The following is a 144,179-nucleotide window of genomic DNA, read 5'->3' as shown; positions in this document are numbered from 1 at the left end:
GTTTCTTCCTAGCTGAGAGACCTTTCAGGTTATGTTGATATAGGACTTGTTTTACTGTGGATATAGATACTTTTGTACCTGTTTCCTCCAGCATCTTCACAAGGTCTTTTGCTGTTGTTCTGGAATTGATTTGCACTGTCGCACCAAAGTACGTTCATCTCTCGGAGACAGAACGCGTCTCCTTCCTGAGCGGTATGAATGCTGCGTGGTCACATGGTGTTTATACCCGCGTACTATGGTTTGTACAGATGAACATGGTACCTTCAGGCATTTGGAAATTGCTCCCAAGGATGAACCAGACTTGTGGAGGTCTACCATTTGTTTTCTGAGGTCTTGGCTGATTTCTTTTGATTTTCCCATGATGTCAAGCAAAGAGGCACTGAGTTTGGAGTTAGGCCTTGAAATACATCCACAGGTACACCTCCAATTGACTCAAATTATGTCAATTAGCCTATCAGAAGCTAAAGCCATGACATCATTTTCTGGAATTTTGCAAGCTGTTTAAAGACACAGTCAACTTAGTGTATGTAAACTTCTGACCCACTGGAATTGTGATACAGTGAATTATAAGTAAAATAATCTGTCTGTAAAATTTTGGGGGAAAATGACGTGTCATGCACAAAGTAGATGTCCCAACTGACTTGCCAAAACTATAGTTTGTAAATTTGTGGAGTGATTGAAAAACAAGTGTATGTAAACTTCCGACCTCAACTGTAATACTTTTTTGAATATTTGTTGTTGTTGTTGAAATATTGTATTACATTTAGGCGACCTCTCATTAAATATGCACATATTTGCATTTCCCACATCTTTTTTTCTGGACACTGGATGAAGCCAGCCTAAATATTTTGTGTTGGTGTGTGAAAAGAGTCTGACTTTCGGGTAATGGCAGTTAAAGACAAGGACACTGAATTTAGAATACCAAATGCCAAACATATTTTTGACCCAATCACCATCTCTTCAAGTAAGTTACTACATATAGTCCACAGTTTGAGACATTCTCTATGAAATGGGCTTTTAAATTGTGTTTCAGTGTAGTGAGCTTTGAAATGATGGATGTATGTCCAGTTATAAGTGGTTACAATGAATTACATTTTGATGATGGTAGTATGATTAATAACTAATGAAAATATACATTTTCATCAACATATATTAATAGACCAAAATACCAAACAATCTCAGAATTAATAAGTACGTGCAAAAATGACATTTTAGACTGTGATGCCTGGTCTTAATAATTCAATTTATTGATTAATAATCATAACAGATATGAGTTATCAACCCTCTGATTTGACTGTCTTATAACATACATTACACATTGGCCTACATGGTACATCTCCTCATGGTACATCTCCTCATGGTACATCTCCTCATGGTACATCTCCTCATGGTACATCTCCTCGGCATACACATCACAGACAAACTGGTCCACCCACACAGACAGCATCGTGAAGAAGGCGCAGCAGTGCCTCTTCAACCTCAGGAGGCTGAAGAAATTCGGCTTGTCACCAAAAGCACTCACAAACTTCTACAGATGCACAATCGAGAGCATCCTGGGCGGGCTGTATCACCGCCTGGTAAGGCAACTGCTCCGCCCACAACCGTAAGGCTCTCCAGAGGGTAGTGAGGTCTGCACAACGCATCACCGGGGGCAAACTACCTGCCCTCCAGGACACCTACACCACCCGATGTTACAGGAAGGCCATAAAGATCATCAAGGACAACAACCACCCGAGCCACTGCCTGTTCACCCCGCTATCATCCAGAAGGCGAGGTCAGTACAGGTGCATAAAAGCTGGGACCGAGAGACTGAAAAACAGCTTCTATCTCAAGGCCATCAGACTGTTAAACAGCCACCACTAACATTGAGTGGCTGCTGCCAACACACTGACTCAACTTCAGCCACTTTAATAATGGGAATTGATGGGAAATGATGTAAAATATATCACTAGCCACTTTAAACAATGCTACCTAATATAATGTTTACATACCCTACATTATTCATCTCATATGTATACGTATATACTGTACTCTATATCACCTACTGCATCTTTATGTAATACATGTATCACTAGCCACTTTAACTATGCCACTTTGTTTACATACTCATCTCATATGTATCTTGCCTATGCTGCTCTGTACCATCACTCATTCATATATCTTTATGTACATATTCTTTATCCCCTTACACTTGTGTGTATAAGACAGTAGTTTAGGAATTGTTAGTTAGATTACTTGTTGGTTATTACTGCATTGTCGGAACTAGAAGCACAAGCATTTCGCTACACTCGCATTAACATCTGCTAACCATGTGTATGTGACAAATAAAATTTGATTTGATCTCAACAATACAGCCTGTTTGAGCTCCCATACATTACCTTTAACTACAGTTTGATTTTGAACCAGCGACACCCCGACCAACATACCAAAATGTGGGATCTGCCCTACTTATAACTGGGTAGTCCTTGTGGGGTTATTACTAATGCCTTTTTTTCCTGGTCACGGTGTTTGGCCAGGAACAACTCAATGGCCTAAATGATGCCTGCGAACCCGTGGCTTGTAGAGGCATTAGGAGTCTGGAGTCTAGCTCTCCTCTCAGTGAAGCTTTCACAGTCCCGCTGGCTCTCAGAACTCAGAGCCCATTGCCCAATCTTAGCTTACTGTTCCTCCATGTCCATTCCTCATTTGTCCGTGGTTTCCTTTAAGGCTGGAATTCAGGGGTCAACCTGCCGACAGCGCCGCAGGAGTCACCGGTCTGATGGTGCTCCACGCCGTGCTGGCCACGCTCCAAACAACCTATTCATTAGAGAGAGAGAGGAGGGAGGGAGGTAGAATCCGCTCAATCAGTCCGGAGAGAGAGAATGAGTAGGGGTGGGAGAGAAAAGGAGAGGGGGAGGGGTAGAGTGCCCTTAGTCAGAACACAGCGTCTGTGGCCGTCGATACGACCATCCACAGGGCAAACGCTCCTGACAGATGTTCCAATAACACATAACGGTGTTGGAGCATGAAGGAGGCCATCAATAACATAGCCCTGTCTCCCACTCTCTCGCTCTGCAGTTTGCACCCTGCCTCCCCCAAAGCAGGACCAGCCAAAAGGGCAAATATCAAACCCCACCATCCCTCCTTCCTCCACCCACCCCTCCCTGGCCTACTCTCCACTGGCTCACTCTGCTACCCATGAGGGGATAGATGCCACACACAAATCTGTGCAGGGGTCCTGGAGGTTGATGGGGAAAAGATGTGAGGTTTTATGAGTACCCACCCTATTTCTCTGCATAGCCCTCATCCCCCTGTCCCCTCTCCCTCCGCCCTCCTCTATCCAGTGGGACTAGTGTGCAGTAGGTGAGGCTCAGGGATGGATATGATGAACAAACAACTCACTGCAGGGGTGGGTGGAGAGGTGGAGATGGAAGCTGTTCTCTCACAGACACACTCTGTACAGACCATCTGATGTAGAGGACAGGGGATCCCTGGAGATGGCACTGATAGAGATGGCAGCTTCACTTCAAGTCCTTAGGAAACTGTGCAGTATTTTGTTTTTTAGGTATTATTTCTTACATTGTTAGCCCAGAAAACCTTAAGTGTTATTACATACAGTTGGGAAGAACTATTGGATATCAGAGAGACGTCAACTTACCAGCACAACCAGCACTACGACCAGGAATACGACTTTACCAAAGCAGTTCCTTTGTCTGCACCTCTCAGTATCAGGAATCAAGGGAAGACCCAGATCAAACGTGTCTAATTAACAATGGTTTAATATCACAACAGGGAATGGCAATAGACAGGTCAAGGCAGGCAGGGGTCAGTAAACCAGAAGTAGGGCAACGGTACCGGACGGCAGTCAGGACAGGCAAGGGTCAAACCAGGAGACAAAGGGCTGTGAGACATAGGTTTGACTCTGGACACATGAAAGGCGGTATGTATACGAAGGGTACGGGGCAATAGAAGATGAACAGCAGAGGGGCTAATAATCTTGGAGATAGGAAATGGGCCGATAAACCGGGGGGAGAGTTTGCAGGGATTCCACCCGGAGGGGCAGATCCCGGGTGGATAGCCATACCTTCTGCCTGAGATGTTACCGGGGAGCAGGGGTCCGATGGCGATCTGCTTGTTGTCTTAAGGAGGGCCGACCGGGCTCCACTCCAGGTACGATGACAGCGGTGAACAAACATCTGGACAGAATTTACACCGACCTCTTTCTCCTGCTCGGGGAAGAGCGGGGGCTGATACCCCAGGGAACACTCAAATGAAGATAGACCCATGGCAGAGCAGGGAAGTGTGTTGCGAGTGTGCTCGACCCACACCAGCTGCTGGCTCCAGGAGGTGGGGTTGGCGGAGACCAGGCTGCGCAGAGTAGTCTCAAGATCCTGATTGCCTCGCTCCAACTGGCCATTGGACTGGGGGTGGAACCCAGGCTGTCCGACAACCCAATGAGGGAGCAGAACGCCTTCCAGAACCGGGAGGAGAACTGAGGCCCCCGGTCGGAGACCATGTCCATCGGAATTCCATGGATCCGGAAGACGTGCTGCACCATGAGCTGGGCCGTCTCCTTGGCCCGAGGGTAGTTTGGGGAGAGGAATGAAGTGAGCAGCCTAGGAACACCTTTCAACCACAGTTAGAATGGCAGTGTTGCCCTCAGACGGGGGGAGACCCATGACGAAATCCAGGGATATGTGGGACCAGGGACAGTGAGGGCCAGGCAGTGGTTGCAGAAGACCAGCCGGAGCTTGCAGAGGAGTCTTATTCTGAGCACAGACCGTGCAGGCGTAGACAAACACGGCGACATCCGAAACCATCGTAGGTCACCCAAAGCATTGTCGCACAAAGAGTCCGACTGGAGCTTGGAGGAATGGGCCCACTTTAGGACCGCAGAGCGGACAGCTTTAGGCACAAACAGCCGATTATCAGCGCCCCCCTGTCATCAAGAAGTGCTTTGAGAGATAGTCATATCAACTCCCCCCTACCTGTCACCCTAGATCCACTTCAATTTCCCTTCTGCCCCAATAGGTACTCAGACGATGCAATGGCCATCGCACTGCAGTGCCCTATCCCATCTGGACAAGAGGAATAGCTACAGTATGTAAGAATTCTATTCATTGACTATAGCTCAGCTTTCAACACCATAGTACCCTCCAAACTCATTATTAACTCATCATCATTAACTCATCATTAAGCTTGAGACCCATCCTGTGCACCTGGGTCCTGGACTTCCTGACAGGCCGATCCCCCACTCCGCTGATCCTTAACACTGGGGCCCCACAAGAGTGCGTTCTCAGCCCTCTCTTTGTACTCCCTGTTCACCCATGCACGCCTCCAACTCATCATCGAGTTTGCAGATGACACTACAGTGGTAGGCTTGATTACCAACAATGATGAGACAGCCTACAGAGAGGAGGTGAGAGCCCTTGGAGTTTGGTGTCAGGAAAATAACCTCTCACTCAATGTCATCTAAACACAAGAGATGATCGTGGACTTCAGGAAATAGCAATGGGAGCACCCCTCTATCCACATTGACGGGACAGCAGTGGAGAAGGTGGAAAGTTTTAAATTCCTCTGTGTACATATCACCGTCAAACTGAAATGGTCCACTCACACAGGCAGTGTGGTGAAGAAGACGCAACAGCGCCTCTTCTACCTCAGGAGTCTGAAAAAATGTGTCTTGTCACCGAAAACCCTCATTAACTTTTACAGATGCATAATTGAGAGCATCCTGTCAGACTGTATCACCGCCTGGTACGGCAACTGCACCGCCCACAACTGCAGGGTTCTCCAGAGGGTAGTGCGGTCTGCACAACGCATCACCGGGGGCAAATTACCTGCCCTATAGGACACCTACAACACCCGATGTCACAGGAAGGAAAAACAGATCATCAAGGACAATAACCACCCGAGCCACTACCTGTTCACCCCGCTTCCATCCAGAAGGCGTGGTCAGTACAGGTGCATCAAAGTTGGCACAGAGAGGCGGATGCCTACCTACGGACCTGATATCATTGGCAACTTTAATAAATGAAACACTAGTCCCTTTAATAATGCCACTTTAAGAATGTTTTCATATCTTGCATTACTCATCTCATAGGTATATACTGTATACTGTATCCTTCACTATCTATTCTTTACTATCTATTGCATCTTAGCTGCTCTGTCTGTAAGGGTTCTTGTCCTCCTCTTCTGAGTAGCGAGAAGGATCGGAGGACCAATGCGCAGCGTGGTAAGTGTCCATAATATCTTTTAATAAAGACAATAGAACACTCGAACAAAACAACAAACGATGACGTGAATATGCATAACCGAAAACAGTACTGTGTGGACCAAACACTCACATGGAAAACAAACACCCACAACCCAAAAGTGAAACCCAGGCTACCTAAGTATGATTATCCATCAGGGACAACAATTGACAGCTGCCTCTGATTGAGAACCATACTAGGCCGAACTCAAAAACCAACATAGAAAAACAAACACAGACTGCCCACCCAACTCACGCCCTGACCGTACTAAAACAAAGATATAATAACAGAACTAAGGTCAGAACGTGACACTGTCACTGCTCATCCATATATTTTATACTTATATATTCTTATATATACAGGATATATTCTTTAGTAGATTGTGTGTATTAGGTTTTGTTGTGGAAATTGTTAGATATTACCTGGTAGATACTGCTGCACTGTTGGATCTAGAAGCATAAACATTATGCTACACTCGCAGTCCCCGTAGAGTTGTGGTGTAGTTCCTGATGTGGACTGAACCCCCAAAGCAATCTGGAGCCTGGGTGACTCATGTGTCTCATGTGTTTCACAGATCTAACACCACATAACACACACACACACACACACACATCCTTGCATTGTTGAGTATCTGTTAAGCTGACAAGTTCTGTACAGCAGAGTTCAAAAAGTTATACTACAGAAGAACTGATCTCTGTAATAGAAACTCAGAAAAAAACGAAATGTCCCTTTTTCAGGACCCTGTCTTTCAAAGATAATTAGTAAAAATCCAAATAACTTCACAGATCTTCATTGTAAAAGGTTTAAACACTGTTTCCCATGCTTGTTCAATGAACCATGGAACAATTAATGAACAAGACACTAACAGCTTAGACAGTAGGCAAATAAGGTCACAGTTACGAAAACTTAGGACACTAAAGAGGCCTTTCCTATTACTCTGAAAACCACCCCTGCCCCATGTCCCTGCTTATCTGTGTGAACATGCCTTAGGCATGCTGCAAGGAGGCATGAGGACTGCAGATGTGGCCAGGGAAATAAATTGCAGTGTCCGTACTGTGAGATGCCTAAAACAGCACTACAGGGACACAGTACGGACAGCTGATCTTCCTCGCAGTGGATCGGTACATCTGAACATCACACCTGCGGGACAGGTACAGGATGGCAACAACAACTTTCCGAGGTACACCAGGAATGCACAATCCCCCCATCAGTGCTCAGGCTAACCACAATAGGCTGAGAGAGGCTGGTCTGAGGGCTTGTAGGCCTGTTGTAAGGCAGGTCCTCGCCAGACATCACCGGCAACAACGTCGCCTATGGGCACAAACCCACCGTCGCTGGACCAGACAGAACTGACAAAAGGTGCTCTTCACTGACGAGTTGCGGTTTTGTCTCACCCTAGGTGATGGTCGGATTCACATTTATCGTAGAGGGAATGAGCGTTACACCGAGGCCTGTACTCTGGAGCGGGATCGATTTGGAGGTGGAGGGTCCGTCATGGTCTGGGGCGGTGTGTCACCGCATCATCGGACTGAGCTTGTTGTCATTGCAGGCAATCTCAACACTTTGCGTTACAGGGAAGACATCCTCCTCCCTCGCGTGGTGCCCTTCCTGCAGACTCCAGCATGACCCTCCAGCATGACAATGCCACCAGCCATACTGCTCGTTCTGTGTGTGATTTCCTGCAAGGCAGGAATGTCAGTGTTCTGCCATGGCCAGCAAAGAGCCCAGATGTCAATCCCATTGAGCACATCTGGGACCTGTTGGATTGGAGGGTGAGGGCTAGGGCCATTCCCCCCAAGACATGTCCGGGAACTTGCAGGTGCCTTGGTGGAAGAGTGGGGTAACATCTCCCAGCAAGAACTCGCAAATATGGTGCAGTCCATGAGGAGAAGATATACTGCAGTACTTAATGCAGCTGGTGGCCACACCAGATACTGACTGTTACTTTTGATTTTGAACCCCCCTCCCTTTGTTCAGGGACACATTATTCCATTTCTGTTAGTCACATGTCTGTGGAACTTGTTCAGTTTACGTCTCAGTTGTTGAATCTTGTTATGTTCATACAATATTTACACATGTTAAGTTTGCTAAAAGTAAACGCAGTTGACAGTGAGAGTACGTTTGTTTTTTTGCTGAGTTTATAAACAACTTTTGTAAAGCTCATATTCTGAGCTAGCCATTAAAAAGTATAGTCTACAGATCTAATTGAATCTGAACAAACTTTCAATTGGAACAGAATAAATAAAAAATGTACATTGGCATCCCGTCATCTGAAACCATCAATTTATACATGTTAAGATTGTTCACAGACTGCATTTAACACTAAGGAAACATTTTATGATGAAATTGTCCCCAACTACCAACTGTTGACTGTGTCCCCTAAATCAGGTATGCACATTCTTTCATATGATGTGGTAGTGCCCTGCAGGTAAATTCTTCTGGAGCAAAGTTACACCGTTTAAGTGCGTGAATGTAAATACGCAATGCCTTGCATCTAATATGTTACTTAAAGATGATATCTTCTTGGATCTCCCAATCAATCAGAGAAGATAAAAATGATGTTGGCTCTTAGATGGCAATAACCTCGCTCTCTCCCAATTCACCAGTGGATACAGTTACTATAAGAAGTTATAACATTATAATTATCAGAGGGAATGAACGGTGCTAGTCAAGGAACAATTACAGCCAGGACAAATATACGTGACTTTGTAAAGAATCATCTCAGCTAAAGCCCAACACATACAAAGAAATTATCCACAAAGCCCAACACATACAGTACATTCATTAAGTAGTCCATGCCCCTTGACTTTTTCCACATTTTGTTACATTACAGCCTTATTCTAAAATTGATTAAAATGTTTTTTTCCCTTTATCAATCTACACACAATACCCCATATTGACAAATCCTTAGGGATTCACCGTAGGGATCTTGTCAGGTTTCCTCCAGACCGAACACTTGGTTTCATCAGACCAGAGCATATTGTTTGTCACTGTCTGAGAGTACTTTAAGTGTTTTTTAGCAACCTCCAAGCGGGCTGTCATGTGCCTTTTACTGAGGAGTGGCATCCATCTGGCTACTCTACCATAATGGACTGATTGTTGGAGATGGTTGCCCGTCTGGAAGATTCTCCCATCTCCACAGAGGAACTCTGGAGCTCTGTCAGAGTGACCATTGGGTTCTTGGTCACCTCCCTGACCAAGGCCCTTCTTCCCCAATTGCTCAGATTTGCTGGGCGGCCAGCTCTAGGAAGAGTCTTAGTGGTTCCAAACTTCTTCCATTTAAAACTGATGGAGGCCACTGTGTTCTTGGGGACCTTCAATGCTGCAGAAATGTTTTGGTACCCTTCCCCAGATCTGTGCCGCGACAAAATACTGTCGAGTTCTACAGTTGATTCCTTCGACCTTATGGCTTGGTTTTTGCTCTGGCATGCACTTTCAACTGTGGGACCTTATTTTGAAAGGTGTGTGCCAATCAATTAAATTTACCACAGGTGGACTCGAATGAAGTTGTAGTAACAGCTCAATGATGATCCATGGAAACAGAATGCACCTGAGCTCAAATCCGAGTCTCATAGCAAAGGGTCTGAATACTTATGTAAAAAAAAATGTTTGTTTTTTATTTTTTATCAATTGCTTTGTCACTATGGGCTATTGTTTGTAGATTGATGAGAAAAAAAATCTATCAGTTTTAGAATAATGCTAGAATAGAATAAAAAAGCCAAGGGGTATGAATACTTTCTTACGTGCCTTCAAAAAGTATTCACACCCCTTCACACCATTCACACCCCTTCACACCACATTAACACCCCTTCACACCCCATTCACACCACATTCACACCCCTTCACACCACATTCACACCCCTTCACACCCCATTCACACCCCTTAACACCCCATTCACACCCCCATTCACACCCCCATTCACACCCCCATTCACACCCATTCACACCCCTTCACATTCACATTCCATTTTTTGTGGCACAGTCTAAATTAAAAAATGTATCAAATATTTTTTTTTCACACCCAACTACATGCAATACCCAATAATGACAAAGTGAAAAACTTATTTTCGGCAAATTTATTGAAAAAAACAACAACTAAGATATCAAATGTTGTAGAATCACATTTGGCTTCCTGTGTAAGTCTCTAAGAGCTTTCCACACACAGATTGTGCAACATTTGCCCATTATTCTTAAAATGTTTCTAAAAGATCTGTCAAATTGGTTGTTGATCATTGCTAGACAACCATCTTCAGGTCTTGCCATAGATTTTCAAGTAGATTTAAGTCAAAACTGTAATTCTGCCAATCAGGAACATTCACTGTCTTCTTGGTAATCAACTCCAGTGTATATTTGGCCCTTGTGTTTTAGGTTATTGTTCTCCTGAAAGTTGAATTTATCTCCCAGTGTCTGGTGAAAAGAAGAATAAACCAGGTTTTCCTCTAGGATTTTGCCTGTGCTTAGCTCTATTCCGTTACTTTTTTATACTGAAATACTCCCCAGTCTTTAATGATTACCAGTATACCCATAGCATTGCTTTGCCACATTTTTGCAGTATTATTTAAGTAATAGTAAAATTTTACAACCCTCCTTATTTTCATTATTTCAGTTAGGTTAGTATTGTGGAGTAAATACAATGTTGTTGATCTATCCTCAGTTCTCCTATCACAGCCATTAAACTCTTCAACTGTTTTAAAATCACCATTGGCATCACGGTGAAATCCCTGAGCGGTTTCCTTTCTCTAAAATAACAACTCAACGTTTATATCACATGACAAATTAGCTAGCAACAGCAAGCTTGCTAAATAGGACAAATTAGCTAGCAACCGCAAGATAGCTTCCTAAATTGCCTTAAATATATATTGCTTTTCGACCTGTCCCCAAATTACTATAATTGGTTCAGAGTTTGTTTTGATATTTCACCCTGCGTGTTGTGATCGCATTTGGTGTGGGGGGACAAAATCAATTTGCGCACGATGACGCACGATGGTGCATGAGTGCGGTCTGTTTGGGTACGGTGTTAGGAAGGACGTGTGTATCTTTGTAGTGACTGGGTGTATTGATACACCATCCAAAGTGTAATTAATAACTTCATCATGCTCAAAGGGGTATAAGACGGCGCCGACAGGCATGGCAGCTCTGCTTCTAGCTCCTAAGCAACTTTGCAGTATTTAGTTTTTTATGTGTTATTTCTTACATTAATACACAATCATATTTTGGGGTGTTATTGCATACAGCCAGAAATAACTTTTGGGTATCAGAGTGACGATAACTCACCAGCATTACAACTTCAAATACATCTTTCCCGAATTGGATTCTTTGTTCGTATCCCCCAGAGCAACTTAACTTATCCCAGAGGCTGCTCCAAGACGCAACCAGCGGAGAAGAGGTATTCGGAGTGAACTTGTAGTCCCACTCTCTGGTAAGAAGAAAAGCAGTGGTGTACAGTACGTTACATGATTATCTGCTCATGGTGTGATTGTTATAACGTACAGGAACTCAAGTCCTTTTGTTCACCAGACCTAGAATACCTCACAATCAAATGCCGACTGTATTACCTCCCAAAATAATCATCTTTGGTTATAGTCACAGTATATAGCCGTGTATATTCCCCCTCAACCCGATACCACGATGGCCCTCAATAAACTACACTTTACTTTTATTGTAGCTGGGGAGTTTAACGAAGCAAATTTTTGGAAAATGCTACCAAAGTTCTTTCAACAAATTGCCTGTAGTAACCACCATCAAAACTCTCAACCATTGTTACTCCCACTTCTGGGATGTTACGGCAAATGAGTGAGGAGGTGTGGAGTCAGGCGCAGAGAGCAAAAGATGTGGGAAAAAACACGCTTTAATGTCCCGGAAAAATAACATGAACAAAAGTAGGAAAACAAATGATCAGAAATATAAATCAGAAATATAAACGGACAGCGCGAAACCCAAAATACAAACAAAATACACTCAAACATAGAACAGACGAACAAGCCCGCACGAAACAGAAGCGGGCTGAACAAACTATATATAACCCTACCCTAACAACCAAACAAGAAACAGGTGATACCAATCAGACAAAACCAAAGGAACACAGAACAACGGATCGGTGATAGCTAGTAGACCGGCGACGATGACCGCCGAGCGCCACCCGAACAAGAAGGGGAGTCACCTTCGGTAATATTCGTGACATGGGATGGCTACAAGGCCTGACAGTCTCCTAGCTAATCGGATATACTCCAGGTTACGGTGGTCAGTCCAGATAAGGAAAGGGTGCTTAGCCCCCTCAAGCCAGTGTCTCCACACCTTCAGGGCCTTAACCATAGCCAACAACTCCCTATCCCCCACATCATAATTCCGCTCCGCTGGCCCGAGTTTCTTCGAAAAAAAGGCACAGGGGCGGAGCTTCGGTGGCGCACCCGAACGCTGTGAGAGCACCGCTCCAACCCCAGCCTCGGATGCGTCCACCTCTACTTTAAACGCCAAAGAAGGGTCCGGATGCGCCAACACCGGCACCTCAGTGAACATCGCCTTCAACTTATGAAAAGCTCCGTCCGCCTCTGCTGACCACTGTAAACGCACCAGCCCCCCCTTCAGCAGTTAGGTAATAGGGGCAGCTACCTGACCAAAACCCCGGATAAACCTCCGGTAGTAATTGGCAAACCCCAAGAACCGCTGCACCTCCTTTACCGTGGTCGGAGTCGGCCAATTACGCACGGCCTTTACGCGGTCACCCTCCATTACCAACCCAGAGCTGGAAATGCGATAACCCAGGAAGGAAACTGATCATTTGGAAAACTCACATTTCTCCGCCTTCACATACAGGTCATGCTCCAGCAGTCGTCTAAGAACCTTGCACACCAGAGATACATGCGCAGTGCGTGTAGCGGAGTAGATCAAAATATCGTCAATATACACCACTACACCCTGTCCGTGCAGGTCTCTGAGAATCTCATCCACGAAGGATTGAAATATAGCTGGAGGATTCTTTAAACCGTATGGCATGACGAGGTACTCATAATGGCCAGAAGTAGTGCTAAATGCAGTTTTCCACTCATCTCCATCCCAAATACGCACCAGATTATAAGCACTCCTGAGATCCAGTTTAGTGAAGAACTGCGCTCCGTGAAATGATTCCACTGCCGTAGCAATGAGAGGTAGTGGGTAACTAAAACCCACCGTGATGGAATTTAGACCTCTATAATCAATACACGGACGCAAACCACCATCTTTTTTCTTTACAAAAAAGAAACTCGAAGAGACAGGTGACATGGAGGGCCGAATGTACCCCTGTCCCAGAGCCTCGGTGATATAAGTTTCCATAGCCACCGTCTCCTCCTGGGACAAAGGATACACATGACTCCTGGTGAGTGCAGCGTTACCCTGGAGGTTTATCACGCAATCCCCCTGCCTATGGGGTGGTAATTGGGTCGCCTTCTTTTTACTGAAAGCGATAGCCAAATCGTCATACTCAGCTGGAATGCGCACGGTGGAAACCTGGTCTGAACTCTACACCGTTGTTGCACCGATGGAAACCCCTACACACCTGCCTGAACACTCATCAGACCACCCCTGGAGAGTTCCCTGTTTCCACGAAATCGTAGGATTATGAATAGCTAGCCAGGGAATCCCCAGCACCACTGGAAACGCAGGTGAATCGATAAGGAACAAACTAATTCGCTCCTTGTGATTCCCCTGCGTAATCATCTCCAACGAAATTGTGGCTTTCCTCACCAGCCCTGACCCTAATGGTCGACTATCTAAAGAGTGCACGGGAAAAGGGGGGTCTACTTTTACTAACGGAATCCTCAACCTCTGAGCGAGTCCGCAATCTATAAAGTTTCCAGCTGCGCCTGAATCTACCAGTGCCTTATGCTGGAGAGAAGGAGAATAATTAAGGAAACAAATTAATAAGAACATGTAACCAACAGGAAACTCTGGGAGAGTGTGGTGCTTACTCACCTGGGGTGACCGAGGAGTGTTCTGCCTGCCTTCTCGATTCCCAGATGAATTCCTCCAGCACCGACCAGACGTGTGCCCTCTCCGGCCACAACTGGTACAGGAGGAGCTTCCTCCTCCGATCTCCCTAGACGCGGTCCCTCCTAGCTCCATCGGGATAGGAGCAGGAGGGTCAGGAGGTAGAACTGACAGGACCCTTTCAGAACGTCCGCGAGCAGCTAGCAGATTGTCCAACCGGATCGACAGGTCTATCAGTCCATCTAGGCTAAGTGTAGTGTCCCAACAGGCCAGCTCCCTGCGAACGTCCTCTCTCAGGCTACATCTGTAATGGTCTATCAGGGCCCTGTCGTTCCACCCTGCTCCAGCGGTCAAGGTCCGGAACTCCAGCGCAAAGTCCTGCACGCTCCTCGTCCCCTGTCTGAGATGGAACAATCTCTCACCCGCCGCTCAACCTTCTGGAGGGTGATCGAACATGGCCCTGAAACGGCGGGTGAACTCCGGGTAATTGTCCTTCGCTGAGTCGGGCCCATTCCAGACCGCATTAGCCCACTCCAGGGCTCTACCCGTAAGGCATGTGATGAGGACCCACACTCACTCCTCGTCCGAGGGAGCCAGCCGAATGGTGGCCAGGTAGAGGTCTAGTTGAAGCAGGAATCCCTGGCACCCCGTCGCTGCTCCATCGTACTCCCTCGGAGGCGTAATGCACAGAGCGCTGGAACCGGATCCAGATGGGGGAGATGGTAGAGTTGCTGGTGGGAGGGCCGGTGGGGTAGTAGGGAGACCATTCCTCTCCCAACGATCCATCCTCTCCATCATTTGATCCATCGCTGATCCTAGGCGATGGAGGATGGACGTGTGATGAAGGACTCTCTCCTCCATAGTGGGAAGAGGAGTGGTCGCTGCTCCTGCTGACTCCATATCGTGGTGCGGGCTTCTGTTACGGCAAATGGGTGAGGAGGTGTGGAGTCAGGCGCAGAGAGCAAAAGATGTGGGAAAAAACACACTTTAATGTCCCGGAAAAATAACATGAACAAAAGTAGGAAAACAAATGATCAAAAATATAAACGGACAGCGCGAAACCCAAAATACAAACAAAATACACTCAAACAGAACAGACGAACAAGCCCGCACGAAACAGAAGCGGGCTGAACAAACTATATATAACCCTACCCTAACAACCAAACAAGAAACAGGTGATTCCAATCAGACAAAACCAAAGGAACACAGAACAACAGATCGGTGATAGCTAGTAGACCGGCGACGACGACCGCCGAGTGCCACCCGAACAAGAAGGGGAGTCACCTTCGGTAATATTCGTGACATGGGATGGCTACAAGGCCATCCCCGCCCTTCCTTCGACAAATCAGATCATGACTATATCCTGCTTCTCCGTTCATATAGGCCGAAACTCAAACAGGAAGTACCCGTACTAAGATCTATTCAACGCCAGGCTGACCAATCAGAATCCATGCTTCAAAGTTGTTTTGATCATGCGGACTGGGATATGTTCCGGGTTGCCTCTGAGAATAACATTGACATATACATGGACATGGTGACAGAGTTCATCAGGAAGTTTATAAGGGATGTTGTTCCCACGGTGACTATTAAAACCTACTCTAACCAGAAATCCTGGATAGATGGCAGCATTCATGCAAAACTAAAAGCACGGTCCATTGCATTTAACCATGGCAAAGTCACTGGGAATATGGTTGAACACAAACAGTGTAGTTATTCCCTCTGTAAGGCAATCAAACAGGCAAAATCTCAGTAGGGAGACAAAGTGGAGTAACAATTCAACGGCTTAGCATGAGATGTATGTGGCAAGGTCTACAGACAATCATGGATTACAAAGGGAAAACCAGCCACAGCGTGAACACTGACGTCTTTCTCCCGGATAATCTTCTTCCACTTTGAGGATAACACCGTGCCACCAACGCGGCCCGCTTCCAAGGACTGTGGGCTCTCCTTCTCCGTGGCCTACGTGAGTAAGACATTTAAGTGTGTTATCCCATGCAAGGCTTCCGGTCCAGATGTAATCCCTAGCCATGTCCTCAGAACATGTGTAGACCAGCTGGCTGGAGTGTTTACGGACGTATTCAATCTTTCCCTATCCCAGTCTGCTGTCCCCACTTGCTTCAAGATGTCCACCATTGTTCCTGAACCCCGCCCTGTGCAACTGGGTCCTAGACTTCTTGATGGGTCACCCCCATGGGTGAAGGTAAGAAACAACACCTCAACTCCGCTGATCGTCAACACAGGGGCCCCACCTGTGTACGTGCTCAGCCCCCTCCTGTACTCCCTGTTCACCCATGACTGCATGGCCACACATGCCTCCAACTCAGTCATCAAGTTTGCAGACGACACAACAGTAGTAGGCCTGATTATCAACAATGACAAGACAGCCTACAGGGAGGAGGTGAGGGCACTGGCAGATTGGTGCCAGGAAAATAACCTCTCCCTCAACTTTAGCAAAACAAAAGAGCTGATCATGGACTTCAAGGGACAGCAGAGGGAGCACTCCCCTGTCCACATCGACGGGACCGCAGTGGAGAAGGTGAAAAGCTTCAAGTTCCTTGAAGTACACATCACTGACAATCTGAAATCAAATCAAATTTCAAATCAAATGTCTTTATATAGCCCTTCTTACATCAGCTGATATATCAAACCCAGCTTAAAACCCCAAACAGCAAGCAATGCAGGTGTACAAGCATGGTGGCTAGGAAAAGCTCCCTAGAAAGGCCAGAACCTAGAAAGAAACCTAGAGATGCACCTGGCTATGAGGGGTGGCCAGTCCTCGTCTGGCTGTGCCGGGTGGAGATTATAACAGAACACGGCCAAGATGTTCAAATGTTCATAAATGACCATCATGGCTAAATAATAGTAATCACAGTGAACAGGTCAGGGTTCCATAGCCGCAGGCAGAACAGTTGAAACTGGAGCAGCAGCACAGCCAGGTGGACTGGGGACAATGAGTCATCATGCCAGGTAGTCCTGAGGCATGGTCCTAGGGCTCAGGTCCTCCGAGAGAGAGAAAGAAAGAGAGAAAGAAAGAGAGAGAGAATTAGAGGGAGCATACTTAAATTCACACAGGACACCGGGTAAGACAGGAGAAATAATCCAGATAACAGACTGAACAGACTGACCCTAGCCCCCCGACACATAAACTACTGCAGCATAAATACTGGAGGCTGAGACAGGGGGGGTCAGGAGACACTGTGGCCCCGTCCAATGATACCCCCGGACAGGGCCAAACAGGCAGGATATAACCCCACCCACTTTGCCAAAGCACAGCCCCCACACCACTAGAGGGATATCTTCCATCACCAACTTACCATCCTGAGACAAGGCCGAGTATAGCCCACAAAGATCTCTGCCACGGCACAACCCAAGGGGGCGCGCCAACACAGACGGAGACCACGTCAGTGACTCAACCCACTCAAGTGACGCACCCCTCCTAGGGGCGTCATGGAAGAGCACCAGTAAGCCAGTGACTCAGCCCCTGTAATAGGGTTAGAGGCAGAGAATCCCAGTGGAAAGAGGGGAACCGGCCAGGCAGAGACAGCAAGGGTGGTTCCTTGCTCCAGTGCCTTTCCGTTCACCTTCACACTCCTGGGCCAGACTACACTCAATCATAGGACCTACTAAAGAGATGAGTCTTCAGTAAAGACTTAAAGGTTGAGACCGAGTCTGCGTCTCTCACATGGGTAGGCAGATCATTCCATAAAAATCGAGCTCTATTGGAGAAAGCCCTGCCTCCAGCTGTTTGCTTAGAAATTCTAGGGACAATTAGGAGGCCTGCGTCTTGTGACCGTAGCATACGTGTAGGTATGTACGGCAGGACCAAATCGGAACGATAGGTAGGAACATGCCCATGTAATGCTTTGTAGGATAGCAGTAAAACCTTGAAATCAACCCTTGCCTTAACAGGAAGCCAGTGTATGGAGGCTAGCACTGGAGTAATATGATCAAATTGGTTGGTTCTAGTCAGGATTCTAGAAGCCGTATTTAGCACTAACTGAAGTTTATTTATTGCTTTATCTGGGTAGCCGGAAAGTAGAGCATTGCAGTCGTCTAACCTAGAAGTGACAAAAGCATGGATTAATTTTTCTGCATCATTTTTGGATGTAGATGGAAAAAAGCTGTCCTTGAAACAGTCTTGATATGTTCGTCAAAAGAGAGATCATGGTCCAGAGTAATGCCGAGGTCCTTCACAGTTTTATTTGAGACGACTGTACAACCATCAAGATTAATTGTCAGATTCAACAGAAGATCTCTTTGTTTTTTGGTACCTAGAACAAGCATCTCTGTTTTGTCCGAGTTTAAAAGTAGAACGTTTGCAACCATCCACTTCCTTATGTCTGAAACACAGGCTTCCAGCGAGGGCAATTTTGGGGCTTCACCATGCTTCATTGAAATGTACAGCTGTGTGTCATCCGCATAGCAGTGAAAGTTAACATTATGTTTTTGAATGACATCTCCAAGAGGAAAAATATATAGTGAAAACAATAGTGGTCCTAAAACGGAACCTTGAGGAACACTGAAAATTACAGAGGACAAACCATTCACAGAGACAAACTGATATCTTTCCGACAGATAGGATCTGAACCAGGCCAGAACTTGCCCGTGTAGACCAATTTGGGTTTCCATTCCCACCAAAAGAATGTGGTGATCGATGGTATCAAAAGCAGCACTAAGGTCTATGAGCACAAGGACAGATGCAGAGCCTCGGTCTGATGCCATTAAAAGGTCATTTACCACCTTCACAAGTGCAGTCTCAGTGCTATGAAATGGTCCACCCACACAGACAGTGTGGTGAAGAAGGCGCAACAGCGCCTCATCAACCTCAGGAGGCTGAAGAAATTTGGCTTGGCCCTTAAAACCCTCACTAACTTTTACAGGTGCACAATTTAAAGCATCCTGTCGGCTGTATCAACGCCTGGTACGGTAACTGCACCGCAGGGCTCCCAGGAGGATGGTGCGGTCTGCCCAAAGCGTCACCGGGGGCACACCTGCCACACCGCCTGCCCTCCAAGACACCTACAGCACCCGATGTCACAGGAAGGCCAAAAAGATCATCAAGGACATCAACCACCCGAGCCACGGCCTGTTCACCCCACTATCATCCAGAAGGCAAGGTCAGTATAGGTGCATCAAAGCTGGGACCGAGAGACTGAAAAACATCTTCTATCTCAAGGCCATCAGACTGTTAAATAGCCATCACTACCTGGCTACCACCCGGTTACTCAACCCTGCACCTTAGCGGCTACTGCTCTATGTACTGTACATAGACATGGAATCACTGGTCACTTTAATAATGTACCACTAGTTTAATAATGTTTACATACTGTTTAACTCACTTCGTAGGTACTGTATATATTGTATTCTACTGTAAGTCAATGCCATTATGACATTACTCATCATAATATTCATATATTTCTTAATTCCATTATTTTACTCATAGATGTGTGTATTGTTGGGAATTGTTAGATACTACTGCACTGATGGAGCTAAGAACACAAGCATTTCACTACACTCGTAATGACATCTGTTAAATATGTGTATGTGACCAATCAAATTAGATTTAATTTGATATTCAATATCTGCTTTTTTTAACAATAGGTGCCCTTTGTGGTCTGTGTTTGAAAAACCTCCCTGGTCTTTGTGGTCTGTGATTGAAATGCACTGCTCAACTGAGGGACCTTACAGATAATTGTATGTGTGGGGTACTGAGATGAGGTAGTTATTGAAAAACCATGTTAAACAGCTACATGTTTTAGAAACTTAAAAATGTGACTGGATAATGTACCTGTAACACCCACAACAAAAAAATTACAAAACAAACCAAACAAAATAAGTGCTAGTACATAAAAGCCCACTCATTCCTTGTGTCAGATCACACTGACATCATTCTCATTGAAAGCCAACAGGCGTTGTTATGTCATTCTGCATCAGTCTTACCACCCTCAATGTCCTCTACCTTTGTGTGATGATGCGGTCTGCCAATGGTATTCCTGTGGTATGTGTTTTCCTGTGTAGCGTGAATGAGCCAACACGCTGTGAATTGCTTGCTGACGTGCGACGGCTTTCAGAACCCACAAGGCTAAAGCAAGATGACAACAGACATTCATTCTGAATAGGATACTTTGTCGAGCTCGGACTGAGCAACACCTCAGAGTGTCACACAAAACCATTGGCTGGCTGATGTCCTCTAAAGACAGACCAAATCGTTTTTTATAGTTATTTGTTTAACACCTGTTCTTGGCTCTACAGATATAAACAAACATATATATAGTTATTTGTATTTTATTTTCTGTCTAACTTAGACCAGAGGTTAATTCAGCCACTACAAATGCAGTAGCGGTGAAGGACTTTCGTCTGTGAAAGTACTATTCAGTGACAGTAGACTGAATTGGCTTTGATGTAGGCCTAACACTTGCATCCAGAAAAGAGTGTAAACACACCATCATGCCCATTACATACTATACAATTACGACTGTACAATAAGCACTCTAGTATCAGTCACTAACAGTCCCTAGCTGCCACAACCCAATTAGAGGTTACTGTACCTCAACATGCAATATGATTGTATAATGACCACATCAGTATTAGTATTCATTCACTCCTGTGATTCAGAGTGGCTGACACTGTGTGGTTTCCAGTTCCATAGGGACAGCAGGGGGCTGTTTCTGTAGTGCAGTGCAATTAGCCTAAGAAGAGCTAGGCCTTATTGAAGCTGATGATTCCTCACCCTGCTACTTCAGAAACCGCCAGCTCAGCTCCACAGGGAGGCGTCAAAAGGCCTTGAAGGATGATGGTAGTCAGGTGAAGGTAAACTGAAATCAATGGCTGGCCACAAAACAAGGAACACTGGCATTCCTCTAGCTGTCTGTGTGTGAAGTGTGAGGGTGTGTCAGTGATGTCTGTCTGTGTGGGTGGTTATGGGTTGTGTGTGCGTGTGTGTGTGTGTGTGTGTGTGTGTGTGTGTGTACTCTGCTTTGTTGACTGCCTACCATTTACACGATACCGGACAGCCTAGATGTTTCAGGGCTCTACCTTTCAGCACTGTCCAAACAGAGCTCATAGAGCGTATCTGCGGAGTGGAGGAAAACAGTATCTCTGGCAGACTCTCAAAACACAGAGAAAAGTTTACATTCCCCAAACATCACTTCTGTCGTCACCCCATACACTTTCTTCATAATCTAATTTCACTCATAGAGCTGTATGCCTATGTGATGTTGTCACAGGTGCCGAAGATTCCTGTGGAAAGACAAGCGTAGAAAACTAATTAGCACCTGAACCTCGACATCTCACTCCGTACATTTCTGGGGGTGGAGATTAGATGCCTCAGCTGACATGGGAGGTGTGAGCAGTGCTGCTGATATGCAAATGAGGCAGTTAATTACGGTGGAATAATATTATCAGATCTACCAGGACTGTTTGCCTCCGTGTATGGAGATGGATGGAAATGATGTATTATTAATAGGGATGTCAAAGGTCAGTTTTGTAATGTTTTTCTTGAGATACACTCCAAGTCTTTTGATGTCGTTGAAGTGAGTCCACTCACTGCAGTGTGAGTGTTTGTGTTTTATGACCAATAATGATGGCTGTATCCTGCCAATTTACATTGAATGACCATACATAGCGAGAGAGATGGTCTTATTGCAAACGGCAACAACTCTTGACTATAAAGGAGATTTCGTACATAATAATGTGCTTTCTGTGTGTACATTACAGCATATTCCATAGCAGTGTTCTGTATCCATAAATGTAACTCTTGTCAATTATAGATTTGATTTGATTTTAATACACATTTCACATAGCCTAGGGTGTTCCAGTACTGTGCATCCAGGAAAACATTCATGCTCAAAGCCCTGTCACTAAATCTCAAATTACTGTCAACTTTATGGTGAATGCAAAGATACTCTGTGCTTTGTCCTCATCAGCACTCGTCTCTCTCTCTCTCTCTCTCTCTCTCTCTCTCTCTCTCTCTCTCTCTCTCTCTCTCTCTCTCTCTCTCTCTCTCTCTCTCTCTCTCTCTCTCTCTCTCTCTCTCTCTCTCTCTCTGCCGATATGAGTTGATTGTGAATCCCATTGGTTGCTTGGCAACCGCTTGCAGCACACTTGAAACTTCCATTTGGGCTTAGTGTTCTCAGATCATAATGGAAATAAATCATAGCTTTTGTTTTCCTTACTTCAAAGTAGTTCTGGATTATTACAGAATATTGATGCCTGTGTTATAACACTACCCGTAATCCCTATATGAATGTACAGCTAAAGGCCCAAATAACGTAAACACCAACATAGTGTCTTAGTAGGGCATTGGGGCCACCATGAGCCAGAACAACTTCAATACACCTTCGCATAGATTCTACAAGTGTCTGGAACTCTATTGGAAGGATGCGACACCAATCTTCCATGGGAAATTCCTCAATTTGGTGGAAATCGGTCTCTGAAAACAGTTCACTATCTCCAATAAGTGTGACATTAGGTTGAAATCTGGTGATTGAGATTGCCATGGCATATGGTTTACATTGTTTTCATGCTCATCAAACCATTCAGTGATCCCTCGTGTCAGGTGGATGGTTACATTGTCATCCTATAGGGGAATAGCCATGGTACAGTGCCTTGCGAAAGTATTCGGCCCCCTTGAACTTTGCGACCTTTTGCCACATTTCAGGCTTCAAAGATAAAGATATAAAACTGTATTTTTTGTGAAGAATCAACAACAAGTGGGACACAATCATGAAGTGGAATGACATTTATTGGATATTTCAAACTTTTTTAACAAATCAAAAACTGAAAAATTGGGCGTGCAAAATTATTCAGCCCCTTTACTTTCAGTGCAGCAAACTCTCTCCAGAAGTTCAGTGAGGATCTCTGAATGATCCAATGTTGACCTAAATGACTAATGATGATAAATACAATCCACCTGTGTGTAATCAAGTCTCTGTATAAATGCACCTGCACTGTGATAGTCTCAGAGGTCCGTTAAAAGCGCAGAGAGCATCATGAAGAACAAGGAACACACCAGGCAGGTCCGAGATACTGTTGTGATGAAGTTTAAAGCCGGATTTGGATACAAAAAGATTTCCCAAGCTTTAAACATCCCAAGGAGCACTGTGCAAGCAATAATATTGAAATGGAAGGAGTATCAGACCACTGCAAATCTACCTGGCCGTCCCTCTAAACTTTCAGCTCATACAAGGAGAAGACTGATCAGAGATGCAGCCAAGAGGCCCATGATCACTCTGGATGAACTGCAGAGATCTACAGCTGAGGTGGGAGACTCTGTCCATAGGACAACAATCAGTCGTATATTGCACAAATCTGGCCTTTATGGAAGAGTGACAAGAAGAAAGCCATTACTTAAAGATATCCATAAAATGTGTTGTTTAACGTTTGCCACAAGCCACCTGGGAGACACACCAAACATGTGGAAGAAGGTGCTCTGGTCAGATGAAACCAAAATTGAACTTTTTGGCAACAATGCAAAACGTTATGTTTGGCGTAAAAGCAACACAGCTCATCACTCTGAACACACCATCCCCACTGTCAAACATGGTGGTGGCAGCATCATGGTTTGGGCCTGCTTTTCTTCAGCAGGGACAGGGAAGATGGTTAAAATTGATGGGAAGATGGATGGAGCCAAATATACGCCCATTCTGGAAGAAAACCTGATGGAGTCTGCAAAAGACCTGAGACTGGGACGGAGATTTGTCTTCCATCAAGACAATGATCCAAAACATAAAGCAATATCTACAATGGAATGGTTCAAAAATAAACATATCCAGGTGTTAGAATGGCCAAGTCAAAGTCCAGACCTGAATCCAATCGAGAATCTGTGGAAAGAACTGAAAACTGCTGTTCACAAATGCTCTCCATCCAACCTCACTGAGCTCGAGCTGTTTTGCAAGGAGGAATGGGAAAAATTTCAGTCTCTCGATGTGCAAAACTGATAGAGACATACCCCAAGCGACTTACAGCTGTAATCGCAGCAAAAGGTGGCGCTACAAAGTATTAACTTAAGGGGGCTGAATAATTTTGCACGCCCAATTTTTCAGTTTTTGATTTGTTAAAAAAGTTTGAAATATCCAATAAATGTCGTACCACTTCATGATTCTGTCCCACTTGTTGTTGATTCTTCACAAAAAAATACAGTTTTATATCTTTATGTTTGAAGCCTGAAATGTGGCAAAAGGTCGCAAAGTTCAAGGGGGCCGAATACTTTCGCAAGGCACTGTATGTACAGTACTAGTCAAAAGTTTGGACACACCTACTCATTCCATGGTTTTTCTTTATTTTTACTATTTTCTACATTGTATAATAATAATGTGCTTTCAGGTAATACAAAACGATGAAACAACATTATTGAATCATGTAGTAACCAAAAAAGTGGTCAAAATATATTTTAAACTTGAGATTCTTCAAAGTTGCCACCCTTTGCCTTAATGACAGCTTTGCACAAGCTTGGCATTCTCTCAACCGGCTTCATGAGGTACTCACCTGGAATGCAATTAATAGGTGTGCCTTGTTAAAAGTTCATTTGTCAATTTTCTTCAAGTACAGTCGCAAAAACCATCAAGCGCTATGATGAAACTGGCTCTCATGAGGACCGCCACAGGAAAAGAAGACCCAGAATTACCTCTGATGCAGAGGATACGTTCATTAGAGTTACCAGCCTCAGAAATGGCTGCCCAAATAAATGCTTCACAGAGTCCAAGTAACAGACACATCTCAACATCAACTGTTCAGAGGAGACTGTGTGAATCAGACCTTCATGGTTGAATTTCTGCAAAAAAACACTGCTAAAGGACACCAATTGTGAGGACGGATGATGAAGACAAGAAGCAGGTACAGGGAGGGAACATTTAATAACCAACGGACAGGAACAGAATACGGACAGTGTCTGGACAGGGGAAACGTAAACAACAATAATGATGACACGGGGAACCAATAGATTACAGGTGAGTCCAATGAGCGCTGATGCACGTAATGATGGTGACTGGTGTGTGTAATGAAGGGCAGCCTGGTGCCCTTGAGTGTCAGAGAAAGATAACGGGAGCAGGCGTTATAGTACCCCCCCCACCCCCAGGGGCACTATCCAGCGTCCCACCTGGGCGAGCCTATTGAGCCGGCCGAGGCATGGGCGCTGGACAAGCCGGCTGAGGCATAGAAGCCAGCTGAGATGTGGGAACCCAATGAGCCGGCTGAGGCATGACGTGGGATGGGCACCTGCCTAGCCAACCGGGGCAAGATAACCTCTCGAAACAGCTAAGGTGTGGAAACCCGACAAGCCAGCTGAGAAACCCCAAGTTCCATCGGGGAGGGAGTGCGGGAGCAGGCGTGACACCAATAAGAAGAGACTTGCTGGGGCAAAGAACCCCCAGCAATGGTCATTAGACCAGTGGAAATCTGTCCTTTGGTCTGATGACTCCAAATTTGAGATTTTTGGTTCCAACCGCCGTGTCTTTAGAGTAGGTGAACGGATGATCTCTGCATGTGTAGTTCCCACCGTGAATCATGAAGGAGGAGGTGTGATGGTGTGGGGGTGCTTTGCTGGTGACACTGTCTGTGATTTATTTAAAATTCAAGGCATACTTAATTAACATGGCATGCACAATATTTTGCAGCCATATGCCATGGTTTGCACTTTATTGGGCTATCATTTGTTTTCAATAGGACAATGACCCAACACACCTCTAGGCTGGGTATTGGCTATTTGACCAAGAAGGAGAGTGATGGAGTGCTGCATCAGATGACCCGGTATCCACAATCACCCCACTTCAATCCAATTGAGATGGTTTGGGATGAATTGGACCACAGAGTGAAGGAGAAGCAACCAACAAGTGCTCAGCATATGTGTGAATTCCTTCAAAACAGTTGGAAAAGCATTCCAGGTGAAGCTGGTTGAGAGAATGCCAAGCGTATGCAAAGCTGTCATCAAGGCAAAGGGTGGCTACTTTGAAGAATCTCATATATAAAATATATTTTGATTTGTTTGACACTTTTTTGGTTACGACATGATTCCATAAGTGTTATTTCATATTTTTGATGTCTTCATTACTATTCTACAATGTATAAAATAGAAAAAATAAAGAAAAACCCTTGAATGATTAGATGTCCAAACTTTTGACTGGTATTGTATAATACGCTGTCCATCAGGGATCATCAACTAGATTCAGCCGCAATCCATTTTCTTTCTTGAGCGGATGGTCAGTGGGCCAGAACATAATTACGAATCATTTGTAGACTGCAAATTGACCGTAAGAAGCCCAAACATACATAATATTTGAGTAAAGCATATTCATTTCAAACCTTTCTTACATATGTATACGAGCACATTGTCGTGACGTTGTATTAGTTAATGTGACGACTGCTGCTCATAGAATGATTAACGGTTTATAATTGCGTGATTAAATGAATCAGGCAATTATTAACTCATTAACCTGGGGCACCATGGGAAACAGCGTAGGAATGAAACAGTGTAGATACGATTCGATGGGGGGAGTGGAGACCGGGACAATGACCGCTTAGACGCAGCTACTCCTCCATAGCATGGATTTGTCTTCAACCTCATGTTGCGTTTTGGGTTAGTTGACTACTCAGACCTTGGCTGCAGCTCGGGTCACTTAGTCTGATATGTTAATTCTTAACTCACATGTCTTATACCCTCAGGTCAGAAGTGGGCGTAACCGCCTTTAGGGCAATTCTCTGGGCGTACAAAGTTAATGAGGCAAGGTCTAGATTTTACTCAGATCCAATTTAGACAACTAACTTCACATTTCATCTTTACAAAAACATTCTCTTTGATTTGGACATTTTCCACGCAACGTACAATGTATAAACATCTAGCATATACTTGGAAAACTCTTAAAGTTCCAATGTTTTCGTAATAACGTCGTCCTTTAACCGTTAATAACAAAACAAAAATGACAATCATTTTCATATTCCATCTATCGTCATTGCCACCATTGTGGCTGACGGAAACCATTGTTCCAAAGTCCATTTATTACATGTTTAATGTTCTGAGGCCGGTTCTCCATAGTGAGAGGACAAGGGAATTTTGTCTGTTGCCTAAGATTTACAATGGGCGTGAGGGGTCATAAAAACCCCACATCTTCATACCCCTAGATCTCTCCTCCTCTGTTGGGGAAGAGAGATAATCTGTACGGTTGTGGTCACCTGTAACCTGACCTGATCAGGACAGTCGTGACAATATATATCTCTCTATAATGCCTGTGTAAGGACTGACACTGGAGATGAGAAGCAGGTACGGGGAGTATTTATTCAGGACAGACAGGTAACAAAACAGAAACATCGTCAGCACACGGGTAAACAATGACAAATGACAATTAATGCTGAAGCAGGGAACGGAGCGGGGAGCCAGACAGATATAGGGGAGGTAGTGACAGAAGTGATTGAATCCAGGTGAGTCCAATGATCGCTGACGTGCGTGACGGGGGAGAAGCAGGTGTGCGTAGTAATGTTGGTGGTAGGAGTGCGTAATGCTGGGGAGCCTGGCACCTTTGAGCGCCAGGGAGGGGGAGCGGGAACAGGCATTACAGTACCCCCCCCTCTATTTTTTTATCATTTTTATTTTACCTTTATTTAACTAAGTCAGTTAAGAACAAATTCTTATCTTCAATGATGGTCTAGGAACAGTGGGTTAACTGCCTTGTTCACTGGCAGAACGACATATTTTTACCTTGGTAGCTCGGGATTCAATATTGCAACCTTTGGGTTACTAGTCCAATGCTCTAAACACTAGGCCACCTGCCACCTCTAGGGACGCTGCCTTCGTCCCACCTGGGCGAGCCTAGTGGGCCTGGCCGAGGCACGGGCGCTGGACAAGCCGGCTGGGCGTAAACTCCCGTCGAACCGAGCAGAGGCATGGGAGCCTGACAAGCTGGCTGAGGCATGGGAGCCCGACAATCCAGGTGGGGTTGATCCCGCTGAGGCGTGGGAGCCCGATGGTCCGGCGGAGTAGCAGCTTAAGAGCCAGCTAGGCGTAAAAACTTGACGATCCGGCTGAGGCCCAACGTGGGATGGGCGCCTTCTGAGCCACCCGGGGCAAGAACCTCACGAGCCAGCTCGGGTGTGACAGCCCAACGAGCTGGCTTAGGCACCCCCGGTTCCATTGGTGGCGGCCCCCAGACCCGACGTCACGCAGGCACTCCCTGATGCTTCGTATGATGGCTTCAGCATTCTGTAATACCGACGCTGGAGATAAGAAGCAGGTACAGGGAGTCAACATTTATTCAGGAACATACAGGTAACAAAACAGAAACAGCGTCAGCACACGGGTAAACAACGACAAACAACAATTAATGCTGAAGCAGGAGAACAAGACAGATATAGGGGAGGGATTGACAGAGGTGATTGAGTCCAGGAGAGTCCAGTGATCACTGATGCTCGTAACGGGGGTTGGCAGGTGTGCGTAATGATGTGGCAGGAGTGTGTAATGTTGGGGAGTATTGTGGTGGCTAATTTCTGTATTACCAAATGAGGAGAAACAAACTTCACACACCAGTCAGAGTTATACTTAAACTACAATTTTAATAATAAGAGCTTTGCGATAGCACTTGACTTTCAATGATGCACCATTTCTAATGAACCATTGAAAGTGACAACACAAAAGTACAAAGATCTTTTATAGCCAGTATACACCCCTCTCAACCTACATGATGAACAACAGAAACATAGAATGGTCACGAGGTTAAGATTTGTATGAAAGGTATCTACTTCATTGTAAAGACCAGTGTCTGGTCCTCCTACTCCTCCTACTCCAAACTGGAACCGTCTCTCCCTGGTACGGTATAGAACAGAACCATTACCCAAAGACATCGTAAATCTCCTAGGTCAGTGCTATCTCAAAGAGGCCCTCCTCAGTAAAACACACACACAATAGTTAACTGAATACTCTATTCTATCGAATTAAACAACTAATATAATGCAATACAAGAATTATGACATAATCTTGCAATTTCCACGACAGTATGGAAGGCCAAGAGTTTCAAATCGTCTTACCCAGAACATTTCGCTTTTTTCAATTGTCAAATGTAATTTTTTGTACACGTGATTTTTTTCTCCTGTCCAGTGTGTGTTTACAGGTGATTTGAACACTTATGGTTATATTTACAAGCGTATTTTGTATTTGGTGTTCATTGCACCATTACAGGTCATGTGTGTTTACAGGTGATTAGAATGCTTGTTATGGTCATATTTACAAGCATATTTTGTATTTGGTAGCTAACGTCACATTGTGATTTTTTAAAAGTATTTATGTATTGAAAAAAAGCACATAAAGGCTTCATAATTCAGGTATCTTTTCATTTTAATTAGCAATCCATAATTTTTCCTTGTCTGAAGTATCAAGCTAAGTATCAAGTGACCTCAAAGGCTGAATTCAAGTGTTTTCTAAAAAGGAATTTATAAACTCTTACGGAGGCAGTGGAGGAAGGTCCAGGGTGCACAACTAGATAAATAAGCTCCTTGTGCGTATGGAAAATGTCTGGGATCTTTTATTTCAACTCATGAAACACAAGACCAACAGTTTACATGTTGTATTTATATTTTTGTTCAGTATACAGTGGGGCAAAAAAGTATTTTGTCAGCCACCAATTGTGCAAGTTCTCCCACTTAAAAAGATGAGAGAGGCCTGTAATTTTCATCATAGGTACAATTCAACTATGACAGACAATGAGGGGAAAAAAATCCAGAAAATCACAGTAGGATTTTTAATGAATTTATTTGCAAATTATGGTGGAAAATAAGTATTTGGTCACCTACAAACAAGCAAGATTTCTGGCTCTCAAAGACCTGTAACTTCTTCTTTGAGAGGCTCCTCTGTCCTCCACTCGTTACCTGTATTAATGGCACCTGTTTGAACTTGTTATCAGTATAAAAGACACCTGTCCACAACCTCAAACAGTCACACTCCAAACTCCACTATGGCCAAGACAAAAGAGCTGTCAAAGGACACCAGAAACAAAATTGTAGACCTGCACCAGGCTGGGAAGACTGAATCTGCAATAGGTAAGCAGCTTGGTTTGAAGAAATCAACTGAAATCAATCAATTTATTAGGAAATGGAAGACATACAAGACCACTGATAATCTCCCTCGATTTGGGGCTCCACGCAAGATCTCACCCCGTGGGGTCAAAATGATCACAAGAACGGTGAGCAAAAATCCCAGAACCACACGGGGGGACCTAGTGAATGACCTGCAGAGAGCTGGGACCAAAGTAACAAAGCCTACCATCAGTAACGCACTACGCCGCCAGGGACTCAAATCCTGCAGTGCCAGACGTGTCCCCCTGCTTAAGTCAGTACATGTCCAGGCCCGTCTGAAATTTGCTAGATAGCATTTGGATGATCCAGAAGAAGATTGGGAGAATGTCATATGGTCAGATGAAACCAAAATATAACTTTTTGGTAAAAACTCAACTCGTCGTGTTTGGAGGACAAAGAATGCTGAGTTGCATCCAAAGAACACCACACCTACTGTGAAGCATGGGGGTGGAAACATCATGCTTTGGGGCTGTTTTTCTGCAAAGGGACCAGGACGACTGATCTGTGTAAAGGAAAGAATGAATGGGGCCATGTATCGTGAGATTTTGAGTAAAAACCTCCTTCCATCAGCAAGGGAATTGAAGATGAAACGTGGCTGGGTCTTTCAGCATGACAATGATCCCAAACACACCGCCCAGGCAACGAAGGAGTGGCTTCGTAAGAAGCATTTCAAGGTCCTGGAGTGGCCTAGCCAGTCTCCAGATCTCAACCCCATAGAAAATCTTTGGAGGGAGTTGAAAGTCTGTGTTGCCCAGCCACAGCCCCAAAACATCACTGCTCTAGAGGAGATCTGCATGGAGGAATGGGCCAAAATACCAGCAACAGTGTGTGAAAACCTTGTGAAGACTTACAGAAAACGTTTGACCTCTGTCATTGCCAACAAAGGGTATATAACAAAGTATTGAGATAAACTTTTGTTTTTGACCAAATACTTATTTTCCACCATAATTTGCAAATAAATTCATAAAAAATCCTACAATGTGATTTTCTGGATTTTTTTCTCCTTTTGTCTGTCATAGTTGAAGTGTACCGATGATGAAAATTACAGGCCTCTTTTTAAGTGGGAGAACTTGCACAATTGCACAATACTTTTTTGCTCCACTGTATGTATTTATGGATTGAAATAATAATGTTACTACTAGCTTGCTCTCTCCCTGCTTGTCATTGCTCATTGTTCTTCCTTGCTCATCCAAAGCAGGCTTTTCTCCTCCTCGCCAGTCTTCAGATGCTTGACTACATGGTCGTCATGTTGTGGCTGTAACGTGGACATTGCATTAGAACAACAACTAGATACACTCTTAGATAAAAGGGTTCCAAAATGGTCCTTCAGTTGTCCCCATAGTATAACCCTCTTTGGTTCCAGGTAGAACCCTTTTGGGTTCCATGTAGAAACCTCTGTGGAAAGGGTTCTACATGGAACCCAAAATGGTTCTACTTGGAACCAAAAGGGTTCTACCTGGAACCAACAAGGGTTCTTCAAAATGTTATCCTATGGGGACAGCTGAATAACTTTTGTAGCTTAGGAGTTCTTAAACGTTTTCAGAATGGGACCCAAATTAGAAATTCTGTGTTTCCTGGGACCAAAGCTTAGCTATAACTATACATATATATTGGTACATTTCATTGCCCTTATGCCTAAAACAAATGCAATATAGACCAAAACAAATAACAATGAAATATCCAAATAAAAATACATTAATGTTTATTTTCCCACATTAAAAACACTTACATATCTGTCTAGATTGGAACTGTTGCTGTTAAAATACAATAATCTGAACTGGAATAAACTGATTTACCACATCACACAGATGAATAACAGAACACACACAGGTTTTCTGATAGTGCAACCCTAAGTATCAGTACGGATGAAAAATGATCAGGCCTACTGTACATCTTACTGTATAAATTATTGTTGAAAGAAAGTCTAGGTCGGAACTGTTGCTGTTAAAATACAATACATATTTTTTTATTCTGAACTGGAATAAACTTATAGATCACATCACACAGTTGTAGACCAGAAAACCTACACACAGTCCTAATGAGAGGTGTGTGGCTGGTTGAAGTTTGTAACATTTCTATTCTGGGATCAGTTTCTGACAGAGCAACACTGAGGTCATGCTCAGCATTCAGTCTGTTTCTGTACTTGTTTTTTAATTATGCCAGTGTTCAGAACCCTGACTCGTAATTGACTAATTGTCACAATTTGATCCATATTTAGAAATATCTCCATCCCTGAGTAAGCGATTCCTAGTAACAGGCCAGAAGTCAAACTCATGGAAATGAAGGTGGGAGGGGCTACAATGTGGTACTTTCAGACACATGAAATGAGCCCGTTACTAGTGATGGGCATTCTGGCTCGTTCGGCTCAGCTCACCAAAAAGAGCCGGCTCGTTTGGCTCCCAAACGGCTCTTTAAAAAAAAATGTTTTGTATTTTTTCACGTCAAACAGTTTGCGATAGTTTGACTATGATTGGTATTAAAACAATTCTAATTAAATTATTAAATGAAATCATACTTAACCTTAACCACAATGTATTTAAAAATGCATTGGTTTGTTATGAAAAAGAATGCTATTAAACAATTGCATTTAAAGTCTAACTTTTTTAATGTATATAAAACAAAATGCATATACATCTAACCATTCAAAATGGCTGGAAATCTGTGGCAATCCTTTTAGGCAATGCAATATCAATTTGGCCTTGTTTTGCTACAGACATAGATTTTGGCATAAACTGGTCAATAGAAGACTGCGTTGCTGTGGATCGCGGAGTTGGCCTACTTGACTGAGTGGATACATCTCCACTGTGTGGAGGTGCTGGCTCCACCACTATCACTAACAGGCCCACTAGTTCCGCTACAGCTAGCTTCACAGTTGGGTGCACAGTTTGCATATGCCGGTGTAGGTTGTGCGTAGAACCGGCTTTATATGAGATTTTGTGTTGGCAAATTCTACACTGTGCTCTAACGTTGTCTACATTATTAAAATGCATCCAAATGCTACTGTGCTTCCGACTCATTTTCCAGCTGTTGTTTTCACAGCTGTCCTTCCTCTTTCTCCTCGGCTGCTAAGTGTGTGACTGTGAGTGAGTTGGCTCGGCCCTCCCTCACGCATCTTTGGTTCCTTGGTTGACACTGCGTGACTGATTGACAGGAGCAACAGGTGAGGCTGTTAGTCTGAGCAGACAGTCAGAATGAATGTGTGTGCGCTTGAGCATTTGGGCCTATATTATTTGATTTATTTTTCGTTCTTTGAATTAGTTAATTCTATTCATTTAAATCTTTTGATTATTCATATCTTAATTTTAATAACATTTTTATAAATAGATTCGGCTCTTCTGATATGTGAGCCGGCTCATAACGTTCACCTACGGCTCTTAGAGCCGACGCGTTCGAGAACGACCCATCACTGCCTGTTTACTACACAGGAGTTCAGAACGTGGGCAGTGGCACAATTTCATGCACCTGAAAGTACAATATTCAAACGTTCTAATCACCTGTAAATGCACACTGAACAGGTGTAATGAACGCGAGTAAAAATGCCCATAACAAGCATTCAAATCAAGACAATTTAAAACTCTTGGCCTTCCATAGTGGAGCCTGGTGCCATCCAGCACCAGGGAGGGGGAGTGGGGCAGGCGTGACAGCCTGGAAATACTTTGGAAGAGATTTCCAAAATTAAAATCACTTGGAACTGATTTGCTGGTGTTTTTATAGTTTTTTTATGTCCAACTGTGTGTGTGTGTGTGTGTATATATATATATATATATATATGTATATATATATATATATATATATATATATATGGGGCGGCAGGGTAGCCTAGTGGTTAGAGCGTTGGACTAGTAACCTGGAAGGTTCAAAGTTCAAATCCCCGAGCTGACAAGGTACAAATCTGTCATTCTAACCCTGAACAGGCAGTTAACCCACTGTTCCTAGGCCGTCATTGAAAATAAGAATTTGTTCTTAACTGACTTGTTTAGTTAAGTAAAGGTAAAAAAATATATATTAATTCATATAACTGAGCACCTCATTGTCTGATTGAGGGAAATACTGTAAGATAAGAGGACTCTATGTATTTTGAAAAATGTGCTGTTGAGGATTATAATAAATACCGCTTTGATGTCATACAAGCAAGCCATGTGCACTTCACATTTCCATATCATAAGACTAATGTCATATACAGTGTCAGCGTTTATGACCACTATGTTTGATGTACAGTTAATAGATGACATGGCGTCATACGCTGAGTTGTTTTGAACCGAATGAGCCTGTTTGTCTATTGTGAAGAAAATTCACCGTGGCACACACACCTGAATGCATTCATGACTCCTTTCTATGCGCACCAAAATTATGATCTGTTTCTCTGAATTGCCTTGCGAAAGTCTAGCACTGTAATTTCGCCTTTTATAACTTAGCTCGTCATGTTGGCAGTAGAACAGGCTTTCAAATGATGCCACCTGACCCAGATTGCAGTTTATAATGGAGCGTTTTGGATTGCGTAAACAACAACAGTAATTGTGTGATGACAGGGATGCAGGGTTGTGTTCCAAACAGAACAACGACAAGTGTGCTTGCTCTAGTTCCTCAACGGCACAGCTAGGAGAGCTCAAAAAAGCACCTTATAGTTGAAGACTCTTCTTTGAGTCATAAAAGTGCATTGAAATGACTTAGGAACTGTGCACACTTTGGAGAGGTGTGTGACCACTTGGAGACGCCAGTTAGTCCTCTCACGCCAGCCCTTTTTGTCTTATGTTGCACCTACCCCACATTTTCCAGGAATATTCTCATGTTCCTGAATGTATCCAGAGTATTTTCAGATTTTATTATCAGCGAATGCGGCGAAAAGTACAATAAATATAAAATGCACATAACATCAACAGTGTAATGTTTGGATTCAGTCTTGCGTCAGGTGAACTGTTGTAAACTCATCTTTGGTCTAATAATGTTCCCATTATCTCCAAACTGTTCCCTTTCAACTGCTACCATGGTTATGCATGTGCATTTCATATGTGTTCTGCAAGAAACATTTCAATTTAGCCCCATATCCATATAACCCAATTCCCATGAGTGTAAAGGGTTCATTCCTTAATTAACTCAGGAACCACCCCTGTGTGGAAGCACCTGCTTTCAATATACTTTGTATCCCTCATTTACTTAAGTGTTTCCATTATGTTGGCAGTTGCTGTAAGTGCGGGCAGCGATTCAGAAATATGATCATGAGGTTGAATATTCATTTGAATTTCAACTTTCTCAATTGAGGAAACACGTTGTGTCACCACTGTATCAGCTGTGAAAAGCTTGAATTATAAGTAATGTAGAGAGGAAGCACGCTGGGCTTGACATGTTTTAAACAGGTCTTTCCGGTCAGGCAGATACACAAAGTCCCCAGACCCAGTCTAGTGACACGGAAAACAGTGCCACAGGGGATTGTCTACTCCCTAGAATGAGATTAAGATTATTGCAGTTTCTTCTTGTGAAGAGAGTGATTGGTGTACAGAAACATTGCTCCTGTCCTGAGACCGCAGGGTGGGACTAGGGGGGGACTCCAACATCCATATAAGAGCTTAGTAAGGTCCACAAAAGGAAATGTAGGAGCTGATGTCCTGCTTTATATACAAGCAGACAGGAGACCTAATGAAATCAATTCCCTTGAGTCTTTGCATAGGAAATGTCTATAGGGAATGAGTCTGTGCATACAGTATATAGGCATGACACTGAAGTCCTCCTATTGTTCAAGGAATTACCACTTAACCAGGGAGCAAAAGTCACAAATAACAGTACAGTGCAGTTCTCACATTGTCTATAGCGTTCCCACTTAATCAATAACAGCCATTACTCTGGTGCTGTGTCCAACTGGACAGCAGGCACTACATAGGAGAGGCTCTTGTCTGTGGGCCATGTGATGAGAGTATAGCAGAGCAGTGACACTGCCTTGAACCTTAAAAAGTGCTCCTTCACTCCAGTGCTGTGCTCCTGCCAAGCACGGTAAACTACCATTACCCCAGGCAGAGCAAGGTCAGCAGAGGATAGACGGAGAGTGGAGGAGTGCAGTTCAGGTTGCTGGTGAAGTGTGTGTGTGTGTGTGTGTGTGTGTGTGTGTGTGTGTGTGTGTGTGTGTGTGTGTGTGTGCGTGCGTGTATACCTTCCCAGCTGTTGCAGGGACAAGCTGTAGTAATGCTGCTGGTTTGTAGCTACATCTCTCATGTTCAGCTTGGGGGGGACAAGGTTGTTGTTTATCTAATCTAGCAGCTAATTGATCCGATTAGAGGGAGGAGGCCCTTGGTGTAGCGACAGAGAGGCTCCTCTGGCGCCTTCAGTAAACTGGTGAAGGAGAGCCGCTTTAAGGGCACGACATGCACAGCTGGTGTATAGGCCTCAGTGAAAGCATGGAGTAGAACAAGTCTAGCAGACGTATTAGTCTGGGGGGAAATCATTCTCATCATCATCAATTCTGACTGAGTTCATTATGGGAGTGTGTGTCTGACTCCAGGAACAAATATCTTGTTAATCTTGTTTTTGAAAGCATATTGGAAACACGTAGACATACAGACAGACATAGAGTATGTTGAACGCACACACATGCACACACATTTCCTTTCCTTCCCTGCCTAAGCAAGTTTGTGTCAGACTCTGGCATGATTACTGAGAAACATTTGAGAAGTGATGCTTTTAGCATTTTATCTCGGCAGGCTTTTTATTTCAAATAAATGGTGGTTTAATAGACCCTGGTCAGTCAGTCGACTGCTCCACCCTCCCCCAGCCTCCAGTTGGCTCGATGGAAGATCAGTCACCTTCTAGCGTGTCTTTGTTTTCACTTCAACAACTCTCTGCTTGTGATGTGCCAGATGCCTCGCTTAAAAAAATGGGGCTGATATGTTTGATCTTATCTTGCTGCAGCTTTCTTCTCCCCTGATTGTGGGGTCATTGACACATATTTTGAATCTGATTATCATCTTGGGTGCTATCCCCAGGGTTTGGAAGGCGGCCCATGTGCTCTCTCTCCACAAAAGTGGGGACCCCTCTGACCAAAATAATTATCATCCCAACGTTGAAATTGTCTTGCCTAGCAATTTAAAAAAAATCCTTAATCAACTGTCAGCTTAAATCCATCCTAGCTACTAGATATATTGGAAGTGTTCACAAGTCTGGTTTCTGGCCGGCACCACCTCTGCTGTAACCTTGGTTTTAAATTATGCGGTTAAGGGTATGGACAGGAGGAAGCACTGTGCTGCCCTCTTTGTTGACTTATCCAAGGCTTTCAATATTGTTGATCACAATTTATTGATTAAAAGATTGTCTGCAATCGGTATGGAACAGGCGTCATGTAATTGGTTAGAAAATGACTCGACCGACAAGACACAAGGTGTTTTTTTTTATGGTGTTAAGTCAGGTTTCCTTAATATTACAAAAGCTGTCCCACAGGGATACATTTTAGGTCCTGTACTTTTTTACTGTCTATATAAACAATGTTGGTTGACCTGCAAATGTTCTTTTTGCGTGCACCTGTATGCAGATGAGACTGTTGTGTATGCTATTGCCCCCAAGGTTAACCAGGCTCTTTTGGAGGTTCAATCTGCCTTCATTACTTTGCAGAAAGCCTTTATTGAATTGAAATTGGTACTTATTGCAGGTCAAACCAAGTATATGTTATTCTCCAAATCACATACAAATGTATCTGATGATTTATGCACAGAGTGCATTCGAAAGTGTTCAGACCCCTTTGACTTTTTCCACATTTTGTTACGTTACAGCCTTATTCTAAAATAGATTAAATAACTTGTTTCCCTCCTCAATCTACACGCAATATCCCATGATGACAAAGTGAAAACTGTTTTTTTTTTATTGAAAATAAATACATAAGTATTCAGATCCTTTGATATTAGACTATAAATTGAGCTCAGGTGCATCCTGTTTCCATTGATCATTCTTGAGATGTTTCTATAGATTGGAGTCCACCTGTGGTAAATTCAATTGATTGGACACGATTTGGAAAGGCACACACCTGTTCATATAAGGACCCACAGTTGATAGTGTATGTTGGAGCAAAAACCAAGCCATGAGGTCAAAGGAATTGTCCATAGAACTCCAAGACAGGATTGTGTCAAGATACAGATCTGGGGAAGAACACCAAAAACATGTCTGTAGCATTGAAGGACCCCAAAACACAGTGGCCTCCAACACTCTTCAATTGAAGAAGTTTGGAACCACCAAGTCTCTTCCTCGAACTGGCCGTCCAGCCAAACTGAGCAATGGGAGAGAAGGGCCTTGGTCAGGGAGGTGATCAAGAACCTGATGGTCACAATGAAGGAGCTCCAGAGTTCCTCTGTAGAGATGGGAGAATCTTCCAGAAGGACAACCATCTCTGCAGCACTCCACCAATCAGTCTTTTCAGGAAGAGTGTCCAGACGGAAGTCACTCCTCAGTAAAAGGCACATGACAACCCGCTTGGAGTTTGCCAAATGCACCTAAAAACTCTCAGACCACGAGAAACAATATTCTCTGGTCTGATGAAACCAAGATGGAACTCTTTGGCCTGAATGCCAAGCGTCCCGCCTGGAGAACCTGGCACCATCCCTACGGTGAATCATGGTGGTGGCAGCATCATGCTGTGGGGGTGTATTTCAGCGTCAGGGACTGAGAGACTAGTCAGGATCAAGGGAAAGATGAACGGAGTAAAGTACAGAGAAATCCTTAATGAAAACCTGCTCCAGAGTGCTCAGGACCTCAAACAGGACAACGACCCTAAGCACACAGGGAAGACAATGCAGGAGTTGCTTCGGGACAAGTCTCTGATTGTCCTTGAGTGGCCCAGCCAGAGCCTGGTCTTGAACCTGATTGAACATCTCTAGAGAGACCTCCCTAACCAACCTGACTGAGCTTGAGAGGATCTGCAGAGAAGAAAGGGAGAAACTCCCAAATACAGGTGTGCCAAGCTTGTAGTGTCATACCAAAGAAGACTCGACTCTGTAACCGCTGCTAAAGGTTCTTCAACAAAGTACTGAGTAAAGGGTCTGAATACTTATGTAAATTTGATATTTCAGCTTTTTTTTAGTTTTGATAACTTTGCAAAAATGTCTAAACCTGTTTTTGCTTTGTCATTATGCGGTATTGTGCGTAGATTGATGAGTAAAAAAAACAATTTAATACATTTTAGAAGAAGGCTGTAAGGTAGCAAAATGTGGAAAAAGTCAAGGGGTCTGAAAACTTTCCAAATGCACTGTATGTACATTGGTTGGTGCGCTCATCAAATCAAATTGATTTATATAGCCCTTCGTACATCAGCTGATATCTCAAAGTGCTGTACAGAAACCCAGCCTAAAACCCCAAACAGCAAGCAATGCAGGTGTAGAAGCACGGTGGCTAGAAAGAGCAAAACCTCGGAAGAAACCTAGAAAGGAGCCAGGCTATGAGGGATGGCCAGTCCTCTTCTGGCTGTGCCGGGTGGAGATTATAACAGAACATGGTCAAGATGTTCAAATGTTCATAAATGACCAGCATGGTCAAATAATAATAATCACAGTAGTTGTCAAGGGTGTAGCAAGTCAGCACCTCAGGAGTAAATGTCAGTTGGCTTTTCATAGCCGATCATTAAGAGTATCTCTACCACTCCTGCTGTCTCTAGAGAGTTGAAAACAGCAAGTCTGGGACAGGTAGCACGTCCGGTGAACAGGTCAGGATTCCATAGCCGCAGGCAGAACAGTTGAGACTGGAGCAGCAGCATGGCCCGGTGGACTGGGGACAGCAAGGAGTCATCATGCCAGGTGGTCCTGAGGCATGGTACTAGGGCTCAGGTCCTCTGAGAGAGAGAGAGAGAAAGAGAGAATTAGAGAGAGCATACTTAAATTCACACAGGACACCGGATAAGACAGGAGAAGTACTCCAGATATAACAAACTGACCCTAGCCCCCCGACCCATAAACTACCGCAGCATAAATACTGGAGGCTGAGACAGGAGGGGCCAGGAGACACTGTGGCCCCATCCGATGATACCCCCGACAGGGACAAACAGGAAGGATATAACCCCACCCACTTTGCCAAAGCACAGCCCCCACACCAGTAGAGAGATACCTTCAACCACCAACTTACCATCCTGAGACAAGGCCGAGTATAGCCCACAAAGATCTCCGCCACGGCACAACCCAAGGGGGGGCGCCAACCCAGAGAGGAAGATCACGTCAGTGACTCAACCTGCACCCCTCCTAGGGACGGCATGAAAGAGTACCAGTAAGCCAGTGACTCAGCCCCTGTAATAGGGTTAGAGGCAGAGAATCCCAGTGGAGTGAGGGGAACCGGCCAGGCAGAGACAGCAAGGGCGGTTCGTTGCTCCAGAGCCTTTCCGTTCACGTTCACACTCCTGGGCCAGACTACACTCAATCATATGACCCATTGAAGAGATGAGTCTTCAGTAAAGACTTAAAGGTTGAGACCGAGTCTGCGTCTCTCACATGGGTAGGCAGACCATTCCATAAAAATGGAGCTCTATAGGAGAAAGCCCTGCCTCCAGTTGTTTGCATAGAAATTCTAGGGACAATTAGGAGGCCTGCGTCTTGTGACCGTAGCATACGTGTAGGTATGTACGGCAAGACCAAATCAGAAAGATAGGAAGGAGCAAGCCCATGTAATGCTTTGTAGGTTAGCAGTAAAACCTTGAAATCAGCCCTTGCCTTAACAGGAAGCCAGTGTAGGGAGGCTAGCACTGGAGTAATATGATCAAATTGGTTGGTTCTAGTCAGGATTCTAGCAGCCGTATTTAGCACAAACAGAAGTTTATTTAGTGCTTTATCCAGGTAGCCGGAAAGTAGAGCATTGCAGTCGTCTAACCTAGAAGTAACAAAAGCATGGATTAATTTTTCTGCATCATTTTTGGACAGAAAGTTTCTGATTTTTGCAATGTTACGTAGGAAAAAAGGAAAAAAGCTGTCCTTGAAACAGTCTTGATATGTTTGTCAAAAGAGAGATCAGGGTCCAGAGTAACGCTGAGGTCCTTCACAATTTTATTTGAAACGACAGTACAACCATCAAGATTAATTGTCAGATTCAACAGAAGAACCTAGAACAAGCATCTCTGTTTTGTCCGAGTTTAAAAGTAGAAAGTGGTCACTCATCAATCGTGTCTCCACTTCTAAGTATCTGTATTGACAAAAAAGCGATCTTTCAAAAAGCATCTTGATGAGTTTGAAATTAAAATGGCCTTATTTTATAGGAGTAGTTCATGCCTTTCATTTAATTGCAGAAAATACATAATTCAGTCAACATTCATACCTGTTTATAGACTATGGTGATATTGTCTATATGAATACAGCTGCCACTCTGTTGAAGCCAATGGACACAGCGCACTATGCTTTATTACGAGCGATAGGTTCAGTACACATCACTGCATTCTGTATCAGAAAGTAGCCTGGCCCTCTTTAAAGTCTGTAGATCAATGCATTGCACTCTTTTTCTATATAAATCCCACCTGCATAAACCTCCTCCGTACCTTTCTTCATTGTTAACTTACAGACGTACGAAATACACGACCCAGTCTCAGGGCTGACTAACTCTGGAGATCCCTTTTAATCTCTACTAAGTTAGGTCAATTTTGCTTTTAGTTTTTTTTGCACCTTACTTGTGGAATAATCAGCAACGCTCTCAAAAATGTTATGAATTGGTGTATTTTCTATGAATGTGTTTCGGTTTTCATTTTTTCTGTTCATTTTTATTTAACTTTGATTAGGCAAGTCAGTTAAGAACAAATTCTTATTTTACAATGACGGCCCATCCCGGTCAAAACATCACCTGACCCGGGCGACGCAGGGCCAATTGTGTGCCGCCCTATGGGACTCCTGATCACGGCCGGTTGTGATACAGCCCGGGATCAAACCAGGGTCTGTAGTGATGCCTCAGGCACTGAGATGCAGCGCCTTAGATCGTTGCGCCACTCGGGAGACCTAAACACACGTTCATGCATTGATGTGTGTAATGTACACAGTGTTGATGTGTATTGATGTAAATACAGGGCTCATCTGTCAAAGACACCTTGGTCTCAGCATGACTCCCTGTCAAAATAAAACACACACACACACACAGCCATCGTAGGGTACTTATCCACTGTATGCTTTAGGAGGAGAAAGATAAACAATTGTAATTACAAATACTGCCCTATCAAACTCATTTACATGCTTTTGTAAAGCTATAAACACACTAAAACGAATGCTTGTGTTTGCATGGTAAATCATACTGTGGCATAATGGAAGGTGGCATTTTGACACTCCTCAAGAGGGTGCCTAATACAAAAGGGTATAAATGATTGATAGCACGTGGATGTAAATCAATATTCGTTATTATGTTTCTATTTTGAGATGCGCGTTGGGTTGCCTGTCTGTTGTTTTGGCATTGTATTCAATGGCAGTGGCAGTGATACATCTATATTGTGCTTTTTACTTTGATTCCTGTCTCTACAATTCTACCATCATATCATCTATTTGGGTACTCACATCTCTCCTTATCTCCATATTATGCATGGTTACTGAGTTTCTATGGTAACAAAACTGGTTGGTTTTTTTTAAACACTTGAAAATGCTGTCCTTGTATGTTGTGCTTTTGTTGTTTGCAGTAACGTTGTTTGATCAATGAGTTATGAATTGACCAGCCACTCAAATCAATGCCATCTCACTGATCTATCTCATCTTGACCACAGTATCTGATGGTAACAATGTGCTCTTGTCTCTCTTGGTTCTCTCTTGGTCTGTAGAATCACAGTGCACACTGTGTGGTGAGCCAGAAGGTGAGTGTGCCTCGCCGTTCAAAGCTTCTGTCCTAATGCAGGTTTATGCAGTGTTGGAAGGGAGGGAACAGGGGATCATGGTCTGGAGCAGTTTTAGCCCAGCACTAATACACTTGATTTAGCTACAGGTTCAGACTAATAACTGTGATTAGTTGATTACAGTATTTGAAACTGATGTGTTAGTGCTGGGCTGGAACAAATGCGCACACCCAGTAGGATGGATTAACCATTCTGTCAGAACTGCTTTTCATCACTAACTAATCATTGGGGAGATACAGTATGTGCTGGGGGGCTGATGTAATGTCTTGTTAACAGACATATTAGATGTTACCGGTTGTCTAAAAGCTTCTTAGTCGTTGAGCCCCTTCTTCTTATACACCGGTACCCCTTTCATTGGCTGACATTTAGAAATCCTCATTCTTGAAGTGGAAGCCATCTTAAAGTAACTGCCCTGTGAAAATCTCACTTTAAAGTACATATTCTGTTAACTCATATTCAAATAATGCTGTTGACTCGTCCTATACTCGTATTTGTGGCCAAATCATAAATTGGAGAAAAAATACTTTAAAAAAACAACATTTCAAACAGACTAGAGGAGGATGAGGTGGCCAATCAGGAATCTACTTGCATTAATATAGTTCATTACCAGTATAAGGCCACACCATTTTGTTGTTGGGGTACACCCAACCATTCCAACACAGAAAAGCTGCCTTTTAACATACTTTATTGAGATATTTTGGAAGCAAAACTTTTTCACTCATATTATAAGTAATTACAGGTAATTTTTCATAGAAATCTGGAAACACTGGGCAGTTACTTTACCAAGGCACAGCTGATGTCATCCCTCAATCTTAAAGGGGAAATCTGCATCAGCGACGTCCAATTTTTATTTTAAATTAGTGTTAATTAGTCTTTAATAATAAAATTACTTATAAATGCATCATGATCTTAGTTCAGTTGTCATATTCCATCACACTCCAAATGAGATTTATAAACAATGTAATTGTAAAGAAACACTGTTTTGCCACATAACATGGTTTAGGTTTCAACTTTAAATGTAATCTCATGGATGGTCAGTCCTTGCATCTATAGCTCTGTCTATGAGAGTGGTTACATTTCTCCAGCCCCATCCCTCAGCTGCTTACCAAAACAGTGGCGGGGTGGAGCTTTGTTGTTGTTTAAACTGCAGATTTCCCCTTTAATGGTCTTTATGAAAGGTCTGCATGCATTAGGCTTTTTGGAGTGCTTTTGTGTCATTATTCCCATCACTGTATGTGAGAGCTTGTGCTATTCATTATCCTGCCATTGCTTCATCCAACCAGCTCACTGAAAATGTATGTTGCTGTATCACATTTTGTCGACCTGTCTGTCTGTTTTCCTACTTGTTCAACTGCACACATACAAAGATATGTCTAAAGCAAAACCATTCAAATAGTAGATCTGACAAGGCATAAGAGCTTTTACCTCTTTTGCTCCGGTGGAATTGAGAAGTATGAAATCAAGAAATGGCAGAAACATTTTAATGTGAAAGAAAGTATTCACACCCCTTGAATTTTTTCACAATTTGTTGTGTCACAGCCTGAATTTGAAATGGATCCATACATGTAACCCACCCATACAATTATCTGTAAGGTCCATCAATTGAGCAGGGAATTTCAAACACAGATTTACCACAAAGACCAGGGAGGTAATTCCAATTCCTCGCAAAGAAGCCCACCTAATGGTAAAATAAGCAGACATTGAATTTCCATTTTAGCATGGTGAAGTTATTAATTACACTTTGCATGGTGTATCAATACACCCCGTCACTACAAAAATACAGGCGTCCTTCCTAACTGCCAGAGAGGAAGGAAACCGCTCAGGGATTTCACCAAGAGGCCAACAGTTACAGAGTTTCATGGCTGTGATAGGAGAAAAGTGAGGATGGATCAACAACATTGTAGTTACTACACAATACTAATCTAAATGACAGACAATAAATCCAAAACATGCATCCTGTTTGTAATAAGGGACTAAAGTAAAACTGCAAAAAAAATGCCAAAGAAATTAACTTTATGACCTGAATAAAAAGAGGTATGTTTGGGGCAAATCCAACACAACACATCACTGAGTACCACTAACTGAGAATCATTCATATTTTCAAGCATAGTGGTGGCTGCATCATGTTATGGGTATGCTTGTCATCAGTTGATAAAAATACATGGAATGGAGCTAAGCATAAGCAAAAACCTGCTTCAATCTGCTTTCCAACAGACACTGGGAGACAAATTCACTTTTCAGCAGTACAATAACCTAAAATGCAAGGCCAAAGGTACACTGGAGTTGCTTACCAAGATGACATTGAATGTTCCTTAGTGGCCTAGTTACAGGCCTTTGTATTAATCAACCATCTCCACTGGCTATTCATCAATCAGAGTCTGTATTGGTGGCAGGGCACTCATCTAAAAATCAATAGCCATATCCTTGGTTATCTTGACATTAAGTAATACGTTCTAAATAGGACTGGTTACACCATCCAACAAACTCCTCCACCACTGGGCCACCAGCCAACAAACTCCTCACCTCTTCATCCTGTGAAAGACTCACGATAACCGAGTTATCATGCAAACTAAATGATATGCCTAGAGTCGTGATTACTCTGACAACCATTGGTATAACAACAGAGGGGAAAGGACGCACCCTTGTGGTGAGCCAGTGGAGGAGGATAGTGTAACCTTCCTTCAGTGTCAGGGGAGAGAGCGTCCAGAAGGGACAGTTGGGGGCCGGACCGGGCAGAAGGGAACAGATCATCCGGGCCTTTATTTTGAGCTCCCAGCAGGCATGATGCTCCAGTGTCAGGCTGCTCATGTCACTGCTCATTGCCTCTGAGGGCCACTGGGCCACAAGGCCACAAAGAGACTGATGTCCCCCTAGACACCCACAGCCTGGAGGACGTGCTAGTCAGAGTGAGAGGGAGAGAGCAAGCGTGAGAGAGAAAGGGTGAGGGAGTAAGAGTGAGAGAGAGTGGAAACGTTAGAGGATGTGTGAGGGAGCTTGATTCCCTACAGGTAATCCCAGCTGAGATAAAGTATAAAGAACTGGCAACATGCACATATTATCTCCATGCTTATGCACCGAGTGCTGAGCCATGAGCAACAGCCCTAACACACACACACACAATAAACAGTGACATCATCCAAAAACGCCATCGGAGAAAGCCAAAGCCCCTGGACAGGAAGGGAAAGCTGGCAGGCTTTATCTTGTTGAAATAAATCAACATGCTATAGTTCACAGCATAGAGCAAGCAAAGAGGCGCCATATCTTCTGTCATGTGTCCCCTTGAGCCAGAGGGATTGTGGGCTTTTCTTCGTCCCTCTCCTATCATGCCCGGTGTTGATCAGATGGATTTACAGCTAAGATTGTGTCCCTCGGGAGCTCATCATCACTCTATGTTACTCTGTTACTCACAGGGTAATACCAGGGATTGACACAAGGGCCCCAGGTTGGGATCCAAAACTCTTTCAAGGTCCACGGGGAACTGTGCAGTTTAGAGGTGTTTATGCTTTTTTTAAAGTGGCAATAAAGAGATGCAAATTTGAATAAAATGTTGTTTTCATACTCAGCCGTTTCCGTTGGGGATATCGCAAGGTGCAGGAAAGCCACTGTTAACTAGGTTTTTCCATCCACAAAAACTCAAAAGACATCTTCTGTGGGGTAGTTAGTCTGGTGAAATGTGCCGGGACCTGAATTTATATTCAAATAAGCTATGAGATGACCTAAACAAGATGGACCATTTCAATGATACTGCACACTCATGTAGTTCGATGAATAAATGGAAATACATTACTGGCCCAGCTGTCTGAAAATGATTTGTTTTGTGGAGGGGGGAAAAAGAAAACATGAGCTTCAAATTGGTCTTTTTAAGACCTAGAGACCATAATGAGTTAGCAAACCTGCTTTCATTCATACAAAGGAAAGGGTCATTTTAAACAATCATCATAGCAGAGAGACCACATTGTTTTCCTGCTGTCAACAACAGGAATGTAGGGCAAGTGAGTAATTGAATTTGCTTTTAAACGGACACCTAGGACTATTAACAGAAAAGGCCTCCGGAACTAAGGGATAATATGAAATACTAGAGCACTGTGGGTATATGCTGTGTAGAGTGTAGCCTATGCTACAGCTCTGGAGGTGAGTCAGTATACAACATGCTCTCTCATAATAATAGGATGGTGCACTTAGAAATAAAATCACTTTAAAACACACACTATCTAGCATGTTCATCGAAACTCTCTGCGAAATGATGCAGGTGTCCTGTCCTTCAACCCGTTGTTTATTTCATATCCACTTGCCATTACTCCAATCGTTGCCTGGTTTCTCCTCTTGTCCATGTCGACAGGAGGTGTTTTATTAATAAGGCATTTACTCAGGACCTTCTGAGGCTATTGACTGACTGAGTGGAGGAGATTGGGTGGGTACGTGGTTTGGTATGCTGTGGGCATCACAGGGAGGCAGGAAGACAACTGTGGTTGTTAAGGCAGGCAGGTCACTGATGAGAGAGAAAGGGGGGGTTATACAGAGGGAAAACGAGGGAGAGTGAGAAAGAGAGACAAAGAGGAGAATAAAAGGGATAGAGAAACAGAGAAACAAATAGAAACAGATAGAGAGAACCCGAGAGAAAGAGAGAGACAGCGAGAGAGAGAGAGAGAGAGAAACAGAGAGAGAGAGGGGGAGCCTCATGTCAAGACCCAAATGAGCGTGTCACTGTGTGTAAATGCCAGGAGGGATAAGAGCAGAGTCTGGAGTCTTTGAAGCGTCATGACCTGCCCTCAGAGCAACACTCATCAGTCCACACAGTCAATGATGCACAGATCCCTCATATTGAAGAGATCATCGCTGTTAGTAGATCTCCACATACAGTATAGCATCATATTTACTATTTACATATTTACAATATTGGTTGAAACAACATCCACAGTAGGCTTGTGTGTACTTAAAATAAATGTGTTAACCAATGAACCAAAGAAATTGGCATAAGGGGAGCACATTTTTTGGAAGCTGTTGTTCTTAGGGGCTTGAGTTATGCATTACCTATATGTGACTTCTCGAGGTCTCTGCTGGATTAATTATATGGTGTATATATATATAAAAATGTGTTCCAAAATCAATGTAAGGGTAATTGCAGCGGATGTGAAATATATGGTGTAATAATATGGTAGCAGGATAACGTCCATTCTCCCAAGGGGTGGGGGACATGATTATGTAGCCTACTGTGGGCTCTTCAGTTTCTCATATGGCGATGCAATATACTGCAATTCAGTATCCCATATCAGAAAGTAAATTCATATTGTTGGAACATTTTCCATCCCAGAACAACAAAATATAACTCATATTTATATGCTCTATGGGTCTACCTACCAGACTGTAAAATTCATTGGTATTCAAAGTCTGATTTGCGAGGGAACTGTAGTGGGGTTGCGAAAAATATATTTATAATGTATTTTTGGGGAACAAGAAATTAAGAGTCCAGATTATTCTATGGGACAATATTCAAACTTTTTTGAGAAAGATAATTAGAACAATTCATTTACTTGAGTAAATGTATTTATTTGGTTTCTTTATATTTTGATAAGAAATGAAAATGTAATGAAAGGTTATTTGTTGATGTAAAAACCTCAATTTAATGACTAAGGTTGTGTCATTATATTTGGGTTGAGGTGGTGTCGCAAGAAATTATTGCTGAAAAAAATGGGGTCCCCAGAAATGATTGTGTAAAAAATTTGGACCCAGCTAAAAAACTTGAATACCACCGGTCTAATTTCATTCTGGGAGACCATTTTACTGTATGCTCTTGCCCCACGGGGCATTATGTGGGTGCTGGAGCTTCTGGTAATAGAATTAAGCCCTAATGCATATTCCCCCTGAGCCCAGAAAACATCGTTCCATATTGAATTGGGCAGCATGGATTTTTTTTATCTCAAAAAGCCATTTAAATTGTTTAGAGACTAGACGGGCAGGACGTGTGCCAGGCTGCAGCCGAAGGTCAATGCCCATTATAGACCAGGATAAAATGGGATGGGACTGTAGATAGCAACAACCACATAGCCAATATAACGATACTGTACACATGCCCTGTTTCAGTCGGCCCTATGAAGGCTAGGTCTGAGCCGTAGTAATAAAACCAGTCCAGTGGATAGAGTACCAGTGGATTTCTGTGAATTTCACAGCTCTGAGCAGAACACAACATTGCCAGGGCTTAGCATCTCTGAGTATGGCAATGCAGGGGCTTTGTGTCACCAACAGCCATCTTAGAAAAAAAATAACGTCTAAAGATTGCCTCCAGCAGCCCAGTGAAGTGGATTAAGCAAACATGCCATTAAAACTGCAAGCAGTTTTTTACCAGGCGCAGGAAGGCAGACCCACTCTCCAGCCTTATCGTCAACTAAGCAACGTCTCTCTCTTTCCCTCTCTCTCTGCTCTCAGCCCAGCTTGCTCCCAACACAACAATTTCTGCAGCACTTTTCCCCTCATTTCTGAGTTATTTATTGTACAATTTGTATTGAGGTCAGTTATGAAGCAAAATTGATGGCGTCTGAGCAAATACTTGGATAACAAACCTCTAGACCACCCAGAGAAGACTAGCCACATGCTACATATCATTCCTTCCCATTTCTGCTCCATAGTAACCACGGTAAGAAGAGAGAGTTCACAGGCAGCAAGTCATTGCTATGGCTCGATAGCTGACATTGCCTAAAATATCATGTCATGAAATCCAATGTGTTCAATGTGATCGCGCCATGACGAATGTGTGCGGATAAGTCCGTCTCGTGGAAGAATTGCACTTTCACAGAGGATACACAGAGAATCCCTCCTCTCAGTTCAATTCAAAGGGATTTATTGACATGGGAAACATATGTTTACATTGCCAAAGCAAATGAAAGACAATAAACTTAAGTGAGAAAAAAACCCCATCAAATATTAACAGTAAACATGACAAGAGAAAATAAACAGATAAATATTGGTTGTATTTACAATGGTGTTTGTGCTCTGCTGGTTGCCCTTTTCTTATGGCAACAAGTCACAAATCTTGCTTCTGTGATCACACACTATTGTATTTCTCCTAACAAATATATTTTTTCTCCAAATTCTTCATGGGTGTGTGTGATCTGTGGGAAGTACAGTATTTGTCTCACAGATGGTGCAAATGACACAAGGTTAGGAAGTGCAGCTCAGTTTCCACCTCATTTTGTGAGAAGTGGGCACATAGCCTAGTCTTCTCTCTTCTCTCATAGTCTTCTCTCGAGAGCCAGGTCTGCCTATGGTGGCCACTCTCGATAGCAAGTCTGGACATAGTCAAAGCTTTTCATAATTTTAGGTCAGTCAGGTTTAGAGCCAGATATCATTACATTACAGTTTGCTCTGTTTTTTGGTTGATTCTATCGAACATGTCAAATCATTTTATTTTAGATTTATGTTGTGTCTAATAGTGTTGCTGTCCTGGGGCTCTGTGGGGTTTGTTTTTGTTTGTGAACAGAGCTCCAGAACCAACTGGCTGAGGGGAGTCTTCTCCAGGTTCATCTCTCTGTAGGTTAGGGCTTTGTAAGAGAACGTTTGAGAATTGCTTCCTTTAGGTGGTTGTAGAACTGAATTGCTCTTTTTTGGATTTGGATTTTTAGCGGGTATCGTCCTAATTCTGCTCTGCATTAATTATTTTGAGTTTTACGTTGTATACTGAGAGTGTTTTCGCAGAATTCTGCATGCAGAGTCTAAATCTGATGTTTCTCCTTCTTGGTTGGCGAGTGAAGCACAGATCTCATAACCCTCGGCAATGGGTTCTATTCAAGTGTTTTTTGCCAAATTCTAATTGGGATGTCGAACTTTATGTTCCTTTTGATGGCGTAGAAGGCCCTTCTTGCCTTGTCTCTCAGATTGTTCACAGCCTTGTGGTACCTGTGGTGCTGATATTAAGGCAAAGGTAGGTATAGTTCTTTGTGTGCTCTAAGGCAATGATGTGTAGATGGAATTTGTATTTGTGGTCATGGCAACTAGACCTTTTTTGGGCCCAGGTCTGAAAGTATCTGTGCAGAAGCTCTAGGCGCTGCTGTAGACCCCCCTTGATTGGGGACAAAAGCACCAGATCTTTTGCAAACCGTAAACATTTGACTTCAGATTCTAGTAGGGTGAGGCTCAGTGCTGCAGATTGTTCTCGTGCCCTCGCCCAATTCATTGATATGCAGTGCCTTGCAAAAGTATTCAGACCAATTGGATTTCTTAACATTTGATTGTGTTACTAAGTGGGATTAACATTTATTTCATTGTAATTTTTTGTCAACTATCTAAACAAAATACTCTAATGTCAAAGTGGAAGAATGGAGAAAAAAAGTTTATTAGAAATTAAATAACTAAAATATAATCATTGCATAAGTATTCAGTCAATACATGTTAGAAACACATTTTCCATAGATTTTCAAGCAGATTTAAGTCAAAACTGTACCCTGGCCACTCAGATACATTCCGTGTCTTCTTGGTATGCAACTCCAGTGTAGATTTGGCCTTATGTTGTAGGTTATTTCCCTGCTGAAAAGTGAATTTCTCTCCCAGTCTCTGCTGTAAAGCTCACTGAAGCAGGTTTTCCTCTATGATTTTACCTTTGCTTAGCTCCATCCCATTCCTTTTTATCCTGAAAAACTCCCCAGTATTATCCAATGTCAAGCATACCCATACCATGATGCAGCCACCACCATGCCTTAATTTAAGGAGAGTTATATTCAGTGATGTGTTGTGATGTATTTGCCCCAAACATACAGTGCATTCAGAAAGTTTTCAAACCCCTTGACTTTTTCCACATTTTGTTGCATTACAGCCTTACTCTGAAGTGGATTTAAAAAAAAAATATCCTCCTCAATCTGCACACAATACCACATAATGGAAAAGCAAAATATGTTTTTAGAAATGTTTGCCAATTTATATATATAAAAAAAGGAAATATTACATTTACTTAAGTATTCAGACCCTTTACTCAGTACTTTGAAGCACCTTTGGCAGCGATTACAGCCTCGAGTCTTCATGGGTATGACACTACAAGCTTGGCACACCTGTATTTGGGCAGTTTCTCCCATTCTTCTCTGCAGATCCTCTCAAGCTCTGTCAGGTTGGATGGGGAGCGTCGCTGCACAGCTATTTTCAGGTCTCTGCCGGGATGTTGGATCGGTTTCATGTCCGGGCTCTGCCTGGGCCACTCAAGGACAATCAGAGACTTGTCCCAAAGCCACTCCTGTGTTGTCTTGGCTGTGTGCTTTGGGTCATTGTCCTGTTTGAAGGTGAACCTTCAGCCCAGTCTGAGGTTCTGAGCGCTTTGGAGCAGGTTTTCATCAACGATCTCTATGTACTTTGCTCCATTCATTTTTCTCTCGATCCTGACTAGTCTCCCAGTCCCTGCCACATTTTTTAATTTTTAATTTACTTTCATTTTTTACCTTTATTTAACCAGGCAAGTCAGTTAAGAACAAATTCTTATTTTCAATGACGGCCTAGGAACAGTGGGTTAACTGCCTGTTCAGGGGCAGAAATCCCCACAGCATGATTCTGCCACCACCATGCTTCACTGTAGGGATGGTGCCAGGTTTCCTCCAGACTTGACGCTTGGCATTCAGGCCAAAGAGTTCCATCTTGTTTGTCAGACCAGAAAATCTTGTTTCTCATGGTCTGGGAGTCCTTTAGGTGCCTTTTGGCAAACTCCAAGCAGGCTGTCATGTGCCTTTTACTGAGGAGTGGCTTCCGTCTGGCCACTCTTCCATAAAGGCCTGATTGGTGGAGTGCTGCAGAGATGGTTGTCCTTCTGGAAGTTTCTCCCATCTCCACAGAGGAACTCTGGAGCTCTGTCAGAGTGACCATCGAGTTCTTGATCACCTCTATGACCAAGGTCCTTCTCTCCGATTGCTCAGTTTGGCCGGGCGACCAGCTCTAGCAAGAGTCTTGGTAGTTCCAAACTTCTTCCGTTTATGAATAATGGAGGCCACTGTGTCCTTGGGGACCTTCAATGCTGCAGACATTTTTTGGTACCCTCCCCAGATCTGTGCCTCGGCGCAATCCTGTCTCTGAGCTTTCCTTTGACCTCACAGCTTAGTTTTTGCTCTGACATGCACTGTCAACTGTGGGACCTTATATAGACAGGTGTTTGCCTTTCCAAATCATGTCCAATCAATTGAATTTACCACAGGTGGACTCCAATCAAGTTGTAGAAACATCTCAAGGATGGTCAATGGAAACAGGATGCACCTGAGCTCAATTTCAAGTGTCATAGCAAAGGGTCTGAATGCTTATGTAAAAATATATTTCTGTTTTTGCTTTGTCATTATGGGGTATTGTGTGTAGATTGATGAGGGACATTTTTAAAAATAGATTTTAGAACAAGGCTGTAATGTAACAAAATGTGGAAAAAGTAAAGGGGTCTGAATACTTTCAGAATGCACTGTAAGGCTTTGCAAACAGTTCTTGTGCTGACGTTGCTTCCAGAGGCAGTTTGGAACTTGGTAGTGAGTGTTGCATTTTCACATGCTACGCTCTTCAGAACTTGGCAGTCCCATTCTATGAGCTTGTGTGGCCTTCCATCCTATGGCGGTGCCACATTGAATGTCATGGAGCTCTTCTGTAAGGCCATTCTACTGCCAATGTTTGTCTTTGGAGATTGCATGGCTGTGTGCTCGACTTTATACACTTGTCAGCAAAGAGTGTGGCTGAAATAACCAAATCCACTAATTTGAAGAGTTGTCCACATACTGTTGTAAATATTGGCATGTTTCTATCTTTTTTACTACAAAACATAGAAACGCACCATGGTGTTGGGGTTATGCTGGAGATGATGAATATGAAGTAGAAGTTTCCCTTTAAGTATAGCCAGTTTGAATTTGTGCTATGTGCAGTACATATTATAATTTTGTTTAGGATACCATCAACACCACAGGCCTTTCATTCAGTGTAAATGGAGAATCCAGTGAGTTGTGATAGTCTATAATTGCTTATTCTAAGATTGGTAATTGACAATCTACAGTATATGTTTTTGCTGTTGGTTCTTTGTTATAGGGCCAAAAAGATTGGAGAAGTGGTTGATCCATAGGTCTCCATTTTGGATAGGTAGCTCTTCATGTTGTTGTTTGTTTAGTGTGTTCCAATTTTCACAGAAGTGGTTCGATTCTATGGATTCTTCAATAACCTTGAACTGATTTCTGAAATGCTGTTCCTTTTTTCTCTCTCTCTTTTCTTTCTTTCTTTCTCTCTCTCTCTCTCTCTCTCTCTCTCTCTCTCTCTGATGTGATCGATCAGTCTTACTCTAACATGAAAGATTCACATTGTAAAAAAGCCAACTTAACCAATTGTTTAATCATCTTTATTCTAAGTTAAGACAAGAATTGTATCTAATGTGTTAACGTTTGTTTACTCAACAGTAAACTTACTGAGCTGTTTGCTTACTGAGCTGAACTTGAACAAGCTTGTTGAGTAAAATCACAAATTAATATTTGCTCAAAATCACACCCATAATTTGTACATTTTAGCAGATGCTCCTATCCAGAGCAATTTACAGGACCAATTAGGGTTTCGTTTCTTGCTCAAGGGCAGATCGGCAGATTTTCCACGTAGTCGGATCAGGTGACCTTTCGATTACTGGTCCAACAATCGTAACCGCTAGGCTACCTGCAACCCTATAATTATTATATTTCCCAGAATGCTCTATTGCAGGTTGATTTTAGTAATGGTTTGTTTCAATAACCTGTGTTTTTGCATGTGCATTAATTGGTTGAATAATCTTATGCTACACAAACATAAATAACATAATTATTCTAAACCAATTAACTCTGTTAGTAGTTGGACTTATTGCACCCGTTACTGAGATGGCTATTCCAGTTGATATGATTTCAGTAGTGTTAATAATCAAACTTCCCAACTCCAACAGTCATTTTCAATTCAGGTTGTGGGTGATTAAAAGTTCCAATTGATCTTTGCTAAGCCCCGCCCCCTTGGTTACTGTGGCAACGTCAGACTACATTTTCCCAGGAAGCCCAATTCTCCATGGAAAAATCCTCTCACAATGATCTCAAACTCTTTAATACACAATGAAATTTAACACATACTCCCCCTTGCTAATCAGGAAACTCTTGGGTATGTTGTGGTGGACTGTCATTACAATTACTTCATGGGAACCTGGTAAAATTATGTTTGTAGTGTGGCAAGGCTCTGAATTCACTGCCAGCATGCAGTCAATGCTACGAACCACTTTTGGAGTTAACTAGTGCTCTCAAATCATATCCTGATGTCGACAGAAGATGGGAGTTGTTTTAATAACATGGCTAACTTAGCTAGGTAACATACATTTCAAGAAAACAAGTTATATTAAGTGGCTAGCTAGCTAGCATTAGCAACGTTTCGTGGTCAATGAAACTGAGAGCTAGCTAACCAGCTGAGCTAGAAAACAGTGTCACAAAAAGAAGAATTTTGGATTCTAAACATACTCCATCAATGTGAGCATGTCCGAGGTGTCGTACTCATAAGAGCACTATGATTGGTTGCCAAAAATTCTGGGGCGGGGCTTAGCGAAAGGTCAATTGTTGGATATCCTCACTCTGACTAGATTTCAATAAGAAATTCAGATCACTTTGCAAGTCAGCATAATGTGACTTGCAGGCTTGATGTGGTCTGCAAAACAGGAGTTTCAGATCACTGTGTTAGGCTAGGCCCTCATAGAAAGGCCTTATGATATCTGTAATGTACTGTCATAAAAAGTTTAATTTGATAGATAAACACTGGAAAATATGCAAATAAGGAAGAATACATTTTCAAGTTGAATTATATGTTCACGCAACCAAAAATTCTACGTTGGTTAAGCTGTATGCTAAAATGTTGAGCAAACTATTTGCCTTATAATTGTACATTGAATCAGCATCTTATTGAATTAACTCCAATGCTATTTTGTTGAACAAACTCCCAATCATAGTGCAGCTGGTTGCCTTATAATTGTACATTGAATCAGCATCGTATTTTTTTGTGACAGTGCTGTAAATTGAGAAATCAAGTAGCTGAGTTGCAGATACCAGGTACAGCTCAAGACTAGAAAATAAAAGAGAGCCGCACACTCTAGGAGCTCAGATGCAAAAATTGAATTACCAACGTTTCAACAGCCAAACTGTCTTCATCATGGTATAATCACAAACACTGCGGGATGACTCATTTATATAGGGTCAAAAGACACAGGTGTCTGTAATCATGGCCAAGAGTGGCCTAATATCATTGGTTAATTCTCTAATATTAAAATGGCATACAAAGAACATCATACAAAGATGCCAATATAACGCAGAAAAGAAATCGAGTGGCCTGCCTCCAAAAAGTGGGCCGCAACTGGGCAAGTCAAGTTTTTGCACCTCATGGTGCTTCCATGCTCTGAGATACGTACTTTTAATTTGCACTTTGTTTTACCTACATAAGTTTTACCACAAGGGCAAGTTACGAGATAAATAACTGCCTTAAGATAAATAACAGCTCAAGACTAGGCCAGGGACCATCAAAGAGAAAGAGTTGTTTGAGGGACGATGGACACACACACACACACACACACACACACACACACACACACACACACACACACACACACACACACACACACACACACACACACACACACACACACACACACACACACAGGGATTCCCTTCCCAATCATGATGCAGGTAGAGCAGAGGAGATTAGTGTGTGTGTGTGTGTGTGTGTGTGTGTGTGTGTGTGTGTGTGTGTGTGTGTGTGTGTGTGTGTGTGTGTGTGTGTGTGTGTGTGTGTGTGTGTGTGTGTGTGTGTGTGTGTGTGTGTGTGTGTGTGTGTGTGGACTTGCTCAAGTGTGTGTCCCAGATGAGCAGCTGTCTAGGCCTGTGCTCTACTGGGTAATCGCTGTAGGGACTGCTGCACATGCTGCTCTGCCCACACACATTAAAGAGGAAAGCCCAGCAGGGCTGTGTAGACAGAAATGGGTAAGAATATGAAGTGAATAAAGTAGGAGTGCACATGGGATTTGACTTGAATGTTCTTAACTTTGCTTATCTGACTCTTGACACCAAGCTGGTCAAGGTCAGGGCTTAAAGCACAAATACCAACAAGTGTTTTGGGATGACCTGATTCAATGATGAAAAAGGTAGAGACTACAGTATTAGCATCATTTGTTTATTTTACAAATTTAGAACCACAATGAAATGTTAACCTGTAAATGAATGAGATTGAGCTCTGATTGTGCCACTGGCTGTCAGAGCTCTCGAGGCCATGCATTTGTATGTCCACCTAAAGGGTCTTTAAACATGAGCAAATAGTACCATTACCATGACTGGAACACACTCCTGTCCCAGTGCTTAGGGACAATGCAGTGTAAATCGTCCCAGGGACGTGTCATGGTAAGCCATGGCATCACTCACCTGTCTACTGCCACCAGCTAAGAGGGGTTAAAGATGCCATTCCCGCCTGACAGTTTCATTTACATTCTAAACCACGGCTGGACAGATAGATGACTGAGAAAAATGGACTACAAATGGCAAAATGCACTTGTGCTGATTTGTAAGCCAGGTCCATTAATGTGTAATTTTTCCATGTTGAATAAAACATTTTCTCACAGTGGTCTGGTTGATCCTGAAGCATGAAGTGGCCTCACTAATTGGTAATTAAATTGTAGTTATAGGTAAAAAGACTATCACTAATGACTAGTCATTAATCCACTCTATCCAGTCCTCGCTCCCTCCCTCACTCTCCCTCTCTCTCCGCTTTCTGCTTTGTTTCATGACCAGGCATGTACTCTTTAGATATTCAGAATGCGGCTTCTCTCCACTGGACCCACAGTGCTATCATCTCCAGTCATTCCTGCCCTACCATCCTATACTGAGCCACTTTATGATCAAAGACTCACGTGTGCCTAGTCTCCACACACACATTAATCATCGCGGTCTGTAGGAACGCACCCTTAGATCATGGCGAGCACACAGTTCTGCAGACCTCTCATCATCTGTGCATGGGGCACATTTTTGACAATACATTTTTGACAATAACCACAGTGTATGTATTCCGCTTTATTTATGAGCGCTCCGTATGTTTGAACTACTTGGCTGGCCAAGCATCAGACAGGTCTGACTAGGAGATATGGGATGAGTTCACTTACTATGCATCATGCCCTGTTGTGCTGCTAGACCCTCATTGGAAACCGTGTGTGGGAGATAAACCTGGTGGTCACCATTTAAATACAGTAGTAGTGTAGTAGTCAGGAGCTGTTTCACAACTTGTCGTACTGCTTGTCTAGGTGCAGTGTGTTGCAGTGTTGTATTTGGAAAGGGAGTATAGACTATCTACTATAGACTACCAAGTCAGACGTGTGTGCGATTCATTGACAATAGGGTACAACTGAGTATCTTTTTGTGTGTACAGTATATATTGATACTGTTCTGTGCTTGTATACCTGTGCTGGTTGGCTGCTGTCCCTTCACTGTCACCACCTCTGTATGGTATACTCTCCCCAGTCTGACTCAGTGGGTAAATGAACCCCTCCATGGCAGGGAGCCCAGTGTGATCTCCAGTCTTTTTTAGTACAACCACTCCTCTAGAAGGCCCATTACTGGCATCAGATGTTCAAATTTTCTCAACAAATTTTCTCATAACACAAAAACTGTCCATGTTTGTATGAAGCATTCGCCTGGTGTTGCAAGAACGTTCCGAAAACACATTTTGTCTGTTCTTTAAAGGTTCCCAGAATGTTTCTTTAGGTTGTGAGAACATTATGGGGATATGAAAATACATACACTATACAGTGCATTCGGAAAGTATTCAGACCCCTTGACTTTTTCCACGTTTATGTTACAGCCTTATTATAAAATGTATTAAATTGTTTTTAACTCCACAGCATGCAATGATATTCTAGACTATTCTGTGCTTCCATCTTTGTGGCAACAGTTTGGGGAAGGCTCTTTCCTGTTTCAGCATGACAATGCCCCCATTCACAAAGCAAGGTCTATACAGAAATGGTTTGTCGAGATCAGTGTGGAAGACCTTGACTGGCCTGCACAGAGCCCTGACCTCAACCCCATTGGGAGGAATTGGAACACTGACTGCAAGCCAGGCCTAATCATAACTCATGCTCTTGTGGCTGAATGGAAGAACATTTAGAGAATTTTACCTAACATTCATAGGACATTTGGAACAGTATTTAATCTTACAAGCACAAACATCTTTTGACACTTTATATGTCAACAATCTGCATGTAGGGTTTGAACCAGTGATATTTGGCTCTCAAGCCAAGTCTTTTAGCCTCTTCACCACCAGGGAAGCTCGCTTACATCTTTTTACAGTATATAGCCATGGCAGTTTGGTCAATTAGGAATTCCATTCTTCTTTTTTTCTTTCTTAGGAATAACAAAGCCAGGGATATACTAGTATACTTCTGGGCTCATATTTACAAGGTACCCAAGGTTATGAGTGCTGATCTAGGATTACTTTTGCTTTTCAGATCATGAAAAATAAAACATTTGGGACCATATCAAGGGTCTCAAAGTAGGAATTACATCGGTTGCGTTTTTAAAGAGTTGAACAGTCAATTTCTTTAGCTAGTCTAAATTCTGCACTTATGACTGGATTTATACATCTGGATGAGGTAAAGACATTCTCTCTTTTAGTAGAGTATATCTGAGCTTCAGCTTCAGGTTTGTTTTCAAAAGAAACATGGTTAGAGAGTATGTGGGATTGACCTTGCAACCTTTAGCCAGATCTTTCACCCTCTGCACTACCAGGGGATATCTGTGGCTTTGTGGGGGGGGGGGGTTCTTCAGTCTAATATGGCCAATCAGAACACAGAGCAAAATCTCAGTTATTCAAATGTTCCTATCCTTTTCATACGCTGTGTAACACTGTATTTTCTGATTTTTTTTCTCTTTGCTATTGCACTTTTTTGCTGACCATTTTACATAATTGTTGTCCAGATATGATTTGATATTGAGATAAAAAAAAACAGCTGCATTGGACCTTTAAGTCAATTAAAGATTATTGCATTGAACCTGATTTTTTGAATGTATTATTTTTTTTTCAGAATGGGTATTGCATACATTTGTACATTGAGTATATAAAGCATTAAAAACACTTTCTCTTTCTATGACATAGATTGACGAGATGAAAACTATGATCCCTTGTTGATCACTTGTCACTTAAATTAAATCCACTTCAATCGGTGTAGATGAAGGGGATGGGACAGGTTAAATACCTTTTTTAAGCCTTGAGACAATTAAGACATGGATTGTATTTGTGTGCAATTCAGAGTGTGAACGGGCAAGACAAAATATTTAAGCGCCTTTGAACGGGGTATGGTAGTACTGTCAGGTGCACCGGTTTGTGCCAAGAATTGCAACACTGATGGGTTTTCACGCCCAACAGTTTCCCGTGTGAATCAAGAATGGTCCACTACCCAAAGGACACCCAGTCAACTTGACCACAACTGTGGAAATGATTGGAGTCAACATGGGCCAGCATCCCTGTAGAACGCTTTCGACACCTTGTAGAGGTCTGTATTTAAGAAGCATATGAATAGACAAGAATACAAGTTATTTAAAGGAAGCTCTAACCAACTAAAATCTCATTTCATAAGACTTTCAACACGTGATGAAGAAACAAAATCATAATAGTGCACAGAATATGAAGAGGATGGGAACATTTGAATGTATTCTGTGTCTTGATTGACCTTATTATACTGAGAGATAAAAAACTGCATTACCACAGCTACAGTATCTCACTGGTGGCACAGCGGGTTCAGGATCTGATTGCAGAGCTGACTATTGCAGGTTCAATCGAACATAGTCTTTTTTTTAAAACAGTGAAATTAAGGCTCAGATATAATCTACTAAAAGAGGGGATGTATTAATTTCGTCCAGATGTATAAATCCAGTCAGAGATTCAGAATTTAGACTAACTGTAAAAAATTAAACATTGTGTAAAAACTGCCTGTTCAACGTTTAAAAACGCACACCAAATTGAATTCCTACTTTGAGACATTTGATATGGTCTCCCCTGTCTTATTTTTCATGCTCTGAAAAACGCACAACTGTTTTTGGGAATGTATCTTTGTGATGTCCCCACATTGTTCTCAACCGACTGTTCCCACAACCTAATGAAACATTCTGGGAACCTTTAAGGAACAAATGTAATGTGTTCTAGGAGCGTTCTTGCAACATCAGGCGTATTTTTTATGCAAACATTTCTATGATCATCAGGTCAGCGCTACTGGACAGTTTTTGTGTCACGAGAACATTTGCTGTGACCTAACGAATGTTCTGGGAACTTTCACAGAATCCGTTTTGAATTGTTGGATTTACTCTGGTACCAGAAGGCCATTAATATGCACTGCAAACCCATCATCTAGCCAGAGCCTCAACTCAATAGCAGAAGGGAAAATAGTAGGCCGTCATTGTAAATAACAATTTGTTCTTAACTGTCTTGCCTAGTTAAATAAAAGTTAAGTAAATCAAAAGGAAAAAATCATTAGATTCAAATAAGGCAGAGTTCCTTGGAAACAGAGTCCATAAAAAAGAAGGGTATTTTTCTCATCTGTTTTCTTTCCCTTTTTTCTGCCACCCCTACCAACCCCTCACCCCAGCAGTCCTCCCCGCTGATTTGAAAACCCATTAAAACTTAAATATTGGTTTTCATTTTAGGCAATGGGGCTATGTCACACATGGTTAATGCTGAACTGTGTCAGTTTGCACGTGTGTGTTACATGTGTGTGCGTATACCTGCAGCTCCACTGACTATTAACCCAGGTCTAACTCAGGTTAATATACATTTAGTTGAGTGAGACAGAGATTTCCCATAGGCTTCTGATTCATTGCCTCTGGTCCATAAAAGAGTTGACATAAACGTAATATATTACACAGACCAAATATTTAACATGGAAAATATAGCATACTGATAAGAAAAATATTGCACTATTGCTTTGGGCAAGTTAAAACCAGCTGCATATTACCTTGAATGACTTTACATAAAAATATATGTTTCATACATGACTTAATCTATTCTATGAATTATTCCCACGTATCCACCCATGCAGTGGGTTATGTGCTATGTTATGCTAGCTACTACGCAACAATGCTCCGTTAATTCACTCTCCATTCCCATTGTTAAATATTAGATGTTATAAATTCCACATTGTACTCCAAACCAAAGCCTTTAATGTTCCAACTCTTTCTTATTCATGAGGACAGGCTGAGAAGTGAGTATGCCTCTAAGGTAAAGCCCAAAGAACCGGAGACAGGGTTCTTCATAGCTAAAAATAGTATCCAACTCACACACAGCAATACATTTTCAGGAGGGAGACACTGACTTGCTTCTGATGTAAAATGCATAAATTTAACAAGGAAGGGATGAGGTTGCTCACAGGAAGACCTTCGGGGTATCCCCGTTATCCGGAATATGCACAATTATTTGTTTGAGTCACCCAGTCACTCCTGAATCATGGGTGAAGTGGCTTCTAATTGTATGTGTGCAGCATGTGTTAATTTCCTCACCCACACAAGCTATGGCAGAAGTATACCTTCCCACACATTGCATTTTCCTACTCCAGGTCTTTTCTACGTGTTATGTAAAGAATGAGCTCCTCTCCCTACTGTTTGTATTTCCATCTTTCTCCCTCCAAACACATTGTTATTTTCTCAGCACAGAGAGAGTGTGTGACTGTGTAGGCCTACTTATTGTTTTCTGTAAGTGTGTTTTTGCCCACAAACTACTTTATGTCCTTTGGCATTCACCTTTAGATATGACAGCCATCACATTGTAACCAGACAGGTATAACCAGGATAAGCAAAGCTCCCAGCAGTGTAGACATGGCAGTAATCCCATCCTAGACCTGAGGGGTTAATAGCATGCATTCGGCCCCGGTCTGAGGGCCACACTCCCCACAGGGGCCTCATCACCCACTGGCCCCCAGGTTCCTCCACCTTCCTCCACAGTCCTCCTTGGGGCCCCAGAAATGCTGATTCCAGGTCTGCTCACGGTAGAGGTTTCGCTGGGTTCAGTGGTGTGGCAGTAGACCGGGGCACCAGGGCTCTCTGCATGGTTCCTTTCCCCCCGCCTGGCCTGTTCTAATGTAATATGTACATTACCTGTGAATAGAGATCTTATTTATGGCTGTACAGTCGCAATAAACCAAACGCCTGGGGTATAGCAGCTCCATGTGGGTAAACGGAGTGGTTTGTTTTTTAAACAGGGATAATTTCAGTGTAGTGTTTTGTTATGGGTAATGCAATGCCACTTATAATCTAGAGGTATTGTTAGATTACAGTCACACGTGTCGTGTTGGAGATGCAAACAGTAGGTTTGCTATGGTTCTCCGTAAGAGAGGTAGTTTTAAATTGGTTTCATTGTATGCATAAAATGTTGAGGATCAACCTCATTTAGGTCTACTTTACAGCACCCACTCACTCAATTTACAGTTGATTCACCGAAACAAACAATCCATCACTGTCTTTTGAAGTGGCACTTTCACACAGGTAATTCCACCTACTTCCCAAGATAGTTGGCCCACCTGCACTGCTAAAATACCCCAGGTTGAAACTTAGCTGCCATTAGTTTTGACAGGTTTCAAAACCCTTTCTGCTGAACTGAACTCGAGGAAAACTTGCTAATGAATGAGCCTGTGGGTGCACTTGTGTTTCTGTTTCCGAGAGGGTTGTAGTTATCCAAAAAAGACAAAGGCTGTATGTCAATTTACTACATACAGAGGTACTTTCACATTTCCAAATAGAAACGCAGATCAATGAATGGTTGCAGTTAAACAGTGAATGCAGGGCGGAACATATTTCTACCAAACCTGCTCTTACAGTGTGTTTGCGTTGAGACTCCTGCCGCTGTCTAACCCAGTAAGCGCAGCCGTGGGCAGGAGTGGGAGGGCGAATCAAAAGGCAGTTCACACTGAGTCTCTGCTGCTCTGCTAGAAAAGTTAGCTTGTATTTTGATCAATGCAGCACAGGAATTAATAAAGGAAGGAAAATGTACCTCCTACAGCCTGTTTCTGTCTCATATTATGGGATTGCGTTTTCGTCATTCAGTTCCTTCATTGGTTTTAACAACGCCTTGTATGAATTAACTAGGGATTCCACCTCCATATTGCTATGGTACTGCACTCTATGAGGAACACTGGGGGACTGGATGTTTCCCATATCAGTGTTGCAGTGCTCAGATCGACTGACAATAGAGGGGGTAGGAATTGTCCCTCCCTTTCACTCTCCCTCTTCTCCTCCCCTCCCCTCAGAGGCAGCACTGCGATCGATTCAAACATTCTCTCTATTTCTCCCGAGGACTGGGGGAGGACTGGGGAGGTAAGGTTCGAGCTGCTGCTCCTACAGAGTGTGTATGCACTGTACAGTGTGTAAATGGCCCCCTGTGGAATGGGGATAGGTTTAGGTCGGTTATGTAACTTGTGTGAATTGGGGAGTCAGGAGAATAAATGAGTGAAGTGCTGGAGGAGGTCAAGTCCTTTATGACCTTTGGGATTGACCTTAGCCCCGAGGGCCACTAGTCAGGTGACTTCAGATAACATATCATCCATATCAGGGGATTGAGAGGCAATAAATACTTTAATTTGTGTGTTTTTTATTCTCACATATCCTCAGGTCTGTTCAACACCTGTAAATGTAATCGAGGCATAGTCAATGAGTGATCAATGAGTGGTTTGCCGTTAAGCTGCTGACGGTATTCTGTGACACTACTGTTGGTGGGTGGAAGGGGGGAACGTTAATGAGTTTTTATCTAGCAGCTATCTAATACATCAAACACAGGCATTAACATTCTAAGCACTAAGCAAGAGGCCAGAATCAATTAAATCCCCACCTCACATTGTTAAAATCTAAGCAGTATAAACTATGACAAGTGAAACATAATTAGGTATTCAATTGTATTAAATTGACCAGCGAGTTTAACAGACTCTCAGCGTGTTTCATATATTCCCTGTTAATTCAAGCAAAATAACATTTAATCCATCATAATCATGCCTCGCCTCGCTTCTCATCCTGAGCTATTTCTGCTGCGCTAATTCATCTACCTCTCCTCTGAGATGATGATGATGCCGATATGTGATGGTGTACCAGTGGGTTTTCAATCAGAACACATGCACACACCAGCACACACACTTCACAACGACTTTCTGCATACCCATGCAGATTTAAATGGAGATTTCTTTCGATACGCACATTCTGAATTCTCTATGGGATTTACAGATGCACACCTGCAAATTATGAATACTATATTTTCTTCTGTTTTCGTATTATGTCATCTTCATAAGGAATATGGGGAATACATGAATAAGCTCCACTCTGCATTATATAAACAGTTGTGTTTTTAATGAGGATGTGGTGAATTAAGGAATAAAGTTGGAAGCCTAATTTATTTGCAGTCTGTACACATGAAAGTGGCGTTTCAAAGGTTTTGTCTGAAGGACGCCCATTAGAAAGGAATAACAAGGCTGTGTGATTCAGTGTGATGTGACGAGGCAGCTGCTACCCTGGGGACCTATACTGGTGGATATGCTAATTAGGCTGCCAGTGATATCACAAAGACTTTTATTGACTCCAATAGAAGACCAGCAGATGTCACACTATTAGAACCATGAACTCTAACGCTGATGCTGCTCCCATATAGACAACAGAAGCATGATAGTGCACCGTCACTGTCAGTACAGACAAGTAGCGTGTCAGTCTGAGGCAGTGTTATCCACAGCGACGGATCATGGCTCTGTGACTGTGTGGTCCTTGGACAGATACATTATGTGGTAATGTCTGGGACGCCGTCAAAGTGTTGTTGGGCAACAGAGATGACACGATGCTATGCTATCCTTTGAAGCCAAATTAGGATGAATCGGTGTATTTACAAAGGGGCCACTGCTTTTTGTATGAGTCCTTGAGTGTTGTTGTAACTCTTTGACTTTGTTGATATGAGGTTGTTAGACAGTTTGTTTCTCTCGTAATATACGAGAATATCTAATACCCACCGCCCAATTTACGATGAAATGTTTTCTCGGAACATTGCAAAAGTCCTAAAGCAGATGAGTAGTGTATCGTTAGGCTGAGTCAGTCCTCGTAAATTATCATGATACTCTGAGAGATGCAAAATGTTGTTGGCAGGTATCTTTGCAAAATACAGTCTACTGCCTTATGGTTGATATAGCTTGCTCATTCAGATTATTATGGCAAGCTTGCAATAAACACAATACTCAAAACCCCAGCCAGAAAGTGGTCCGCTGTTATGTAGCCAACTCCATTGCAGAGCCATAATGTGAAGGCAACACCAACATTGACAAATGTCATTGAGACACCTCACACTCAGTCCTTATGTCTCACCTCAACTGGCCACACTGGGATTGTGACATTTCCCTGCGCTGTGGCCTCAGACACTGACTAACACTGAGATCTATGTTGTGCTTAACCTTATGTTCCTAAGAAACCCCTAACTCAGGGCTGTGAGGAGTGACATGACAGTGTGTGTGTGAGTCATGGCTGATGGGCGGCCTCGGTGGGACGGATGACGACTGGATGATGGCAGCTCCTCCACTAGGTGTTATGGCAGCACAATCACTCTCTCTGAGGGGCTCAGTTACAGTGTTGTGGATGTAGTGTTGTGTTGTGGCAGGGGCTCAGACTGTCTTTATTGCTTTCCTCATGTCTCTCCCTCTCGTTCACTATCCCTCTCTCGTTAGTCTCACTCTCACCCACCTACGCTCTCTTTGTCAATCGCTTTCTCTCTCTCCTCTCTCTCTCTCTCTCTCTCTCACACACACACACACACACACACACACACACACACACACACACAAAGTGGTCTAACATGGAGTAGTATTTGTGTTCGCCTCACCAGGGTTCAAGCTGAGCCTGTTGAGACTACCCCAGTAAAACGCTTCCTGCGGAGAGAGTGAGTAGAGGGGAGTGGATACGGACAGAAGATAAATCAATGAAAGATCTGGGGAGAGAGGAAGGACAGTAAAAATGATAAAGGCTGAAGACTTTTTTTCCATAGTGTTGCTGATAACAGGAGTAGAAATGCAGCACCAGACTCGGGTTGAATAGCGGGAACCAGGTTACTGAGATTTAACGAGATTTCCCACCCAAACCCAGTCCCTTTTCCCAGGATAAATAACTGTGAGAAACCGGTAAATTATAATAAATGATTTATATGATGTTAAACAGAAATGTTACACTATATGCAATGTCTACATCTGGCTTCTCTACTGGCGACAGCATAGACTGCTATCTGCATGATAAATCATCAATACTCAGGGCGCATCTCAGTTCGGAGCACAGTTCATAATGCATGTATCATCTCATCACGGTCACTTTTGTTCTTGTGAAAGGTAGGACTACATTTGCTGCAGCATAGCCTATGACGCAGTAATGTAAAGACTGAATGCACATCTAATTTACACATCTCCATCTGGCTTTCGGGGGTCACCATATTTTTTCATTGTAAAGATGATTTTTTTTAAATGATCGCATCTGCAAAGTTTTAAAACAGCCTATCACTGGAACATGGTTGCTTTAAGGTGTCGAAAGTTGTGAGAAAAGCTTGATGTGCATATGCAACTGCTCTTAAACGCAAATAAAACTAAATGAATGCTATTCAACCGATCATTGCACGCACCTGCCCGCCCATCCAGCATCACTACTCTGGACGGCTCTGATTTAGAATATGTGGACAACTACAAATACCTAGGTGTCTGGCTAGACTGTAAACTCTCCTTCCAGACTCACATTAAGCATCTCCAATCAAAAATTAAATCTAGAATCGGCTTCCTATTTCGCAAAAAAGCTTCCTTCGCTCATGCTGCCAAACATACCCTCGTAAAACTGACCATCCTACCGATCCTTGACTTCGGCGATGTCATCTATAAAATAGCCTCCAACACTCTACTCAGCAAACTGGATGTAGTCTATCACAGTGCCATCCGTTTTGTCACCAAAGCCCCATATACTACCCACCACTGCGACCTGTACGCTCTTGTTGGCAGGCCCTCGCTTCATACTCGTCGCCAAACCCACTGGCTACAGGTTATCTACAAGTCTCTGCTAGGTAAAGCCCCGCCTTATCTCAGCTCGCTGGTCACAATAGCAGCACCCACTCTTAGCACACGTTCCAGCAGGTATATCTCACTGGTCACCCCCAAAGCCAATTCCTCCTTTGGTCGCCTCTCCTTCCAGTTCTCTGCTGCCACTGACTGGAACGAACTGCAAAAATCCCTGAAGCTGGAGATTCCCATCTCCCTCACTGGCTTTAAGAACCAGCTGTCAGAGCAACTCACAGATCACTGCACCTGTTCATAGCCCATCTGTATACAGCCCATCTATCTACCTCATTCCCATAATGAATTTATTTATTTTGCTCCTTTTCCACCACAGTATCTCTACTTGCACATCCATATTTTTCACATCTACCATTCCAATGTTTAATTGCCATATTGTAATTACTTCGCCACCATGGCCTGTTTATTGCCTTAACTCCCTTATTTGACCTTATTTGCACTCACTGTCTATAGACTTTTTTTTCTTTTTTTTCTACTGTATTATTGACTGTATGTTTTGTTCATTCCATGTGTAACTCTGTGTTATTTTATGTGTCAAACTGCTTTGCTTTATCTTGGCCAGGTCGCAGTTGCAAATGAGAACTTGTTCTCAACTAGCCTACCTGGTTAAATAAAGGTGGGGGGGGGGAATATATATGGAACATTTATTCAGTGTAAATGTCCTATCCTACCTCTTTCAAGTAAATAATGCAATGCGGTATTGGCCTTATATTTAGCTAATGAATGATGGGTTGTGCATAAGGATCTAAGTTATAGTTATTATCTCTTGCATAATATGCACCTGCGCTCCACTGACCTCTCTCCTTTAAAAATATGCTTCATAGCTGTTGCTGGCCCAGGAAAAGATAGACTAGAATAGCTTGCTGGACAATTAGCATTTCTTTTACTAATAGACTATTCAAAGAGGAATGCAATTTCTTCTTTGCAGAATGTTAAACACAGCAGCCAATAGAACTCCCAGGGAGGTTGAAAGAAGAGAGAATGCATGATGGCGGTTGGCTATAGCAGTTCATTATTTAGTCTCTGTGAAGTGATAGCCATCTGCATCTCCTCTAGTCCTATATTGTTCAAGCATGTCATTACAATTATGAAAATGAGGACAAGGGAACTTCATTTAACTGTTGAAAGCGAGGTAAGGAATAAAGCAACTATCATGACACAAAGGCGAGACCCAGATGCAGACGCAGGAGGCAGATGGTTGGAGTCTTACAGTGTTTATTCATCCAACAGGGGAAGGCAAGAGAATGATCGTGGACAGGCAAAAAGGGTCCAAACCAGTTCAGAGTCCAAAAGGTACCGAAGGGCAGGCAGAATCAAGGTCAGGGCAGGCAGGATGATCAGGCAGGCGGGAAAGTAGTCCAGAGTCAGGCAGGAAAGGCAAGCAAAAGAGAATAGAAAATGAGTACGGGGGAAAAACACACTGGTTGACTTGAACATACAAGACAATCTGGCACAGAGAGACAGGAAACACAGGGATAAATACACCGGAGAAAATAAGCAACACCTGGAGGGGGTGGAGACAATCACAGGAACAGGTGAAACAGATCAAGGCGTGACATTGCCAACAGAAAGAGGCTAATATGGTGTGCTAAGATGCACATCAGAGAAATCATATTAGAATCAAATACGCTATAATTGTAGGCCGCATGTCCTGCACCAGCATTACATGTTCTCTCCCAGCTTCATGGCTTTGAACGAGGTCCATAATTCCAGTCCATATAATACAGCAGAATACAATGCAGTACAGTAATACTCCATGAAGAACATTATAATGCAGTATAATACAGTACAGTAATACAGTCCACACTCAAAAAGATTTGGCTACTGGAGATAGTTTCATTTATTTACCCAAGAGAGCATAGCTACATCTATGGGCTTTTATGTTTTTCTGTTGTGCGTAAATTGCGGTAGCTTACATATATATATCATAGGCTATGTAATGGATAATGGTACAATCATTTGTGCTTTTTTGGCCTTGTGACCATAAAATATCTTTAACGTAGGTCTTTAATATACAGTATATCACAAAAGTGAGTACACCCCTCACATCTTTGTAAATATTTAGGTATATATTTTCATGTGACAACACTGAAGAAATGACACTTTGCTACAATATAAAGTAGTGAGTGTACAGTTTGTATAACAGTGTAAATTTGCTGTCCCCTCAAAATAACTCAACACACAGCCATTAATGTCTAAACCGTTGGCAACAAAAGTGAGTACACCCCTAAGTGAAAATGTCCAAATTGGACCCAATTAGCCATTTTCCCTCCTCGGTGTCATGTGACTCATTAGTGTTACAAGGTCTCAGGTGTGAATGGGGAGCAGGTGTGTTAAATTTGGTGTCATCGCTCTCACACTCCCTCATACTGACTGGTCACTGGAAGTTCAACATGGCACCTCATGGCAAAGAACTCTCTGAGGATCTGAAAAAAATAATTGTTGCTCTACATAAAGATGGCCTGGGCTATAAGAAGATTGCCAAGACCCTGAAACTGAGCTGCAGCACAGTGGCCAAGATCATACAGCGGTTTAACTGGACAGGTTCCACTCAGAACAGGCCTCGCCATGGTCGACCAAAGAAGTTGAGTGCACGTGCTCAGCGTCATATCCAGAGGTTGTCTTTGGGAAATAGACGAATGGGTGCTGACAGCATTGCTGCAGAGGTTGAAGGGGTGAGGGGTCAGCCTGTCAGTGCTCAGACCATATGCCGTACACTGCATCAAATTGGTCTGCATGGCTGTCGTCCCAGAAGGAAGCCTCTTCTAAAGATGATGCACAAGAAAGCCCGCAAACAGTTTGCTGAAGATAAGCAGACTAAGGACATGGATTACTGGAACCATGTCCTGTGGTCTGATGAGACCAAGATAAACGTATTTGGTTCAGATGGTGTCAAGCGTGTGTGGCGGCAACCAGGTGAGGAGTACAAAGACAAGTGTGTCTTGCCTACAGTCAAGCATGGTGGTGGGAGTGTCATGGTCTGGGGCTGCATGAGTGCTGCCGGCACTGGGGAGCAACAGTTCATTGAGGGAACCATGAATGCCAACATGTACTGTGACATACTGAAGCAGAGCATGATCCCCTCCCTTTGGAGACTGGGCCGCAGGGCAGAATTCCAACATGATAACGACCCCAAACACACCTCCAAGACGACCATTGCCTTGCTAAAGAAGCTGAGGGTAAAAGTGATGGACTGGCCAAGCATGTCTCCAGACCTAAACCCTATTGAGCATCTGTGGGGCATCCTCAAATGGAAGGTGGAGGAGTGCAAGGTCTCTAACATCCACCAGCTCTGTGATGTCGTCATGGAGGAGTGGAAGAGGACTCCAGCGGAAACCTGTGAAGCTCTGGTGAACTCCATGCCCAAGAGGGTTATGCAGTGCTGGAAAATGATGGTGGCCACACAAAATATTCACAATTTGGGCCCAATTTGGACATTTTCACTTTTGTTGCCAGCGGTTTAGACATTAATGGCTGTGTGTTGAGTTATTTTGAGGGGACAGCAAATTTACACTGTTATACAAGCTGTACACTCACTGCTTTACATTGTAGCAAAGTGTCATTTCTTCAGTGTTGTCACATGAAAAGATATACTCAAATATTTACAAGAATGTGAGGGGTGTACTCACTTTTGTGATATACTGTATGTCTCATCAGGATCAGGTAGCATAAGGCTTGAATTTTCTTGCCAATCAAAGCTCTAATCCAGACATGTACTTCATATGCTTTGAATGACACTTCCGGTTTTGGCGGGAAATACTGGGTTACCTGGGAGAAAAATGACTTATACTCATGATGAAACATTTGTTGCTTTCACCTCTGCCTATGTGACAGGAACATTGCAGCTAGCCGTCTGTGTTCATTTTAATGGTCTCTTGTGGGAAAGGACAGAATTCTGACTCAACTGACCTGTCTTATACTGTTTTACTTCATGAAGAACATAGATCAAACACAAATGAAAAACCTGTCAGGAACACCTCCTGGCACCAAAGCAGACTTTTGTCAGATCCAGTCCGGTCCTCCAGGAGACAGAGTGATGCCAGGTTTCCCAGCTCTCCTCTCATCCTATTACCACTGCATGTCCTGGGGAGGGAAACTAAATCAGCTGAATGATTAGTTGAATCATGTGGCTTGAGTGAGTGACTAGAGATGGAGCCTAGAGGCCCACAGGCTGTGTGTGTGGTTCTATTGAAAGGGCCTTAATCAGATGCTGACTGCCTAGCCTGAGTACCTATCTGATACACTACCTCTAGAAGTGCGAACAAACAACTCTTTCTCACAGTAATATACGATATTTCAGGTGTTATTGAACATTGATACAAAACATATTTATGTGATAAAGGCATGTAACATCCTTGTAGTCAGTAGATCCTTGAAACTCCATAAAGCTTATTAAAGTTATCAATACACTCTCATCAAGTCCCATTTTTGGTTCTGAGAGTTTTGGTCATCCTGTGGTGGTGAAAAGTCCTGTGTGTGCTGCGTTGTGAGTTTTCCTTGGGCCAGGGTCAATAGCAGTCCTTTCATTTCACTGCCTCTAAAACAGCCAGTAAAACACTGGGCCACCCACTTAAACTAATTACATTTTACTGTCAGATGTGCTTGTGTCCATCTCCCCCTGGAGCCAACAGCAACCTTTTCAATCTGTATGTGTGCGTGCCTGTAGGGTTGGGGAGTAACTGATTACATGTAATAAGTTACATGTAATCTGCTTAAAAAAGAACTGTAACCAATTAAGTTACTAGCAAACATATTGTAATTAGATTACAGATACTTTTGAAAAACTTGATTACTTCTTGGATTCATTTTAAATTTTCTATTATTAAAATGGCATTTTCCATTTTAACTTTTCTATTATTTCTCTATTTTCTTTCTCTCTGCATTGTTGGGAAAGGCCCGTAAGTAAGCATTTCACTGTTAGTCTACATCTGTTTGGTTACGAAGCATGTGATGAATAAAATGTGATTAAGGGGAAAGTAATCCAACAACTGAAAGTAATCAGATTATATTCCTGTGTTTGGGTAATCCAAAAGTTATGAACCTGATATCATTTTGGACAGGTAACTAGTAACTGTAACAGATTGCATTTAGAAAGTAACCTACCCAACCCTGTGTGTGTGGCGCGTGTGCAAACATGAATTCAATTGAATTTCAAAGGGAGAAGAGCTTTCTTTATCATCTTATGCCTTAGATACAGAACATAATTGTATGAGATATCTGGCAATTGCCTCTATTCTACCAGGTATAATAAGCACAAGAGCTGATGCAGCTCAGATTAACATCACAACAAATTATTTAACACACTGATTGACTTTGTGCCTCTAATGTGTTGGTTCACATTGAAAAGGAGACAAGGATCTGAACCTGACTGCCTTTATCACGTCAGTCTCTCACGTCAGAGAGACTCTCTCTGAGAGAGAGAGAGAGAGAGAGAGAGAGAGAGAGAGAGAGAGAGAGAGAGAGAGAGAGAGAGAGAGAGAGAGAGAGAGAGAGAGAGAGAGAGAGAGAGAGAGAGAGAGAGAGAGAATCACAGAGCTGGATTTTCAATTTGGTGTGTGTGAGAGGTGTGGAGGATGAGGTGAACAGGGGTGTTGCTGTGATGGAATTGTCTGTCACATCTTGTTGTGTTCAGCTGGACCTCCTGATCCTGAAGTGGGCTCTCAGAGACAGAAACTTGCCTCATGTTATCCTATGTTTTGCTACATTAAAATATACCCGTTTCTATGGCGTTAGTCATCATATCAAAATGGAGACTATTCTCTATTCTGTACCAGGAGCAGTTGGAGAGGATGCTGATTCTGTCACTTCAGAGATTTTGTTCCCCTCCATTCTGTTCCCAGGTTTGACTGACAGACAGAGGGACAGTTCCATACCGCAGAGCGCTGAGCACAGCACAGATAAGACACTGTCTCCAATCATTACGCTGCTAATTCACTGAGCCACCGATAAGTATTAAAGCATTGTGCTGCCCTGCTTATCTGGCTAACTCTTATAGGAAAGTAAGGTAAGAGGGCCCTTGGCTCCTGACTGTGGAGTTCTACTGGATTCTGGGCCACATTGGCTATACGAAGGTTATCTTCTTTTGTCTTTGGTTACAATTGGGTTCTATAGTCATTGCTCTTGCCTCTCAGTCTCTAATTCATTTTGATCTTCTCTTTCTCCCTCCTCTCTCTCACCGTTGCTCTCTCTCTCCCACCCTCTCTCTGTCACTCTCTCTCTCTCCCTCTCCCACACACCGCTTTTTTTTCTCTCACACACCCTGTTTCCCACTCTCTCTCTCTCTCTCTCTCTCTCCTCATTGATGTTCTGTTATGCAGCTCCTCTCTTCCCACTAGACAAACCAACTGCAGCAGTAGCAGCTGTGTACATCTGGTCTAATCTAGCTCTAGCCCCAGTGCTGCTAACCCTCATGCAGAGGAAGAGATGGTGGGGTTGCTGCTCTGATTGTTCCATCTCACACTGTTCAGGCCCAGCAGGCAGGTGGTTGGCTATCTGTCTTCACTCACGTCCTCACGGAGTTGCCAGCGCTGTGGACCAACACACCACAATGAGACGAGCAACAGGATGTGCCTCAGGCGCCGTCACATCCAGCCAACACAATGCAACACCCACCCAGCAAAGCTATAGTCTCTCTCTCTCTCTCCTCTCCCCATGACTCGGCACCACCGACACTCTTGCACAATGCAGGAGGGGAGAGCTGTCTGAATTTGGAACACTTGACTTGTAGGACCTCTTTGGATTCCTCAATGAGCATTGACTCACTGTGCAGAAATAGCCTGACTAAAGTATGACTCACTGCATGACGTGGAAACAACGTTGATTCAACCAGTGTCTGCCAGTGGGAAATGTCTGAATTTGTCATGCATAGTTGCTATGTTTTAATATGCAGCACTCTATTGGGTTATCTTAAATCAGATCAGTAAATGATAACTTAATTAAATAGCAGAACCTCGGTAAGGGTTTCTTAAAAATCACGGTTATTTCTGCAGCAGTGGTCCATGTGACAGTGGTCCTATATTATCCCAGTGATCAGCGTGATAATGGCCATTTTTATATAACCCCTCTGGCTCTACTGCATTCAGAGAGTAGACATAGCGTCCGTATGATCTGTGACGCGCTGACTCAGCACGTTAAGTGAAACCCCCACATATTCTCCCAAAGCCTTTAGCTCTCTCCTCTCTCTCCTCTTGATACTTTCCAGACCTCTCTCTCTCTCTTTGCGCCTGTGAAAAGCCCCATAATGTTTGTTGGCATGGGGCGTTGGGATGGGCTGGAGAGGGTGGTCGAGCCGTGTCAGTGACAGAGATGGTCTGTCGGATCCTGGCTGTCTGAGAGAGTTGGAACTGAGCATCTGAGAGGGGAGGGGAGAGTGTAGATAATCAGGCTCTGGCCACCACTGCTCTTCTGCCCTGGCCCTGCAGCTTTCCATTGGTTCACACTCCAATCTAATAGCCTGGACCATCGCTTACCCCCTGGGGGTTAAGGACACAATTTCCCACCTTTGATTTTGTGAGGAAAGGCCAGCATTCTGGGGAGAGGGCGTTTAACCTTTGGGAGATGGATAATCAAGCTGCTCTATCGATTTGCTTAGCTAAGAAATGGTGCTTCTTTTCTTCGATTAGATGGGAGAGCATGTGGAGGATCCTCTTTTCTCAGCTAGCGGTTGCTCCTGTCAATTGCTCTCAACCTAAAGCCTCCTTTGTAATGTTTATTGTATTTATTGGTGATGATATACTACTCTGATGCTTAGCTCCCCCTGTATGGCCTTATTTGCTCCATTCTTACGTAACACTGAGGTAAATTGATACGGCCAATTCTGAAGGTCGTGGGCCTTTTGCTCTGTAGTCTTCTCCTTGCTTTATTATTCTCGTTTTAACTTCAAGTCCTGTTCCAGGCTAAACGAGTGGAGGTGTGTGCCTGTCAGAGTTACTCTGAGCAGATATAATGCTATTTAAATGCTAATGTGATAAGAGGAGTAAAACTACCTTTATTCATGCTCTCTGCGCAGCGCCTGGGCAGTAATATATGACTGACACACTCTCTCTCTCTCTCTAGCCTCCTGCATGTCAGAGTTCCAGCCCTTGGGGGGTGGGGGTTCTTGGAGTGTTGAAAATATTGGACTGATGGCTCTGTGCCAAGTGTGGAGCCAGACATGATCAGTAGATTTTATTCTGTTTTATTTATATTTTATTTAGCCAGGTGAGTTGACTGAGAATACATTCTCATTTACAGCAGTGACCTGGGGAGGTTACAAAACATAGGCCAGAAAACCAGTCAGTATCTAGTGTGACCACCATTTGCCTCATGCAGCGCGACAGATCTTATTCGCATAGAGTTGATCAGGATGTTGCTTGTGGCCTGTGGAATGTTGTCCCACTCCTCTTCAATGGCTGTGAGAAGTTGCTGGATGTTGGCAGGAACTGTAGCATACTGTCGTACACGTCGACCCAGAGCATCCCAAACATGCTCAATGAGTGACATGTCTGGTGAGTATGCAAGCCATGGAAGAACGGGGACATTTTCAGCTTCCAGGAATTGTGTACAGATCCTTGTGACATGGGGCAGTGCATTATCATGCTGAACCATGAGGTGATAGTGGTGGATGAATGGCATGACAATGGGCCTAAGGATCTCTTAATGGTACCTCTGTGCATTCAATTTGCCATCGATAAAATGCAATTGTGTTCATTGTCTGTAGCTATGCTTACCCATACCATAACCCCACCATCACCATGGGGCACTCTATTCACAACGTTGACATCAGCAAACTACCCGCCCACATGATGCCATATGTGGTCTGCGGTTGTGAGATGTAAAATGACGTCGGAGGCAGCTTATGGTAGTGGAATTAACATTACATTCTCTGGCAACATCTCTGGTGGACATTCCTGCAGTCAGCATGCCAAATACACTCTCTCTCAAAACTTGAGAGATCTGTGGCATTATGTTGTGTGACAAAAATGCACATTTTAGAGTGCCTTTTATTGTCCCCAGCACAAGGTTCACCTGTGTAATGATCATGTGAAATGTGAAATGCCCATTAACAGGGATGTAAACTAGTTTGTGCACAGCAATTGCATATGAACAATTTCTGAGATATTTTATTTCAGCTCATGAAACATGGGACCAACACTTGCATGTTGCAATTCATATTTTTTGTTCATTTTCGACCAAGTGTAAAATCAACTAAATGTATTGAACTTGGTCGAAAATGCATTCATTTGCCCAATACTATCATAAGACATTAACAAAATGCATCAGTGATTCATATTTTCCATCAACTTTCTGAAGAGGCAACGGAACAGGAATGACCCCTGTCTGTGTGCGCGCATTTGGCTACCACTTTGTGTAGCCATTAGCTATGATGCTAATGTAATGACAACTGTCTTCTGGTAGATGGAAAAGTTCCCAAAAACCTTCTTGATGAAATGTTAACTACAAAGTAGCCTATGTCTACCTGACATAATGATATCGTGATTATCTGCATCAATCTAGTGGCATTTGTTTTGCAAAGTCTGCAATCACATAAGCACTACAGAAACATTGATAACCAAACAACGGTCTATGGCTGGTGGCAGTTGAATTAAAGTGTAACTACACCCAAAAATGTGAGCATTTTTCCCAGACCTCAAAAGTGGTCTCCTGATGTAGTTTAAGCTTGTTGTGGACTTAGCACACCCAATTTAGCTGTTAAAACCGTTAAGATACTATAGGCCATTTTAATGCATAGCATTCTAGCTTCTCTAAATCATCAATCTTTGCTGCAGTATTCATCATTCAGCCTCTGAGACCGAGGCAGAAGCAGATGTCATAGATACTCGCCTGTTTGGAGAGCACTTGCTGGAAGGATGCTTGCTCATAGAGAGATGTCGTAGGAGTTGCTTTAAAAATCCTCTATTCCTTTTCTTTCCCATTATGTGAAACAGGAAATCTCTATACTGGCAGAGGAGAGAGAGAGAGACAGAGGATGAGTCTGTCACTGTATGGAGTATAATCCTGGGGAATGGCAGAACTCTGCCGGAGGATAATTTATTCAACTTGTCTCTCAGAGATTCTGTGTGGAAGAGTCAACTTCAGACATCACTGCATCCTTTCACACAGCAGTAGCGGTGTTGTCATCCTCTGGACGGCAGGTAGCCTAGCGGTTAAGAACGATGAGCCAGTAAACAAAAGATTGCTGATTTGAATCCCTGCGCTGGCAAGGAGGATTTAAAAAAATTCGGCTCTTGAGCAAGGCAGCACCAACAACTGCTCCCTGTGATTCAGAGGCGTTGGTTTATATGCTGCGGAAGACTTCGGTTGAATGCATTCAGTTGTGCAACTGACTAGGTATACCCTTTCCCTTCTGTCTGTAGAAGGAAATGCACAGAGTTTAACCAAACTGCCATAACACAGAGAGAAGATTAGACCTGAGTTGCCATTGCTGTAGCAGTACGTTTTCTTTCTTTTTGGCGGCATTCAACATTTTCCTCTCTCAGTTTTGTTTGACGGCATGATTCTGAATTACACAACTACGGAGTTTCACTTATCTACTTTCTGTTTCCTTTTAGCTCTCCTCATACTAGATATATTTAGCATGGTTGTGTTAAGTAGACAAGGCCCACCGAGTGGAACATGTCCCACATAAGGAATGCATTACATTCATACTGATGGATATTTATAGCAGCACGGCTGCTGGTCTCACAGCTCCTTGTCTTGCGCCAATAGCAGAGACTAAGATTAAAAACCGTAAATTCCTGTTAAAGTATGATAGAATGATATAATCTAAATTACAGAGTATGGACTACACTCTTAGGAGGAAAAAAAAAAGGTTCCATCTAGAACCTAAAAAGGTTATTCGGCTTTCCCCATAGGAGAACCCTTTAAAGAAACATTTTTGGTTCCAGGTAGAACCTTTTTTGGTTCCATGTAGAACCCTTTCCACAGATGGTTCTACATGGAACCTAAAAGGGTTCTACTTGGAACCAAAAAGGGTTCTCCTATTGGGACAGCCAAAGAACCCTTTTTGAGTGTTCTGTATTGGTTAACTCCGGCCCTAGTTGGCCATAGATCACGAACTGCTTTCCGCTTGGTCCCTTCTCTCATATAATCCTCCAATAAAAAAATCAGCATCCATCCCCGCCTCTGATTTTTGTTTGTTTGACTTTCAATTTCTATGGTTTCTCGTGAAATATAGTATCTCCTTTACTTTATGGGGTTACAGTTTGAGTGGAAGTGCAGGAGTTTATGGGCTGTGTAGTTTACTGGAGGATTGCTGCCTGGAAGAGGCTTGCTTTTGTTCTTAATATATTTTCATGTGTTTACTGTCAAATAAATGAAATATGGCCGGTCTAACTCTTTATGACCAAACACACAATACTTTATGGCTAGGAACCCTGTGTTCCATTGTTATATTTGGCCTGATTCTCATTTCTGTGTGTGATGAGTTTAGCAAAGTATTGTTCATTTCTAATAACACTCAGTAACATTTCATTGTTGTTGATTCAATGCACTGAACTTGCGTTCTTGGACAGAAATTCAATAAACAGTTAATCTGAAGAGTCCTTTTTACAGAAAGATGAAAATAAGACTTTGTCAATCTGCGTCCGCTGATGCTATTCCATTCGTATTCGACTGTCTTTGTCTTGTGACCCTTTTGTCTATGTTTTATTCAAGTGGAGGGCAAGTGCAATTAGAGTGAAATAATGGTGTTGGGTTGTCTAAATAGAGAAAAGCTGTCCTCTGATTAAGTTAAATGCGGTGGCGAGGTGGGCTGGGATGTCCGCCTTTGGTGACAGATCAAAGAGAATGTGGTTTTAATCTAGTGATGCGGCCGCGGTGGGGGCCGTGCACTGATGCACCTCAAAGTGCTCTCGTCAGGGCTTTGACGGATGACATCGCCGCTCCAGAATGATAGGCTATTATTTCACTTTGCCTTGGATAAATGGCAATGCTAGCTGCTACCTGTCCCCCTCACCTTCCCTCGCCTCGCAGCCTGGCACCAACAGACAGACAGGGGAGGGAGGGAGTTGGGAATAAGAGGCCTGAGCTCTGTGGGACTGTGCCATTTTGTGATCATACTTTCTCTTTTTCCACCTTGTTGTTCTGGGTGACTGAGGACAATGTGCTGCTGTAGTGACAATGACATTTGATAAGCGGCTTATTTGATAATGTGTCTTTCTCTCTCTCTCTCTCTCTCTCTCTCTCTCTCTCTCGCTCTCTCTCTCACACAAACACACACACACACACAAACACACACACACACACAAACACAGACCAGCAGTATTCATGGTCTCCCTCTCAGCACTTCGATGAAGAAAGCAACTCCCCTCCTCCACCCAGGAACATGAAGGCTCTATCGGGCGGGCGGCCCAGCCAGCTCCAGATCACCTCGGCTCACACCTGCGGCCTGGCCGACTGCGAACACTCCCTGGACCACCATGACTCCCGCACCCCCTCTTACCTCCTTAGCCCCACAGAGAGCTGTCCCATGGAGCACCGCCGCTGCTCTCCCCATAGCTCCATCCACTCTGAGTGCATGGCAATGCCCGTCTCCGTCTCCATGGCCAACACAGACCACTCCATCTCCAGCAGCACCTTTCCCAGGATGCATTACAGTTCCCACCACGACGGCAGCGGGTCACGGGACAGTGGTGGTGGTGGAGGAGGTGGTGGTGGTGGATCACGGGATCGAGATCGAGACGAGTGTGGCTCGTCGCACGGCGGCAGCGGTAAAATGAACAGAATCCCGGCCAACCTGCTGGACCAGTTTGAGAAGCAACTTCCGTTACATCGCGACGGCTTCCACACACTGCAGTACCAGAAGACGCACACCACCACCACGGAGCAGCGCAACGAGAGCCCCGGGAGGATCCGACACCTGGTCCACTCTGTCCAGAAGCTCTTCACCAAGTCCCACTCCCTGGAGGGCTCGTCCAAGATGAACGGCACCAAGGGGGACTCGCACCGGGAAGGCTCCCACCACCACCATCCCAACCACCATGGACACCACAAACACAGCAAGCGCAGCAAGAGCAAAGAGCGTAAGTCATCAGACAGCAGCGGGAAGCAGCGCTCCGGGGTGGCGGGCTGGTGGAGCTCGGACGATAACCTGGACAGTGACAGTACGTACCGGACGCCCAGCGTCATGTCCCGCCAACAGGTGGACCACATCAGCCACTGCTACCCCGACTCTGTCCACAGCCACTACGGGGACCTGTCGCTCAAGACCTCCAAGAGCAACAACGATGTGAAGTGTTCCGCGTGTGAGAGCGTGGCCATGGCTCCTGAAGGGAAGTTCATGAAGAGGAGCTCCTGGTCAACGCTGACCGTCAGCCAGGCCAAGGAGGCCTACAGGAAGTCTTCCCTAAACCTGGAGAAACCCATGATGCCCACAGACCTCAAGCCCAACCTCAGGCCCTGCCACTATCTACAGGTGAGTCACTCATATAATCCTAATATGTCCGTTGCTGGAGCCATGTTGCTGGAACCACAGTAATGTTATAGATAGGCAGAGAGATGGATGGGATTGGCAGAGAAGCAGACAGATATGTACAGTACGGACAGACATAGGTCCGCTGGTAGGCTGATTTAGAGAAGCTATTGAAGAGAGGTTGTATTGTCATTAGCAGTCAGTGTAGAACCGAAGACTAGCTAGGCTACATGCTAACACTCAGAAACACTGCAAACAATGAGGCTCGTTGATTAGCACTCATCTCAGTAAGCCTGCCGTTAACATGGCCTTCCATTCTATCAGCGGCTTATATTCAATAGAGAGTAGAGTCCAGATAGTTACTATGATGTTGTTTGTCTCAGCTGGACTTCTGATAGTTCTGAGATTTAATCACTTGTATTTCCCTGTCCAGGATATGAATCACCTGTCAGGGGATCAGCAGGGTGGTAGCAGTGAAAGGGACGGCACAGTGGGAGCAAATCAATTACTGTATCAATGAATGACACCAGTGACAAGTCGGGAGTGCAAAGAAAAGACTCGGGATCAATGCCGATTTGAGCTTGTTGTCGTGCTGTTTCTCCAAGCTGTCAGTTGGTCTGTATCGGTGTGTGAGAGCACTTAGTTCATGGCCAGGATCCGCTTGGTGGGAAACCCTGGTGGATTGTGGTGAACGGCATTAAGATCAATTCAAAGGGAATCAGCATTTTTGTAGTTGATGGTCCAGGGGTTTTATGTTGGGGTTGTTGTAGTAAAGGGTAGGCCATTTGTTTGGTAATGGCAAGTCCCTTACCAACTGCACTCTGAAATAACTATGTATATCAAACAATGGTATTTGTGTATGATGAATCAATATCAAAGCTCTTAAGACAATGAAAAGTACATGTTTTACAGTAAACATGCAACCCATGAGGTATGATCTGCTGATAATCTCAGGGAACATTGAGTGGGCTACTGCCTGGAGCTAAAACCACGTGAACTCCTCAACACTCAGAGAAACACTCCTCAGGGACACTCCATGAAGTGGAAGGTGGTGGAAATGTTAGATGCTGTCTTAAATGGACAAGAGGTACATTACTCAACCCACCCACCATTCTAATGGGGAGTCCGGCATTGTGTCTGACTATTAGCTGACGTAAACAGAAAAACAGGAGCTTGTGGTCTGTGACTAATTCCAAGCAACTGTACATAAAGCACTTTTAAAGGTGATGAACTCCAAGCAACGTTGGGGCCTCTACTCTCTTATCTCTCTAAGTGTACTAAGCTCTCTCTGAGACAATGATGATAGGAGACGGTAATGTATTCTTCATCTGTTCATTAAATGGGGTGTCTGAACGCCCATAAACACGTTGATTGTTCTATAAATAGCCTGGCCCATTCTATTGGTTCTCTGCCGCAGGGCTATTTTGAGTCTCGGTTGTCAATCGGCCACGGGTGACGCATTTCCCCTGGGGATTGGTGCCCTCTCTCAGAGGTGAGCTAGCTACCAGGGAGACAGGGGGAAATAAACAGACTATTCTGGTCTCTGGCTGGCTGGCTGGCTGGCTGACTGGCTGTCTGTCTCACTGTCTGTCTCTATCTCTCTCTCTTTCCTTATCAACAGGAGCGGTGAGTCAGGCAGATTGAGTTGTTATACAAGAACATTACTATAACTTTAGGCAACATCCTGTTGCTGTTCTGCTTTGTTTTCCTATTTCGGTTTTAGGGTGCAATCCTATAGATTAAATGAGGAAGACAAATTTCAGTTGGAAGGCATTCAGTTGTGCAACTGACTATGCATCTGGTTTTCCTTTCCCTATAAAGATAGTTGTTGTTGTTTGTTGTTGTGGGAGGTGAGGTGTTTGTGGCACTCCTTATGGTTTGATGTGCCGGCAAGGGTATTATATTTTTGTGTTTTTAATTATTTTTTTAAAATAATTTTTCAAAAACTTTTATTAGAAATTCGGTTTAGTTTCAGTTAGTTTGCAGACTCGAGTTACTAGTTTTTATTCCGTTTTGGTTTGAAAGAAACATTTATATTTTGTTTTTATTTTATTTCAGTGTTAGGAACAGGATGTGGCCTATGCGTGGGAGGCTATACCAAAATGCTGTGTATACCAAAATGCGGTGTATACCAAAATGCGGTGTATACCAAAATGCTGTGTATACCAAAATGCTGTGTATACCAAAATGCGGTGTATACCAAAATGCTGTGTATACCAAAATGCTGTGTATACCAAAATGCGGTGTATACCAAAATGCTGTGTATACCAAAATGCTGTGTATACCAAAATGCGGTGTATACCAAAATGAGGTGTATACCAAAATGCTGCGGTGTGGTTCGAGGGGAACACAAACATTTTGAGAAAGTAGAGATCACTAGTCGGGACCAAGACGTGCACGGACACCAGTGGATACAGCAATCAATTCAGGCTACAAGTTTGCCTAATGACAATCAACGAATGTCATTACACTTCTTGGTATTTTAATAGATGCCCATTTTCATTCATCAAATGACAGGTGCAAAGTGCACTGTTTTAGATGCTGGAATTATTTTAGAGTGGATGAACATGTACAGGTAGCAGACCAAAATGCAGCGTGGTGGTTATTCATGTTCTTTAATAAAAGGAACTAGACATGAAATAACTAACAAAACAATAAATGTGTGAAAACCTATACAGCCTATCTAGTGACAACAAACACAGAGACAGGAACAATCACCCACAAACACACAGTGAAACCCAGGCTACCTAAATATGGTCCCCAATCAGAGACAATGACTAACACCTGCCTCTGATTGAGAACCATATCAGGCCAGACATAGAAATAGACAAACAAGACATCCAACATAGAATGCCCACTCAGATCACACCCTGACCAACCAAAACATAGAAACATACAAAGCAAACTATGGTCAGGGTGTGACAGTTGTGTCCGTGCCACATTTAAAGGTAATACATTTTTACAGTTAAATGACATGGCTTTACTGCTAGGCCCACACATTTTTTCACACATTTTCACATATAGGAACATCAATTCAAATGTTATTTGTCACATGCAACGAATACAACAGGTGTAGACTTTACTGTGAAATGCTTACTTACGAACCCTTTCCCAACAATGTAAGAAAGGAAATTTTAAAAATGAAATAGTAACACACTAAAATGCCATACCGGGGGAAAAAATGGTATCTACTTTCACCCAGGTCTAAAGCACACTGTTAAAGTCTGTTGTCCTCGGGAAGAGGTTGCCGTTTGCATTGTCTACGTGCAGCTAGCTGGTGGCTGTCTCACTTTGTCTTTTTCCTTTAATTGTTTGAATGCTTCTTTGTGGTGTTCAGGTGAACTTCAAGTTGGTAGGGGTTTTCCCTTTGATCTCCATACCACACCTGTACCATCTTCTAACACAACAATACATTTACTTTTGACTGTCACAGCAATGTCATCAAAATAATAATAAGGCGACCAAAGGAAGTGTTGGCTTTGGGGATGACCAGTGAAATATACCTGCTGGAGCCCGTGCTATGGGTGGGTGTTGCTATGGTGACCAGTGAGCTGAGATAAGGTGGGCCTTTACCTAGCAAAGACTTATAGATGACCTGGAGCCGGTGGGTTTGGCGACGAATATATAGTGAGGGCCAGCCAACAACAGGTCGCAGTGGTGGGTAGTACAGTATATGGACAAAACGGATGACACTGTGATAGACTACATCCAGTTTGCTGAGTAGAGTTTGAGGCTATTTTGTAAATGACATCGCCGAAGTCAAGGATCGGTAGGATAATCAGTTTTACGGGGATATGTTTGGCAGCATAAGTGAAGGAGGCTTTGTTGCAAAATAGGAAGCCAATTCTAGATTTCATTTTGGATTGGAGATGCTTAATGTGAGTCTGGAAGGAGAGTTTACAGGCTAACCAGACACCTAGGTATTTGTAGTTGTCCACATATTCTAAGTCAGAACCGTCCAGAGTAGTGATGCTAGTCGGGCGGGCGGGTGCAGGCAGCAATCAGTTGAAGAGCATGCATTTAGTTTTACTAGCATTTAAAAGCAGTTGGAAGCTAAGGAAGGAGTGTTGTATGGCATTGAAGCTCATCTGGAGGTTTGTTAGCATAGTGTCCAAAGAAGGGCAAGATGTCTGCAGAATGGTGTCATCTGCGTAGAGGTGGATCAGAGAATCACCAACAGCAAGAGCAACATGATTGATATATACAGATAAAAGGGTCTGCCTGAGAATTGAACCCTGTGGTACCCCCATAGAGACTGCCAGAGGTCCGGACAATAGACCCTCCGATTTGACACACTGAACTCTATCTGAGAAGTAGTTGGTGAACCAGGCGAGGCAGTCAAATCAAAATCACATTTATTTGTTACATACACATGGTTAGCAGATGTTAATGCGAGTGTAGCCAAATGCTTGTGCTTCTAGTTCCGACAATGCAGTAATAACCAACGAGTAATCTAACCTAACAATTCCAAAACTACTACCTTATACACACAAGTGTAAAGGGATAAAGAATATGTACATAAAGATATATGAATGAGTGATGGTATAGAACGGCATAGGCAAGATGCAGTAGATGGTATCGAGTACAGTATATAGATATGAGATGAGAAATGTAGGGTATGTAAACAAAGTGGCATAGTTTAAAGTGGCCAGTGATACATGTATTACATAAAGATGCAGTGGATGATATAGAGTACAGTATATACATATACATATGAGATGAGTAATGTAGGGTATGTAAACATTATATTAAGTAGCATTGTTTAAAGTGGCTAGTGATATATTTTCCATCAATTCCCATTATTAAAGTGGCTGGAGTTGAGTCAGTGTGTTGGCAGCAGCCACTCAATGTTAGTGGTGGCTGTTTAACAGTCTGATGGCCTTGAGATAAAAGCTGTTTTTCAGTCTCTCAGTCCCTGCTTTGATGCACCTGTACTGACCTCGCCTTCTGGATGATAGCGGGGTGAACAGGCAGTGGCTCGGGTGGTTGTTGTCCTTGATGATCTTTATGGCCTTCCTGTGACATCGGGTGGTGTAGGTGTCCAGGAGGGCAGGTAGTTTGCCCCCGGTGATGCGTTGTGCCGACCTCACTACCCTCTGGAGAGCCTTACGGTTGTGGGCGGAGCTGTTGCCGTAACAGGCGGTGATACAGCCCGACAGGATGCTCTCGATTGTGCATCTGTAGAAGTTTGTGAGTGCTTTTGGTGACAAGCTGAATTTCTTCAGCCTCCTGAGGTTGAAGAGGCGCTGCTGCGCCTTCTTCACCACGCTGTCTGTGTGGGTGGACCAATTCAGTTTGTCTGTGATGTGTACGCCGAGGAACTTAAAACTTACTACCCTCTCCACTACTGTCCCATCGATGTGGATAAGGGGGTGCTCCCTCTGCTTTTTCCTGAAGTCCACAATCATCTCCTTAGTTTTGTTGACGTTGAGTGTGAGGTTATTTTCCTGACACCACACTCCGAGGGCCCTCACCTCCTCCCTGTAGGCCGTCTCGTCTCTGTTGGTAATCAAGCCTACCACTGTAGTGTCGTCCGCAAACTTGAGTCTGCCGATAAAAATGCGGTGATTGACAGAGTCTAAAGCCTTGGCCAGGTCGACGAAGACGGCTGCACAGTACTCTATTTTTCCGATGGCGGTTATGATATCATTTAGGACCTTGAGCGTGGCTGAGGTGCACCCATGACCAGCTCGGAAACCAGATTGCATAGTGGAGAAGGTACGGTGGGATTAGAAATGGTCGGTGATCTGTTTGTTAACTTGGCTTTCGAAGATTTTAGAAAGGCAGGGTAGGATGGATATTCATTTATAACAGTTTGAGTCTAGAGTGTCTCCCCCTTTGAAGAGGGAGATGACCGCGGCAGGTTTCCAATCTTTGGGGATTTCAGACGATACAAAAGAGAGGTTGAACAGGCTAGTAATAGGGGTTACAACAATTTCGGCGGATCATTTCAGAAAGAGAGGGTCCAGATTGTCTAGCCCAGCTGATTTTGCAGCTTGTTAGTGAGCATAGGACAGGACAGAGATAGAGTACAGTTGGCTTCTTCCTGAAATTCCAAATGTTGGGAATCATATGTGGCATCAACCATCGCTCTCTCTCTCTGGCAGACTGATTACACAAATTAGTCCCAATTACCCTGCCATGAACCCACACACACACACACACACACACACACGCACACACAAACACACACAGAGGCCCTCGTTAGTACCTGTTGGGGAGGAACAGCAGGTTTGATTTAGATGCAGTAAGGTGACAGTGACAATGCAATTAAGCCCTGGACGTGACCAGCTCACCTGACCAAGATTCAGATTTACTACCGACTGCTGCTCTTGGCACACTGCTCGGCCAAAATGCCACAACACAATATCTTTGTTTACGGTTTGTCTTAGCCTTGATTAATTCACTTTCACCATTTAACACAACTCTCTTTTCCTTCCAGAAGAGTACAAAGCAAGGATTAGGCTTTGATAGTTTTGCTGATAAGGCAATGCGGCAGGATTTAATAAACCAATGAACTGCCATGTTAACTTGCCAAAGGTGGATGGTTCAGAGTGAGAAAGCCTGTGATTAAAGTCAGAGTAAAGTTGCAGCACTGCAGAAACCACAGTCTCTCTCTCTGTGAGGGTGAACCAGATAGACACAATAAACCCACATCATCAGAGATGGGCTGTAGCCTCACTCAAAAGCCTTACACTCAAAGGACGGCATAGGTAAATAAATAAATAATAAAGTGCATTCAGAAAGTATTCAGACCCCTTCCCCTTTTCCACATTTTGTTACGTTACAATCTTGTTCTAAAATTGATTTTAATGACAAAGCGAAAACAGTTTTTTTTAATTTTTTGCAAAATTATTCAAAATACAAAAACTGAAATACATTATTTACATATGTATTCAGACCCTTTGCTATGAGACTCTAAATTGAGCTCAGGTGCATCCTGTTTCTATTGTTCATCCTTGTGATGTTTCTACAACTTGATGGTTTGGAAAGGCACACACCTGTCTATATAAAGTCCCACAGTTCATGTCAGAATAAAAACCAAGACAGGTTGAAGGAATTGTTGGTAGATCTCCAAGATAGGATTGTGTCGAGGCAAAGATCTCAGTAAGGGTACCAAAAAAAATTGGCAGCATTGAAGGTCCCCAAGAGCACAATGGCCTCTATCATTCTTAAATGGAAGAAGTTTGGAACCACCCAGACTCTTCCTAGAGTTGGCCACCCAGCCAAACTGAGCAATCGGTGGAGAAGGGCCTTGGTCAGGGAGGTGACCTAGAACCTGATGGTCACTCTGACAGAGAACCAGAGTCCCTCTGTGGAGATGAGAGAACCTTCCAGAAGGACAACCATCTCTGCAGCACTCTACCAATCAGGCCAATATGGTATAGTTGCCAGATGGCCACTCAGTAAAAGGAACATGACAGCTGCTTGGAGTTTGCCAAAAGGCATGTAAAGGACTCTCAGACCATGAGAAACAAGATTCTCAGGTCTGATGAAAATAAGATTGAACTCTGTGGCCTGAATGCCAAGTGTTACATCTGGAGGAAACCTGGCACCATCCCTACGGTGAAGCATGTTGGTGGCAGCATCATTCTGTGGGGATGTTTTCAGCAGCAGGGACTGGGAGACTAGTCAGGATCAAGGGAAAGATGAACGGATTAAAGTACAGAGAGATCCTTGATGAAAACCTGCTCCAGAGCGCTCAGGACCTCAGACTGGGGCGAAGGTTCACCTTCAAACGGGACAAAGACCCTAAGCACACAGCCAAGACAATGCCAGAGCCTAGACTATAACCTGACCGAAATCTCGGGAGAGACCTGAAAATAGCTGTGCAGCGACACTCCCCATCCAACCTGACAGAGCTTGAGAGGATCTGCAGCGAAGAATGGGAGAAACTCCCCAAATACAGGTGTGCCAAGCTTGTAGTGTCATACCCAAGAAGACTCAAGGCTGTAATCTCTGCCAAAGGTGCTTCAACAAAGTACTGAGTGAAAAAAAAGTACTGTCTGAATACTTGTGTAAATGTGATTATTATGTTTTTTTCTGAGGTAGTGAAGTATAGAGTCCCCAGCCTTCTTTGCCCTGACAACGGAGTCCAACAACCTTATGATGGGAGAGAAGACCATTAGCTGCAGCCTACCAGGCAGGCAGTGAGACCCAGACCCAGGACCATCCAATACATAACCCAGACCAAGAAAGAGAGAGGTAGAGCGAGGTAGTGTGAGAGAGAGAGTCAGAACGGAGGGGGGGGGGGGGGGGGGGGGGGGGGGGGGGGGGCAGAGATAAAGACATAAATAACACCCCTCGCTAAAACACACTGAATCATTCTCTTCCCACAATCCTCTCTGGAGACATGATGGAGCGGGGAGGGATTATCACTGATTGAGTTGTTTAGCGACGTCGCGCCAGGGAAGCCAGGTCTATCCCCCTTTCTACTCTGGCTGGGTCCTGTTTTAATGGCGCTGACTTGTGTTCCTCGCGGGAGATGACCTGAGTGGAACGGAGCTGCAGAGTTAATCAATGAAATGCACTGCAGGAGCAGCAGCAGGGCCTACAGCCTACAGCCCATCCCCCTGGGGAGGCCTATGGGGCAGGAGCAGCAGCAGGGCCTACAGCCTACAGCCCATCCCCCTGGGGAGGACTATGGGGCAGGAGCAGCAGCAGGGCCTACAGCCCATCCCCCTGGGGAGGCCTATGGGGCAGGAGCAGCAGCAGGGCCTATGGGGCAGGAGCAGCAGCAGGGCCTACAGCCCATCCCCTGGGGAGGCCTATGGGGCAGGAGCAGCAGCAGGGCCCATACAGCCCATCCCCCTGGGGAGGACTATGGGGCAGGAGCAGCAGCAGGGCCTACAGCCCATCCCCCTGGGGAGGCCTATGGGGCAGGAGCAGCAGCAGGGCCAACAGCCTACAGCCTATAGCCCATCCCCCTGGGGAGGCCTATGGGGCAGGAGCAGCAGCAGGGCCTACAGCCTACAGCCCATCCCCCTGGGGAGGACTATGGGGCAGGAGCAGCAGCAGGGCCTACAGCCCATCCCCCTGGGGAGGCCTATGGGGCAGGAGCAGGGCCTACAGCCTATAGCCCATCCCCCAGCCTATGGGGCAGCAGCAGCAGGGCCTACAGCCTACAGCCCATCCCCCTGGGGAGGCCTATGGGGCAGGAGCAGCAGCAGGGCCTACAGCCTACAGCCCATCCCCCTGGGGAGGCCTATGGGGCAGGAGCAGCAGCAGGGCCTACAGCCTACAGCCTACAGCCCATCCCCCTGGGGAGGCCTATGGGGCAGGAGCAGCAGCAGGGCCTACAGCCTATAGCCCATCCCCCTGGGGAGGCCTATGGGGCAGGAGCAGCAGCAGGGCCTACAGCCCATCCCCCTGGGGAGGCCTATGGGGCAGGAGCAGCAGCAGGGCCTACAGCCTACAGCCCATCCCCCTGGGGAGGCCTATGGGGCAGGAGCAGCAGCAGGGCCTACAGCCTATAGCCCATCCCCCTGGGGAGGCCTATATGGGGCAGAGCAGCAGCCCATCCCCCTGGGGAGGCCTATGGGGCAGGAGCAGCAGCAGGGCCTACAGCCTATAGCCCATCCCCCTGGGGAGGCCTATGGGGCAGGAGCCCATCCCCCTGGGGAGGCCTATGGGGCAGGAGCAGCAGCAGGGCCTACAGCCTACAGCCTACAGCCCATCCCCCTGGGGAGGCCTATGGGGCAGGAGCAGCAGCAGGGCCTACAGCCTACAGCCCATCCCCCTGGGGAGGGCAGGAGCAGCAGCAGGGCCTACAGCCTACAGCCCATCCCCCTGGGGAGGCCTATGGGGCAGGAGCAGCAGCAGGGCCTACAGCCTACAGCCTACAGCCCATCCCCCTGGGGAGGCCTATGGGGCAGGAGCAGCAGCAGGGCCTACAGCCTACAGCCCATCCCCTGGGGAGGCCTACAGCCTACAGCCCATCCCCCTGGGGAGGCCTATGGGGCAGGAGCAGCAGCAGGGCCTACAGCCTATGGGGCAGGAGCAGCACAGCCCATCCCCCTGGGGAGGCCTATGGGGCAGAGCAGCAGCAGGGCCTACAGCCTACAGCCCATCCCCCTGGGGAGGCCTATGGGGCAGGAGCAGCAGCAGGGCCTACAGCCTACAGCCCATCCCCCTGGGGAGGCCTATGGGGCAGGAGCAGCAGCAGGGCCTACAGCCTACAGCCCATCCCCCTGGGGAGGCCTATGGGGCAGGAGCAGCAGCAGGGCCTACAGCCTACAGCCCATCCCCCTGGGGAGGCCTATGGGGCAGGAGCAGCAGCAGGGCCTACAGCCTACAGCCTACAGCCCATCCCCCTGGGGAGGCCTATGGGGCAGGAGCAGCAGCAGGTCTACAGCCTACAGCCTACAGCCCATCCCCCTGGGGAGGCCTATGGGGCAGGAGCAGCAGCAGGGCCTACAGCCTACAGCCTACAGCCCATCCCCCTGGGGAGGCCTATGGGGCAGGTGCAGCAGCAGGGCCTACAGCCCATCCCCCTGGGGAGGCCTATGGGGCAGGAGCCCAGCAGGGCCTACAGCCCCAGGGCCTACAGCCTCAGCCCATGGGGAGGCCTATGGGGCAGGAGCAGCAGCAGGGCCTACAGCAGCCCATCCCCCTGGGGAGGCCTATGGGGCAGGAGCAGCAGGGTCTACAGCCTACAGCCTACAGCCCATCCCCCTGGGGAGGCCTATGGGGCAGGAGCAGCAGCATCCCCCTGGGGAGGCTATGGGGCAGGAGCAGCAGCAGGGCCTACAGCCTACAGCCCATCCCCCTGGGGAGGCCTATGGGGCAGGAGCAGCAGCAGGTCTACAGCCTACAGCCTACAGCCCATCCCCCTGGGGAGGCCTATGGGGCAGGAGCAGCAGCAGGGCCTACAGCCTACAGCCCATCCCCCTGGGGAGGCCTATGGGGCAGGAGCAGCAGCAGGGCCCATCCCCCTGGGGAGGACAGCCTGCAGCAGCCTACACAGCCCATCCCCCTGGGGAGGCCTATGGGGCAGGAGCAGCAGCAGGGCCTACAGCCTACAGCCCATCCCCCTGGGGAGGACTATGGGGCAGGAGCAGCAGCAGGGCCTACAGCCTACAGCCCATCCCCCTGGGGCAGGAGCTGCAGCAAGGCCTACAGCCTACAGCCCATCCCCCTGGGGAGGACTATGGGGCAGGAGCAGCAAGGCCTACAGCCTACAGCCCATCCCCCTGGGGAGGACTATGGGGCAGGAGCTGCAGCAGGCCTACAGCAGCCCATCCCCCCTATGGGGCAGGAGCTGCAGCAGCCTACAGCCTACAGCCCATCCCCCTGGGGAGGACTATGGGGCAGGAGCAGCAGCAGGGCCTACAGCCTACAGCCCATCCCCCTGGGGAGGACTATGGGGCAGGAGCAGCAGCAGGGCCTACAGCCTACAGCCCATCCCCCTGGGGAGGACTATGGGGCAGGAGCAGCAGCAGGGCCTACAGCCTACAGCCCATCCCCCTGGGGAGGACTATGGGGCAGGAGCAGCAGCAGGGCCTACAGCCTACAGCCCATCCCCCTGGGGAGGACTATGGGGCAGGAGCAGCAGCAGGGCCTACAGCCTACAGCCCATCCCCCTGGGGAGGACTATGGGGCAGGAGCAGCAGCAGGGTCTACAGCCTACAGCCTACAGCCCATCCCCCTGGGGAGGACTAGCATCCCCCTGGGGAGGCCTATGGGGCAGGAGCAGCAGCAGGGCCTACAGCCTACAGCCCATCCCCCTGGGGAGGACTATGGGGCAGGAGCAGCAGCAGGGCCTACAGCCTACAGCCCATCCCCCTGGGGAGGACTATGGGGCAGGAGCAAGGCTGAGAGCGCAGGGCTGGAAATGCACAGGTCATTCACACATTATCTGGAGAACTGGACTAGAATCTAGAATGTATAGTCTATCCTATTAGGACAGGATCAGGGCTGAGGCCTGAGGCCACACACAGGGGAACGCCCAAACAGTCTGGGAGAGGAGAGGGACTGTAGCTACTGTACATCTCAGGATGCGTCCTTTTTCTGCCTCTCGTGTTTTGCCGTCATGTATAGTTTGTAGTGGCTCTCCTCACTTGAGTAAATTCATTACATTCTGCCCATAGATAACTAAGTACACGTTCTAGGATATTCTATCTTGTTGCAAGCAGCATGAACCATTTGGACCTTGACTGTGTAGATTTGTATGTTCTCTTCCTCCATGCAAACAGCCCTGTGATGTGTGTGTATTCATTAGGATGGGAGACACGGAGATGTCTGGTTTGTTGTCTCTACACAGGGGGGGATCCACCCGTGTATCTAGTTTATTAGCAAATCCCAAATGAAACAAATCTCACCACAGTGTGTGGCTGTCCTCTGGCGCTCCTTCCTTAATTAGACGTCTAAAAATATCAAACTCCTCGAAGACTTAATTAACCCATCGACTCTGGTGAGCGTGCAATGTTTGTATGTGTGTGTGTGTGTATGAGTGTGTGTGTGTTTTGGACCAGACGTCCTCACAAGCGTAGTAAAACACGAACAATTTAGACAAGTGGGGACATTTTGCCGGTTCCCACAAGGAAAAAGGCTATTTTAGGTTTAGGGTTAGAATTAGGGATAGGAGTTAGGGTTAGGGGTTAAGGTTAAGGTTAGAGTTAGGTTAAGGGGAATAAATTGTTTGGACCACACAAGGATAGTACAACAAACGTGTGTGTGTGTGTGTGTTGGTGTGTTGGTGTGTGTGTGCGTGCGTGCGTGCAAGCGTGTGTGTCATCTGAAGGGTATAAAATGATATCTCCCTTGGTATGTGTGTGTGGCCCAGTTTTGCTTATTTGTGTGGCATCATCATGGCACATTTTGCAAGCCCCTTACTCTGGAATCATAATATTATGACTTTCAATGCCTTATGACTTTCAACACACAAGCCCTATTGACTACAGCCAGCTCTCTACTGTCAGATCATTGGTAAGTCAAGCTCATCACCAAGCTAGGGACCCTGGGACTGAACCCCTCCCTCTGCAACTGAATCCTGGACTTCGTGATGGGCCGGCCCGCTGACCTTCAACATTGGGACTCCTCAGGGGTGTGTGCTTATTCCCATCCTGTACTCCCTGTTTACCCACAACTGCGTGACCACGCATGACTCCAGCACCATCGTCAAGTTTGCTGATGACACAACGGTGGCAGGCCTGATCACAGACAACAATGAGTCAGTCTAGAGGGCTCCCGAGTGGCGCAGCGGTCTAAGGCACTGCATCTCAGTACTAGAGGTGTCACTACAGACCCTAGTTCAATTACAGGCTGTATCACAACCGGCGGCGCACAATTGGCCCAGCGTCATCCGGGTTAGGGTTTGGCCAGGGTAGCCCGTAATTGTAAAATAAGAATTTGTTTTTAACTGACTTGCCAAGCTCTTGATACTCCCCATCCCGGATCCGGGATCGTGAATAAAGCCTCAGGCTCATTAGCTTAACGCAACGTTAACGATTTCTGAAAATCGCAAATAAAATGAAAATAATGCACCTGCTCTCAAGCTTAGCCTTTTCTTAACAACACTGTCATCTCAGATTTTCAAAATATGCTTTTGAACCAAATCACTAATTTGTGTAAGAGTATTGCAATCTAGCTTAGCATTTTGAGTAGCATTTAGCACGCAACATTTTCACAAAAACCAGATAACCAAATAAATAAAATCATTTACCTTTGAAGAGCTTTGGATGTTTTCAATGAGGAGACTCTCAGTTACATAGCAAATGTTCAGGTTTTCCTGAAAGAATCTTTGTGTAGGAGAAAACACTCCGTTTTGTACATCACATTTGGCTACCGAAACGAACCGAAAGTCACCAAAATGTCAAACTTTTTCCGAATTAACTCCATAATATCGACTGAAACATGGCAAACGTTGTTTAGAATCAATCCTCAAGGTGTTTTTTCACATATCTCTTCATTGATATGCAGTTCGTGGAAGCCTGCTTTCCACTCAGAATCGCATGGAAAAATACCAGCAGCTGAAAAAGACGCACCAATTTCGACGGAGGACACCGGGCGGACACCTGGAAAATGTAGTCTCTTATGGTCAATCTTCCAATGATATGCCTACAAATACGTCACAATGCTGCAGACACCTTGGGGAAACGACAGACAGGGCAGGCTCATTCCTCTCGCATTCACAGCCATATAAGGAGACAATGGAAAACGGAGCCTCAAAAATCCTGCTGATTTCCTGGTTGCCGTTTCATCTTGGTTTTGCCTGTAGCTCCCGTTCTAGGGCACCCACAAATTCAGAGTGTTCTCTTTCCAAAGCTATCAATTATATGCATAGTCGAGCATCTTTTTGTGACAAAATATCTTGTTTAAAACGGGAACGTTTTTCATCCAAAAATGAAATTGCGCCCCCAGAGTTTCAAGAGGTTAAATAAAGGTTCATTTTGAGACTTAGCGGTGTGGTGTCAGGACAGCAGCCTCTCCCTCAGCATCAGTATGACTAAAGAGCTGCTCGTGGACTATAGGAGAAAGAGGGAAGAGCACACCCCCATCCACATTGACGGGACTGTTGTGGAGTGGTTTGAGAGCTTCAAGTGACTTGGCGTCCACATCGCTAAGAACTTAACATGGTCCACACACAGTCGTGAAGAGGGCACGGCAGTGCCTCTTCCCCCTCAGGAGGCTGAAAATATGTGGTATGGGCCCTCAGATCCACAAAAACTTCTACAGCTGAACCATCGAGAGCATCTTGACAGGCTGCATCAATTCTTGGTATGGCAAATACATCTCAAAGCCTTACAGAGGGTGGTTCGGACAGCCCAGTACATCACTGGGGCCAAGCTCCCTGCCACCAGGACCTCTACATCCACCCAGGCCAAACACTCCAGCCACCCAGACCATAGACTGTTCACTCTGCTACCGTCCAACAAATGGTACTGGAGCATCGGCTATTGTAATTGAACTCTGCTGTACTTTTGAAGTAAAGCAAAACTGTGACAGAGAGGGCTCTATTGTAACAAACCTAACGCAATACCAAAAATATAAAGAGAAAGAGGGAATGTCCACTCACCGTTATACTGCTCGCAAATGTAATGTTTTATAAACATCATGGATCCATCTTCAGATCATATTTGCACTTCTCCAGAAATAGCAGACGAATTTGCCAATGGACGGTGCATCTTTCTAATAAGTTAAATGAAATGGGGGGAAACCATTCATATATTTATTTCTAAATACGAGATTCACCGGCACAAAAGACACATCTCTCCTTCCATGGGCACTGTACTTCATGGCTGGATAGGCTGCGCTTCCGCTCTCTAAACCCATGCCTTCATCAACTGCGTTACCTTTAAGACCTGCTTTTTGTGGGTCTTAAAATGGCCCATTAGCGCTGTAAAATGGCCCATTAACACTGTAAAATGGCCCATTAGCACTGTAAAATGGCCCATTAACACTGTAAAATGGCCCCATTAGCACTGTAAAATGCCCCATTAGCACTGTAAAATGGCCCATTAGTGCTGCATGAAGTCACTTTTGCGCTTGTTTTTAAGGACAAACCTCAAATATTGCCACCCCTCCCACCTCAGTGCAAGCGAGCTGATGTTAGTCAGGTAAATTACCAAACCTGGTGTTAGCGCTGGAAAATGTCAGTGCCAGACGAAATTGCTAACTAACGTGCGTATGACACTTGCACCTCCTTTGTGCCAGCCAAAAATAGAGCCCGGAGAGAGAAAAAGAGAGAGAGACTTTAGTGGTAACTTCTTTATTTAACGAGCCTCGGATATTTAAATGAGTTTGTAAACAGCATGATGTCATCAGTTCGATTGAATTAACCCCTAGCCATTTGTCCAGCAGCTTCAAATAGTTTCCACAACCTTTCAACAAGTGCCATTATCAAACAGAACACCAGAATATGATACCTTTGTGTTAGGCTTAGGATTTTAGTTTGATCTTTTGAATTTCAGAAGGGATTTTCGTAACAAATAGACCCTCAATTACTCTGTATATTTTTGAAGTAATTATATTGAATTAAACCCAATTCTACTTTATTAAATTGAACTAGAACAGTTCTCTTGCATGGTTTATTTACTGCTCATAGACGTCTTGCATCAGTAAGTAAACCATCCGACAGGAATGTCAAACAGTGTTACCGCTGCTCTGCTGTGGTTTATCATGCAACATGTAACACTCTGAAGGCAAGGAGACACCACATCTCTGATGCTGCTCTCACATTCAATATTGAAGAGCCTTATGATGTGTAATGCAACCTTGGGTAAACACAGCACGATCACACTGCACGTACCTCGCTTTGAGTCTCAATCTGGGAACAGATTGCAGTCGAGGGAACAAGTCTGAGTCAGAAAACATCTTGCCAATGGGGATGATGCCTTGCAAGAGCCTTGTCTCAGCTGCAAATGTCTTACTAGCTATAGAGAGAGAATGATAACAGAATATTACAAGCGATGTACTGTACCTATCTTGCCTGAGCTGTGGTTAAATGTGACTGTGGATGAATCTCCTATTCAGTTTGATCCTCTATGATCCCACTCTCACTACCTTCATTTTACCAATAAACATGATCGAGGACAGTCTGCTTTACACTGCGGCTGAGCCAATAGCCACATTGAGAAAACAACAACTCTCCTGACATACCAAAACCAAACAGCTAATGGCTAACTGTTTTCAGGTCTATGTAACAATGTCCACAGTTTAAAGATAAACTGTACCTACCTACAGTAATTACTGTACCATGTAGGTAAGTACATGTTACTGCAAGTGGGGGCAAAGAAACTTTGAGGTAAACCTGTGTATCTGTAGTACTCATACCATAATTACATTACAGTATCTTCTACAATTTTACTACTTCTGTTACAGGGTACCCAACCCTTCTCTCTAACCCTCTCTCTATCCCCCCCTCCCCCCCAGGTACCTCAGGATGAGTGGAGTGGTTACCCAGGGGGAGGTAAGGACGATGAGATCCCCTGCCGGAGGATGAGGAGCAGCAGTTACGTCAAAGCCATGGGTGATGAGGAGAGTGGAGAGTCTGACTCCAGCCCCAAGACCTCCCCCGTGAAGACGGTCCGGCCAGACGCCCTGGTCAAGTCTGTCACGCAGAGACCACTCCTAGACTCCCAGAGGTAGGCCATGTAAAGTATCCTAGCATGTGGAACTGAGTTAAGAACGTGCCGTAAGATCACTCCACAGCTAGCTTGAAATGTCACGGATGGAGCCATTCAAATCGGTCCCTTTTGGGTGCCTCAACCTGTTGGAACGTTGTCAAGGAGGGTGGTCACGTATGTTGCGAAGCAGAAGATCACTGGTTTGAGCCCAGTATGGGGCAGTCAGACATTGGAGGAAGCTAAGCAGTTAGTAGCACACTGACCCCCATTACACAGGTAATGCCAAAGATTTGATCCCAGATCTGTGGTTAATAAGGGCACGTTCTAGAACTTGTAGAATTACCAAATAAATGAATAAATGAATCAGATTGAATTTCTATAGCAAAAAGTTTAGTGTCATTGTTTATAAAGCTTTGTTAAGTGTGTGCACTGGGGGTATAAAATGAATGAATGCTGGAATGGATTAGACAGGCCATAATGCAGACACAATCACAGAAACGAGGTTAGGATGATAATGGCATGACGTTAGAACAAATGCAGCAGATTAACATGAAATTAGATTACAATACTTGTCCATTGGATGAGACGAGCAAAATTCTAACACACGAACAATGGCTCAAGCAAAAACATATCCTCGATAGATGATTCAATAAGCGGGACAAGAATGCTGTTGTTTGCCTTTTTACATACTCTGTTGGAAGACAATGTCATTGTTGGACTATAAAACTGCATATTCTAGTTATTTTTCTTTACATTAAAGTCAGTGAGGAAAAGTAAAACCAAAATGATCCAATGTTGTTATTTCCATTGAAATGTCTCCCCATTACAAATCTGGTTTCAGAATAGTTTTAGAGCCTTGAATTAGTTACACATAGTGTTTAAAGTGGCACACAGGTTATTTTCTCTGTGTCTACTTCTACATGAAAGAATACTACAGTATACTATGGTATAATATGGTATTATTATGGAAAACTATGGTATTCACTAAAGTGTTTTTGCGGACTTTACAGTACTTTTTACTGTAGTATTTACTGTTAACTATAGTATAAATACTGTAGTAAAAGAAAACTATAATATTTTCTATGGTAATTAATATAGTGCAGATTGTATACTGTAGTATTTAGTGTAGTGTTTTTGCAGACTGTACTATACTGCAGTATTTATTGTAGTGTTTTTTCAGATTGTAGTATACTGTAGTGTTTATTATAGTGTTTTTGCAGACATTACTGTAGTATTTACTATAGTGTTTTTGTTTTTTATTATCTTTGACATAAAGTGGTGGCTATCTCCTTCAGGAAACCTACTGGAGAAATACGAGCAAATTTTCCATAACCTGTTGGTAGGACTGGGGTCTGAACCGGTAATAATATATTCTATAACCTGCATAGAACACAATATGGTCTACACTTGGCATGTAGGCTTCTCACTTATGGGTGGCACACATTGGTATATGGGGGAGGGGAATGGACAGGGTATATGGAAATGAAATACTGTATAATTTACTATAGTTTTAAAAAAGTATAGTGTTTTTGCAGACTAGTGTTATATTTGATTTGATTTTTGCCCCCCTTTTTGTGATATCCTATTACAATCTTGTCTCATCGTTGCAACTCCCCAACGGGCTCGGGAGAGGCAAAGGTCGCGCTGCTTCTTAATACCCGCTCGCTTAACCCCGGAAGCCAGCTGCAGCAATGTGTCAGATGAAACACCGCTCAATTGATGACTGAGGTCAGCTTGCAGGCTTACGGCCCGCCACAAGGAGTCGCTAGAGTGCGATCAGCCAAGTAAAGCTCACCCAGCCATACCCTCCCCTAACCCAGACGACGCTGCGCCAATTGTGCGCCGCCCTATGGGATTCCCAGTCACGGCCAGTTGTGATACAGCCTGGGATCAAACCCAAGGCTGTAGTGATGCTGCAACACTGTGATGCAGTGCCTTAGACCGCTGTACCACTTGTGAGGCCCCGGACTGTAGTGTTTTAGTGGACATTACTGTAATATTCTTTTGTAGATAATACTTCAGTATTTACTTTAACATTCTACAATATACTACAAAATTCTATAGTAAGTACTACAGTATGTAGAATAATCTACAGTATACTGCAATTTACTATAGAATTCTATAGTAAGTACTGTAGTATTCTATTGTAAACGGTAGTATTTTTTCATACGGGCTGTTTCTTGTCCTTGTATGGTTTGGTAATTGTCCTTGTCAATGGCTGCTGTGTTTGCCCAGTGTTTCTCCCATTTCCTTGTTACCACACTTCCTCACCTTCACCCCTGGGGCACTCTCATATATCATTCATATCCTTGTCAATTTAGGTCGCAGAGCAGTGGCAGAGTTATATTGCAATAAAAACGTAGTCATTTTATGAGATCCTGTGGTAGTTCAAAGGTGGATCTGAGTGTAAAATCCATCTCCCATAGACTTTCAGTCTAAATGGTTTTAGAGTTTTGTCTTGAATAAAAGGTGTTCTTCATTGTGCCAGTGCAGGTATGAGAAAGTCACTATTCTCTGAGCCACAGCTATAGTTTATTCTTTATTGCGTTTTTAATTTTAGCATTATATCAGACATAAATACATTAAATTGTACTTGGCGAGTCCATCTTTCCCTGATGTAATTGTTAATGTTGCGCCACTGTCTGCCAGTGCAAGCACACTTTCATTCTTCCTCAAAGGCCACTCGTCTCTCTTTGTTCACGGTTGAATATGGAAACAGTAATAACAGGAGAGTTCAGGAGTCCATTGTATTAATGTTCCATTATGAAACCCTCCTCCCAGACCAGCACTTTCAGAAACTCCTATTTCTCTATGCCTATTCTATTCTCCTGTGTCAGTCAATACAACACTGTGACTGACATGTGCTGGACTATGAATGTACAGGTCTCCATTAGATGAATTATTTTCTTGGCACTCGCATAACAGGCTGCTTTGTGCTAGCACAGTCTTCATTTTGGAAAGGAGAAATGTTTTGTCAATGATATTTTGGCATACCAAAAATTCTATATTTCTTCTTGGTCATTTGATTGACACCCTTACATTTAACAGCAAAAGTGCCCGTATAGAGATTGATGTAACATGTCAAAGTTGTGTTGTTAATACAGTGCGAAACCTATTGCCATAGGTAAATGCAAACGTGCCCGTTGTCATTCTTGTCATGGAGATTCTATGCATCTCTATTCATTTCTACGGCGCTCGTGGTATCCCTGCTGTACTGCGGCATCAGCTCTATGTTGGGTCTTGATCCACTTATGACAGTCATGATAGTAGCCTACCTCACTCTGTGTGACTGGTGTTTCTCTCCTCCCCAAACCCTGCATACTGCAGCAGCTCTACTCATTACCATTCAACACAGGTTGCTAAATTACCGTTAGGGTACAGCAAGGCTTTTTCCTGGAAAATACTGACGTCACAACAAAGTGGAGCAAACACTATCCCTTAACACTCACACCACTGTCAGCCTGACACAACTAAAATGAGTTACCCAGGATTCTGGGGTGTTAATTACATTTCATTTACACTGCTTTTTTGTGTGTGTGTTTTTTTTTTTGGCAACGGATTATTATTATTTTGTCTGATAAGTTTAAATGAATTTTGAACGGTTTAAAAGTCCTCTGTGGGTGTATACGTCGTTGACGTGTGAAAGCACGCCAGTGCGATCGGACACGCACTCACGCAGTACTACACAATGCAGCAGTTTATTATATGATGATAGTGGCTTTGCTCATGCCCTTCATCAGCCTATGATCCAAAACCAGTAGCTATGAAAACAACACGGTTTCGGGATTTGGGTACTAACAATTTACACTCCATTAAGAAAGACACTAAAAAGGGAGTGATTTAGAGGATGGAGCAGCAGATATCCATTACACGTATTATGCTCCAAGGGTCTCTCTGGATAATGCCTCTCTCAGCAGTTAGTGCAGGAGCCTGCTGCTCTTAGTGAAAGAGGAATATCTATATGGATCATTTTATGTTGCCCGGCCTGCCTCAGAGTCCAGTGACAACACAAGTATGGAGACAGTTGAAGTCCCTCCTGTATTCACTGTAGACAGTGTTGGGCTCCCTCAGCATGTTAGCGTTGCAGTGTTGGGCTACCTGGTTCAGGCCAGGCTGAAGGATGCCTGCTGTGGAGGCCTTTCATTCATGACTGAATAGTATTTGCTTTGTCTTACCATTTGTCTTCCTGTGATACGTCAGGACTGCTCCGGTATTGCCTGTCTGTGACGCCTATTGCAGCTATTGAAGTTTGAGCCTCACCTCTAGGCCCAGTAGTTTTGGCAGTAAAAGGACACAAGGAGAGAACCAGATGCAGGCACAGGAAGCAGATGGTTAGAGTTCAAGATGTTTATTAACAATCCAAAATTGCTAGGCAAGAGAATAGTTGTGGACAGGCGAAAGGTCAAAACCAGTTCAGCGATCCAGAGGTACAGAATGGCAGGCAGGCTTGAGGTCAGGGCAGGCAGAATGGTCAGGCAGGCGGGAATGGGGTCCAGAAACAGGCCAAGGTCAAAACTGGGAGGACTAGTAGAAGATCATAGACGAGCATGCACACAGGAAAAACCACACTGGTTGACTTGAACATACAAAACGAACTGGCACAGAGAGACAGGAAACACAGGGATAAATACACCAGAGAAAATAAGCAACACCTGGAGGGGGTGGAGACAATCACAAGGACAGGTGAAACAGATCAGGGTGTGACAGGCTGACCTTGAGGCCCAGAGTTTTGCCTGGTAAGGTCACATGGTCAGTAAAACTCCTGGCCCTACTATTTTCCCTTTGAATTGTGCATGTTAATTTTGACTACTTAGGAACTCAAAAGAGACTTTATATATTAGTTGTTTTAGACCCTGGCTTGTGCCATACTTTTTCTCTGATCTGAGTGGTACTGCTGATCTGAGTAGTACTGCTGATCTGAGTGGTACTACTGATCTGAGTGGTACTGCTTATCTGAGTAGTAATGCTGATCTGAGTGTAATGCTGATCTGAGTGGTACTGCTGATCTGAGTGGTACTACTGATCTGAGTGGTACTGCTGATCTGAGTAGTAATGCTGATCTGAGTGGTACTACTGATCTGAGTGGTACTGCTTATCTGAGTAGTACTGCTGATCTGAGTGGTACTACTGATCTGATCTTATCTGAGTGTACTGTATCTACTGATCTGAGTGGTACTGCTGATCTGAGTAGTAATGCTGATCTGAGTGGTACTGCTTATCTGAGTGGTACTGCTGATCTGAGTGGTACTACTGATCTGAGTGGTACTGCTTATCTGAGTGGTAATGCTGATCTGAGTAGTACTGCTGATCTGAGTAGGACTGCTTATCTGAGTAGTAATGCTTATCTGAGTGGTAATGCTGATCTGAGTGGTACTGCTGATCTGAGTAGTAACGCTGATCTGAGTAGTACTGCTGATCTGAGTAGGACTGCTTATCTGAGTAGTACTGCTTATCTGAGTAGTAATGCTGATCTGAGTGTAATGCTGATCTGAGTGGCACTGCTTATATGAGTGGTACTACTGATCTGAGTGGTACTGCTTATCTGAGTAGTAACGCTGATCTGAGAAGTACTGCTGATCTGAGTGGTACTGCTTATCTGAGAAGTACTGCTGATCTGAGTAGTACTGCTTATCTGAGTGGTAATGCTGATCTGAGTGGTACTGTACTGCTGATCTGAGTAGATCTGAGTAGTACTGCTTATCGTAACTGATCTGATCTGAGTAGTACTGCTGTACTGCTTATCTGTGATCTGATCTGAGTAGTACTGCTCATCTGAGTAGTACTGCTTATCTGAGTAGTAATGCTGATCTGAGTGGCACTGCTGATATGAGTGGCACCTGACATGAAAGCTCTTATAATATCATGGCTCACTGCTTGTTTGGACTGAATTGGATTGGATTTGAGTCACGTGTGTGAGCAAGGTTTTATTTCTGTTCCCACTTGAAGCAATTTCCTCTTCCTCGGGGTCGCGGTGGGTGTAAATTTGACGGCAGAGGTTCCTGTAGCTAATTGTGTTAAAGTGAGAACAGCCTTTGGTTTGTGTCACGTCCCTCTCATAGCTGACAGGGTGGCTCTTTATCCACTTTCCCACCAATAAAGAATCCATCACCATCAACAAGCCTGTCTCTAGGCCATTCAGCTGAAACGCCTCACCACAAGAGGGGCTGACGTTGATGGTCATTTTAATTAATAATAAATTAATGTCATTTGTATCGGATTTCACGCCGCGATACAAGGGACTAGCCAAACTCATTTAAGGGATGTATTATTGGTGATGATGACTGGAAAGGCATTTAAATAAAGTATCACTGCATAGCTGGATAAGTTAATGAGTCAATCAGGCATGGTACACATAGCGTTTGATAGAGGAGCAGAGAAGCACTCCTCACTCATTGGAGAGAGGCACACTTTCTCTAATGGCTGCCTTCTCATTGGGAATGGGGGGGGGAGAGACAAGATCTACGCCAAGCGAAATCAATCCCAGCTATTTGAGGCAGGTTTTAAAATAACATTTTTTTTCTCCAAATTATGATTAGCCTGTTGTGTAGCATTCGTAATGAATTAAAATGAACATGCGTGAAGCATTTGTCAGTTACTGATGTGACAATTGGCAAATAGTCATTCGGATTGTGTATCATACTTGTTTCTCACATCTCATTTTCGGAGAGAAATCCCATTCCATTGATTAGTTGCTGTTTGAGACACTAATTCGTTGTTTGTTGAGCTGTTCCCATAAGATTTTACTATATACAGTAGATATGTGTGGTACTTTCCCCTCATAGTTAAGTCATTGTTGCCTTTAAGGGTACAGTCATTATGGACAATAATATCCCTTTCAGACATTTTAGTCAATTACAGGAGGAATTAGGGTTTAAGTGCCTTGCTCAAGGGCACATGAACACATTTTTCACCTAGTCTGGTCAGGGATTCAAACCAGCGATCTTTCGGTTACTGGCCCAACGCTTTTAACCCAGATACGGCCTCTACAGGCAGAATTCTTCAGCCTGGCTTAAACCAGGTAGCCCAACACTGGAACACTAACATGTGGGTAGTCTACAGTGAATACACAGACCAAAATCCCACTATTTAACCATGGCTGCTTTTTTTTATACCAGCTTTCTGGAATATCTGAAAGGGGTAGGGGTAAAAAAACAAACGTAGTCAATTAAAACCCACCTAAAGACCAAGTCATGATTCCTGCATTTTCCCAGACCCTGTAACCAAAATACAGGTTTCCTGTCACGATCGTCGTAATGAGCAGACCAAGGGACAGTGTGATTGAAGATCCACATCTTTATTACGGTGAAACTTGAAACAATAAACCAATAACAAAACGTGAAAATAGTGGTGCACAAACACAAAACAATATCCCATAAACACAGGTGGGAAAAATGGCTACCTAAATATGATCCCCAATTAGAGGCAACGATTACCAGCTGCCTCTAATTGGGAACCATACAAAACACCAACATAGAAATATTGAGCTAGAACACCCCCCTTGTCACTCCCTGACCAACGACACCATAGAGAACCTAGGGCTCTCTATGGTCAGGGTGTGACATTTCCGGTCTGTGTGAATGGTTCTTAAAAACAGTGGTAAATAAGGGTCTGTTTGAAAAGGGTTCATGTAAACATTGCCTTATATATTTTTTGCCTCCTACTGTATGTTCATGATGGGGATGATGATGATGATAATGGCTTATCATAATTAGATGCTGATGATTATAATGGATTTATAATGTGGCTTAAACCCATTTGTAGGTCCCTCTGTCTTCCGTACTGTCTCCTGACCCCCTCCTGACCCCTTCCGGGATGAGGCTAAACCTCACTACTCATTATCTTCAGTCCCACTGACAGTAAACAGTCAGAAAGTGGTTATTTTCTATTGGGCTTTGCTGTTAGTTCTGGTTGTCTGGGATGCTGTCCTTCCTGTTATAGAGCAGACACATTTCCCAGAAGTTATAATGCCCAGTGTGTGCCTATTGCCCTCATCTGTTCACCCTCAAGGTTTAATGCACTCTTTCTCCCACCATCTCTCCTTTTTACTCTCCCTCCCTCTCTCTCTCTCTGGAGTTGATTCTCCAGCTTTATAACACACTACCTTTCTCCTAGCTGCAGTATTCTCCCTCTCCTTTGCACATATGAGTCTGTCTGTCTGTCTGTCTGTCTGTCTGTCTGTCTGTCTGTCTGTCTGTCTGTCTGTCTGTCTGTCTGTCTGTCTGTCTGTCTGTCTGTCTGCCTGCCTGCCTGCCTGCCTGCCTGCCTGCCTGTCTGTCTGTCTGTCTGTCTGCCTGCCTGCCTGCCTGCCTGCCTGCCTGCTGTCTGTCTGTCTGTCTGTCTGTCTGTCTGTCTGTCTGTCTGTCTGTCTGTGAGAAGGGAGGTAGAGATTCACATCGTATCATAGTTTCATAATTGCCACCAATGGGAAGTGCATTAGCAACAGCTGGAGACATTAAAGGCAAATGTGCAGGGGTAAAAAAAATGAAGGGTCGCCTTTTTGTGAAGCAGATTGTCTAAGCTCTGTCGACTATACTAGTCATTTCTACGCCGTAGCTGTGGGGATGGGTGAAGTAATGCACATTATCTCCATCAGTCAATGTGCTGCGTTTTTCATCTGATGTTGTCAGCTAAAAGCTGGAGCTGCTTTCATTGTTCATGGCTGGGACTTGAAGTTGTATTTTACTCCTCAGTTACGCACAATTCATCTGCCGTAGGAAAATTACTCTTTTTATTGAAGACGAGATCCTCTGTATTTTAACTGAGTGCGTTTTACACTTCATGGGTAAATGCCTACTTATCATTGCTGATGATCTTCTTAAGACTCATTTTGTTTTTGAATCGTACAACTGTGTGCACCTTGCGTTCAAGCTAAAAGTCATCATAATTGGATAATACCCCCATGATGTCTAGTGTGTCTATCTGTGTGTTATACAGACAGACACTGGGCAATAGTTCGGCCCCTGAGCAAGGCAGTTAACCCACTGTTCCCCGGACGTCGAAGACGTGGAAGTCGATTAAGGCAGCCCCCCCTTCCTGCACCTCTCTGATTCAGAGGGGTGGGGTTAAATGTGGAAGACACATTTCAGTTGAATGCATTCAGTTGTGCAACTGACTAGGTATCCAGCTTTCACTTTCCCAATAACATGAGGTACTGTCTGCCATGAAACACCATTTACTGACACCACTCTGTCAGTATGCACCTTTTACCATCTTCCACGTGACCATTAATACCATTAGTTGCAGTTACGGTGGTCAGTTTGTCCATAAACATGTACTTGTATCACCCTAATGTTTGCTGGACTTTGGTGAACATCACAGGCAAACATTTGATGTCTCCACAAACATACAAATTCAATCAGAATCCATTGACGTTGCACCGTGATCTCAGTCCCACCCGCATCCATTGACTTCCCCCAGCAGTGGACTCAGTAACATTGCTTCTTCTCTGCCCACAGCTCTTACCGGGTGGATAAAATGAACAGTGACGTGCGGAACTACATCACCAATTTTGCTGCAGACTTAAGGTGAGTACAAGCACAGTGTTCTCCCTCTCTTTCTCCTACCCCCCCTCGCTCTCACTCTCTGGTGCTGCCATGTTGCGGTGGTCAGGCTGAAAAGCCAGCTGGCACTGAGCCCCGCTGACAGACTCAATATGGACACCTTGTACAGCAAACACTCACTCCTAGTCAATGGCAAATCAGCCAGGCCAATCTCCTATTTCTCTTGCCATGCCGCCAAGCCATACAGCATCGTAGAACACAACAAAGGCTCTGTCTAACCTACATGGGCTCTTAGCTATATTGACAGCACGGATTTGGTTCATTCTTTAACTGAATGTATCAGTGGTAGCTGGTCTTGACCAGTGACTAATCTCTGTTTTTAATAGTATATTAGTAAGTTTAACTGAGCCTCTGCACCTGAATCCGCTTGTTTCCAAGGCTCATCTCTGGATGTCGTCTCACTCAGGGATAACCTGCCATACAGTGTGTGAATGATTGATATGGTCTATGAACGCTGTATACTGTACATGTATTAGGTCCATCTCTGACAGTTCTTGAGGGAGTGGCAGGATTTTAATCACACTGGCTTTAGTCACACTAAAAAAATACACATTTTTCTTCCTTACACGGTCTAGAAAACTGCTTACTCGTCCCTATCTGACATTAGGTGTACTTATTTTGTGTTCCTATGCTTTCTCCACCTACCTGTTCTCTTTCCATCTCTTCCTGCATCTGTCTCTTTGCACTTAACATGTCATTTCTGGTTGAAAATGCTAGCAGTTCTAGTTCAACCTCTCTCTGACTCTGTGAGTAAAGGCTATGTTGCCCTTCTGGGGAAGCACATTTAATTGACCTGGCTGACTCTCCTGCTCTCTCAGAAATTCTTGCTCTGCTTGCTAACTAGCTCCTAATTAGCATTTACCTAATCTTCAAGCATTGATTGAATGTTTCAGCACAATAGCAAATCGAATTGCAATTTCGGGGACACTGTTGAGCACAGCAATGGTTTAGTGGGGTGAGGAAGATACACCTCTCCTGTGGAATGCAATGGCATAATCAGTCTCAGTCTGGAGTTCAGTTCGCCCAAAGGATGTCTGCCATGAAGTTAATAACACTTCAGTTTATTCCTCCTTTTTAACAACTGTGTCAAATGACTTGTTTATTAGTCAAACTATTAAGCTCATTTCTACGGCACCTTGATGACTATTGTCTTTATTTCTCTCTGTGTTTGTCTCTGTCGCTGTCTCTCTCTCTGTCGTTTCTCTCTCGCGCTCTCTCTCCATTCAGTCAGAACTACCACTTGCATGCCTCAAGAGATATGCACCCCCACCACCCCAGCATGGCCCTGGAGCCCTCCACCAACTACAACTCCCAGCAGCCACCTCTCCCAGCAGCCCAGTTCCGCTCCAGGAACCAGAGCTACATGCGGGCGGTCAGCACTCTCAGCCAGGCCAGCTGTGTTAGCCAGGTCAGCCAGGTGAGTCTCTGGCCTATAACAATGATATGTCCAGGATATTGTCATTGTCTTATGTCAGATATCGCGGTAGCCATCTGCTCTGACTCTGGCTCCAGGATTTCACGTTCTTTCTCTCTTCCTTTATTCAATGCTGTCTTTAACCTCCCTTAGATTCAGGTACTTTGATCTTATACCATGGCATTGTTGAATACTCGTTTCCGATTGGCTAGAAGGGCATTTTAGAATAGACATTAAATCCATTTTAATGTGTACAAGCCAAATGGAGTATGTTATGTCTCTGGTTTATATTCATTTAAGATCTAAATCTCTCTCTTAAAGTCGGGGTGTATTGATTTGTCCCAAGTCTTAAAAGCTCAACCTCTCTCCCCCTAATTCCCTGGGTCTATCTCTGCCTCCACGGAACCTTGCTGAGGTTATTACAAGATAATACATCTTTCAATAGAACAGGATCCTTATCTCTGATTTTAAAGATTGCCAAATAGCAATGGCGAGATAGAATCAGACCATTTCATTTTCCCTAAATTGATATCTTTAAATCGCAAGATGCATATCTGTCTGAGGATAATAAGATTGCCAAATAATGGTTCTGTCGAGGTCAGGACTCACATTCTCTCAGGGGATCCAGAGGGAACTAACACTCATACAGTATGCTATGCCACTACAGAATGTGACCTTGAATTCCTCCAATCCTTTAAAAATGTCATCATAGATCTAGCTTACAGAATGCATAATGTGAGCTACTGCGGCAAAGTGAAGAAACTGAGAACAACAACAACAAGCAAAGAACATTGTCCTGCTGAGCAACTCATAGGCTTGACATTTCACAAAGTAATTACGTATCAAGAAAATGTTCAAATTAAACCCGAATTTGAACAATACAACTTTGTTTACCTCTCTGCAGACGCTATCCTTTTCAAACATTTGCTCTCCTGGCAATTAGTTGACACCCATTTCAAGCAAACACTTTTCTATTAAGTGGAAGAAAAGAGCATAACTCCAAACTTTGTAAACAACCAATTAAGTTTTCCCACCACGGCAAAAACGAAAAAGAAAATTGAAAAATGTGAATTGAACCTTTCTCTCCCTGTTGTTCTCTCCTGCAGGTGAGTGAGACAGATATAAACGGTCAGTTTGAGTCAGTCTGTGAGTCGGTGTTCAGTGAGGTGGAATCCCAGGCTGTGGAGGCTCTGGATCTGCCCGGCTGTTTCCGGACACGGAGCCACAGCTACCTGAGGGCCATCCAGGCTGGCTACTCCCAGGATGATGACTGCATCCCCACCATGACCTCCTCCACTGTCACCTCCACCATCAGGTCCACCACAGGTAAGACCAACAGGGAAGGAGGGGACTGCAGCGCATAGACAGACAGCACACATAAAGTATACAGTAGTGTATGGACAATTGATTAAGATGACAGCTCGTATCCAAAGTGGATGATATGTTTCAATAGCCATGCAAAGTAATCCTTGTACATACATTTAGACAGTTACCACTTGTAAATATCAAAATGTTGTATCAAGTGAGATTGATGAAGTTAAGAGCATGCACATGAGATTTCTGGTGATGCTCTGCCCTTGAAATGCTTTATGAAATGGCTTCATACGTTTGCATGAATCACTTTTACATGTTTCCTGATTGTTGATATAAAAATTGTATTCAAGTACAGTTTATGAGTTGCTTTGAGCCAATCCATCATATTGCATTTTCAATACAGTAATTCATATCTTCATTCATCATTCATATCAGAGAGTAAAGTTATGAACCCTATTGAAATCATTCTGCAGGTACATGAAGTGAACGTTATATCATGAGACCTTTTCAGATTAAGGCAATGATGGATTTTATTCTCCCTTAGGTTTTTCTTTTACTAGATGGATTTGTTCGCCTTGAGCACAATCTGACTCTAAACCTCATTTCATGATAAGCCACAGGTGCTTTGGGTGTGTTCTCAGCTTGACTGACACTCTGGGCAGGGAAAAAGGGCTGAGATGAACAGTCCTTCAACTCCAGAGTCTTCATGACTGAATGGGTTTACCACAGCTTTTCTACCTGTACTTACGAACCACAAAGTGATGGACACACCATGTGCTTTGAGTTTTCTCTCCCACAGATTCGAAAGTTCAGTTCCTACAGATGTGGTGGGTAATAACTGCGCTGGAAAACAAAATTGAGGTCACAAAATGTACATTTTTTTTTAGTGTGAAATAAAATAAACTGTGAGTGTGACACTGAGTGATTAAAAAGCACTTCGGCAAACACTCCCCTAAGGTCACCTGCTTCGCCAGAGGAGAAATAGTAGGCATGCTATTGTTTTCCATTCCTGGATCTGCACAAACACAACAAGAAGATCAACAGTTTTTCAGTTGTACCCATTCTTTCTGCCGTGCAGTACTACCAATGATATATCGGAAGGGTCAGAGAAGGTGTGGCCATCTGGAGAATTGTGCTTGATAGACTTTTTCCAGGTTATTTACACTGCTTTCTCAACAAACAAAAACAGCATCTTAAAATGTGTCATTGCAATTTCATGTAGTCTATGATGTGGGGTGTGTCTGACGTCAGGAGCCTCTGGGTGGTTGGATCTCCCCTATGACTTCAGGTAGATAGGTTATACTGGACGTCATGAAATTCAATAGGGTTCATACTATACTTCCTGATAGAGGCGGGGATGTTCATCTTTGCTTCTTTCCAGTGCACAAAGTTACACCTGTGTCATATGTGGTCAATCTTCCAGAGGTTTTGAATACCATGCATACCGTAGGTTTTAACAGCGTCTTATTCTTTGTCATGTGTTTTTGGGGCTGTCTCTGTGCAGTGAAAAGATGAGAAGCATGCATGATACAGGTTTCATGATTCAGATTGGGAAGGCAGTGTAAACCATAATCAGAAATATGAGTCAAAATGGGACTATGAACATTTAGTTTATGTTCCTGAAGGTTTCCTTGTGTAGCATTGTAGATTCAAGCACATACTGTAATAATGATTTTTAGACACTAAAGATAAGGGCCAATTTCAAGTCTTATTTTGACTCATACATTTCTTAACCTAAAAACTGCATGACTTGATTTCTGTGCTTTGTGGCTCTGATAGCACATTTTCTCCAGCTGCTCACACCTGTGGCCTGATGACATACTACACATATTTACGTTTGTCTTCCAGAGGGAAAATATACACAGGAAGCCACTAGCTTACCTGAGTACCAGGCCAGTGTACATCCAGACGTGGCAGGCACAGGCCCATTGGCCCATGACGATCTAGGCTGCCCTATCAGAAGAGACAGACTGTATCGCCAAGAGAGTTTCGGTGCTACAGCCAAACCCCAGTCTGGGCCCCCTGTTTCACCCAGACTGTTCAGGCCCCCTAAAGCTAGCGTCCAGGCCCCAGAGAGGCCCTCACCCAAAGCAATCCAGGCCAGTATCAAGGAGTCGGCACAATTGGCTGCAACCATCAGCATGCAGTGGAAGGAGGAAGTGTCGGCCATGCGTCGTGAGCTGTCTGATCTCAGGAGGGACCTGTGTACTGAGCTCAGGGCCTTCAATAGTAACTTCAACAGCTTCACGCAGCACTACAACACGTGGTCTCCACAGCCTGGGGCGTCTGGGGGAACAGGGGCTGCTGGGAAACAGACTAAAGTGGCTCAATTGTCAGTAGGGACGCAGGCCAGGAGCAAGGTGCTGGTGAGACAGAGCACGGCGGACGCAGCCGTCAACTGTCCTGAGGAGGGAGAGATGCAGGAGAAGCAGGCCATCGTGAGGCGCCGTCTTCCAAAACAGATCTCAATGGACCCAGCCATTCTAAGGCGCCCGGCATCGCTGTTTGTGGAGGGTTCTATCCCAATCACTCTAGATCCATTACTTGTGGATCCAGTCACCATGATCCAACCAGAATCAGTGCCAGTAAACTCATCAAACACTGTGGTTTGCCCAGAACCACTAGACCAGAACACGAAGAGGCTGTCAAAACTGATATCTCCTGACGGAGTCAGCATGAGCTCCTCAGAAGCACAGTCAGTGGATCCAGCCATTGAGGACCCCCTAGATTCAGAGCAGCTGTACCCAAAGGCTTTGCTCTCTCCAGATCCAGTGCCCACAGACGTAACTAATGTGTACCTTGAAGAAACAGACAAGCTGGACCCAGTTAATCTGAACCCCTCAGATACAGAATCAATTGACTCAGTTAATGTGAAACCCCTAGTCCCAGAACCAAGAATTATGCACCTACCATATCCAGTACCTGTGGTTACTGTGTCCCCACCACAAGAGTCAGACTCCGACTTGTCCGCATCAGATTCAGAATTTGTAGAAGACGATACTGTGCGCCAGCAAAATCCAATGTCTCAAGACCCAGTTGCTGTGTGTCTGCCACACCCTGAACCATTAGACCTAGGCTCTATAGTCTCAACAGAGCCAGAGAGAAAACCACTGTTCCCTACGAATGTGTACTCATCAGAGAACCTTGATCAACACTCAGTTACCATTTGCCCAACCGTCATAGTTAATCCAGAGAGCCCAACTGATTTAGAACCCCTGGATGTGTGTTTGATCCCACCTGATTCAGCATCACAAGACCTAGCCACTCTCTGCTTTCCAGACCTCCCAGATCCAATCCCCTTAGATTTAGACATATTCTCATCGGAAATAGTAGTGCATGCATATCCAGTCACCATCGACTCGTTTGATGAGTTTGATGACTCTCTGGAACCAGAATGGCCACCTTGTCCAGAATCAGAGGACCAGGCCACTGATTGCCCATCTGATCCATTTATGGTCCATTTGGACTTAACCACCTTCAATTCCTCAGATGAATCTGATCTGGACTCAGTCTTCTTGGATCCGCCAGAACCTCTGGAGACCGTTAGTGTGAGTTCATCAGATCTCAGCCCAATTGCCATGTACACACCACCAGACCCAGTTTCTCTGAGCCCCCCCAGTCTGGACCAAACCTCTATATACCAAATGGAATCAGTGTCTGTGGACCCAGCTATGGAGTACCGATTAGATCAAATGCATGAATACCTACCTACTGAGTTCCCTGAAGATCCAGAACCACAGGACCAAGTTACAATACATTCACCTGGTCTGGTCTCCTTCGGACTGGACAGTCTATTCACCCCAGACTCAGTAGACCTGGACTCAGCCACTATGTGCCACCCAGAGCTAGTAATCCTAGGCCTAGATCCACTACTATTATCACAAGACCCAGCTGGCATTAGCTTGTCCCCATTTGAGATGGCACCCATGGAGCCAGAGGATGCCACAGGGGAAGCTACAGATACCTCTGGCATGGATGTCTTTGAGGACCCTGGAGATCCAGAGGGGGAGACAGCTCCTGACAACCCAGGGAAGTCTCACTGTGACCAGGCCTTTCTGTGGGACAGGTGGCAGCAGAAGGCTCCCCAGTGGGAACCCCGGTCCATGAAGAGGAGTTCTAGTGTGGAGCTATGGAGTGGGAGATATGAGTACAACAGTGCTGAGATAACATACATGTCTCTGACACTCTGAACAGTAAGAAGAATGTAGCGGTGAATGTATCGGTAGCAGATTACAGCATGGGAACATTTAGTATTGATGTCCAAAGGCGGTGTATTTTCTGGGAATCATGGCCACGTAAAGCTCTGTATGAGTGTTTCCTATTGCATAGGATAACCCCCTGCCCATTAACGTGGTTTGACATGAACTGACTACATTAGTGGCAGCAACCACATAGTTGAATGGAATGCACCATAAGAATGTGATGAACACTCAAAGAAGGTGAATGTACATCAGACTTCGATTGCACTTGGCTTGAACTGATGGACCAAAGCATTCTGAACTGCTGTAAGCATTAGTGAACATTGACGTGAACTGTTCCTACGGTTCTTTAAGAGGACTAGTAATGAATGTATCATTTTTAATCGATGAGTCTGTCGTCTCTCACAAAGGGCATTTACCACATGTTTTACCAAAGACTCTGTGAAGCTCTGTGGTAGACTAAATAGACTGCCCTTTGCTTATGGTTCTTGACAATCTTTGCTCTGACTGTGGATACATTGTTTTTCTGTGGATATATTGTTTTTCCATGACATATCTTGAGTTTTCTGTTCAATGTCACTCCAGAATGGAGCAAAGTAAATCTGGGAAGTTATCATATAACCATACATCCCAAAGACTGGCTGTTGGATCATATGAGCGATTGGATTTACTCTATAGGAACAAACGGGAACCTCGGGAATTGACATTGTTCATAAAATCTGATTATGGAACAGAAGTACTCAGTAGCTGTTTGGACTGTTGGGAATACTCTCTCTATATGTTTTGTACACATGCAGAAACACACCACAGATACATATGCACACACACTTTAAAGACTATTCGAATCCACAAATCACATTACATTCAAAAAGGATTCAAACATTTCAACGGTTTTCTGTATGCATGGACACTTAAAGATACAGAAAGCACCTTGTTCCCCAACAGAGAGGCTGCCCATAACAGCTGAAACAGAGCAGTACCAAGCCAATTGCTTTTCTTTAGTCTTTGGCAGACCTGCAATCTGGAGGCCACAAACTGTAAGCCTATGTACGTGGCCAAGACAGCCAACTATCAGTGCTACTAGCTTGCACCTATATCCAAGGCTGTCCAAGCTGGATACGAGGGGCTGGTATTTAAAGTTTTAAGAAGCGTGTCACCAAAGGCTTGCTCCATGTGAGCACCTCCATCTGGCCTCCCCTAAAACAACAATATCTGGGGTATTTGGTACACAGGAAAATGCATTATCATCAACATCAAACTAACTTACACAAGAATGTTTAAGGATGTGTGCCGTTGGGGAGACTACCGGTCTCGCCTCACTGGCTGTCAGGTGGACAAGGCGGCCATGTCTAGCAATGTACAGGTCCTTGTATGAACAGCAACCATTCGAAAACATGGGTAACAGACTCCCTTGCATTTGACTAGAATACAAAAGAGGTCATGGTTTACAGGGTACCAGAGTGCTAGCACACACACACACACACACACACACACACCGTTACTATGCCTATTCCTTGCTTTTGTCAGTCTTGTCCAACACCTACACTGTATACATCAACAGCTATTTGAAAGAAGCTTCAAAGACATCTGTTGGGATGTTTCCCTTTCAATGTCAACTCCATCCATCCCCAGGTAGCAATGGCATGGAGGTCCTGTCTGTCTGTCTGCCACAGGGGAGTGATGTTGCCGTGTCTCTACTGTCACTGATCATCCTCATGCTCAGGAACCAAAGACTGAGAATGTCATTCTAACAGCTGCTACTCAAGTCTATCCAACTGTTAATGTTCATCCTTTTGTATACAACAAAATATGTAAATCACCAGATTATTTCTAAGACTTACTGGTGAGATTATTGACCCGAGATAGTGACGATGTTAAACTGCATGGTTATGATGATTCTGAAGACGTGTTATTTTGACACCTACTGGACTGCGTTTGGTGCTGGGTCATATATTTTTGTGCCCAGTGTTGGGAACAGATCCCAGAGACTATTGAAAATACAGAATGACAGCTCTGATACCAGCAAGGCACCAGCCAGAGGAAACAAGAGACTTCTGTTCTATCCTTATTAAGGAGCTGTGTATGAAATAGCCCATTAAATCATGGGCCCTAACAAAGTACACTGGGAGAAGAAAAGATTAGATTAGAAATGTATTTGATTAGAAATGTATTTGATTACAAATGTATTTGAGTCTAAGAAGTGATACTCTGTCCTATTGTTTTGAGCAGAAACTGTGCTAAATTCCTTATTTTCATGCGCTGCCGTTTAGAAAAGTTAGATCAATTGGCTGAATCGGACAAGGTTTTCACAGGAGAGAAGTTAATTAGGTTTTATTGTCACATTCATTTACTTCCTTTCCACTGCATAATACATCAGACTTCCTCTCGCTGTTGCTGCGTTGTTGGATGTTTCATTAGATACAGTGTCATCTAGAAGCAGGCCAAGACGTTATGACATACCAATTGTATGGTGTTCATATTAGGACAGCAACATTTGAAGCAACATGAACACACCTCTGACTCACTGATTTAATGAGAGTGTCGGTGAAGAGAACTTCACCTCACAGCGTGTGATCAGCTTAGAATGTTCTTAGTTGTTTTGGATGGGCTATTTTACCCAACATTGATAACTGGAAGTTAAAATCCTCTCCTTTAGTAGTTATTATAATTACGATCACCTACTGCTTACTGTCAAGTGAGGAACATGAAGAGATTCTTCTTCTTCCTCCCTCATTGCCTACTATGGCGTTCCGTTCGTTGCTTAGCAATCCCCAAAGTGCTCATCAACATGGCAGTGCATGAAGTTCTTTTTCTAAGCCCTCCCAGGAAGGTGAGCCATGCTTGCCAATATCCATACCTTTAACTGCCCATCCATCATTCATTCTTTTCTGTTTAGCCATGCTAAACGCTCAGTTTTCTTACAAGAATGCTAATGCCGTCTAACAGCCAGCCAATGATCTCAGCTGCTTTAGCTTGAGAGTGATGCGTAAATGTCTCAGCGTGATTGCTGGGATTTGCTTCCTCTTTGTACGTCTTCTCATAGCCTCTTACTGACCCTATTACAGTTTCCAGGGTCAACTAGGGTCATATCTTGTATAAGAACATATCTTTAATTTCACATTTAAATCATTTGAAATGTACAGTGTACTGTACATCTGATAGCTAGTTAAAAACAATCATCAAGGAACCCAAACTTTAGACAGCTAATTATTAGCCGAAAGCCTTATCTTCTGAGTTCATATTTCTATGGATAGATGGCCACAAATGTCACCATTCTTTTCACTGTGTGAATATACAGGTAACTTCCAAAATAAAGGAAACACTTGAGTAAATGAGGGATGCAAAGGGATATTGAAAGCAGGTGCTTCCACACAGGTGTGGTTCCTAAATGAATTAAGCAATTAACATCCCAACATGCTTTGTGTGTGTGTGTGTGTGTGTGTGTGTGTGTGTGTGTGTGTGTGTGTGTGTGTGTGTGTGTGTGTGTGTGTGTGTGTGTGTGTGTGTGTGTGTGTGTGTGTGTGTGTGTGTGTGTCTCAGATCTAAACCCAATTGAACACTTATGGAGATCTGGAGCGGCACCTGAGACAGCGTTTTCCACCACCATCAACATAACACCAAATTATGTAATTTCTTGTGGAAGAATGGTGTTGCATCCCTCCAATCGAGTTCCAAACACTTGTATAATCTATGCCAAGGTGCACTGAAGCTGTTCTGGCAGCTTGTGGTGGCCCAACACCCTATTAAGACACTTTGTGTTGGTGTTTCCTTTATTTTTGTCAATTACCTGTATTTTACTGTTGAAGGAAAAAGTATTCTGCTGCTTCCTCACAATCCAATCATGGTGTTTGAATTGATTTTATCCTTGATTTATCTGCAACTTACAGTATGTAGCTGTTTTTCTGTATAGTGTACTGTGATTGGTGCATGTTCTGGGCACCAGGCAGGATGTTGAATGTGATTGGCTGGCTTGTTTCAGGGATCCAGTTCCGCCTTCCCTCTACCTGCACCATTGACCGGACGACCCACGAAACCCCAGGTAAACCTCCTGTCTGAGCCAATAGCTGGTGATGAATAATATTTTTTGAACCAGCGTCATTATTATTTATTCATGAAATACAGTTCAAATGCTGTGAAAGAGCAGTCCCACCGGGCTTATCAAATCCATCAAGACAACACACAGCAACACCACCACATTGTTTTACTGCTGAGACCCAGCGACTATCTCTGTGTTCCTGTTTGGTCACTCCTGGCTGTTTTATCCTTGAGCATCTCTCTACCTTATTGATTCATCAGGCACAAGCCTTGATCTCAAAGGTAGATTGAAAAACGACAGTGGAATGTAAAATGATCCCGCACCCACTCCTCTTCTACGCCGTTATCATCTCCCCCTCCTGAAACGGGCTGAGGGAGTGAGAGAAGTCGTGAGTGCTCTATCGATGACGCTATCGATGACGCTATCGATGACGAACGCTTTCCGGACATTGGCCCACATAACTGATGGTCTGTCAGTTATGAGCCCCCTTGCCTCCCTCCCTCTGCCCCTCCCTTCAACCAGACACCCCTCACTCTCTACCCAGGTCCAGCCAGGACTGCAGCAACCCACCTCACACACACACACACACACACACACACACACACACACACACACTTCTCCTCTGTACAGGCCAAGGTTTCTATGTTTATTTCCTTGGCCCTTACTGAACCATATGGCGGGCAGAGCACTTTGTCAAGTCATTTTGTTTTAAAGGCTGGGGTTCAGGCAAGGATATTTACATCAGCCACCGTGGCAGATGGTGTGCTGTCAGCTATGGAGTGACAGAGAGGAAGTCACTGGTGTATGGCACACTTCTCTCTCCTCTCTTGTCCTGTCCTGTCCTGTCTCTCTCACAGCTCTCTCTCTCTGCTCTCCGTGCTCTCTCTCTCTCTCTCTCTCTCTGCTCTCCGTGCTCTCTCTCTCTCTGCCTCTCTTTTTCTCTCTCTCTCTCTCGCTCTCTCTCTCTCTCTCTCTCTCTCTGCTCTCTCTCTCTCTCTCTCTCTGCTCTCTCTCTCTAGGCACTCACTTCGTGCTCTCTTTCTGCTCTCTCTCTCTCTCTCTCTCTAGGCACTCACTTCGTGCTCTCTCTCTGCTCTCTCTCTCTAGGCACTCACTTCGTGCTCTCTCTCTCCCCCTCCCTTCTCTCTGAAGTAGTTTTAGTTAGTGTCTGAGGTAGTTCTCATCTTAGTTTTTGTTTTTTTTTTTTGGGCTGGTAAACTCTTGACAGTGATGATAATAGAGTTCTCCATCCATCCACTTCCCAGATTATTTACATATCCTTAAAAGCCTGTGAAATAACGCACTGTTTTCTGAGAGTGATCAATTTAATCTGGAAGAAATGCTCTTAATGACACGTCCCTCGCTCTCTCTACTATTAGCATACAATTCAGACCTGATAAATTGCGATTCCCTAACGGAGACTGAGCACTTGAATCACACTCATTGTGTCTCAAATTAATTAAACTGGATGTGTGTGTGTGTGTGTGTGTGTGTGTGTGTGTGTGTGTGTGTGTGTGTGTGTGTGTGTGTGTGTGTGTGTGTGTGTGTGTGTGTGTGTGTGTGTGTGTGTGTGTGTGTGTGTGTGTGTGTGTGTGTGTGTGTGTGTGTGTGTGTGTGTGTGTGTGTGTGTGTGTGTGTGTGTGTGTGTGTTTGGGGTGTTTAAGCACAAAACGGTTCAGCATGATGAATTTGTAATGCTAAAGTTTTCCATAAGAAATTCTTTTGAGTTTTAAGAAAATATTTAAGGAAAAAACAGTTACTATTGTTCTATTCAGAAAGCACAGTATACCACTTAACTCAGCAGCGTTCTTGTCAGCACAATGTTCTTGTTTAGTGTGAAGAAAATGTGTCCATGTTGTTGTCATGGAGATGAAGAGCAGGTTCTCTCTCTGGTTAGTTATTGTGTGATTTAAAGATAAAGTAAACCACCTGTCTGCCTGGTATGGTTGCCATTGTAGTTATGACCTTCAGGTCCTAAGATACTTCTTTCCTTTTACAAGCCGCTCCCAGGCTTTTCTGCATTTCAATATTCATTTGAAATCATTTGTTCTTGTTGAATTATTATTATTATTTTTTGTATTTGTGTACATGCCTTAAACTGTGCCTGGACGTGAATGGACAGCCTAAATGCTAAGTAACACTGCCAAGACAAGAGTTATGAGTCCCCATTGCATGACTTGCTTAGTAATAATGTGTTTATTTTGGTCCTTCTGCTGAATCATCTCTCTCTTTCTTGCTTTCTTTCACTCTCTTCCTCACCCTCTCTTTCTATCTCTCTTGTTCTCTCGCTTTCCCTCCATGTCTATCTCTTTTTTTATCTGTTCTTTTGTTACACTCTCTCTCTACTGACTCATCTTGGTGACCTCTTTGAGATAATTTTGTGAATGGGAAACTAAGTGCTTACCTACTGTATAATTCATGGTGTTCCTCATTCCCTCTCTGAGAGTTCTGATGAGCCAAGACCACTCTGGGCTTTGATCATTAGATGTTCTTTAAATGGACAACCTGTTTGTATTGGGCTGCTCCTACAAAGCTCTCTTTTAAAGAAGAGGACACATCAAACCCAAAGTAATTTATTAGTCCAGCAGTCCATCTCTGTGGATGTAAAACCATATTCTCTTAGAATCCGTTGCTCATCAAGTACATGTAAGGAGAAGGGCTGTCAACCCTCCACAGTGAATAGCACTCAGTGGCCTTTCCCCTCTCTGATCGTCAACAGCAAACGCCTACAGTACCTCACCTACTTCAACTACCACATATACATATACAGTTGAAGTCGGAAGTTTACATACACCTTAGCCAAATACATTTAAACTCAGTTTATCACAATTCCTGACATTTAATCCACATAAAAAATCCCTGTTTTAGGTCAGTTAGGATCACCACTTTATTTTAAGAATGTGAAATGTCAGAATAATAGTAGAGAGAATGATTTATTTAAGCTTTTATTGCTTTCATCACATTCCCAGTGGGTCAGAAGTTTACATACACTCAATTAGTATTTGGTAGCATTGCCTTTAAATTGTTTAGCTTGGGTCAAACGTTTTGGGTAGCCTTCCACAAGCTTCCCACAATAAGTTGGGTGAATTATGGCCCATTCCTCCTGACAGAGCTGGTTTAACTGAGTCAGGTTTGTAGGCCTCCTTGCTCGCACATGCTTTTTCAGTTCTGCCCACACATTTTTCAAAAGGATTGAGGTCAGGACTTTGTGATGGCCACTCCAATACCTTGACTTTGTTGTCCTTAAGCCATTTTGCCACAACTTTGGAAGTATGCTTGGGGTCATTGTCCATTTGGAAGACCCATTTGCGACCAAGCTTTAACTTCCTGACTGATGTCTTGGGATGTTGCTTCAATATGCCCACATACTTTTCCATCCTCATGATGCCATCTATTTTGTGACATGCACCAGTCCCTCCTGCAGCAAAGAACCCCCACAACATGATGCTGCCACCACCGTACTTCATGGTGCACCAGTCATCCAAACATAACGATGGTCATTATGGCCAAACAGTTCTATTTTTGTTTCATCTGACCAGAGGACATTTCTCCAAAAAGTACGATCTTTGTCCTCATGTGCAGTTGCATACCATAATCTGGCTTTTTTATGTCAGTTTTGGAGCAGTGGCTTCTTCCTTGCTGAGCAGCCTTTCAGGTTATGTCGATATAGGACTCGTTTGACTGTGGATGTAGAGACTTTTGTTTCTTCCAGAATCTTCACAAGGTCCTTTGCTGTTGTTCTGGGATTGACTTGCACTGTTCGCACCAAAGTATGTTCATCTCTAGGAGACAGAACGCGTCTCCTTCCTGAACGGTATGACGGCTGTGTGGTCTCATGGTGTTTATACTTGCGTACTATTGTTTGTACAGATGAATGTGGTATCTTCAGGCATTTGGAAATTGCTCCTAAGGATGAACCAGACTTGTGGAGGTCCACATTTGTTTTTCTGAAGTCTTGGCTGATTTCTTTTGATTTTCCCATGATGTCAAGCAAAGAGGCAATGAGTTTGAAGGTAGGCCTTGAAATACATTCACAGGTACACCTCCAATTGACTCAAATGATGTCACTTAGCCTATCAGAAGCTTCTAAAGCCATGATATACTTTTCTGGAATTTTCCAAGCTGTTTAAAGGCACAGTCAACTTAGTCTATGTAAACTTCTGACCCACTGGAATTGTGATACAGTGAATTATAAGATAAATAATCTGTCTGTAAACAGTTGTTGGAAAAATGGTTTGTGTCATGCACAAAGTAGATGTCCTAACTGACTTGCCAAAACTATAGTTTGATAACAAGAAATTTGTGGAGTGGTTGAAAAGCGAGTTTTAATGATTCCAACCTAAGTGTATGTACGCTTCTGACTTCAACTCTGCATTCCTTTTAACTTTGACCTCTTATCTTTCAGCGGTCACGTACACGAACAACTACAAGAAGACGACCCCTCCGCCGGTCCCACCCCGCTCCACCTCAGGCTCCAAGCCCCTCATCTCCGTCACTGCCCAGAGCAGTGCAGAGTCCACCCAGGACACGTACCATGAGGGCAGGCACCCTCGAGGGTGGGGGGATGGGCTGGGCCTGAGCCTGGGCAGGGCCCTGTATAACTCCACAGACAGCCTGGACAGTGCCAAGGCCGTGACCATAGCCATGGAGGCAGCTGGGCTGAGGTCTGGGAAGAGGCACCCGTCCACAGACCGTCACAGTCACAGCTCAGTGATGACCTGTGATAAAGCCATCCTGGTGTCCAAGGCTGAGGAGTACCTCAAAACACCACGCTCCTCCATAGGGATACAGGTGAGGGACACACACACACACACACACACACACACACACAGGCCTACACATTGTGCATACACACACCCACACATTCATAAGGTCACACACTCACACATCCCATTCTCCTCTTGATCTAAAAATGGCACCAATGAGTCATCTTACTGCAATCCATTCATTTGTTTTCAACTTGCTTTACTGAATGAGTCTCTCTCGCCCTCTCTCACTCTATTGTGACCCTGAGAATAAGGGGCTTGATCACACACGCAGTCTGCGGACGTCAGATGTGTCCATGCCCCTGAATAAAACAGACAGACCGGTAGACAGGCATCCCTTCAGACTGCACACAGCCTTTCATCAATAGGGAATATTAGAGTTGTTCTGCTTGTTTGTGGAGACAGGTGAGTCTCAGTCACCCAGAGATGATCAGGCAGCCTATCCTAGGGGATGAATGATGATGATTTTAAGTGGCTGAGCTAAACGTCGTTACGCTCATCGTGGTGGGCCTGAATTATATTGGTTTTCAAATTGGCTCCAGTGATGTGTGTAAAATACAGAAGCATTTTGATTAGAGATGGCTGGCAGTGTGAAGGTCCACGGTTATTGAAACCACCAGAAGGGCTGCATGGAATGCAAAAAAATGCATCAAAACTTCCTACAAAGTGTATCTTTAAACTGTGCCACTAGTATTTGGCCGGTGTAGTAAGATCAATCTAAATTCACCTGCATCATCACAAACCTCCTGGAGATATACAGTACAGTATAATTAACCTCTGGAAGTGTAGCCTATAGCCTATAATTTGACCTTTCACCCCTTACTTCTGGCAGGACCTCAATTTTAATCCTTAGCCTTTGACCCTTTCTGCACTTTGAGTTTTGACCCCGCTGTGTTTGAGTTTTGGCCCCTCATCTTCTGGGGGCCATTAAAGTGTACGGTGTCCGTATTGGGACAGTGTAAGAATGGATCCTGTAGCAGGACCTTACTCTCACGACCAACCTACCTTCATCTCAGTGAGACTAAACCATGTCTGAGTAAAATGCTGATGCCTACAGTTTCCAAAGTTTTCACATCTGTGCTGTGTGTGTAGTATATGTGTGTATAGCGTAGTGTGTGTGTGTGTGTGCAACATGATGTGTGGGTGTTCACCAAACCAGTTTTTTTCTGTCTCTGCCAGCACACTTTGAACATTGCCCAGGCTCTCCAAAATATCTCCTCTCCTCATCCATCATAGAGCAGCAGTCTCTCTGAAATGGACTTTGCTTTGTGCCAGAAAGTAACAGAGGTCACCTCAACCAGCAGCAACTCACCGCTGACTTTCTTTCTGGGAAAGACGGGGGGGGGGGGGGTCAGAGCACTGTCACCCGTTGTGCTGTTTGTACCAGGCTACTCTGCAGTGTAACATAATTTACATTTTACCTCAGATGAAAGGGAGCTAGAAGACTAACTACTTCTTTGCTCAAACCACTAAAGGGTGGGCTGTATCAGCTGATCATCGCTAGTGTAGGCTAGATGAATGAGCTAGTTAACGAGGCTATGCTGTCACAACTAACTGACTAGTCTTTACTTGATTTGAATTTGTTCTGCTATTGACAGCAAACTGCTGTTGCTTTCTTCCCTGTCCCTGTACGTGAGACGACACATGATAGCAATTGCAAAGCACACCTACACGCGGTATTCATTTCAAACTCACTGCCCGGCGGATGTGCATGTGACGAGGAAGAATGCAGCAAGGCACTGCCACGCTCGTGGTGGCAGAAGGCCAGTGGAGGGGACATTTTTTCAAGATAAATGACTTCATGAGAAAGGATGTAGTTTGATAGGCAATTTGTTGCATTTATAGTTGCAAGAAAGAAAATAGACAAAACATTTAATAAAAAGTATTTAGTAAAAGAAAACAACTTTTTTCATAGGAGGGCAAAAGGGCTCTATCAATGCACATGGCTACTAGACATGAACACACACTCCTCCATTCGTTTCAAACCACTTAAAGCTAAAGAGTTATTAATGTGAGTGTGGAGCTTTTAAGGCTTAAGGCTCTCAGACAGACAGCCGTTCCAAGCTGGCTCTAGTCAGGATTCTGCCTGCGTCGGCTGGAACACTCTGTCAGGGTCAGGCCATTAACTCAGAACTGGGGGAAGGTGTGATCTCTCAGAGGGAAGGAGGATTCAAATGTGGATGAATTGATTTTCAAATTACCCTGCTAATCATATAGTAAATTGTAAAATTAGAAGTCTGCTGTTCTCACACTTGTGTTACTCATCAGAGACACAGCCTGGGAGTGGGCTGCTCAAGGACTAATTCTAGCTACCACACACACCTGCCTCCCAAATATTACTAGTCCATGTAGACTGTAGGTTATATGTAACTTCAGGATAAAACCTTTATTGACAATACTTCTAATAAAGGGCCAGCCATACAGGATGCAATGGTTTTTGTTTGAAATACAGTCGGGTCCATAATTATTGGCAGCTTTGATAAAATGATTTTAAAAAGACTATAAAATGAATAATACAAACACATTTCATGATCCAAAAAATGTGAGGAATTCTATTATTTTATACTAATGCAATTGCTCAATTGGGGTTATTGTCTTGCTGGAAGATCCACTTGCGGCCAAGTGTCAGCCTCCTGGCTAGGGTAACCAGGTGTTTGGCTAAAATGTCACGGTACTTAGTAAAGTTTATGATGCCTTTGACCTTAACAAGGGCCCCAGGACCAGTGGGAGCAAAATAGTCCCATATCATCAGAGATGCCCCACCATATTTTTGTAATGCAGTCTTTTTTGCTCATCTTTATTAAGGGTTCCAATCATATGGAGAGAGTGAGGTTCAGTTAGAGGATCCGTGCACTCTCAGGACAAACAGGGATCAGTCTCTATCATCCCTGGCCAGCACCATGCACCAATGAACACTAACCAAAATCTGTGTGTCTGTGTCATACACCAAACCTCTAGTGATCACACCTCGGTAACTCCCTAATCAGGTTTTGTAATAGGTTTCTTTTTTTTTTAAACTACCACCACTGTGTATCTCCACCACGGCAGCTTGTTGTTGGTATAAATCACTGTGCTGAGGGTGTAGACAAACTGGTTGTGTTCGGTTGGGTTCTCTGCCTCCATAAATCACACTGCAGTTATGTTCTGACAGGCCGCTTAGAGTTGAGGAGGTGCAGCACCGGCCCCAAACCAATAACCCCACGGACACCTGGGAGTGGTAATAATGAGAATACTGTTGCTGTGTTATTATGCTGCATTAGGTGGAAGCAGCCACCGACTCGGAGTCAGAAAGTAAAGGGTCGAAGGAATACCATTCTGTGGGGATCCAGGTGGAAGCTGACAGACGGTAAAATTACTTTTTTAATAGGTTCCTTTTCCCATTTCTGGATTTGTGCTAATCTTTAACAATGTGTTGTTATTAAAGTCACCAGCCTTTCCTCTTTCTCTACCTGGGTGTGTTTGTTTACAATATCCCTTGATGGTCTAAATATTTGCTTTCCCTAATCTGTGTCTTAGAGGGCAGGGCAGGTTGAAGCGCTCCAACAGTGTAACAGCCTCTGTGCAGGCTGACATGGAGATGGAGGGGTTTCCCACCATGGAGGACAAGGGCCTACAGTTTGGAGGGGGCTTCCTAGGGGGGCACTCTGAGCCCAGCACGCCCACCCAGTATGGGGTGCGCACCGTCCGCACCCAGGGCCTCTTCAGCTACCGGGAGGACTACCGGACCCCTACGGAGCCCCCTTGCCCCCAGCAGACCTCCAACGAGACCACCTGGCAGCTAGAGCCCCCCTCCCCCAGGGAGCCAGCAGAGTCGTCGGGCGAGTCGGGCCGGACGTCCCCCGCCTTGCGGAGGGATGGAAGCTGGTTCATGCAGCTGCTCCACGCAGAGACCAAGAGGATGGAGGGGTGGTGTAAAGAGATGGAGACAGAGGCGGAGGAGAACGACCTCTCTGAGGACAGTGAGTGGGATAGGAGTCAGAATGTACAGTCAATTAAGCAGACATTTTTCTCCCATAGAGACTCGCAAGACTTTCCTATGACAGATGATCAGTTGAATGTCTGTCTTTCAGTCCTAGGTAAAATCAGGAGTGCGGTGGGCAGTGCTCAGCTCCTTATGTCTCAGAAATTCCAGCAGTTTTACTGGTTGTGTCAGCAGAACCTGGTGAGTAACAAGTCACTGTGTGTGTGTCTGTGTACATACGGTATGTGAGCGTGTTTGTGAGTGTGTGTTTAAAAAAAAAACTTGCGCTACTCTGTGAAAGGAAAGGACACAGTTATATCGGCTGCATTCCTGTATCCACCAGCACGGTTCTCTTGTCTCTTACATAGAATGGCTTAGGCCAACAGGTCAGAAGCTTTTAAATGCACCATTGAGTGTGAAAAAAAAAAATACTTTTTTTTTGTGTTTCTATCTGAGATGTGAACGTCTTGAGGAGAACAATGAGAGACTGTGAATGTACGCGTTCCCAATGATGCACTCACAGCTCTGACTAGAATACTGAGACGCCCGCCTTTTACAATAAGAACTATTGCCACAGTCCATTCTCTTCATTCTATCAAAAAACCACTCGGAAGGGCTGGAATATATGGACGATACATTCCTTGCCTCTAATCTTACCCCTCTTTATTGATATCAGCCAAATATCCAATATTTCAGATTAAGCCTGTCTTTGCTTGTGAAAAAAATGTGTTGCTATTTTTTGCCATATACAGCGGAAATTGCTGCATTCAGTAAAGGCTGAAAAGTGCACAGGGATTAGTTTGAACTAGTCTTTTATATAGAGTTTTCCTGCTTCTATTTCCCTCACTGTAGGGGAGAGGAGAGCAGTTATTAAAGCTTACCCAAACTGCTGCATCTCTCCATATGACAAAGACAGTTTACAAATAATACTGCATACACTTTCAGAACATGGATTTGAGTCCGTTTGAAGAAGTGCCGTCCGCAAATAAGAGGCTTAAGGAGATGTCTAATTGCGCTTTATCGAGCCCCCCCCGTTTTCCCTCCTGGATAACATAAGCTGGAGTTGAACAAGCTTTCAAAGACAGACGCAGAGTATAGCAGCAGGTTTTATTGTGGGAGGAGCTACAGGATTAAGTCATACTGACACAGGCAAGGCTTATATTTCCCAGAATCCTTTAATGTGTCAGCCTCATTCACTTGCCCAGTATAAATTGATGCTTTTGTATTTGTTTGCTTATGCTGGATTGTGTGCAGACTTCTTTTTGAACCCCCAGCAATATTGATGAGATGAGCCCAGCGCTGGCTTCCCGCTACTTCTCCTTTGGGTCTCTGTGTATCTCCCCTGTGAAGTTTCAGACCGAGACGGTGAATGAGGTAGATCAGTGATGGGGTGAGATCTCAGCCTGTCACAGCCTCTCCACACTGCTATGAGTCACCCATCAGGCCTGATCTTGTGCTGTGCATTCAGAATAGTGCCTCAGTGCCTCTACACCCCCCCACACACAACTCGTCTACCTCTACTCCCAGGCCCCGCCCCGCCACTCTATACTATAGTGGATAACTGGATAAACTTACCCCAGGCTAACTGTAATCTAATTATAGTCTCACAACTTATTGAATTACCCTTTAGCAGGTACTTACTGTATGTACTGTAGTATAAATGTATACTACAGCTTTAGGACTTATATAACTACCAAAGATTTAACTGGTATGTATCTACATATACTGTAGGTCTTAGCATCACTTTCTAGTGGCAGTGACCTAAACTATTGCGTTTAGAACTTGTGCAATTACCTTTTACCAATGTACAGCAACTGTATTTCTTAACACTGAGTAAGTACTGCTTACCATTTTTACTTTCTGAGACCTTCCACTATTCATTGTAATTCAGAGTGAACCTGGCCTTTACTTCAGAGCCTATATATTCACATCTACATCCAGAATGCAGCAGTCTGAAATGCCACCAGACAGTCGGCTGGGATATTGTTGTGCCCTCCAGCCATTCAATATATGAAGCACATAAAGTCACTGAATTAATGGGGGGAGATGGTGACCCGCGACCAATGGGATGCTATGGATCTTATTTCTCAACTCTTAACATCATTACAGAGTTGGAGGTATTGGTTTAGGCTATAGTCTCGCTAATATTGTCTGTGAGGTCAATAGTGTGACTGATTGTGACTCTAGCTGATGTGATGTGATGAATAAGACTTACTGGCAGTGAAAGAAATGTGAGCCCTCTTCATTTCTTCCCATCCTCAGGGGGATTAGAAGGGATTTCTACTTACTGATCACATTTTGTTATGGCTCATTTCAATGGATTGTCCTCCAAGTCCTATAGTCTAACCATGAGATGACAATGGGAATAAGATGCTTGTCTTTTCTGAACTTTGACCTTCTTGCTCCCATGACTTTGCTGGAAACAATTGTTTTATTTTTAGAAAAATATACCATAAATCATTGAGGTTTTCCTCTGTTTGAGGTCTGATAAGGACATCTAGTGGGCTTTGGTAGAAGTGCAACAAATAACTCCTGACGCACACTGGGATTTGAGTATTTGTAATTCAGGCACTGATGTGGTCCTTTATAACCCCTTGCAGGACCCCAGTGCCATGCCCCGCCCCACCTCTCAGGACCTGGCTGGATTCTGGGACCTCCTGCAGCTGTCCATCGATGACGTAACCGCCAAGTTTGACGAGCTGCAGCAGATAAAGAACAACGACTGGAGGCCCGTGGAGAAGAGCCCAGAGAAAAGGGTGGGTAGCGCTCAGGTATACAGAATGCAATGTATTATTTATCTGTTGTCTATGGTGGGTAGTCTCAGTCACAGGGGAGACAGACATAGAAATAGGATCCTTATATTTCTATGGTCACAGATCCAGCTACATTATTAAACCCAGATATGAGATTACTTAGAGCCACGTTGTAGTGGTGTAGAGTGGAGCTGCTCTGTACGCGAGGACAAATGCTTAGTGAAGCATCACTGGATGTCATTGACATTGTGTTTAACTATGCCGATGTATTTCCAGCCACTCAAATGGCTGATATGTCAACTACTGCCTATACAAGTTGAATTCTAGAATAGATTTCGATACGGACAGGATTTTGGTCGAGTTCGTCTCTCTTTCTTCCTGTGTCCAGTTACCACCTGTCGCACCAAAGAAGTCCATGATCGGGAAGAGAGGAGTGACACGGGAGAAGTCTCTTGATCTTCCAGACCGCCACCGCCTGGAAGCACGCAGGAGGCTGATGCAGGCCAAGCGGGCGGCATCCTTCCGTCAGAACTCGGTGTCAGAGAGAGCAGACAGCATCGAGATTTACATCCCTGAGGCCCAGACTCGCCTTTGAGAGGACTGGGACAGGGGTCAAGGGTGAGGGGCGTCTCCCCCCTCAGACTACCCCTCAACTAGACTCTCCTTTAACTAGCCTTTTTTCTAGACTATCTACTGTACACTTCCCTCCTTTATCTGTCTCCTCATGACTTCACTATCATCACCTTCGGAGTTCATCTCCACTCCAGGCCTCACTGAGTAGGATATCACAAAACTCCTCTTCCATCAACAGATATGTATTAGTGGATATACACTGAGTATACTAAACATCAGGAACACCCCCCCTGCTGCTTTTCCCCTCAGAACAGCCTCAATTCGTCAGGGCATGGACTCTACAAGGTGTCGAAGTGTTCCACAGGGATGCTGGCCCATGTTGACTCCAATGCTTCTCACAGTTGGCTGGATGCCCTTTGGGTGGTGGACCATTCTTGATACACACAGGAAGCTGTTGAGCGTGAAAAACCCAGCAGCGTTGCAGTTGTTGACATAAACCAGTGTGCCTGGCACTTACTACCATACTCCATTCAAAGGCACTTAAATGTTTTGTCTTGCACTCACCCTCTGAATGGCACGCATACACAATCATGTCTCAAAAGCTTAAAAATCCTTCTTTAACCTGTCTCCTCCCTTTCATCTAAACTGATTTGAAGTAGATTTAACAAGTTACATCAATTAGGGCTCATAGCTTTCACCTGGACTCACCTGGTCAGTCTATGTCATGGAAAGGGCATGTTTTGTATACTCAGTGTATATCTAAGAACTGGTTCATCATTGGTTCATCTTCTCCTTGGTTTTCCCATGAAAAAGTTTTTTGTTAGTGGAATAGTGTTACATGATAGAATAGCCAACCCCCAAAACTCTCATTAAATTATTCTGGAAGGGTATGTATGTATATTTCAACATTTGCAAAGTGCAATTAAAAAAATGTAGCTTTGAAACCTACCAGCAACCGGAGAGAATACAAACCCAGTTACGAATTGATGACCCCATGATGAGTCCAACTCTTGGTGGAAACCCCTACAATTATCCTACTGTTGTTTTCACAAGATAACAATCACAAAATGATTCAAGTGAACCTATTTGAAAGTTTGAAATACCTCAACTGTACATGCCGCACTGTAGCTTCTGACCAAGAGGCAGGTGGGTCATCCCTTCTGAATTGTTTGTTTTATGCACTCACAGTAAGCTCTGGTTATGTTAAAGTCGTCAAAGTTTAAAAATGCAGCTTTCTACACAGTCAGCTAAAGGTCAAGGGTCATGGTAAAAAAAAGTGATTTAAAAATGTCTAAATCATTCTCATTACCTTTCTCCTTTCCACACTATACTCTACATTGTCCTATACTATTGACATTTCACATGCAATGACATTTACTTGAAGCAGACAACATGTCATACTTTTTTTTCAGAAAAATATTTTACATAATTTCATTGCAGTGGAAAAAATGCTATGGAAGGTTTGCGTAGCTCTTTAAATCAAATATGCGGAAAATAATGCACTTTTGCACTTATCATTCTCTGTATTTCCAAGGGAAATGTACAAACAAAGTTCACAACAGTATTGTTGTATTTGAATTGTAAGAGAGGAAATTAATATTCTTAACCACGTGGGTGATTTTTTCACCTCAATCTCTCCATGCCTTCCTACATATCATGTTGTATCAAAGTAGTGCTGTCATTTCTGCAAACATCTAGCCCGTCTCCTACCCTTGCTGCCAACCCAGGAATAACAGTGTCTGTTCAAACAACACATAAGTTACATTGTTTCATTGAGTAGAACGCAGCTTGCACAATCTTGGAGAACGTTTCTATTGTTGATTACCTACCAGACAAGTGCAGTGTGTGAAAAGTATTTGTACCTTTTCTAGGAACCGCTACAAGGTAACACTGTGAAACAGTCCCAGAGGGAAGAGGTATGAAGGAAGAAACCTCTCCAGGATTTGATTTAGTGACTAATGCTTTTTGATACCGGCTGATAACAAAGACATGAAAAATGTGACGTTGTAGAGATGGACTTGTTCTCTTGTGTGTGGGATGGCACTGCAGGGAATATGAGTCATTGGAACACTGGGGTTATTTTCCCCTCACACAGCTCAGACATGCACTCCAGAGGCCTACTGTGATGTAGAAGTGGAGGGGACTGTATAGTGCCTGGGTCACAGTAACACAGTGAATGGTAGTGACCAGGGTTTGGATCAGTTCCCGTAAGAGGCTAGAGGAGGCCTGAAAAGGCCTGGGACTAGATTTGTTGGGGTGAGGGATGAGGTGTGTTGATTTGAGGGGCACTTCTCTTCTCTGCTGAATCTGACTAATACTGTGCACTGTAGTGGTGTATAAACTCGATTACCCCTCGTGATGACCGGCTATCACATACTTGACAAACCTTGAAACTCCTCTGCTGTTGTAGGACATGTTAAAATGTGATATTACACTGATAGCCACGAGGCTAGTCGGCATCAGCATTGCCAATCCTATTGTAGCTGAGTTATCTAATGTTATCTAAGACTGCAGACATCAGGACAGGCTGATTCTGCTGCAGACTGGTGTCTAATTTTACTAATAGACTGGAATTGATTTTATAGGTTATATTTTGGGGTAATGAGCCAAGTCACTGGTGCTACTTTTTGCTCAATCGATCCAGTACTGGGTAAACAATCAATGCAACACTTACAGTAGCACTCTCATCTAATTGATACGGCTCTAAACTATCTATTTTTGGGACTGAGAAAATGATGATTGTTTATTTTTGCTAGTAGGCTGCGTACGCCTGGCTTCTATTGTAACTGGTGCAGGGAGAAAGAGACTTGTTTTGCTGCAGTCAGAGCACTGTACCTTTCAGCAGTCTGGAGTCACTTTGTGTCCTGTTTGTGTTGAAGGAACAGTCTTGTTGTGGCACTTTGTTGACAGCTTCAGGAACAGTGTGACTGGAAGGTCACCGTGCCTCTGAGTCCACTCGCCAATCGCGGCGCAGAGACATGACCCCACCGTCACCTTCTCAGTGGCCCAACAGTCACTATGTGTCATCTGTATGTCATCCTTACATTGCTAGAAGATACTGTTTTGATAGCCTTGTCGTGGGGGTCAGTTCAATTATAGATGTTTGTAAACGACATAAACAAGGCACATTTTAGAGGACATTTTGAAATGTTTTGCAGCATATTACAGTTGCTTGCAGGATACAGAAAATAGTTGCATTTTCTTTTGATCATTTTATCTTTACCTCATATTTTATAAAAATGATTTATGTCTTCCATGGCTTCATTTTGTATCATGACTAGTTAGGGTGGATGAAACGAGTGTGAGTGTAGAAACATTCCCTTCCCCGGGGAGTGAAAATCTGGCTGCTGTCTGCATACATCTATCTCAGTGATGTCATTTCGTTGGAGGGAGGGAACCAACCTAGCCAAAATGACAGGGTATAGTAGCTGTAGTGCACCGTTATCTGTCGTGCAGGAAGCCAGGATCTGTGTTGGCAGGCTAGCGATGTTCCCCTGCTGTTCCTACAGTTTTACACAGACAGACGTGCAGCAGTGGCAGAGAAAGACTCACACTGACACATGCTGACTTAGGACAGGCTGGGATCTCTGCTTTGAGGTGTACTTGGTGTTGTTCCATGCTGCAGTAGTTCTGTAGGTGGATGGAGATGGTAGCTGTGATGGAGGTTGTGATGGGGTTTTCTCATATACCCCAGTGTGCTGGTTACAGAAAGGGGGCTTAATTAAGTGTCATCCCTTTAAGGTCCTTGGAAAGAGCTACCAGACTGCCTCAAAGGCCCTTGAAAGCAAAAGTGCTGATGGTTGTACTGTACTGCCTCTACTGTTGAGGATAACATGGTAAATCACAGCAGTATGTGGGTTACATAGATCTGGTTCGTCTCTATATCAGCCCTGGCATCCCTGGAGGATACACTCTGATATCCTCGCTGCTTCTTTTACTGTGTGTCATTGAAATGACAGAGGTGTGTGTGTGTGTGTGTATTTTTATGCAAATTCGTCAGGGTTGGTGTGCTTGCGTGTGTGCAAGCAAGCAAGCAAGCATGTGAGTTTGCTTCTATGAGTGTGTGCCAAATATTTTAAATTATCTTCTCTTCCTCTTGTTTTCCTGAGTGAGACAGCTGTCCACTACGTTGGCTCATATTTCAGACGTATTGTCTCCTCTACAGTACCATTTCCAATTGGATTCCATCCAGATAACCCTAAATGCTCATAGCAGCATTATGAATGGTGACATGATGGCCTAAGGAATGGCAAGTAGCCCAGGTAGAGAGCCAGCAACTCTGATTGAAAGTTCAGATTCAATCTATACACTATGGCTTTAGCAGCATATTCATGCATAGCTTAGCTTCTTTTTTTCAATGCTTTTATGTCTGTGTGATGAATATTTGACAGGTCGAGGGGAAATGAAAAAGTGGAATACACAATTTTACATAGAGGATCGGAGGAGTTTATAGTGGATGTTCAGTATTGAAAAGCAGGATGCTTTTTTTACTACCCTTCCATTTATGTGAGTAATTCTGTACATTTGAATTACTCACTATAATGTTCCATTTGATACATACCAGTGCCATTTATAGAATAACAAATTGTGCTATAAAAATGTATCTATCCTGCCACAGACAACCATCAGTTCTCCACTGTTGGTAAAACTAGATACTTTCAGGATACTCTGCCCTTTCTGAGCCCACCATTACATAGCTGTCATCAAAGGGTTGTATTGCTGTTTATCTGCCTGCTTTTGCTGTTCTTCGCTTGTAAGTACAACTCACAGTGCCATTTGAGTCCTTTAGATGGCGCTCAACTTATTTTTTTTGTGTAAAAAAAAAACAATGACATGGCTATTTCTAATATTTTTTCCACTTGATTTGTTACCCATGATCTTTTCCATGTCCACATATTGATTCTGTATGTCTGTATGTCCTAATGTGTCAACTCTTGCAGAATACACATGGACACCAGAGGGTGTTTGTGTGTCATTTAAAACCAGGCAGTTAATTCCAGGCTATAATGTCCATGGGATATTGTGTCAGCTTTTGTGGTTATAGGGATTTTGTGCGGGGTGTAAAAGGCCAACTAATTGGGCATGAATTGTCTGGAAAATAAAGTCACTGGTAGATGTAGTTTGTTTTACTTTTTATTTTGTTTTATCGTCTTCACATAAAGCCGACAAACTGGTACCACAGATAAACATAGTATTTAGTTTAGCTTCATTCTAATGAAGGCAGCAGAAAAATAATGCCATATTCGTTGATTAGGCAAATGTGGAACTGCCAACTTCTGTAGTTCACCACTCTTCTATCACATGCTGTGATGTTTATTGTTCATTCGCAACAATCACATGTCCCTGTTTCTCCCAAAAATTATGGATTGGGGTCTAGGACAGTTCCTCTTCATCGATGGCCACACTACATGTTTGTTTGTCTATCTGCTTTTAGTAAATATGAAATCTTTTGACGGGACTTTTTCTTGAAAATATTGACATTGTAGAGAACCATCAAGATAGACTTTTACACCACTTCCTTGGTCTCGGAATGTGAAATGACTCAAAGTACTAGACAAATTAAAAAGGTAGTTGTTTAGCTAAAACTATTTTCATCTCTTGTATATCATATCTATAGTGAGGATGAATATAATGCCAAATATTCATTATTTGTAAATAAATATATATAAATATATTAATATATAATATATGCCTCATTGAAACTGCTTTTATTAATTTTCTGCTTTTATTAATGTTTTGTTATCAATTTGTTCCTTTGTTCTGGTTATTTTTGATAAGCTGTTATGATGGCATGCAGAATACTGATACGGAATGTATAATTTGTTTATTCATTGTTTTTTAGTTAATACTGTTACATTTATAAATTAATTATTCACCTGTTTATCAAAGATGCATTTATATATGTTTTATATATTATAGTGTTTACTGATTTTCTCACTGTATTTTTTTCTGTTATTTTAAACACATCACTGTAGTTCTGTATTTTACACATTTTTCAGAATTAACTCTTTGAAGATTTTGCCTCTTAAAAGTAGTTTAATCATTGCTGATATCATCTGATGTAAATACTTCTGCAATTAAATTTTTTGATGAAAAACATTTAAGTTTGAGGGACTGGGTAGTGTCTCGTTATTTTCTTTTCCTCCCTCCATTTAAACAACTAGGTACTGCATGCAATGTAATGAACTAATTACTGAACTCTATGAAATGATCATGCCGCCTATCATACTGCATAGAGAGGACAATACCTAATTAATCATTAAAAAGAGCCTCAAGACATACAGATAAGATGCCGTCATGTACATTTGGGCCAATAGAAACACGGTAAAATGCTTGCCAATAGGAGAGCAGGGAAAATATCACAGGGCGGGATTTCCTCTTGTCAAATTGAATTCATATGATAACTAACCCGCTTCTAAAATCACAGACAGCTCTGTTTGACAATAATGGACGAATAAGGTAAGTTATTATTAAGATTTTTAAGCCCAAAAAATACGCTTTGCTACAATGGCAATGACTCTGCATATACTGTTGGCTTGTTAGCCAAAGCATTTAGTTTTAGTAACGTTACATTATGTTCGGTTACATTTGAGAATATAACATGCAATAATGTTGCAACTGAGGTATTGTAAAAACGTGGAGTATTTCCAGAGACCATTTAGTATGATATGTTACAGATTCCAATTTGTTGTGGCTAACGTTAGCTAACTCAAGGGGTTAGGGGTTAGGTAGGTAAAATGGTTAGGGGAAGGGTTAGCTAACATACTAAGTAGTTCAAGTTCCTTATTATTTAAAATGCTAAAGTTGTCTGTTGGGATTCAAACACACAACACCTTTAGGTTGCGAGATGTTCCCATCCACCCTGACCAACCATCCTTTGGGTTGCTAGACGTTTATCTTACATGCCTGACCTACCACCCTCCTATAATTTTTGCCTTAAAAGTAACCTATCTTATGTAATCATATCAAACGTAACATGTCATACTAATTTACATGTCTCGGATTTACATTTGGCTATGTTCCGTTCATGGGGCTCCGGAGTAGTACAGCGGTCTAAGGCACTGCATCTCAGTGCTAGAGGCGTCACTACAGACAACCTGTTTCGAATCCAGGCTGTATCACAACTGGCTGTGATTGGGAGTCCCATAGGGCGGTGCACAATTGGCCCAGCAATTGGTTACAGGTTACGTTTATGAGACCAGTCTGATCGCAATTGTGCCAGAGTGAAAGAACATCAGTCAACAACATTAACAATGTTACAGATTGTAGTAAAGTGGCCTGTGTTTTTCTTTACTCTGTAACAACGTATCTAACTGATTGAGCTGTTGTTGCTAGTCTGATTTAATCAGGTTGCACTACACAATTAATTGGTACTGCCTGAAACGAATTCCTGCAGAATCGTGGTGATGTTCCTTACAAGCCAGAATGTTGAATGAAATGTTATTTGAACATATTCTACCGGTTGTCTGTGCAGTTTGTCCTTCAACTGCTCAACCTCCCCTAATTCAGATTATACAATTTTCATTATCATGGCATGCTTGGTTCAATAGCTTTTGAGAGCGAACTGAATATCCAGTATAAAACTAATTTGACCATACACCTACTGGCTCTCTAAAAAGTTTGGTTAACGATACTTTTCTGTAGATATTTTGTCTCAAATTTCCAGCAGCTGAAGGGCAAACCGCTTGAGTAAATGTAATTTTATTAAACATTCTGACTTGTAAGGAACATTTACACAATTTTGCAGGCATTAGTTTCAGGCTGTGTATACCAATTAATTGTGTATTACAGCCTGATTAATCAGACTAGGTTGTTGGAAACTCAATTGACACATGGTCAGATGAATTGCCTCAGATAAACAGGCGCCTGGTATCTTATGATATCGTCTGTCAAACGAAAGATGTGAAATCACTCACTTCTCCATTCTTGTGCCTCTGTCATTTCAAGCATAGCCAGAAGTTAACATACCAAAATCACCTTATCTTGGGTCAATAACTGATGGTTTTGGTTGGGTATAGAAAGTACTGTTCAACGGTCTTATGGGTCATCTAGCACATTTTGACATGTCATAACTATTTTATGAACATTGACCATTGTGTATTGGCTTCAATTTATTTTGCAGGATGGTTTATAACTAACCCATGGGACACCTTACTCAACTCTGTGAGAACTCCGCGGGTGTAAGAGCAACAGACATTATCCACCATCCCACCCACACAAATCAACATGACCTCCCAGCAGGCCAACCCTTTGCCGGCATTCAAGAGCCCCGCTGACCTCAGTCCGGACTACTTCTCCTGGGTCCTTCGCCTCCAGATCATCAGCCTGGGCTTTGCCTTCTACACTGCCATTTTCTTCCTCTCCCACCTGGTGTCCACAGCCTTCTCCCAGACCTACCACTCTCTGCTGGCCAAGGAGAAGGTGTTCTGGAACCTGGCGGTCACACGGGCCGTATTCGGCCTCCAGAGCACGGTGGCAGGCTTACGCGCTCTAACCGAAGACTCTGCCTTGTCAAGGGACAGGATAAGAGGTCAGGAGGACTGGTCGTGGTTCACCGTGCTCACCGCCACGGGCTTCTTCCTGTTTGAGAATGTGGCGCTGCATCTCTCCAGTGTGGTGTTCAAGTCCTTCGACCTTGCTCTGGCTACCCACCATTTCTTTGCCCTGTCGGGGTTCACTGGGGCTGTGGTCTGGGACTCACTAGGGCATTACCTGCCAATGGTCACTCTGCTGCTGGAGATGAGCACGCCTTTCACCTGCATCTCCTGGATGTTACTAAAGGTAGAGTGTTTGTCTTTCTGGTGTCTTTCATCATATACAGCAAAATGTTGTTGTTTGACTCCATTTGTGAAGCTGTACTGAAAGATTTTTTTAAACAGTTGTTTTGCTGGTGAGCTAGACATAGAATGCACAGAGATTTCAATTCCTCTTTTCTGTTTACGTACTCAACACTGAGACCGTGCCATGATATGCAGCAGCGATAAGTGAAGGTGGCCATTCTGAGAAAGGGGAACTTCTAGGCAAAAATGGACCCAAATCACATGAGAATTCCACTTTTGTTTTATTGCCCAAGATGTTATATGCAATCCATACATTGTTATAGATATCCCCAAACACTGTGGCAGTCTTTATCCCCTACCCAATCAGTACATTTCCTTCTCTAAGTATCTCTCTCTTCTCTCCCGTCTAGGCGGGCTGGGCAAGGACCCTCTTCTGGAAGGCCAACCAGTGGGTGATGATCCACATGTTCCACTGCCGCATGGTGCTTACCTACTACATGTGGTGGGTGAGCTGTAGTCACTGGGGGGAGATGAACATGTACGTGGCTCTGCCCCAGCGAGTCCTCTTCTACACTGGCCTGGCCCTGCTCACAGTGCTTATCAACCCCATCTGGACACACAGGAAGACCATGCAGCTCCTCAACCCTGTCGACTGGAACTTCAGCAACAAGCCATTGCCCAACGGGTCCAGTGGAGAACGGGAAGAGAAACCTCATGAGAGCTAAACTGAGCCAAGGACTGTGATCCTGTTTTGTACAGTTACCTTTCTTTTACTATGATTGTAAAGGAGAGGAAGTGTGATTCAAAGTGAGAAATGGTCTAACTTTGGCTTTTAAGTTTGTAAAGGAGAGGAAAGGCCATTTTTTAAAATACTATTTTCTTACTAACTAGCTTTTAGTGTTTGAAGTATTTAAAGTTTTACTGAACTGTGTTTTTAAGGTTCTCAGTATAGGTCTGTTGTCTCTACAAGACGTGGATGAAAGGGCCTTTGACGACAAGAAATGTCATAGGTGAACTTAGTTTTATAGTAGAAAAGTGTTGGCCTGACCCGTATGCCGTTGGTTATTCAGTTTTTGACGGTGTTGCTTTAAGTGGGAGTGCAGATGAACAGAGAGAAAGGCATATTATTGTTCTGTCTACTCAGTTCAGCTTCCAGCAGAAAGGTGTGAATGTACTAGTTAACCTCTCTGGAATGGGGTGTTGGCTTGTTTGAAGTTCCCTGATGCGCCAGTGGTCTTTGCACTTACTGGTAAAGTGTGTGTGTGTGTGTGGTCACTCAAACACTATGTGCCGAGCAAAGACCAGTCCATGAGGCAGCAGATTTACTTGCTGAGAACAAACTCAGTGACAGACTGAGACTGGGTCACGATTTGGCAGATGAGGAAAGTCTAACAGCTTTCGAACGTCATTGGAAGGCAAGCAACTTCTTTCTGTATTGTAAAAAATGCTTTCTGACTTGCTTCAGAGTAGACTGTAATGTGTGCTGGTAGTGTTGTGTGCTCTAGTTGAATCTTTATCAATTAATTTAATCTTGAGAAAATGGTTCCTGTATTCTGTGGATGTCTGAGTCGTATCTTTGATAGTGGGGTTGACTTAATAGTATAGACTCCTTGTAGACTCTCTAAACGTCTGACAGTGGATGCTAAGAGAGCTGTGAGAAGCAGCGTTGTTTTCAGCGGTGGTCACCAAAGGGAGTGGATAGACTCCAGGGTGGCAGGGTAGCCTAGTGGTTAGTGTTGGACTAGAAACCGGAAGGTTGCAAGTTCAAATCCCCGCGCTGAGGAGGTACAAATCTGTCGTTCTTCCCCTGAACAGGCAGTTGACCCACTGTTCCTAGGCTGTAATTGAAAATAAGAATATGTTCTTAACTGACTTGCCTAGTTAAATAAAGGTAAAATATATAAAACAAGCACCACGGTGCAGGCCAAATGGATGGTGATGTCTTCCTTTTGTTACTTATCAACTCTCTCTACCGCTGATCTGTCGGAAAATGAAGTTGGGGGTTAATTCTTTGAGTAATATCTCCTTTGTTTGCTATTTCCTAGACCTATAAACCTGCGATTTAAATCCAGTTCATTCAAGATTTTCGTGAGATGGAGTGTGTGAGTTTGAACCCTTAACCTGGTTGTTTGTGGACAGATGCATTTCAATCCTGTAGTCTAGCATTAAGCTTTTGGAAACTACTCATCCACATTGACCTACATCCAGACTGCCATACTGTACTTCACAAATCCTCTCTTGAATTGAGAGGTGTGGAAAATAGAATAAGAATATATCAATGGTACAAACAACTTATGACACCAAGGCATTACACCGGTGTGCATCACGGTGATGTCATTATAAATTTTGAATAGCTCCTCATGTGTTTATGCTAGAGACTTACCATTTCTTGCAGTGGCTGCAGCTCAATCCCCTTTCTTCTGATTTATAAAGCTTGCGCCCATTCCATAATATGGGGTTTGTGAAAGTGGTATTTCTCTACACAAAGGATCCAGACAAGAAAATGGTCACGGAATCATCTGTAAAACCCGTACTGTTTGAGCTACAAACGAAAAAGTCACCCCATGGAAAGATGAGACTTTCATGAACACGACGGTGTCATATGTTTTGCCCTTTGTCACACGCTTCAGGAGAGTCGTCTGAAGGTAACCCTGGACTGGCCTGTCAAAATGGCCCAACGTGCTTTGGGTTAAAATTTTCACTAATAAAGTGACCAAACACGGGTCAAATTTTTTATGTCTCTCAGATATAGGAAAAATACTTCAAAACCTTAGTCCTTTTGACGGTGTTTTGTGATGTACAAATGTGTTATTCAATGTGTTTTTTTTATGGGCTATAGCAGTAAAGGCCAAATTCAATGTTTTAATTAAATAATTTATATATACAGTATTTATACCTACAGGGGTCCTAAAATTCAAACTGAAATGGTTAAATGATACATTTTATGGTCATCTTTTAAAACAATTCCATATGTTAGCTTAGTAGCTATTGCAATCTAAGGGCTCAGACCCACACTGGTTAAACACACTTTCATTCTCATCTAGATGCTTTTTAGGAAATGGTTAGGTTCAATCTGCTTTGCATCATAGGTTCGTGTTATGTCTTCTGTTAAAATGTATTTCATTAGACATTTTCACACTCAGTATTACATTAGTCATATATCCTAGAACTCTGCTGGTATTGGTTAGAAAGGATATTACAAGTAATTCACATGGGAAAACCTCAACATTCATTACAGTATTTTCATAGTCTTAGGTAATGAGTTTGTAGTTGATTCTTCTGGGTTAAGTGGTTCGAGAGGAAAAGGGGGAACAGGCATCATTTCTTGTTTAGCTTGCTTTTATTTTTTATTACAATAGATTATTGAATTCAAATAGATGCACGACTTAAGACCTTCATAGCCATAATTAACCTAAACTTTATAGTTTTAAAATCTTTTTTGAATTCAGGTTTTATTACGCTTATGAAGTAAGTCTTGTTGTTTAGTTGACATGTTTGCCTGGCATTAAGAATATAGCAATACAATAAAGAAAATGTACACAGTAGCTTTATTTTAGTTGGTTGATGCCAGCTTTAACCAAATACAATGGAGTTATTTATGGGTTCCAAACTTGATTATTTGTATTTCCAGTGGGAATTTTGTCAATCTTTCTTTAAATGTTTTCTACTACGATACAGTCTAATTAGTTCTGAGCTTGTATATTAACAGTGTTGGATTTGCCATTAATGTCTACTATTGTCTGTCAGTGTGATGGATGCTCACATATTCATAGTGTCATTTTCTCAGACTACCACTCAAATCTGTTCACTTTAACATGAGCTGTCAATAAAACCTTTAACATCCTCTTTGTATTGTCTAGTCTATATTTTTGGGGAAATGCATGTTTGTTCTTTATTCTAAACTTTATGGGGAATGAGTTACTGCTGTGTGCTCAATATATTCAAAGTAATATATTATTCTTCCACTAGAAGGCATGATAGGATTGGATGTTATACCTGTCTGGACGCTCAATTATTTCAATGCTGGATGGACAATGGAGACTGCCGCACTTACTTTCTGGTGCTTTTCAGATGTGTGGGGAAACTTTGAGTCTATGACTTTATATATTACAGATTTGGAAAGATACTGTGAGACATCACATTTTTGTCTAGAATAGATGGACATCTGCCTGGAGTTAGTAACGTTTTGGGAATTGTTTACTGTTGATTTATTTACAGCCAGAATAAATACTT

The 144,179-nt window shown here is 43.8% G+C and overlaps 2 protein-coding genes across 2 annotated transcripts; both read left to right on the top strand.

The window, feature by feature from the left end:
* Window positions 1-80,375: 80,375 nt before the first annotated feature.
* Window positions 80,376-137,217, top strand: LOC135526011 (disks large-associated protein 2-like). The gene is made up of 11 exons (XM_064954029.1): window positions 80,376-80,724; window positions 80,788-81,527; window positions 98,397-98,608; window positions 109,378-109,558; window positions 110,671-110,890; window positions 123,519-123,904; window positions 127,140-127,225; window positions 127,396-127,838; window positions 127,950-128,041; window positions 130,441-130,596; window positions 130,982-137,217. Exons 1-11 carry the CDS (start codon window positions 80,439-80,441, stop codon window positions 131,186-131,188), a joined length of 3,009 nt encoding a protein of 1,002 aa, XP_064810101.1. The 5' UTR covers window positions 80,376-80,438; the 3' UTR covers window positions 131,189-137,217.
* Window positions 137,218-137,536: 319 nt separating this feature from the next.
* Window positions 137,537-143,790, top strand: LOC135526009 (protein CLN8-like). Its single transcript, XM_064954028.1, has 3 exons — window positions 137,537-137,625; window positions 139,289-139,947; window positions 140,357-143,790. Exons 2-3 carry the CDS (start codon window positions 139,393-139,395, stop codon window positions 140,669-140,671), a joined length of 870 nt encoding a protein of 289 aa, XP_064810100.1. The 5' UTR covers window positions 137,537-137,625; window positions 139,289-139,392; the 3' UTR covers window positions 140,672-143,790.
* The last annotated feature ends 389 nt before the right edge of the window (window positions 143,791-144,179 follow it).

Source organism: Oncorhynchus masou, chromosome 32 (genome assembly GCF_036934945.1).
Source record: "Oncorhynchus masou masou isolate Uvic2021 chromosome 32, UVic_Omas_1.1, whole genome shotgun sequence".
In the NCBI taxonomy this organism is placed as follows: domain Eukaryota; kingdom Metazoa; phylum Chordata; class Actinopteri; order Salmoniformes; family Salmonidae; genus Oncorhynchus; species Oncorhynchus masou.
The sequence above is the reverse complement of the archived record's forward strand: the minus strand, read 5'-3'. Positions and strand labels throughout refer to the sequence as shown.

Coding starts and splice junctions, on each gene's coding strand:
- LOC135526011 (XM_064954029.1), top strand. CDS start 80,439: ATGAAGGCTCTATCGGGCGGGCGGCCCAGCCAGCTCCAGATCACCTCG. Junction 110,891..123,518: donor CACCATCAGGTCCACCACAG/GTAAGACCAACA, acceptor CTTATCTTTCAG/CGGTCACGTACACGAACAAC. Junction 130,597..130,981: donor AGAAGAGCCCAGAGAAAAGG/GTGGGTAGCGCT, acceptor TCCTGTGTCCAG/TTACCACCTGTCGCACCAAA.
- LOC135526009 (XM_064954028.1), top strand. CDS start 139,393: ATGACCTCCCAGCAGGCCAACCCTTTGCCGGCATTCAAGAGCCCCGCT. Junction 139,948..140,356: donor TCTCCTGGATGTTACTAAAG/GTAGAGTGTTTG, acceptor TCTCCCGTCTAG/GCGGGCTGGGCAAGGACCCT.